The following is a 144,179-nucleotide window of genomic DNA, read 5'->3' as shown; positions in this document are numbered from 1 at the left end:
GGAGTTCAACCACAATTCTCAAAAGTTTCACACACTCTTGATCAAGACAGTGTGAAGCAAAACCAATTTATGGTGCCAACAAGAGCTTCATCAATGGAGGGCAACCATAATTCTCAACAGCTTCACACATTCTTGATCAAGACAGTGTGAAGTAAAACCAATTTATGGTGCCAATAAGAGCTTCATCAATGGAGGGTAACCATAATTCTCAAAAGCTTCACACACTCTTGATCAAGGCAGTGTGAATCAAAACCAATTTATGGTGCCAACAAGAGCTTCATCAATGAAAGGCTTCTCAAAAGCTTCACACACTATTGATCAAGACAGTGTGAAGCAAAACCAATTTATGATGCTAACAAGAGCTTCATCAATGGAGGGTAGCCACAATTCTCAAAAGCTGCACACACTCTTGATTAAGACAGTGTGAAGCAAAACCAATTTATGGTGCCAACAAGAACTTCATCAATAAAGGGCAACCACAATTCTCAAAAGCTTCACACAGACAGTGTGAAGCAAAACCAATTTATGGTGCCAACAAGAGCTTCATCAAAGGAGGGCAACCATAATTCTCAAAAGCTTCACACACTCTTGATCAAGACAGTGTGAAACAAAACCAATTTATGGTGCCAACAAGAGCTTCATCAATGGAGGGTAACCACAATTCTCAAAAGCTTTACACACTCTTAATCAAGACATTGTGAAGCAAAACCAATTTATGGTGCCAACAAAAGCCTCATCAAAGGAGTTCAACAACAATTCTCAAACGTTTCACACACTTTTGATCAAGACAGTGTGAAGCAAAACCAATTTATGGTGCCAACAAAAGCTTCATCAATGAAGGGCAATTACAACTCGTGAAAAGCTTCACACACTCTTGATCAAGACTGTTTGAAGCAAATTCAATTTATATGGTTCATCCAAACCTTCGACTACTACAAGGTGTGGCTTGCATCACAATCTCTTGCTCAACAGTGTGGAAGTAAAATTTGTATATGTTGTCTCTCCCACATTTTCAAATTTCTAATTTTCCCAAAAAAAAAAGAAAACAAAATTGGGAAATTCAACAAAGCTTCACCACAAAAGCTTCATCAATGAGGACAACTACGAATTCTCAAAAGCTTCACACTATCTTGATCAAGATAGTGTGAACCAAAATCAATTCATAGTACCCAACAAAACTTCACCACAAAAGCTTTACCAACAAAAGCTTCATCAATGGAGGACAACTACAAATTCTCAAAAGTTTCACACTATCTTGATCAAGATAGTGTGAAGCAAAATCAATTCATGGTACCCAACAAAAACTTTAACTCCAAAGCTTCACTTACAAAGTTTCAACTCCAAAGCTTCACCCACAAAAGCTTTACCTACAAAAGCTTCACCCATAAAAGCTTCACCAACAAAAACTTCACCTACAAAAGCTTCACCCACCACAAAAGCTTCACCAACAAAAGCTTCACCTACAAAGCTTCAACTCTAAAGCTTCACCTACAAAAGCTTCACCAACAAAAGCTTCACCAACAAAGCTTCACCCACCAAAGCTTCACCTACAAAGCTTCAACTCCAAAGCGTCACCTACAAAAGCTTCACCCACAAAGCTTCACTCACAATAGCTTCACCTACAAAAGTTTTACCCATAAAAGCTTCACCAACAAAAGCTTCACCCACAAAAGCTTCACTCACTAAAGATTGACCCACAAAAGCTTCACCCACCACAAAAGCCTCGCCTACAAAAGCTTCACCCATAAAAGCTTCACCGACAAAAGCTTCACCCACCTACAAAAGCTTCACCCATAAAAGCTTCACCAACAAAAGCTTCCCCCACCACAAAAACTTCACCCACAAAAGCTCCCCCCACCACAAAAGCTCCCCCCACCACAAAAGCTTCACCCATAAAAGCTTAACCAACAAAAGCTTCCTCCACTACAAAAGCTTCACCCACAAAAGCTTCACCAACAAAAGCTTCACCAACAAAAGCTTCCCCCACCACAAAAGCTTCACCCATAAAAGCTTCACCAACAAAAGCTTCACCAACAAAAGCTTCCCCCACCACAAAAGCTTCCCCTACCACAAAAGCTTCTCCTACAAAAGCTTCACCCACAAAAGCTTCCCCTACCACAAAAGCTTCACCCACAAAAACTTCACCCATAAAAGCTTCACCAACAAAAGCTTCACCAACAAAAGCTTCACCCACCACAAAAGCTTCACCTACAAAGCTTCAACACAAAAGCTTCACCTACAAAGCTTCAACACAAAACTTCACACTATCTTGATCAGGATAGTGTGAAACAAAATCAATTCATGGTACCCAACAAAGCTTCAACCTCAAAACTTCACACTATCTTAATATATATATATATATATATATATATATTCGAAAATTCAGAAATTCGAAAATTCAAAAATTCAAAAAAAAAAAAAATTGTCTAGGCCTCCTATTCTTTAGGCCTAACAACTTTCATAACAAATATATATGAAGGAAGAGTTTAGGGCTACCACTTAGAAAGGAAAATGGTGAAATTTTGTTACTTTGGAAACTTGGCTACTAGCAAGACACCTCATTCGTCAACTCCCTTAACCGGAGACTTGGGGGACTCTTACCATATGCTACTGCACCTTGATACTCGGAAGTTTCACGACTACTCAGTGACTTGGATTTTTTCAAGTCTTCAACCGAGAAGTTTTCCTCACTCGGGAAATTAAGGGAGCACTACCTTAACGTACATGCTTCACTCACAAAGCTTCAACATACAAGCTTCAACAAAAGGAAAAATTCAAAGAACTTAGTGAATAAGGCCTAGGTGTATTTAACACAATACGTTGAAATGAAGCAAACCTTGTATATTGATATCTCTGATAAGTTACAAATATGTACATATACATGAATCAAAATAAACAAACAAGAGGGAGCCTTCATAAAGGTTGCTCAGGAGAAGTCTCAGCGGTCGGCAGAGCCCCAGAAAGAGGAGGCACCGGAGGGTGATTATTCGGAGCCTCAGTATTGGGCAGAACCCCAGAAGGATGAGGCACCGAAGGTTGATCATTTGCAGCTTCATTATGTGGTACAGCCCCAGAAAACGAAGGTAATAAATGCATTTGGAACAAACCCACAAACCTCTAATGATCAAGTAAAATCTGACCATCAGATTCCTGCAGCTGGTCGAGCTTCCTCTTCATGTTTGTATCATAGTTATGTGCGAGCCTGTGCAACTGTTTATTCTCATGTTTGAGCCCTCTGATCTCCTGTTTGAGACTTATCACTTCAGCCGCCAATGATTCAACTTGGCGGGTTCGAGTAAATAGACGTTGGGCCATATTAGACACAAAACTTGCACACTGAACACTGAGAGCTAGAAAATCCTTAACAGCCAACTCATCAGACTGTTTGGAAAATAGTTTGTTATCTTTGGGAGTAAGAAGGTTCCTAGCCACCACCGCTGCGGTTATATCATTCTTCATCACAGAGTCCCCAATGGTAAGAAGACCTGTAGGGGATAAGAATGATGAGCGCCATATGTTGTCTTGAGAAGGCATGGCTGCCTCTTCACCAAAGTTCAAGTCAAAACGACGGTCGGATGGGCTAGACATTCTCAGAAATGATGAAGGAGAAATGAGGTGCAATAAATCTCTGAAGTAAGGGGAAAATTTCTACAAGCAATAACTCTCTGAATGTACTTCTTGCACACAATTGGTGCCCTTATAAAAGAAAGGGCAACATGGTCGTTGGTTCAAAAATCGAAGAGGTACCACTCTTCGGATTTCGAAGAGGCACCACTTTCCACACGCAATATCAGCTCCTCGTGTACCACGGATAACTTTGCCAAAGATCTCTGACAAAGTTTAGACACATAAATTTTGAAGGTTAGCTACCCTACTATTACCGACAAGGGTAAAGGAACAGCACCACTGCTTGATAACTAGAAAGTCCCAATGTGTGTCAACCTCTGTGCTCTGTGGCAAGGCAGACTGGCAAAAATGCCCAACCTTTACTCACATTTGAGAAAACACTCCCAACAAGATTGCTTGCTCAAAAATTGAAGAGGCACCGCTCTCCGAACCTCGAGAGCCAAACTCCCAACAGGATTACTTGCTCAAAAATCGAAGAGGCACCGCCCTCCGAATCTCGAAAGCTAGATTCCCAACAGGATTACTTTCTCAAAAATCGAAGAGACACTGCTCTCCGAATCTCAAGAGTCAGACTCCCAACATGATTGCTTTCTCAAAAATTGAAGAGGCACCATTCTCTGAATCTCGAGAGCCAGATCCCCGACAGGATTGCTTGTTCGAAAACCGAAGAGGCACCGCTCTCTGAACTTCGAGAGCCAGATTTCCTTGGATAAAGCTTGTTTGCAATCTTCACACGCAACATCAGCTTTCCAGATACCACAAAACACTTTTTCAAAGTGCTCTGACAAAGTTAAAACACGTGAAACTTGCAGCTCCAACTACATTACTATGACTAAGAAGGGTAAATGAATATCACTACTAATTGTTGTTAGGGAGACTCATATATATGTCGACTTTCATCCTCCACAACCAGGCAGACCTGCAAATAAAAAAAATGCTCAACTTTTCTTCACATTTGAGAGGGTAATCTCAACAGAGTTTCTCGAAATACTCAGCTTCTTTTCCCTCCGATAATACCTCTGCAAACAAGCCACACCAGAGCAAGAGTATCTCATATCATCAGGGTTAAAAGCAAGAGTATCCCATATCATGCTTTTTCCCTGTCTTTTCCTTTAGCCTTGTTCTTACCTGCAAGACGAGGAGAAAGAGAGCAATCAGTTAGCACTTGGAATCAAGTTTCCAGTCAGGAATTGACTGCTTGGAACCCTTTGCCTGATTACTTACCTGGCATTGTTCTCGAGTACTCATCTTCAACATCTTATGCTTCCAAAGAAGATACCACATCCGCCTAAGGAACAGATAAGGCAAGTAAGAAGAATACAAGAAAGCATGTGGAGACAAGCGTAACAGAACACGTGTCGATACATCCACTACTTTCTCAACAGCAAAAGTATCCCATATCATCAGGATCGAACGTACTCTGAATTTGATAGACTTGTTTTGACCCTCAAATTCTTGAGTCAGCCTTATACTCCGGAGGAAACCAGAAAACCCTCCAGCCCAGTTCAAGAATAAGCCTGTGGAAAGTTACTTCTTCAAAAGAAAAAGTATCTCATATCATATCTTCTCCATTTGCTTCTCCTTATCCTTGTTGCTGTTTACGACACAAGGAGAAGGAGAACAATCAATCGAAAGCCGAAGTCGAACCTCCGATCCAGGTTGCTTGCTTGGAAGTCTGATTGCTTACCTTATCTATTGCCTTCTTCGGCAAACCTCCTAACTCGGCGACTTGGGGGACTCCTACTATAGGGTTTATATCGCACTTGACCAAGCCTGAAACTATAAGTAAGCTTCAAGTGAAATTGATACATTACCTTGTGCATCTTCATCGGTTAAAGATACCACCCCTTGATGGAGGAAAAGTACTTCCAGAGAAGATGCCACATTTACATATGAGACAGATAAGGCAAGTGAAAATGATACCACACTTCGGTACTTAGAAGTTTCGTGATTACTCAATGGCTTGGATCTTGCAAGTCCCCAACCGAGGAGTTTCCTTCACTTGGGAACTTAGGGGAGCACTGTTTGTATCATGCTTGACCAATCCCGAAACTACTGAGCACCGGTCAACGTTATACCGTCAAGGACCTAGAAGAGTTTCCTTCCAACTAGAAGGCCAATCACAGCGTGACACGTGTCGACATCAGAAGCCAATCATAACGCGACACGTGTCAACATCAGAAGTCAATCACAACACGACAAGTGTCAATGTCAGAATGAAACTAGAAACTCTTTTCTATAAATAGAGATCATTCTCTCACAATATTTCCTAATGTCATTTGTACTAAATCATTTACCAGTACTCACTAAAGGAGAGCTTGAACCTATGTACTTGTGTAAGCCCTTCACAATTAATGAGAACTACTCTATTCCGTGGACGTAGCCAATCTGGGTGAACCACGTACATCTTGTGTTTGCTTCCCTGTCTCCATCCATTTACATACTTATCCACACTAGTGACCAGAGCAATCTAGCAAAGATCACAAACTTAACACTTTTTGTTGTACTAAAGTCCTCACTGATTTTGTGCATCAACAAGGTACATTAATTCAATATAATATTTTTCGGTACTAACACTTTGGTGCATACATTTCGGTATACACATTTAGATACATAAATAATTAATTTAATATAATACATTTCAGTACATACATTTCGGTACTAACATTTAAATATATTAGTTCAATTTAATACATATCGGTACTAACATTTAGGACAAAACAAATACAGATTCAAGAATATCATCCCCTTGTTTATATTTGAATAAACAATAAGTTTGAATTGTTTGATATAATGGAGGTACAGCAGGATGCCATTGATTGGTTGATGCAACTACTTGTGCGAACCCCTACTTGTGATGTAAAAGGATGCATTTTAATAAATCCCAGTGCCAATTCTGCTTTCTTCATGTGGGGTAACTGATGCTTGTTTAATTTCAAGCATTGGTTTCTTCATAATTTAGGAGTTTAGTTTGTCCTTGAATAGCTTTTGGAGCTCTCTATCTAGTTTATGCTCACGGGTGGGAAGCTCTTCTAGAAAGAGTTCAAGAACGTATATATATTTGGTTCCCACGCCTATTCATTAAACAACGGAAAAACCCGAATGCAACATATATTAGTTATGCTTATAAGACCATCTCAAATGTATGAGGTCTAAATTTTGGAGCCAAATATTTAAGCTTTTCAAAATTTGGAATCTGGACCTAAAGTAGCTTTTAGGCGTGTTTGGAAGTGCTTTTAAAATGACTGAAAACGATTTTGGAACTAATTTTTAGTAAAAATAGAAGTGAATCCTGGATAAGCACGTGAAGTGTCCTACAAGAAGTACATAACTTGTGTCTCTTCTAAAATTCACTTTAAGTGCTTTTAGAACCCAAAAACACTTTCACCAAAAGTGCTTTTGGAACTAATTATTTTAGTAAAAATGCAAGTAATTCTGAATCAGCACTTGAAGTGTCTTGGATAAGTACTTAAAGTGTCTTGCAAGAAACACATAATGTCTAGGCAAGTAAATTTTGAATTAGTAGCACTTGAAGTGTCTTGGATAAGCACTTAAAAGTGTCTTGCTAGAAGCACATAATGTCAAGAGTATCAATCCCACATCGAGGAAAGGAGGGACGTTGCGTATGCTTATAAGAAATTGATTTTATGGTAGAACTTCAACTTTGTTCACATAATTGGTGCTTCTTCCAAAATGTACTTCAAGTGCTTTTGTAGTCCAAAAACACTTTTACTAAAAACGTTTTCAATCATTTTAAAAGTATTTCAATCCACTAGTGTACAATTTAGGCCAAAAAAAATTTGTCAGGCAACAGTGTTAGCTTTATTTTTTTTTCGGTTAACTTCTTTTGAAGTAATTTTGATTTATTTTTAATTAAAATTTAAATTAAAAAATTCAAATTATGACAATCACAAAAATGACCCCTTTGAACGCACACCAACCACACTTCAATGACACAAATGTTTGATATAGAAAGAAAATATTTGAAAAAAGAAAAACAACAAATGTTTGATAAGGCATTAGTCCTTCAAGTTACCATATGGATAAGAAAATCATGTTACATTATCATGCTGTTTGAATCATGCATGTAAGTAACCTAGTTACTTAATAATGGAAATGAATAATAATGACAATTATGATAAGCCTTCGATATATTTTATCTCCGCCATTATCCCTCCTCATTTGAGATCGTCTTTCTTCGAGTCCATCTCTGTTCAACACTTCATGATAGAAAAGCATTACTTTATGTTTATCCATTGACACTTTGAAGTCATTCTACACTCTTTTTTTTTTAATGCAAATTTCTCTTTATATTTTGAACAATTAGAATGAATAATCTGTTTTTGATATTTGGTTGCAAAAATGATGAACGTTTATTATGTCGTTATTATATTATCGTTGCATCAATGTTATGTCTTCAATACATAAACAATACGTTGTCAATCATTCTTGCAACCAAATCTAATTGTTTAGAGTGCATAATAATATATTTTCAGTACTTAACAACGCCCTTGTATTATGTCACGGCACCAAACTTTCAGCCTACTATAAGTTGGAACGATCGAACTTTTTCCCAGTCATTCGGATTTTGAGTTTTTGGACTTGATGGTCTTTAGTTGGAGGATCAGTTCTCTGCATGTTTTTCCGGTCTTCCCCCAATCCTAGACGGCAGCCGAACGATAGGCCCAACATTAGAGAGAGGCGAGGAAAATAAAGAAAACAAATATGCCCAGACCTATTGCTGCATTATTAAGCAAAGCCCACATAGAAAGAAACGTTAGCCCATGAATCCTAAAAGCATCTCCAACAGTATTGTTAAATTTTTGATATTTTAGTGGGTGAAGAGTATCAAATAACTACTTTAACTAGTCTCTTTGATTTTTTTTATCTCGAACAACACTTTTTATTTTAACAAATTTTGAATATTTATATCAATCATTTCAAAAAGAAAACTCAATTTACTCATTTTCTAAAACCACCTTCTATCTTCCTTTTCTCCTTGGCTTACGGGTCCATCCTTCAATTTTATTAAGTTTTTTATATTTAACTTATGAGCAGTTGCTTTGTAAACTTAAAGGGTATTTGTTTGATAGAAACACTTGTATGTTGGAGATGAGATTTTTAGAATTGACTTTTTAAAATAAAATTTTAATAATTTTACAGCTTCTCTTAGATGCTATATAACAAGTTTAGAGTCTGTCATTTCGATGTAAAACAAAAATCAGGACAAAAGACAAGCTACGTGGTTCTAGAAAGCAAAGAAATAGGGAAAGGCCAGTTGCATACAAGAATGCTTAACTTTTGTTATGATTATTGGGGGAAATTATGTATAATTGTGTATTGAGTTGGACCAAGACCGAAGCCCTTTGTGTAGTGTAATATAACTTTTGGAATTAAGTCTGGACTTGCATGAGAGGTGAACTGATTTGAAAAGTGTAAGATTGAGAGCGGATTTCGAAATTTACCCTCCATTTAATGAAAGTTCAAATAATTCGTAAATAAAAAGTATAAATTGATACAATTATAAAAACTTATACTATAATATGAAAAAATTAAAATTTAACAACCAATTGATACAATTTTAAAATCTTAATTCTTATTTTTATTTCTCATACAAAATAAAATTAAAAACACAGCTAATGAAGTTGGATCATTAATTGATGCATGACTTGACTTGCTGTTTCTGGGCAGATGACTGGAAAAGATCAACCTCCCACTTCACAACCACACATATAAAACCTAACTTGAGGAAATATTTAATACCCTTTTCAGATTCTTTGACAAAAAAATAGAGATGATTCTGCGAAAAAATCTGAACCTGACAATGAATTTTTATTTTATTTTTAAATGATAGATTTTATTCAATCAAATTTAAATGACAGATTTTATTCAATCAAATCTAATTGATAAGTTCACATACTCAACAAGAATATTAAAAACAAAATCGAAACTAATACAATCCCAAATAAAAATTCCCGCTACAGATTGCATGAAAGTTGCAACAATGTGCGCTGCTCTGTTGGTTTCTCGATGAAAAAAACACATACTCCACAGATTCCATGTATCGTGCAAAATACCTTCCAGTTTGCGCATCAAAAACCATTCTTCTATTAATCATACGAACAACCTCCTGAGCATAATTACCTTTGTAAATCCATCTCTCCTGCAGCCCCATAGCGCATCCCTTACCGCCACCGCCTCAGCCATCTGAGCATTAGATGCTTCACCAAACTAAAAACCCAGAATGTCCTAATTAATTCCATAAATAAAATTTAAAATTTACATATAATCAACATCTCATTGGAGGAAGATCAGAACCCTTTTCATCAACATCCGGCTTCTTCTTAAAAACCCTACTCCCAAAAAGCAAGAACCCAACAGTATGCCCAGCCACCGCCACAAGAAACACCCCCGCATTAAACGACATGACGGCCAACATCACCAAATAAGCCAACCCAACCCTAATTGCATGCAAAAAAGTCTGTGCCAGTCCAGAAATGACGTCGCTTGCGCTGGGTCTGATCAGACGGCAGTGGCGCTGGGTCTGATCAGACGGCAGTGGGAGAGCCACTCGACGAGGACAGCTAGGGCAAAGACAAAGAATAAGGATACGTAATACATGCCGGTGTTTGTGCCTGGCCATTTGGAGAAGAGTACTTCCGCCTTTGTGCCCCAAAAGAAGGTCATGTGCATCATCATCGTATGGTGCATCGTCGTACCGTTCGTCATGGATGATGGTGGTGGTGGTGCCATACCACCCATGCCATGGCCATGATCCATCCCTTCCATCTCTATCTCTCTCTCTGGGATTTGCTTCTCTCTCTAAATTTTGCTTCTGTTGGGGTGTTAAGATGAGTGAGGGCGCTATCCTTTGCATTTACTTCGGGTATTTATACGTTGTTTGGGTATCTGATGAGTCTCTGATAGTACATCGGGGCTCGTAATATGTCGTACAAAGGTTAAAACTGAACTGGGAAATTAGCATTTTGGTAAGTTACAGTGCAACCATAGGAAATTATACAAGTGATTGAATGACAAAAAAAAATAAAAAATAAAAAAATAAAAAATTAAAAACCATTATTTAAAAAAATTGTACACACCACTTAGTACTACGGTCTCTTCACTCGTAAGTAATGGTCTTAAGTTCGACTATCGCCAAAAGCAAATTTAAGCTACATTATTATTAGTCCATTATGAGGCTAAGGGGTGGGTGAGTGTGCTAAGCCTCACCGCGGGCTAGCCATAATAATTTGGTTCGAATTCACTTTTGGCAAAAATTGAACCTAAATCTCCCATTACAAGTAAAGAGAAAGACCAATAAACTATAGTACTAAGTGATTTTAGGCAAGTTAGTTACACTCATGTCGACAGCTACCGTTTGAATTTTAGAAAGAAAAAAATACACAGTTGAAATTGCCATTTTTTCTTTATTGATGATATATTTTTCTTTAATCTGGGGTTCGGGAATTGTCAATTAATTTTGTTAATATGGCATGGACCATGGTGGTGCACAGCACTCTCAAACAAGAAAAAGAAATAACTACGAAAATGGAAAAGACATGTAGCGCACGGCACGGCACGGCATGTATTTGGGCAAAATAAGAGATATACTGCCTAAGTCGTTTTGACGTGGCCAGCGGTTGTCAAAGTCGTTTTGGCGTGGCCAGCGGTTGCCCAAGTCGTTTTGGAGCATCCAGCGGTGATGGATGACATGATGACAGTACAAAATAGACAGCCAAGAGATGAAATAGAAGAGTGCAGTAGTACAGAGATCGGACGAACAGTACACAGTCCGGTGTTTTACGGTTTTACCTTACCATAAGGCAAAAATTGACATAGTCAATTTGCTAGATGTTTAGCTAATTATTTCGGAATTAATTACACTAACGCTCCTGAAGTTTATCGAGTTTATACAAACCTCTTACGCATGGCCGGTCTAGAGATTTTTGAGGTCCAGGGTAACGCCAAAAAATGTGCCCTCACTTCATATAATTGTTTTTTTGTTTTTATATGTAAGACATCGATAAAATTATATTTAGAAAATCACTTCAAACTCAGTAATTTAGAAACATGGAAAAACTTAATTTATTTTGTATCGAGATAAGGAAACAAAAAACCTTCTAGCTTACAAGTAGATAAATTATGAGTTTTGTCTTCCATAAGTGTTTTTGTATAAATCGTGAGGTGTTTGTTCTTATTTACTAACCTCGTCAATATAAGATTAAAAAATAATGATATTTTCGAGTCTTTAAGGATATGTATAAGTAATGAATGGGCACTAAATGAAACCTTTTGATGACACGTTATATGATTTGCAAATTTGGTCTAAAAATTTAGTTTATGCATTACCCTTTGTTGAAGATTAGACTTGAATTGGAACGAATGTTTAAAAATAGCAACCCACATAGTTACTAGCTAGTAATTAAAAATAAATTAACAACCAAACAAAAATTTGTAATAATTGAAAAAAATAAACATGCACATAGCATTTCGAACTTAGGACCTCTAGTTAATTTTAAATTACAAAAAACCATTGCTTCTAATTAAATTTCTGATCATTTAGCCAAATTTTATAAATTTAAACTGTTATGAAAAGAAATTTGTAAAAATTGAAACTTCAATAAGCACACATGATGTTTTGAACCCAAGACCTCCTCATTAATTTCAAACAACAAAATCACTAGTTCTAGTTAAATTTCTTTGTCATTAAACCAAATGTTATAAATTTATACTCTTATGAAAACGTATATAAATATGCCACACTAATAATTTTGGTGCCCTTAATTTTTTTGGGACCTGGATGGTCGCCCTGCCTGCACTGGGCATGGGCCGGCCTTACTCTTACGTTTGAGACATTACACTAATATTCTCTCAGGTTTTAATTCATTTTCACACAACCCCCACTACTACAAAAAACACTTTGCGCAACGAAATAAGTTTGTTGCGCAAAGTATGATTTTGTCACTCAAAACCTTGCGACACGAAACTTTTGTCGTGCATGGTTCGTCGCACAAAGCTCGTGACAATAGGGTTTGTGCGACGAAAATTAATCCTCGTCGCGCGAAGGTACTTTATGTGATGAAATATTTCGTCGTGCGAAGATTATTGGTTTTGTATTTTTTTTATTAAATTAAATTAATTTAATATTTTACGCGACAAAATTAATTGTTTGCGTGACGAAATATTTTGTAGCGCAAGGCTTTTGACTTTTTGTTTTATTATTTCTCTTATTTTAATTTAATTATATTAATTGTTTGCACGACGAATTATTTGGTAGCGCAAGATTTTTCGAATTTTTCGAATTTTTACCTTTTTAATTTTATTTAATTGTATGACTTTAATTTTTAATTACTTTAATTTAAATTGATATATTCAAAATAAAATTACATATGAAAAATAGTGATCAAATTATCCAATATATATAACATATTTAAAATGTACACATAAATTAACAAAGTACAGTAATAAACTCCTAATACAAGTCTATTGTGGTGGTAGTGGTGGGGGATATGGTCCGATAGCGTCCTAATCCTCAACTTTCGCTGTCAAAGTCTCAATGATTCCTTACGAACAAAACAAACATGGTCCAATAACAAAAAAAAAACATAAAATAATACCAAAAAATCGGCATAATCTCCCCTAAAATTGGCATACCCCAAATCCTACCCCAAACTCCACCCCACACCAAACACAATTAATTAACTCCAAAAACACATATTAAGGAAAGAAAAAAAAAATTTGGGGAGAAAATACCTTTTAGCAAGATTGAGAGTGAGTGAGAATGAGAGAGATGAGTGAGTGTGAGAGAGTTAAGAGGAGATAGTGAGAGAGAGATGAGATAGTGAGTGAGAGTGAGAGATAGAGAAGAGAGAGAGAAGAGAGATTAAGTGAGAGGAGTGAGTGTGAGAGAGAGGGTTGGATTTGGGGAGAGGGAAAGAGAGGAGAGGTAAGAGAATAGAGAAAGACATTGAGAAAATTGTGGAGGAGTTATGTTGGTTTTAAAAACTGTAACACTTTGCGCGACGAAAAATTGGTCGCGCAAAGTCTTGAAAAAATTAAAAAAATAAATTTCCCGCGTCCCAATTTTGGAGCCGGCCCAAATTTTTAGGGTTTTGTGTTACGAAATGTTGGTCGCGCAAAGTTTTGCGCGACGAAAGTTTGTCTTGCAAAGTCTTAAAAAAAAAAAAATCCCTCACCCCATTTGTAGTGCCCGCCCAAATTGAAGGATTTTGCGCGATGAAATATAGGTTCACCACGCAAAATTTTTAAATTTTTTTATAAATAATAAAAAAAAGAAAATAATTTTATTTTACAATTTAAAATATAAATAAATTAAAATAAATAGGGTTTAGGAGACCAAATGTTGATTCGTCGTGCAAAGAAAATAATGTGATAACCTGTTCCTAATTTTACAATTTTATTAATTTTTAAAAGAGTGAATTGACGAAAATGACCTACTGGCAAGATTGTTGATTTTCATTGACCATCATTTAGTGACGCGTGCAAGTTACTATTTTATCGTACTCTTAAAGTTCTTAAAGGGACGATTGCGTAAGCGTAATCTGAATCGAAACCGGAGTTACGATAGGAGTTTTACGGAACTACAAATCCGAAAAGTACTTTTGTAAATATCACTATTTATTATTTTATATATTTCTTCTAATTATTATATTATTATTTTGTGAGAAATGAGGAAAAAAGGAAGAAGGAATCGGATAGGAGGAGAAATAGAGGAGGAAGAAGGGGGTAGAGCTACCCAATCGGGGGAGAAGAGAGGAGGACTGACCAATGAGAACTAGGAGAAAGGAGAGAAAGGAGAGGGAAGAAAAAGAGAGGAACTGGGGGAAATCAACCTAGCTAAACCGGGTCATTCCTTGACCCGCGGCCCGACCTTGCAGAAAACCATGATTTCCGACGCCTTTTCAGGCGATTCGTAGCCACCCACCACCAACAAGTCACTCAACATCATCACCTTTTTCATTTCCACCAAAAACTCGATAAATTTTAGCCTTGGTGTCGTGAAGATCGCGTCAATGGGTTTCATGGGTGCCCGACGACAATCGGTCGATTCTGCATGAACCATCGTCGACCACTACCATGGTTCAACTCTTCTTGAACCTAGGAATAAGTCCCAAGCCTTGGTTGGTGTGGCGGAGTACCGGAGGTGTCAAATTGAAGCTCACCCATTCTAGGGTTTTCGATAGGTGCGAGCCAATTTGGGGCCTTTCCCAGCCAAATTGGACTTGGCCACATGTATAAAACTTGCTCTACTAGTTAAGATCTTCATTCCTATAAAATTTGAGAATTTTTGGAAATAGTTGAATTTTCCGGCAAGTCAGGGTGGCCGGCCTCCATGTGCGACGGCGCGTGGGCAGAGACACCACTTGACTTCCCTAGGCTAAAATGGGTGCCCCAATTCCATATTAGACATCCAATTGACGAAATCCCGTTGTTTGGTTATATTTCCGTTAAGGGCCACCACTTGGTTATTTATATGATTCGACGATCCGACCATTGGATCATCACCAAACTTTAGTACATAATAGTACATAATATTTAAGGATATTAGGAACTAATGGATCAAGAATTTGACGTACGGATCTTCCCATATGTGTTTTCTAAGTTTGTAAATCTAAAGGTCGGCCGCCACTTAATTTTAGCGATTGGCAGAGATCCGATCTTTGGATTGTTCTGAAACTTTAGGATGTTGTTCTAGAAGCTTATTGAAACTCTTGGGAAGTTACGGATTGGAAATTCGAGGTGCTGATCTTTCGGATCAAGTTACGTAGGATTGTGGACCTTACCGTCGACATTTGACCGACGATTGACTTTTGGTTAATGGGTTACAAATCATTCTAGAACGTCTTAGGGGATGTGTTTTATGTAAGTTACTTTGTTCTATCAATAAGAATTCTGAGATGTGATTTGATATTTGTTCTAGGCGACGATCGTTCGTGATGCCTCGATATTTATGCTAGGGAGTTGTAGCACGGACTTCAGGTGAGTGGGTCTTTTCTTTTATATAGTATATACATATTTGTTAGTTTCCATTTATACATTGAAAGATAATTTACTATGTATGCTTAGTTTAGACTAATGCTTATAAGAATTAGCGAAATAACGGAAAATTTCGAAGTGATCATAAATCCTACGGGATGCACATGTATGCGTATGTTTATTGATGCCATGATTATACCTACGGCTATGAATGATATTATGTTGATTAGAACTATCGAACCATTATGGCATGACTATATTTATGTTTTATGCTCATCGTTTGCTGCACCGGTGTTAGTGCTCGCCCAGGGCTAGGGCCAGTCTTTCACTTGTATGTAGGCCTGGCAATTCCTGACACGACCCGATAACCCGACACGACACGACACGAAATTAACAAGTATTCGAGTCGACACGATAACAAAACGGGTCGTTATCAGGTAACCCGATAAGCACCTGTTAAGATAACGGGTTGGTTCGGGTATACACGTGGGTAACACGATACACGATAAGCAGAATATTAATTTAATAATTTTATAACCCTAAAAAAATACTATAATAATTATATATATTAATTTAACAATTTTATACCCCTAAAAACTATAATAATTATATATATATATATATATTAAATTAACTATAATAATTATAATAATTATATATACTATAATAATTATACCCCCAAAATATTAACTATAATAGTTATATATGTATATATATTAAATTTTATACCCCTAAAAACTATAATAATTATACATACAAAATAAATAGATTTAAATCTAGTTAATAAATAAATAAATATATATATACACACACACACCATTGAACTTCATGGGATACGAATTATACAAAACTAATTTCAACGATCTAACCGTCAAACTTGTTTGTATATGCTTCGAGATCGCATCAGCAAAAAATTACAAAAAAAAAACATTCACAGATAAAGTAACGAGACAAAACTTTTCAACGGTTATAAACGAAAAATCACGATTTAACGGTTATTTTAACTCCGATTTTGAAACTTTTTTTACAGCTACACTCCTTGACCCTAAATGAATACAATGAATGAATTCAATCTTCAATTTAAAATATTTACACTAGTGGATACCACAAAATCTTATGTTATACTTGATGAAAGTATGAATAAACTCTTAAGTGTTGGTGAATCAATTGTTTTGATGGGATACGCATTCTACAAAACTAGTTTCAACGATCCAACTGTCAAACATGTTTGTATATACTTCGAGATCACATACGCCCAAAATTGCAAAAAAAAAAACATTCAGAGATCAAGTAACAAGACAAAACTTTTCGACGGTTATAAACGAAAAATCACGATTTAATGGTTATTTTAACTCCGATTTTGATGATTTTTTACAGCTCCACTCCTTGACCATATATAAATACAATGAATGAATTCGATCTTCAATTTAAAATATTTACAGTAGTGGATATCAAAAATCTTATGTTATACTTGATGAAAGTATGAATAAACTCTTAAGTGTTAGTAAATCAATTGTTTTGATGGGATACGCATTCTACGAAACTAGTTTCAACGATCTAACCGTCAAACATGTTTGTATATACTTTGAGATTGCATATGCCAAAAATTGCAAAAAAACAAACATTCAGAGATCAAGTAACGAGACAAAATTTTTTGACGGTTATAAACGAAAAATCACGATTTAACGGTTATTTTAACTCCGATTTTGATGATTTTTTACAGCTACACTCCTTGACCCTATATGAATACAATGAATGAATTCGATCTTCAATTTAAAATATTTACACTAGTGGATACCACAAAATCTTATGTTATACTTAATGAAAGTAAGAATAAACTTTTAAGTGTTAGTGAATCTATTGTTTTGATGGGATACGCATTCTACGAAACTAGTTTCAACGATCTAACCGTCATACTTGTTTGTATATGCTTCAAGATCGCATACGCCAAAAATTGCAAAAAACAAACATTTAAAGATTAAGTTACAGGACAAAACTTTTCGACGGTTATAAACGAAAAATCACAATTTAACGGTTATTTTAACTCCGATTTTGATGATTTTTTACAACTACACTCCTTGACCCTATATGAATACAATGATTGAATTCGATCTTCAATTTAATATATTTACACTAGTGGATACCACAAAATCTTATGTTATACTTAATAAAAGTACGAATAAACACACTAGTGAGTCACTTTCATTAAACTTTGAGTTCCATTGGCAAGGTTTAAACTTTTGAGAAAGGCTTCACAACCTTGAAAACAAAAACGCTTTTATTTTGCATATCCTTGCACATTTAATATTTGTAATAGATTAGTAGTGTATTTTTATGAGGCTCTTATTTTCGAGTGTAGATGTAGTACTTAAGCGACAAATGTGTTTTAATGTTTTGAAGTAATATTTATGTGACAATGTGTGGTATGTGCAAATTTAAGAAAAAAAAAATATTTTTCTTAACGGGTCATAACGGGTCTTAATGGGTTGGGTCACTTTACCCGTTGGGTAAAGTGACCCGACCTGTTAAGGACCCGTTAAGATAACAGGTGTGACACGACACGACCCGTTAAGATAACAGGTGTTACACGAAAACGACACGAACACGACTGACACGACCCGTTTGCCAGGCCTACTTGTATGTTCACATCCACACCGCACGCTCGCCTTAGATCCAAGTAGGTGCTAGTCCTGTCATATAAGTTGCAATAGGCAACTCCGACTCGTATGTGACCGCGAATAGCGCCAATCTTCACATGATCGTAGCACTAGCTCGTATATCATTATTACACCTAGTCCTGTTCATGTCAGAATAACTCTGCATGAACTCGTGTGTCAGCATGTGTCGATGAGCACTTGGTTTGATATGTTTACTTATGTGAAAGTATACGATTATTGACGTCATGCACTTATATATGAACTATTGTGCCGTATTGATATCTTGATATTTTGCAGGCTACGGTGAGTATTTTCATACTATATGTAGTATGTATATCTTGGAAACTATACATGTTTTATGGCGAGGGGTTATAACATTTTCAAAGGTTTTTATTAAAACTTTATTTTTAGGTCCACTCACCCTTGTTTTTCTCCCCTCCAGGTTTTAGTAGCTGCTTTCTTATCGACGAGGATTCTTGGCAAATCTTGGTGTAGACGATTACCTTCGATGGTATAATTCTCACCCTATCTTACTATACTGTACTTATACTCTAACATCACGTGTGAAATAGGTTCATTCCCACTCACATCACTCTTATATTTAGGCACTTTTAGGTTTAAATTTATTCACATATTCCACCACACTACACTTTATGGCTTTGTCACCTTCCAAGTGTTGGCCAACACAGCTCGATTTGGAGTCCAAGTGGACATTCCGGGTCGGGGTGTGTCAAATAATATAGTTTAACAATATAAAATATAAAATAAAATAAAATAAATAAATAGGGTTTAGGCGACGAAATATTGATATTCGTTGCGCAAAGTTAAAAAAATAATAAAAACTTATGAAAATAACTATATTTTAAAATTTATAATATAAATTAATTAAAAAAAAAATTGGTTTAGGCGACAAAATATTTGGATTTCGTCGCACAAAGGTTTTAATAAAATAATTTTTTATTTTTGTAAAGACTTTGCGCAATGAAGTTTAAAATTTTGTTGCGCAAAGTAACTTTACGCAACAATGTTTGTTTCGCCGCGCAAAATTTCGTCGCGCAAGACTTTGCGTGACGAAGTTCAAAATTTCGTCGCTCAAAGTGACTTTGCTCGACGATGTGTGTTTCATCGCACAAAATTTCTTCTTGCAAGGAGTTTCCTTTACTGGTGCCCTTCAGTCAAAGTTCTACTAATAAATTAACAACTTTACCCTTAGGGTAATGCTAGGGAAACTAAATTTTTAAACTAAATTTTGTAAACTAGATGATATGGTTGTTGATGATTAGATTATTATTTAAGTGTTGATTAGCGTGCTTATTTCTTAGTGGCGACACATCATTTAGTTTAAAATTTTAGTCTCCCCAGCATCACCCTATAATTAATTACTTAAATAATAAAAATATCTTTACAATTTTATAGAAAAAAATATTAAAAAAATACCACCATTGCATTTTTTATTCTTTAACTTGATGATGCTAGTTTTGTGATTAGTAAGAAAAATTGGTTTTGAAGATGAACCCACATTTCTCGAGAACTCTTGCTACCAATCACACAAGAAATAACGGATGAAGAAAGTGTTGTGGTAAGTAACAACATCAAAGCATGTCATGATTTTCCACACTTTAAAATTATTTGATTTAGGTCTGACAGATGTCGATATTTGATTACAGAATGGGACAAGGATTCTCTCCCCTCTTCCTTCCATCCACTTCCATCTCCTCCTCTCACATTCTCTATTTTGTTTTTCTCCTTCTATAAAAAATTAATATAAGATATTGACGTGGCTTAACCGTGACCATTCAATGAATCCAATGATGCTGCCATGACCTTCTAGCATCATATTACATTCATTAGAAAATGACATTGCAAGTAGTTGGTGTCATCCACTTTTACACAAACAGAGGAAGAAATAGACGAAATCAAAGACATAATTGGGGATTGCAAAATTTGCAATTGTGCAGCAATAAGCATAATTCCTGATTGGAAACCTTTCATGAAAAAAGAATGACAATTTCAGAAAATTCAAGAAAAAAAAATTCAGTGGAGCAATTTATCAAACACCTTTGCATGCACAAAAGTAGTATACTGGGGGTGTAACATTTATTGTAGAAATGAACAGCCCAGACAGAGATTTAGAAGAGAAACCCAAAAGAGAGAAGCAGCGAAAGATCATAAAAGGATCGTTTACCGGCGTTAAACTTTTAGGGGAAGAAATTTTAGTCAAACAATAGGTCGAGCATGCATGCATACAGTAGCCTTGTGTTTCTTAATACCTTGATAGTGATTTTGATTAACCCAATCGTAAAAGAAGAAGAATTCAGGTAGCAGAATTTAGAGATTGACAACGGAACGGTAATCAGCCACGTCCAGTTCTGATGCCATATTAAGATAGTTGAAGAAGAAGATTAAAATTCAAACATGGCTGATTACCATTTTTGATCATTATTTCTTCCATGACGAAAACATGGCTAGACACACTAGTTTGAATTTTAATCTTCTTCTTCAGCTATCTTTGTGGATGCAAATTTCTTCATCCTTGTTCTTGGACAAAATTACACCTACAAAACAAACAACACCTTAGGTCAAGGCTAAGAGCCTCACGCGCCCACGATGGATGGGGGGCTTTGGCCGAAGAACCTCCGATGCCAAAGAGCATGGATAAAACTCACCATATGGAAATTGGAAGCCAGCTGCAGGACGTTATATGCAATCATACCAAGCTCTGAGGCGTCATAATGAGGAAGATTGAGTGTCGTAATGACCTTCAAGCAATCACTCTCCACCACCACCTGTTGGAAACCTTGCTGCTGAGCCAATTGCAAGCCAAACCTAATTGCATACATTTCTAGGATGGGAACCGAGACAATGCTTGGGTACTGGTGCACCTCGGGCGTCAAGTGACCTCCCCTCCAGTCCCGAATCACCACTTCCACTCCCCTGAGCTTGTCTCGATCTCTCATCACCCCATCAATGTTAAGCTTGACCCACCCTTGAGAAAGAGGAGTCCACCGTGGAGAAGAAAAACCCCCCGGCCTAAACGTTTTCATATTAGCCTCCTGAAAGACCAACAGCCAAGATGCCACCCGCTGCCACACGACCATGGGAGGAGTGCTGGCTCCTTTACATACCCGTGCATTCATTTCCTGCCAAATACCCTATAACACCATGCGTGCCAACTCAAAATCCCCTGCTCTCCGTTCAAGCACCTCCAATAACCACTCTTTTAATAGAAAAGAAGAACTCCTAAACCCTCTCAGGCCCAACGAAGAACTGAACCATACTGCTTTGGCAAAAGAATAAGTAAAAAAGACATGTTCTGCATCCTCATCCTCTCCCTGACATATCCCACACTACGGCTCCACCCTCACACATTTCTTCTTAAGATTCACTTTAGTAGGGAAAATGTTATAACATGCTCTCCATGTGAAGTTCTTCACTTTAGGTGGGATATAAGCCTTCCAAAGATGCTTCCACAGTTTCACATAACCACTAGCATTGGAAGAAGAGGAAGCACTATTATCCATAGATTGGAGCTATTGCCGAGCCACCCAATATCCACTATTGACTAAAAAACGTCCCCGTTCATCATAGTGCCAAACCAACCTATCCTTTGGAGCATGAAAGCTAAGCGGGAGAGAAAAGATGAAAGATACCTCTTCAAGGCTAAATAATTCTGACAACAAATCGGTACGCCACGCCCTTATAGAAGTATCAATTAACTCCTCAACTATTATACTAGCATACTCTAGAGAAGGCAATGATAAGACCTTAAAAGTGCTAGGTCTTGGCAGCCACCTATCTGACCAAACTTGAATCTGCCTCTCGTTTCCCACCACCTATCTCGAACCCTTAACAAACACTTCTCTAGCCCTAACAATGCTCTGCTAGCAATACGACGACGAAAGGGGTGCCTCTACTTCCCAAAAAGAAGAATTCGGGAAGTACCTTGCCTTAAAAATCTGTGCAATTAGTGACAAGGGATGGTGAATGACCCTCTACCCTTGCTTTGCCAACATCACCATATTGAACGCGTAGAGGTCATGGAAGCCCAACCCACCTTCACCTTTAGATTTACACATCTTTTCCCAAGAGCGCCAATGAATTTTCCTATCTTCTTTTCTGTTAATTTTTCTATTAAATGTTGACGTAGCATGAATGAGGCCTATTCATTTGCTAATTGAAATAAAAAATTAATTAATAATAATAAAATATTTGATATTTATTTAACAATTAAAATTGATTAAAAACAAATAATTTTGTAGGCCCCCTCATCCCAATCTCTCTCTCTCTCTCTCCCTCATTTACCATCGCTTACACCTTTTTCTTCTCTGTGTTCACAGAGAAGCCGAGCCCAGAACAACCACCCACCAGACCACCACCACAATCGTGTCTTTCTCTCTTCTTTGCTCCCTCAACGTTCAACTCCTCAGTTTTTCTAACCTCTTATCTTCTCTATACAACAACACAAATGGGAGTCACCACCACCTCGCGGTTTCTCGATAAAAATCCGGCAATTCCTCGTTAGATTGGACGAGACTAGGACCACGGATCACTTCCCCTTCATCCTGAGGTTTAGATTAGCGCATAGGAGGCTAGAATCTGCCTCGATTTTGCAAGCAACCACAAACCCAGTTTTGAGCTGACAAGTTCGGGCGGTTCTCAGGCCATTATCTGGCCACGATTTTGCCTAAAAATTATATATTTATATTCCTTATTCTGTGATCTTCATTTTGAGAAAAAATTTTCATGTGTTTTGGTAGAGATTTGAGGTTGAATGGAGCATAAATTTTCCAGCCTTCTTCCTAGTAGAATTCAGCATTTGTAGCACTGCAACCTGCAACCTAGACCAGGTCAACCCAATCACATGGACGGCGCGGCAATAGAGCAACGAACGGATGATGAATCAGTGCAGAAATCGCCGACTAGTGGGTGGCCGTTTTCTGGCTCAGTTTCTCTGTGAGCACAGAGAAAAAAGAGATGTGAGTGTTGCTAGAGAAGCGAGAGTTTGAGGGAGAAAGAGAGAGACTGGGATGGGGGCCCACAAAATTATTTGTTTTTAATTAATGTTAATTGTTAAATAAATAACAAATATTTTATTGTTAATTAATTAATTTTTTATTTCAATTAGCAAATGGGTGGATTATGCTCATGCAACGTTAGCATTTAATAGAAAAATTAACAAAAAAATTGACAGATATATGACATTATAATGTTTAAAACATGAGCTATGAGACTGTTATGTGACTCATAGTTGAGATAGTTTTGTATAATTTACCCTAGAAAATATGTTATCATCTTTGAAAAAAAATTCAAAATTTTCATAAAACCAAAATGGCACACACAATAAAAACCAATGTTTCAGCTGTAAGAAGCAATCAAATAATAGGATGGAATATTAATAATGAAAGTGCACAAATATTCCCCATAAAAAACATGTTTACAAGTGTTCAACATAAAAGACCAACAAACTAATGAGATTTTTGTCCAAAAAAAAAAAAAAAAACTAATGAGATTTTCCTGTCAATGTATCCATGCATTCCTACACATAGGCAACCAACCATAACTGATTATAGAGTATTAATTCTCATGTCCTAGCAACCCTGAAGTTGGTGTACACCAAAGAAAAAAAAACCAAATTTCAGTCGGTGGCATATATGTCCAAGATGTCACTTTTGTGAGGCCAAATTGAAAGAGAACAATTGATGAGACAACGAATTCTAAACTCTACATAATCAAAACATAAAAATCGAGCAAGGGGATTTCTCAGATCTCCTCTCCCCCATATCGCTAGACTTGCCTTTATACTCGCATATCAAAATTATCAAAATTAATGCGCATGATATATATGAAACGGCATTTTAGCAAAAATAATCTATGAGATTAGCATAACTCTTAACTTTGATGTCACAGCCCGTTCCAAATATATATTTATCGACGGCATGAATTGACGAAAATACCCTTGGACGTTAGTTGTGTAATGTGGTTTAAGTGTAGCTTTGGGTTAATATTCTTAAATCCTAATTGTTTGGAACCAATTAGGATTAAGTTATGGTACTTTTTGGTGGTTGACCAATCCTAGGCCACACACACACACTGTCTCTCTTCTCTCTCCCGTACCCTTTCATCTCTCTCGGACTCTCACTCTCTCTCTCTCCTTCAAACTCGTACGGACAAACATCCAAAGCCCTTGAAACTTCACGGATCGAAGCTTTAAAGGTAAGGTTCTTGCTCATTGTAACCTCCTGAGTACATTGATACCCTTGTTTGGATGTGAATGCTTCGAAAACCCGAGAAAACCCTAACCCCGATTTTGTACAATGTTCATGCACATGTAAAACCTTGTGTTTCAAGGAATTCTAAGGAATAGGAAGCTTAAGGAGGTCCTCACGAGTCTAGGGGTACTTCGTTGGAAGGATTTGGATGTCGGAGGACTGAGATCGATGTGTTTCTAGGTAAGCCAAGCTATCGACCTTTCTCAAGAAAAATCTAGTAGAATTTAATCCTTGAAACTTGTATAACGTGATTCTACATGTTATTAGCTTCATTTTGGTACCAATTTCATGAAAAATGGTTGAAAAATGAGTGAGAATAGTGGGTTTGAAGTTTTACTCAGTTTGGACGGAATATGCTGACGCCGTCAGTCAATTTTAACAGAATCTGTTAGGTTTAACGGAATATTCCCTAACGGTGTTTAGGGAATCCGTCAGGTTTGGCCGCGCGTGGGGGCGCGTTTTGCCGTGCCCTTGTTGGTGCGTGGCGGCGCGTGGGAGCTCGAAAAATTTATCTAAAACTTTGGGGATGATCATGAGGTTATGTAGATCACTGTGGTATATTCATATACCCAGTTTGAGCAATGTATGAGAAGTTATTAGCTAAGTTTGCCTATGTGCTTTAAAATAACGTTTTTATAGTTAATTCGCATATAGGTGAGACTTATCCCGAGGACGAGCGTATCCACGGGCGACTCGGGGGCTACGACCCTTCGACATACCAGTTAGTGGGCTTTTGTTTTCAGTATATATTTATATACTTGATATATTTCCCAGAGATACATTTTTAAGGAAAGTATGCTTTGAAATAATATGCCAAATACTTTTATATTCTGAATATGCATTTTATGGTTGTATATATATATAAATGTGGTGCTGTGGAGGCACATGTAAGTTCAGGTAAGTTACGTTTGGTTATGTGACTCATCGATGATGTGATATGTGAAATGATGTTGAGCTCATAAAACTGCACCTAGGGTGATTGAGATTTAGCTAGAGATATAAAGTACAGGCCTGTTTATTTACGTCACCTCCCACACTATATGCTCATATTGGATCCAACTTAAGTGCACAGTCTTGTCGTACAGACCTTATTCATGGTTCCGACTCGTAGGTGACTAGCGATTTATCGCCCGACTATTATGAGAGAATAGAGTTGAGCATAATTATATTTCACCCAATCTTGTCGTATAGACCCTTCTTAGTGGTTCCGACTTATGTGCAGTATATTGCCGTATAGGTCATTGTAGTGACTCCGGCTAGATTGACTTTTGAGTTATGAATTCAGCCGTACAGACCACCTCAGGGGTTCCGGCTAACATATTATATTTCTATGAAATCATTCTTACCTGGATTGTTTACTTTGTTATATTTTGGCATGGCATACATATGAATATGATTATGTGAAGCATGAATTGAATTGTTATGATTTCAGATATATATATATATATATGTATATGCTTATATCTTAATTCTGGGAAAATTTTACATGTTTTACAGCGAGGGGTTAGTATGTTGATAAATGAAATGGTTTTATAAAACATTAGTTTTTGCCCACTCATGTTTTCTGTTTTGCGCCCCTCCAGGTTTTAAGTAAGCTTGCTGTTGGTGGCTTGAGGATGTCGGCAGTTCTGACTTATCTAAATAATAGTAGGACATTCCTGGTACTGTATAACTAGTACTTGTCCTACTGGACTGCACCTAGACTTTATGCTTTGATTAGGAGTGTTCACTGTTGTAACTAACTTCTATCACTTTCTGTTTAGTAGTGCACTCTAGTAATTTGGTTTTTAATTATTCGTATATTTCTTATTTGTATTGCTTCCGCACTGTGCACATGGCTACGTCACTCTCACGTGACGGCCAACATGCCTTTATCTCGGTCGGGGTGTGTCATTTGATTGTTGAGATTAGCATAAATCTCAACGATCAAAGTTAAGAGTTATGTAAATATTTTGATAAAAAATTACTATTTTGCCCTCCTTATGTAAATATTATGTATCAAAAGTGAGGGGAAAATAGGAAAAATAGGGATATGATTGTCATTTTATCAAATGGTGTAAAGAACTATTTTGCCCTCCTCATGTCAACATTGTATATTCAAAAGTGAGGGCAAAATTGGAAAAAAAGGGGGCAAAAAGTTGACAAGCCCTCTTCTCTTAATAGAATAGAAGAAAATATATGTGCGTACAGTAATGGTCGACATGTTGAATGGTCCTCCTTTGATTGTGAGCGTGGATAACGACATAAAGAACCAATCTTTCATTGATGCCTACATGCAATTTCCTCAAGCTCAAAATGATTTTGCACAAATTCCATTTGACTGAGACGATTATAAATTTGGTGCATGAATTGTTCTTATATGAAATTCATTCACAATTTTATTTCGTTTAATTATGTTTGGTGCAAAATCTAGATTTTTTAGGTCATGATTTTCACAAGCAGAACGAAAATGAAAATGAAAACGATCACTTGTTAATATTTTTCATTATCAGCTCATTTATATGATCTTTATTACAAAAAAATCCGATTGGTCAATTATCTTGAACATAATTATAAAAGGGGAGGCGAGTTATGATAAGTACAAGAAATTATGCAAGAGATTAAAAGTTAATTACCCCCCCCTTTTTTTTTTTTTTTTTTCAGTAAATGACCTCCAACAACACGTTTTCTAACCATGCGTCTCAAGTTCAATACTTCTCAATACTTCTCCCTCTTCTAAACTTGAGTAACAATTTTGAATCCTAACCCTCATAATGATAGTGAATTTTTTATTTTATTTTAAATATGCTTGTATACGCCATCATGATATACCTTACAAAAAATATAATATAATATTTTTTTGAAACAAAATATAATAGGGAGTTTTAACGAAAAGGGCTTGGTACTATTCATTCTTAACCATAAGGACATTTTATGTATGAAAAGTCTATAATAGATCAAACTCTTCTCTTTATTTACTCTTATGCCATTACATGCGGACCACAACGATGTTGACATTTCTGTCTGGAAATACATTATGATGCTATTCATCTTATGCTAATTTACAGCTAGTTCTTCAGGCTTCCATCATGTTGTCGATGTTATGCAGCTCTTCTTCTAACAAATTATTCCAATACTATTCATCGCCTTCTACTAGCTCCGCATCTCTTTCTCTATCTTCTTTCACCTTGTAATATATTTCGGCTGTTTCTTCTTTGAAATTTTGGGGCTTCCAATAAGGCTGATGACTGATTCTTGTCTTGCTGTAAATATACATCTCTTCTTCTTCTTGTCACAGCCCGTCTCGAGATTTTCTTATTCAGGACGTGAAATGACGGAATTGCCCTTAACGAGCATTAAGGTACGTGGGTGTGTGACATTATTTGGTCTAATCTTAGATATGTTTTGGAAGAAAATAAATAAGATAAGTTGGCTTATTAATTTGGTTCTTGTTAATTTGGTTAGGGATTTGGAAAAATGGATGGTGTGGATTGAATGTGGGCATCTAAACCCTCACACTCTCCCTTTCTCTATCCCGTAGCCCTCTCTCTCTCCTCCATCTCGACGCATCCTCTCTCTCACACCCATATTGTACGGCCTCACCCAAAATCCCCCAAAACTCAGTGGATCGAGGTAACCAAGGTAAGAATCTTCATCCTTGAGATGTTTTGAGTTGATTGGTACTGGTTTTGGGACGTAGAATCTTCGATTTCACGTGAATCCGAAACCCCCATTTTTTGTCACTGTTCATGCACACGTGAAATGTTGTGTTTCAGGGAATTCTAAGCTTATAGTGAGCTTAGTGAGGTCCCAAGGAAGCTCGGAGTGCTTCGTTTGAAGGATTTGGACGTCGGGATCACGAGGGTTAAGTTTGGCCGGTTTTGCTTGAATTTTTCCGGTGAGATTTAGTTGTTTTTGAAGCTTAAAAGTAGTGTATCGTGATTCTACATGTTTGGGGCTTCATTTTGGTATAAAATACGAAGAAAATGGTTGAGAAACGAAGGAGAATGAGACGTTCAAAGTTTGGCCGGAAACCGACCGCCGGAAAGTTCAGTCCGGCGAGCCAGAGGTTGAAGATGGTGCGCGTGGGGGCGCGTGCGGCCTCAAAATTTTTTTCTAAAAATTACTCGACGTCCGTGACGTCGAGTAGGTTGATATGGTATATTCATATACCCAAATTGAGCATCGTATGAGAAGTTATTTCGAATTGTTGGTTATGTGTTTAAATTAACGTTTTTATAGTTGTTTCGCATATAGGTGACACTTATCCCGAGGACGAGCGCATCCAGGGACGTCACGGGGGTTACGACCCATCGACTTATCAGTGAGTGGGCAGTTTTGTTTTCGTATTACCTATTTAAATTGCCATGCATGCAATTGTTGAGATATTTGGTTTGATAATTGATGCATATATATGTGAATTGACGCGGTGGACGCACAGGTGAGTTTTTATATTATTCAGATGAGTTATTTTATGAGAATTGCATTGAAAGCTCATAACCTGCACCCTAGGTGTTAGTGCTTATATTATTATTCACCACACCGCACGCTTGTCTTGGATCCAAGTAGGTGGATGTCGTACAGACCATGTGAGGGTTCCGACATGCTAGTCGTATAGATCACTAGATGTGATTCCGACTAGTGGGTGACCTTAGTTATGCGCGCTGATGATTGATGAGAGAAGCACTAGAGCGTATTTATACACCTTTCATCGTACAGACTACTATACGTAGTTCCGAGTGATGTGCAGTGTAGTGCCGTACAGGTCACAGTTGGTGATTCCGGCAGGGCCGTATAGGTCACTGTGGTGACTCCGGCTGAGTGGGATGTTGAGCTTTAGAGTCAGCCGTACAGGACCATTGTAGGGTCTCCGGTTGATTTATTATTTCACCTGTTTGATATTGATGCATTTCTAACTATATTTGGCATGGCGTGGCATATTATTTCTGAGATGTTATGTTGATGGATATGAGCTGAGTCTTGATGATATATGTATATATATATGTTTATATACTATTTTTCTGGGAAAGTATACAGGTTTTACGGTGAGGGGTTAGAAATGTTTTAAATGAAATGTTTTGGAAAATCTTTGATTTTACTGACCCACTCATCTTTGTTTTGCGCCCCTCCAGGTTCTAGTTAGCGGTTGGTGGCTCTCGAGGTCTTTTTCGGCATTCTGACAGACGTTCTGCATGTAGGACTCACCTACGGGTGATGTATTTTATTTTGGTCCTACTTGACTGTACTTAAACCTATGCTCTGAATTTATGTGTTTACCTTATAACTCATCCTTTTATTCTAGTAGGTGGTTCTACTAGAGATTGGTTGAATTCCTTCATTTTCTGTTATATCTTGCTTCCGCGTCGCACTTTTGGTTACGTCACGCTCACGTGACGGCCAGCACGCCTTATCCTCTGGGTCGGGGTGTGTCAGTTTGGTATCAGAGCCTAGGTTGCAGTCCTGTATAATTGTTAATGCTTTAATGATCTTTTGATGTTTTCTGTCAGAATTATGCCGCCTCGTAGAGAGCGTAGGGAGTCCCGCCGTACTCCTGAACCTAATTTCCCGGATATCACTCAGTTAGGGGAAGCAATGGCCCAGGCTTTTCAGAATGCAATCCGTCCTCCTCCCCCACCTCAGAGGACACCCCTGGAGACCATGTACAATTTGAAACTGGATCGTTTTATGGGTAATAAAGGTCACGAGGGGGTAGAGAAATGGCTAGATCATATTGAAAAGACATTTCAGGTGATGCAAAGCAGGGGAACTTTCCGGCTGATAAGTGGGTTGAGACCACTACCTGGTTTTTGGGTCGAGAGCCGGCAGGTTGGTGGAGGAATCAGACGCAGTTTATGTCCCCAGCTATGGCCTCTGATTGGGAAGTATTTAAAGATAATTTCAAGAAAAGATTTGTCCCCCCAGAGTATATTGATCGCAAGAAACAGGAATTTACTCGATTGAAACAGAAGAATATGACAGCTCATGAGTATTACAGAAAGTTTACTGATTTGTCTCGTTATGACCCTGATACAGCTGGTACTCAGGGAGAGATGCTTCGACGTTTCAAGTTGGGATCTAAGAAAAAGTGGCGGACTTTTGCCAGTGCACTTCCCTGCGCCGATTATCATGAGTTTTTCGAGATTTTGGTTAGGATGGAGGACTTTGATAATCTTCCCAGTGAGAGTGAGGATGACGAGGACAAGAATGACGATCAGAAGAAGGATAATAAAGGTAAGGGTATCTCTATTCTGGGACCTCGCAAGACGTAGAATTTTAAAAAGAGTGGAGCCAGTTCGAGTTCTTCTAGTGGAAGATATATTATTACTGGCCCGAGGAGAGGTGGTGGTAGATTTTTTGGTGGGCCTAGATTTCAGAGGCAGAGGGATTCTGGTGGTTCTGGCGCTCCGTGGTGCCGCCATTGTAATTTTTGTCATCATGGTGAGTGTATGAGAGGTAGTGGTGCTTGTTTTACTTGTGGGCAAATGGGACATCGGGCTTCTCAGTGTCCCCAGGGTCAGCTGAGACCGCAACAGACCACTATGCCACCTCCAGCGCCGATTCAGCAGAGCTTTAGACCGGGCAGTTATGGCCAGTCGGGTCGTGGTGGTGCCTACCACTACCAGGGGGATGCTGCTCCGTATGCTTCCAGACCTTATCAGTATCCCCAGGAGCCTTATTCTCAGACAGGGTATTCTCAGGATTTTGGGGGTTATTCTTCTTATTCATCCATGCCAGTTGGTGGATCTCAGTCTCATCAGGGAGGTCAGCCCTGTCAGAGGGAAGTTGCTACTGGTGGTGCAGGATCATCTAGGCAGCCTAGTCAGTTAGGCCAGGGACGTGCTCCCCAGGGGCGAGGTAATCAAGGCAGTAGAGGTCGTGGTGGACGACAGCAAGCTCAGGGGCGTGTTAATCACATCTCACTGCAAGAGGCTCAGAACCATCCGGACTTGATCATGGGTACGTTAAATGTTCTTGGTCATTTTGCTAAGGTTTTGATTGATTGTGGTGCTACGCACTCTGTGATTTCTCATACGTTTGCTCAAATGACTCAACCTCACCCTTCACCTCTAGGATTTGATTTAGAGTTTGCCATGCCTAGAGGAGATAAATGTTATGTTGATAGTGTGTATCTTAGGTGTCCAGTGATGGTAGAGGGCATAGTTATGCCAACTGATCTTATCCCGTTAGATATTGTGGATTTTGATGTGATTCTAGGGGCTGATTGGTTGCATTATAATCGTGCCCATATTGATTGTTATGGTAAATCAGTTGCTTTTTATCGCCCTGGACTACCCGAGGTTACTTTTGTGGGCGAAAGAGGTGGGGTGAGGCATGGCGTTATTTCTGCCATAAGAGAAAGAAAATTATTATCAAAGGGTTGCCAAGGATATTTAGCACATGTGGTGTTAAATGATGTCGTTCCTAGCAGTATTGAGGAGGTTGGTGTGGTCAGACATTATCCTGATGTATTTCCTGATGATTTGTCGGGGCTGCCGCTAGACAGAGAGTTGGAATTCTTTATTGATTTGCTTCCAGGTACCGACCCTATATCTCTAACTCCTTATAGAATGGCTCCTGCTGAGTTGAGAGAATTGAAAATTCAGTTGCAAGAATTACTTGATAAGGGTTTCATTCAGCCTAGTTCGTCACCTTGGGGAGCTCCAGTATTATTTGTGAGGAAGAAAGATGGAACTCTGAGCTTATGCATTGACTATAGGCAATTGAACCAGGTAACGATTAAAAACCGTTATCCATTGCCTCGCATCGATGATTTGTTTGATCAGCTGAAAGGTGCGTGTGTATTTTCTAAGATTGATTTGAGATCCGGTTATTATCAGTTGAGGATTAAAGAGGAAGATGTACCTAAGACAGCTTTCCGAACCCGTTACGGACATTATGAATTTCTGGTTATGCCATTTGGGTTGACTAATGCACCTGCAGCTTTCATGAGGTTGATGAATGAGGTATTCCAGCAATATCTTGATAAATTTGTTATTGTTTTTATTGATGATATTCTGGTATACTCTAAATCTAAAGCAGATCATATCCGACATCTTAACTTGGTGTTAAAGAAATTGAGGGAGCATCAGTTGTACGCTAAGTTCAGTAAATGTCAATTTTGGTTTACTGAAGTGGCATTTTTGGGGCATGTTGTATCGGCTCAAGGAATCCAAGTTGATCCTCAAAAGATAGCGGCAGTGGAGAATTGGGAGCAACCTCGAACCGTCACTGAGGTACGAAGTTTTCTTGGTTTAGCAGGTTATTACCGACGGTTTGTTCAGGATTTTTCTATGATTGCTTTGCCGTTAACGAAGTTGACCAGGAAGGATGTTAAATTTGAGTGGGATGAAAATTGTGAACGGAGTTTCCAGCAATTGAAATATTGCCTCACTCATGCTCTAGTATTGGTACTTCCTGATGATAGCGGTAATTTTGAGATTTATAGTGATGCTTCCTTGAATGGTTTGAGATGTGTTTTGATGCAACATAATAGAGTGATTGCTTATGCTTCTCATCAGTTGAAAAATCATGAAAGGAACTATCCCACTCACAATCTTGAGTTAGCAGCCATTGTCTTTGCTTTGAAGATTTGGAGGCATTATTTATATGGTGAGAAGTGTAAGATCTTCACTGATCACAAGAGTCTTCAGTATCTGTTTACTCAGCATGATCTTAATCTTCGTCAGCGAAGGTGGATGGAATTGTTAAGTGATTATGACTGTACTATCGAGTATCATCCGGGTCGTGCTAATGTGGTAGCTGATGCACTGAGTAGGAAACCTCAAGGTAGACTCAATGCCTTATATGCTAGCCGTGTTCCTCTTCTTGCTGAACTGAGGGCAACTGGAGTAAAGTTGGAGTTGGAAGATCGAAGTGGAGCCTTTCTTGCTAGTTTTCAAGTCAGGCCAGTTTTGATTGATCATATACTCGAAGCTCAGATGGTGGATGAGGAAATTCAAGAAATGGTTCAGTTAAGAAGTGAAGGGAAAAAGAAAGACCTCAGGATTCGGGAATCAGATGGTATGCTTATGCAGGAAAATAGAATGTATGTTCCAAATAATGAGGAATTAAAGAAGGAAATATTGGATGAAGCGCATTGTTCAGCTTATGCGATGCACCCGGGAGGCACTAAGATGTATCATACCATTCGACCATTTTATTATTGGCCGGGTATGAAAAGGGAAATTGCTAAGTATGTGAGTATATGTATTATTTGCCAGCAAGTTAAAGCATAAAGAAAGAAGCCTTTTGGGCGAATGCAGCCACTTCCCGTTCCCCAGTGGAAATGGGAAAATATAACCATGGACTTCGTGTATAAACTTCCTCGTACACGAAACGGATTTGATGGTATTTGGGTGATTGTGGATCGACTTACCAAGTCAGCGCATTTCATTCCAGTGAGGGAGAAGTATCATCTGAATAAATTGGCTAGGTTGTTCATTACGAAGATTGTGAAGTATCATGGAGTTCCAGTGAATATTATTTCTGATCGAGACCCAAGATTTACTTCTAAATTTTGGGTAGCTTTTCAGGAAGCTCTTGGTACGCAATTGCTTTACAGCACTGCTTATCATCCTCAAACTGATGGGCAATCAGAGAGGACGATTCAGACGTTGGAGGATATGTTGAGATCTTCAGTGTTACAATTCGGTGATTCCTGGCATGATCGGCTGAACTTGATGGAATTTGCCTACAATAATAGTTTTCACTCGAGCATTGGTATGTCACCATTTGAGGCACTTTATGGTAGGGCGTGTCGTACGCCATTGTGTTGGTCTGAGGTTGGTAAAAGAGTGTTAGAAGGCCCTGAGATTGTGGATGAGACTACTCAAAATATTCAGGTGATTAAGTCTAACCTGAAAGCAGCCCAGGATCGACAGAAGAATTTAGCTGATCGACATGCCACTGATCGAGTGTATAATGTGGGCGATTGGGTATTTTTGAAATTGTCACCTTGGAGAGGTGTGGTACGATTTGGAAAAAGAGGGAAGCTAAGTCCGAGATACATTGGACCCTATGTGATCACTGAAAGAGTTGGTGAAGTTGCCTACCGGTTGGAGTTACCTCCGGAATTATCTAAGGTCCATAATGTGTTCCACGTCTCTATGCTTCGACATTATATTTTTGATCCTTCTCATGTGATCCCTCCTCCACCGCTAGAGATTAATCCGGATTTGACATATGTTGAGGAACCAGTTACAATCTTGGATTGGAAAGATAAGGTTTTAAGGAACAAGACGGTGAGTTTGGTGAAGGTGTTGTGGAGGAACCATTCCGTAGAAGAAGCTACCTGGGAGACAGAAGATCGTATGAGAGAGATGTACCCAAGATTATTCTATGGGTATTAAGTGGTTTAATTGGTTATGGGAATTTCGGGGACGAAATTCTATAAGGAGGGGAGATTGTCACAGCCCGTCCCGAGATTTTCTTATTCAGGACGTGAAATGACGGAATTGCCCTTAACGGGCATTAAGGTACGTGGGTGTGTGACATTATTTGGTCTAATCTTAGATATGTTTTGGAAGAAAATAAATAAGATAAGTTGGCTTATTAATTTGGTTCTTGTTAATTTGGTTAGGGATTTGGAAAAATGGATGGTGTGGATTGAATGTGGGCATCTAAACCCTCACACTCTCCCTTTCTCTATCCCGTAGCCCTCTCTCTCTCCTCCATCTCGACGCACCCTCTCTCTCACACCCATATTGTACGGCCTCACCCAAAATCCCCCAAAACTCAGTGGATCGAGGTAACCAAGGTAAGAATCTTCATCCTTGAGATGTTTTGAGTTGATTGGTACTGGTTTTAGGACGTAGAATCTTCGATTTCACGTGAATCCGAAACCCCCATTTTTGGTCACTATTCATGCACACGTGAAATGTTGTGTTTCAGGGAATTCTAAGCTTATAGTGAGCTTAGTGAGGTCCTAAGGAAGCTCGGAGTGCTTCGTTTGAAGGATTTGGACGTCGGGATCACGAGGGTTAAGTTTGGCCGGTTTTGCTTGAATTTTTCCGGTGAGATTTAGTTATTTTTGAAGCTTAAAAGTAGTGTATCGTGATTCTACATGTTTGGGGCTTCATTTTGGTATAAAATACGAAGAAAATGGTTGAGAAACGAAGGAGAACGAGACGTTCAAAGTTTGGCCGGAAACCGACCGCCGGAAAGTTCAGTCCGGCGAGCCAAAGGTTGAAGATGGTGCGCGTGGGGGCGCGTGTCCCCGTGCCTGTCCTGGCGCGTGGGGGCGCATGTGGCCTCAAAATTTTTTTCTAAAAATTACTCGACGTCCGTGACGTCGACTAGGTCGATGTGGTATATTCATATACCCAAATTGAGCATCGTATAAGAAGTTATTTCGAATTGTTGGTTATGTGTTTAAATTAATGTTTTTATAGTTGTTTCGCATATAGGTGACACTTATCCCGAGGACGAGCGCATCCAGGGACGTCACGGGGGTTACGACCCATCGACTTATCAGTGAGTGGGCAGTTTTGTTTTCGTATTACCTATTTAAATTGCCATGCATGCAATTGTTGAGATATTTGGTTTGATAATTGATGCATATATATGTGAATTGACGCGGTGGACGCACAGGTGAGTTTTTATATTATTCAGATGAGTTATTTTATGAGAATTGCATTGAAAGCTCATAACCTGCACCCTAGGTGTTAGTGCTTATATTATTATTCACCACATTGCACGCTCGTCTTGGATCCAAGTAGGTGGATGTCGTACAGACCATGTGAGGGTTCCGACATGCTAGTCGTATAGATCACTAGATGTGATTCCGACTAGTGGGTGACCTTAGTTATGCGCGCTGATGATTGATGAGAGAAGCACTAGAGCGTATTTATACACCTTTCATCGTACAGACTACTATACGTAGTTCCGAGTGATGTGCAATGTAGTACCATACAGGTCACAGTTGGTGACTCCGGCAGGGCCGTATAGGTCACTGTGGTGACTCCGGCTGAGTGGGATGTTGAGCTTTAGAGTCAGCCGTACAGGACCATTGTAGGGTCTCCGGTTGATTTATTATTTCACCTGATTGATATTGATGCATTTCTAACTATATTTGGCATGGCGTGGCATATTATTTCTGAGATGTTATGTTGATGGATATGAGCTGAGTCTTGATGATATGTGTATATATATATGTTTATATACTATTTTTCTGGGAAAGTATACAGGTTTTACGGTGAGGGGTTAGAAATGTTTTAAATGAAATGTTTTGGAAAATCTTTGATTTTACTGACCCACTCATCTTTGTTTTGCGCCCCTCCAGGTTCTAGTTAGCGTTTGGTGGCTCTCGAGGTCTTTTTCGGCATTCTGACAGACGTTCTGCATGTAGGACTCACCTGCGGGTGATGTATTTTATTTTGGTCCTACTTGACTGCACTTAAACCTATGCTCTGAATTTATGTGTTTACCTTATAACTCATCCTTTTATTCTAGTAGGTGGTTCTACTAGAGATTGGTTGAATTCCTTCATTTTCTGTTATATCTTGCTTCCGCGTCGCACTTTTGGTTACGTCGCACTTTTGGTTACGTTACGCTCACGTGACGGCCAGCACGCCTTGATCCTCTGGGTCGGGGTGTGTCATTCTGCTACTAGTACCATATCATACCTAAAATCTTCAAACTCATCTAAAGGAAACATTTGGATCCCTCAAATGCTTTCTGAAAATGTCAATCTCCTTTTTCTTCTTTTGGATGTATCCACATGAACATTGTGTAAAACTGACCCAATCTTGTACATATGTGTGAAGGGTAGAATTGGCATTTTTGAAAAAATCTGTCCTGATGATTAAAAGTAAAGTTTTGAGGGTGTTTTGGTTAGTTTTGAGGGTGTAGAATTGGCAGATTATTATTCGTTCATTATGACGAGATGGCATATCAAGGATGTAAATTAAGAGTGGTGGCTGATACCCATTATACCCATTGTAAATTAAGAGATGGCAGATTATTAAATAAATGCGAAATAATTTCTGCACATTTTACCCATTATATTAAATAAATTAAGAGAGGTGACCGATACCCCGTTAGACCATCTTCAATGGTTGGGCTAAAAGCCAAATTTTTTAGCCCAGAAACAAATTTTCTACTCTAACCTTTTTGGTCTAAAATTTAGCCCGGGATTATTAAATAATGAACTTAGGCTATTTTTTTTCTTAAATTAATTTTTTTTAAAATAAATATGTAGACTATCGTAAATTAATTTTATGAACATTTTAATATAAAAATATTTAAATTTCGATAAATATTGAAAAATCACTAAATTTTCCACAAATTAATAAACCACATAAACTTAATACAACCAATAATTCATAAACCACATAATTAATAAACTTCATAAACTTAATACAAACGACAATTAATAAACTTAATGAATAAAGCACATATTTCATACACTACATAAACTTAATAATCATATCCACCATCTTCACTTGGTGATGGACTTAGTACAGGACTTGGGATATAGGGTTCAGAGGATTCATCATCTTGAAACATACTCCTTGAGGCAGACTTTCGCAAAATTTCCTTTTGCTTACCATGTAAGAACTTCTTCCTCTTTGGATTGTATTTGCTGAGGTCCTCCATCATCAAATTAATTTCAAACCTATCTTGCTTCCTATCCGAGATTTCCTTCATTTGCAAATGCATTTGGGCCATTTCTTCTTGGCGAGCGCTATGAGTTTCGTTCAATTTTGCAATTCTGGTAGCAAAGTGTCCACTCATCGGATCTTGGAACTTCCCTTTTCTCTTTGCTTCCTTTTGCTTATCTCTTCCCGAGGGCCTTGCAAAAGAAGGAGATGGGGTCATTTCATCGACACCTTCATCTCTGGCATTTGTCTGTGCGGCTTCACGTTGAAATAATCTTCCCCATTGTTGGTCCGCATCGGTTCTCCACCTCGGACAATCCTTGAGGACGTCTTAAACATGTTGCAACTTAAAAACTTGATTTTTTGGTGTTACTCTTGTCTTGTAAATTTCCATTGCTTTGTCACCCTATGCAAAAAATACATAAAAATAATTAGTTGCAAAATAATATTATGTACATGACAAATAAAATATCAAGAAAAAAAATCACAATTTCTATGGCGCTCCTTCCATTAGCCATGCCAACCACGACTCTCTCCAAACTTCTCTTCCATAAAGTGCATGCTTTGTTGATAGTCTTCCACCGATCATAAACACCACCACCGTCCCACCCGCTGCCATTGCAGTTTTCTTGAAACTTTGCAATGATTTTATCTCACAAAACCTTCTTATTTTGATTTGTGCCAACTGCACCATCTTCGCTAACATAAACTCATGCCAAGCATAAAGCAATATCTTCCTCACAGGTCCAATTACGACCTCTAATATGCTCTCTTGCCATGTTGAACAATTTGGAAATGGAAAGAAATGGTAGAAAGATAAATTGGAAGAATTGTAGGACAAAATTGAGTTTTGTGTGGATGTTTGAACAAATACATAGGTATTTATAGAGTTTTTGGGTAAATTTTGAGCTAAATAATTTTTTTTAATTATTTTAGCTGTTGGATTTAAATTTGGGCTGTTAGATCTTTTTTTACCGTTATATTTGATTATATTCGATCTCAGCCATTGGATTCAATGTATTTTAAAATAACATATTTTTTTAAAATGAAATTTGAATCTGGACCGTTGGTCCAACGGCCAACGGTCCTTACATGATGGCCGTCTGATGAGGAAAAGAGCCATTGGGCTCAAGGAAGTGGCCGACATGGCCCTGATAGTGGGCCCCCACGCTGTCGGGACGTGATTACAAGCAGCCCGCTGGCCCAATTTGTTGCGAGTCCATGCTTTGGGGGGAAATTTTGGGGGGAAATTTGGCAAATAGCCCATTGTTGGAGTTGGTCTTATTGACATTATCATTCCAAACCCCATAAAAAAATTAAAAAAATTAAAATGCTATTTCTCCACCCACCATCATTCAGAAAATAATCTCTAATGTATATTCAAATTCTTTTTATATTCATAAAAATAAATATCAATATGTTTTTAGAAAAAAATCACCCCCTTCCTTAATTGCAGCACCACACCTCCATTATCCTAGCCGCACCAACATCCCTCAAAGTGCAGCACCACGTAAACAGAAGCTTCGTCTCTCTATCTCTATGTTCTCTATTTCCTTCATTTTTCTTTGTGCAGAATTCCGTCATCTTTATTCTGCAATTGTGTGACTGCTAAAGAATAAATATGAGGATGATCGAGTTCGGCTTTTGTAATGTTTTTATCCGTATACTTGCTTTCTTCTATCCCTTTGTTAGTAATTATTTTCAAACGAGGTTGATAAAAAAAATAAAAATAAAAACGGATCACCAGTTAAGATGAACTTGAAAAAAATTGACTTAGCTGTATAACAAAGCCCCTAACCAAAGTCGCATAAGGGTTAAGCAGCGCCAAGAGAGCTACCAGGATTGACAGTTACTTGAAGAATAAGAAACTAGAGCTAATTAAGCTACCAAGGACTCGGTGTGAAACAGAAGGGCCGAGTGTATAAATCAATACTAGTATGATCCTTGGAGAAGTCAAAGTGTTCAATGTTCTTATTCGCCAAAGAAAACACTCCAGCATCATACCACAGGGATCGTTATAAACAAAATAGGTGTAGTTTTTCTCCAATGTCTTGTTGCGGAGACCTCTATACTTGAGGCCATTGCTGGCAGAGATGAATTTGTTGCCGGCTCTGCTCATAAAGATTATCCGGTCACCAAGGTCAACAACCTCTGCCCTCTGAGGAAGACCGTCCATTGTCTCCTCCAACTTAAACACTTGAAACCCTTGAGTCTTAGTTGGATGGAATCAGTACCAAAGGTCGCATACCAAGGAATTATTGGATCTTCCTCATGTTAAAATCCCACATCGGTGGGTGAAAAAGAAAATCATGAGTTTAAATATGATTACCCCACTTTAATTAATATTGAGGTTTTTTATGGTAAAACTCCACACGTGACGGATTAGGCATGTGGTAAAGTTGATGACTTTTTAAAACATTCTAGATCTATTTAATTAGAATTTGAGAAAGTTGAGAAATTGGAGAGATTTTGTAGTGTATTTTAAGCATCCACAAATCTCACATTTCCCCATGAGATTTCGAGGGAATTGAATCAAAATTTTATATGAAATCTCCACAAATCAATTAAACTTCATAAAAATACTAAAATCTCTCAAATTCTCAATTGAATACACCCCTTATTATTCCATTAGTCCCGAGGAACAATGGAGGAACTATCCCTTCGGAATGAAGCACAACCAACATTTCAGTAGTATAACTAGGAGGGCCACCATGCATTGTGGGCATCTTGGATTTGAAACCGTTGAACACTCCAATGCATCATTAGTTGCAGCGTATAATTTCCGGTCAATTATATTTCTATCTCGAAAATTTTGGTCAATCACTTACATGTGGTTTCTTTAACCGATTATCTGCTTTTATATATGTATGTATGTTGGAATGAGTATGAGATAGGGGAGTTTTGGGGACTGGCTATAGGTATTCAGTTTGGTAGAAAAGTCTTATTAACAAGGGGAATGCTGATCCTTGACGATAAAGGATTTTGTATAGCATTTAAATCAGTTCTTATGAGACAAGGAAACAAGTATTTGTTTCATATTAGGATTTTAATAGGGAATCCTATCTGATTATGGAAAGAACTATATGAATATATATGGTGGCCTCTCTTCTCACAGGGACACACTCATATCTGGACTTAAGCCTATTTGTAAGTCGAGTACTTAGTCATCTGCGAGAGAAGAGAAGGTCCACTGGAAAGCTTGGTGCAATGGCTTCAAGTTCTGGAACTGGTACAGGTATGCTTTTCTTCTTGGTTCTTCTATGTTGCATGTTCTGGTTAGTTATCTTTAAGTTGTAATTCATGTTTTGGTCTTGATTGGTTGTTTAATAAGTTCATATCTAACATGTGGTATCAGAGCCACAAGATACATAAACATGAGTTCAATTTGTAAGAGATAAAACGTACATGTTTTCATTAAAAAAAAAAAAAAAAAAAAAAAAACCAAACGAACTTTTGCTCTCATGGAGAATCGAAGTCTGGTTCTGTAGACTGCAAAAGATGCAGTGGTGGAAAACGACTAAATAATGACCCTATAAGTTTAAAGGAAAGTTTGACCGTCGGAAACCCCAAACCATTGTCGAATAAGGGTTTTTCCCAGTTTTGAATTAGTTTCAATTCCTTCTGAGGATAACGATCTGGGTTTTTCAAATAAGCTTTAAGAAATTTCTTTTTTCAAATTCTAAATTGCTTCCGCTGTTCCTTATGAGAATTTGAAATCAGAAATTAAAGGTATGTTGTTAATTGTTTTTGGTTTCTTCATATACCTGCGTAAGTTTTAGTAAATATGAATGTGTTTTGCTACTGAAGGAAGAAACACATTAGAGATATCAGTTTTATTTGCAAAGTTTGGATTTTGATTCAACTTTAATAACCTTTGAAACTATTACGTGTATGAGACACCATCAATTTATTTGGTGTCAAGGATACATGATTTGTGCAGTGCATTGATTGAGTTCTTGTTATATCATTTATTCTATGTATGCTTATCAACAAATTGTTGTTAAGTCTATATATATGAGTTTGTGATTATAGTCATGATGTGCGAATGGCTGTTGGAATGAAATCTGAAACTAATAAGTTTATATTGGTGATTTCATGACTGGTACAGCATCTGCAATATCATTAAGGACTATGAACTTGGCTAATATCCCCATTCTCACTGGAGGCAGCAACTACAAGAAGTGGAGAAGAGAGATTGGACTCTTACTGACACTTAATGAATTTGACATAGCTCTTGACATTCCCAAGCCAGTTTTGACTGATCAAAGCACTCGGGCAGAGAAAGCTGATGCAGAAAGATGGGTTAGAGCTAACAAAGTTGCACTTTCTATACTTGAAAGTGCCATGACAGATACGGTTCGAGGTGGAATCAAGAAGCATGACTTGGCTATTGACTATTTGAATGCGATTGAAAGGAAGTTCAAAGAATCTCAAAAGGCAGAAATCAGTCAGTACATGGCAATGCTTACCACATATAAAATTGAAGGCGCAGGTTCCATCCGAGACCATATTATGAAAATGACCGATGCCGCCGAGAAGTTGAATTCTCTAGATGTCAACATTGGAGAGAAACAACTAGTATTCATGATTCTTCAAGCCCTTCCAAGCAAGTTTAGTCAATTAAAAGTGTCTTATAACACTCAGGACAAGAATTGGGATGTTGATGAGTTAATAGCACAATGTGTTCAAGAAGAGAACAGACAAAAGCAAGAAAGAGGAAAGGATGCTGAAATGGTGAATTTCGTGCAATCAGACAGGGGGAAAAAGGCATTCAATTCACAATCTGGACATTCTGGTAAGAATTCTCATACAAAGACAACCTCTTTTAAGTCTAATGGATCTGCTAAAGTAAAGGACTCTTTTAAGGGATCTAACAATCTTAAAGTCAAAACCAAAAACATTGCTAAACTTAGGTGTTTTTTCTGCAAAACTAAAGGACACTTAAGGAAAGATTGTCAAGTTTTTCAGGACTATCTTAAGAGTAAGGGTGTAGAACAAGTTAATGTCTGTGTTGAGTCAAATTTGATTGAAATTCCTGTGAATTCTTGGTGGTTCGACACTGGTTGCTCGGTCCACATTACAAATTCTTTAGAGGGTTTTCTGACATCAAAACAAACTGGTTTTAAAAACTATAACGTTTTTGTGGGTGAAGGAACTAAGGTTGCAGTAGAGGCCATTGGAATTGTTTGCTTAAAATTATCATCTGGTTTTGTACTAAGATTGAATGATGTGCTTTTTGTGCCAAAGATGAGGAGAAATTTGATCTCTGCATCTAAAATAGTCAAAGATGGTTTTGGGTTTTTAGGAGATGATGATTGCTTAAAAATTTTTCAAAAGAACCATCTAGATAGTGTTTTAGGAACTGCATACTTGAGTGACAACTTATGGTGTTTGAATTGTACTGTGGAATCTATTAACCAACATGTTTTAAACACAAGCACCAAGAGAATGCACTGCAGCGATGATTCTTTCATCCTTTGGCACAAAAGATTAGGACACATATCCAAAGAAAGGGTTTTGAAGCTGTCCAAGGCCAACTTAATTCCTGAATTAAATTTTACTACTGCAACTGAGTGTGTTGACTGTGTCAAGGGCAAAATGACTAACTTTAGGAAATTGGATGCTAAGAGATGTCATGATTTGCTAGAAATTATACACACTGACATATGTGGTCCTTTTCCAACTAAAACCATCTGTGGAAACTCTTATTTTGTTAACTTTATTGATGACTTCTCAAGATTTTGTTATACGTATTTACTTAGTGAGAAGTCATCGGTTCTTGATTGTTTCAAAATTTATAAAACTGAGGTAGAGAAACAATTAGGAAAGACTATTAAGATTGTTAGATCAGATAGAGGAGGAGAGTACTTTGGCAGGTACAGTGAGGCTGGACAATGCAAGGGCCCCTTTGCTCTCTATCTTGAGCAACAAGGCATTGTGGCTCAATACACCACACCTGGAACGCCACAACAAAATGGAGTCTCAGAGAGGAGAAATAGAACCTTGATTGGAATGGTAAGAAGTATGATGACAAGGTCCAAGTTACCAGGATTTCTATGGGGAGAAGCATTGAAGACAGCAACGTATATACTAAATAGAGTCCCGTGCAAAGCAGTTTCATCCACACCTTTCGAAGTTTGGAATGGGAGAAAGCCTAGTTTTGATCACTTCCATATTTGGGGATGTAAAGCTGAGGCTCGAATTTACAATCCACATGAGAAGAAACTGGACTCAAGGACTGAATCGTGCTACTTCATTGGCTACTCAGAGAAATCAAAAGGCTTCAAATTCTATTGTCCCCAAGCTCGTACTAGAATTCAAGAAACCAACAATGCCAGGTTCTTTGAAGATCAAGATGTTGCAGATTTATCACAGGGTAGGTTCATTTTTGAAGAACCTGATTATGAAGAGACACCTTCAAGTAATGATGCTTACAAGGAAATTTTAATCACTCCTTCATCTGTAATTGAGTTGGAAGAAGATCAATTGGCAGCTCCACCTACTGTGGACAGAATGGAAGTTGATTTTGGGACTCAAATTCAGATGCAAGGGGATCATACTTCAAACTCTGAAGTACCAATGGATTCGAACACTGAAGTTCCTCATGAACCGATATTGCCATTAAGACAATCATCACGAATCAGGAAACCCACGATGTCGAAAAAATATGTTTATTTGCAGGAGAGTGAGTTTGATTTTGGCGATGTGGATGATCCTCTTACTTATTCTCAGGCAATGAATAGTCCGCAGCAGTCATTATGGCATATTGCAATGAAGGAGGAATTAGAGTCTATGTCAAAGAACAAAGTATGGACGTTGGTGGATTACAATCCTCAATTCAAGGCCATCGGATGCAAATGGGTTTATAAGACCAAGAGAGATGCTCAGGGACATATTGAAAGGTACAAGGCTAGGTTGGTTGCCAAGGGATTCACTCAAAGAGAGGGAGTGGACTACAATTACACTTTTTCTCCCGTTTCTTCCAAGGATTCTATGAGGGTTATCATGGCACTTGTTGCTCATTTCAACCTGGAACTACATCAAATGGATGTAAAAACTGCTTTTCTAAATGGTGAGCTGGAAGAAGACATCTACATGAAACAGCCTCCTGGATTTGTTGAAAGGGGGAAAGAAGATATGGTCTGTAAACTTACTAAGTCGATCTACGGTCTTAAACAAGCATCAAGACAGTGGTTCTTAAAATTTGATCAAGTAGTTACAAGACAAGGATTCGTGGAAAACAAATTAGATGATTGTATTTATGTTAAGTTTTCAGGATCAAGCTTTATATTTCTAGTGTTGTATGTCGATGACATCCTACTTGCGAGTTCGGATATGAAGCTGCTCAAAGACACAAAGACTATGCTTAGCAAGAATTTTGAGATGAAGGACCTTGGGGAAGCACACTATGTGCTTGGTATTGAAATTGTTCGTGATAGATCAAAATCCGTACTTGGTTTATCACAAAGAGGATACATAGAAAGGGTACTAATGAGATTCAACATGGCAAGCTGTAATAATGGTGAAGTACCAGTAAACAAAGGAGACAAATTCTCTAAGGCTCAGTGTCCCAAGACAAAATTGGAGCTGGATAAAATGGCAAATAAGCCTTATGCTTCATTGGTGGGAAGTTTGATGTATACAACTATTTGCACAAGACCTGACATTGCTTTTATAGTGGGAGTGTTAGGTAGGTTTCAAGCAAATCCAGGAGAGTTACATTGGGTAGCAGCGAAGAAGGTTTTAAGGTACCTGCAAAGAACCAAGAGTTACATGTTGGTTTATGGCAGAGATGAGCTTTTGGAATTAGTTGGCTACACTGATTCTGATTTGGCCGGTGATGTAGATGACAGAAAATCCACTGGAAGTTATATATTCATGCTTGGTGGTGGAGCAGTCTCATGGAAAAGTGCAAAGCAGACTGTCATAGCTACGTCTACAATGGAGGCAGAATTTGTAGCTTGTTTTGAAGGAATGAAACAGGCTGTATGGTTAAAAAATTTTGTGACAGATTTGAAGGTTGTTAATTCTGTGCAGAGACCTATTAAAATGTACTGTGATAACAATTCAGCAGTATTCTTTGCCAAGAATAATAGAAGAACTTCTGCTTCAAGACTGATGGATGTAAAGTTTCTTAAAGTTCGAGAAAAGGTTAGGGAAGAAGCAATTCAGGTGGAGCATTTAAGCACTGATGCTATGATTGCAGATCCTTTGACCAAAGCACTACCAATTGGAGTGTTTAAAGCTCATGTTTCTCGGATGGGGATTCTGGAATCATTTGATTAGTGGGAGTGATCTGTCATAACAAAAACAACTGTTGATAGCTGCTGTGAAGTTCAGAGAGCTGGTGCGGCTATATAGACAGGTTTTATGCTAGTATCAGATTAGCTAGTTTTTTGTTTTCGGTTTATTTTTGAATAGAGATCAGGTTTATGATCTGTTATTTTGAGAAATAAAGTTTGAGATAATTCATTTGATGCTTTTTATAACAGTTAGTCTGTTTAAGCAATTGTTATTGAATTATTGATTCATACATTGTTTAGGGCAATTGATTATCTTTGAATCATGCTGTCAATGCTATGAAATAGTGGGAGCAAATTGTTATATATTTTGCTGCTGATGATCAGGTTCACAATGATGGAAAATGCAAATTAAATATATGTAATTCTGAAGAACGGTTTTGCATTATGGTTGCAATTCAGGTTACAGAGTTCTATGTTTTAAAATGTATATGAATGGTTTGTGAATTGAGTGCTCTTGGTATAAGACTTAGTGATCACTTCTATCAGAAATTGAATAAGTTGAGTGCCTAAAACTGTTCTCATACTCAAGTGGGAGAATGTTGGAATGAGTATGAGATAGGGGAGTTTTGGGGACTGGCTATAGGTATTCAGTTTGGTAGAAAAGTCTTATTAACAAGGGGAATGCTGATCCTTGACGATAAAGGATTTTGTATAGCATTTAAATCAGTTCTTATGAGACAAGGAAACAAGTATTTGTTTCATATTAGGATTTTAATAGGGAATCCTATCTGATTATGGAAAGAACTATATGAATATATATGGTGGCCTCTCTTCTCACAGGGACACACTCATATCTGGACTTAAGCCTATTTGTAAGTCGAGTACTTAGTCATCTGCGAGAGAAGAGAAGGTCCACTGGAAAGCTTGGTGCAATGGCTTCAAGTTCTGGAACTGGTACAGGTATGCTTTTCTTCTTGGTTCTTCTATGTTGCATGTTCTGGTTAGTTATCTTTAAGTTGTAATTCATGTTTTGGTCTTGATTGGTTGTTTAATAAGTTCATATCTAACAATGTATTCATGACAAACTTAATTTGCAGATTTGTGGTTGATTTAGGTACCGACCTAGCCTTCTCCTCAATGGCAGATCTGGAGCTTCTAGGTATTAATTTTAACCTGTCTTTTTTTTGGTTCGTTTGCTTATAATTTGACTCTACATGTAGAAATAGTTTTGAATTATACGGGTGTTCTTTTTTGGCCGCGGGTGTATTTATTGTGGTTTCTGATCAGTAAATATGTATTTTGGTATTATGTATGTACAACATTTTTTTATTTGTTCCTTGGTTTTATTTTAAAACATCATGAAGGTTTCGAAGTTGGATATGTATAATTTGCAGGGCAACTGTGATATTGGTAACATTCCAGTTTAATACTTAAGTGAAACTTATCTTTACTGAATTGTTTTTTACCTCTTCCAGGAAGAGGAATGAACATCCTTCTACGATTATTGTCCTTTGGGTCTATATGGATTTGCTTCCTTGTCTTACTAAGGTACATTGGACATTTAGTTGTACCAATAGAAAAATGTTCTCTTTTTGTCAGAGCAAATGAAACTCTTATTGTTACCATATATATATATGAAAACGCTAATGAATTGTCAATGTTGATTGAATGTTTCGGTCGTTAAACATCATTGGAAATATGTGCATCGACGGAGTTAGAATTTTTCGTTAGAAGGGACCTCTTATAAAGGTTCTTAAAAAAGACAAATGATATTTACAAATCTACTATACATCATAATATAGTCAAAAGTCCAAAGTATCATATACATTTACATATTCAAAATTTTTTTTGTGTCCACAACGAGTTTTCATATTTTAAAATCCTTGCATTATAACCTTGTCACTGATATTATTAAACTCAGTGAATTCAATAAAAATTTTACAAACTCTAACTCTCATATAAGTTGTAGAATATAGAGGAAAACAAAAGAGAATTAAATAAATTTGAGACTTATTTGTTGAATAGATTTCAAATTTGGGCAAAATGTATGGAATTTCAAAAAGAAAAGGGGAATAGCTCCACAATCTAGTTGCACTATGAAAGAGGATTGTTTCTTAATTTTTATAACTAAAACTGAACGATTACTCTTCAAAGAAGATTGTTTCTGAATTAAATTCAATTATGAGATGGGCTGATGTGGTTATATTTGGAACTTGGAAAGCAAGACTTCAAGCAAAAGAACGATGCATAATTTTTTAATATATATATAGGCCTAAGGGAAGAGATTCCCATTTTAAAAAAAAAATAGGAACACCCTCTTAACCATTAGATTTGACTTTAATGAAATTTTGATGTTGAGATTAAATCACAGGCCATAGAATATCAACCACATGATTTCATTAAAGCCAAATCTAATGGTTAAGAGGATATTCTCATTCTTTTTGAAAAATGAATATCCCTTCCCTTAAAGACTCTCTCTCTCTCTCTCTCTCTCTCTCTCTCTCTCTCTCTCTCTCTCTCTCTCTCTCTCTCTCTCTCTCTCTCTCTCTCTCTCTCTCTCTCTCTCTCTCTCTCGGGTCCCAGCAACCCTAGTCTCATGGTGCCTCCGCCAATAAATATTTATCATTTATTTTTCTTTTCTTTTTTCAAAAAACATCAACGTGGGAATTTTCTTGATAACAAAAAAAAAATAATAATAATTACAACTAATTTGGGGAACATAAATTCCTAATGTAGAAAGTTTGGAGTGTAGAATAAGATTTTTGGAGTGCTAATAATAATTCCTTAAACCTAACCTCTTATAATACAAGAAAAAATGATATAAAAAAATACATAAAGAGAAGGGAGACATAAATCTTATCTCTCTAAAAGAAAAAAAAAAACTAAAATACAAAAAAAAGAAGGAGACATTAAACCTAACCCATCTAAATCCGAACTTAAAGATCAAAACAGATCGAGCAACATTACAAGATGATTGCACCAGGAAAAGGTCAAAATCAATTATTGTCGGCAATATATGTGTAGGAATGCATGGATACTTTGATAGGAAAATGTCAATAGTTTGTTGGTTCTTCATCTTTAACTCTTGTAAACATGTTTTTTTATGAGGAATCTTTGCGTAGTTTCATTATCACATAACATTCTATTTCTTATTATTGCATATCCAAGATTTCACTTTTGTGAGGCCAAATTGAAAGACAACAATTGATGGGACAATGAATTCTAAACTCTACATAACCTAAACATAAAAATCGAGCAAGGGGATTGATCGGTTCTCCCTTCCCCATATCGCTAGACTTGACTTCATACTCTGATATCAAATTATCAAACTTAATGTGCATAAAATACACGAATATCACAAGAACATTGAATTATGAAGGTGCATGTGAGCAGAGTAACGGTGGAGATGTTACATATGGTCCCCGTCTGATTGTGAGCAGTGCATAACGACAGAAAGACCCAATCTTTCATGCAATTTCTTCAACTCAAGATGATTTTGCACGAATTCCATTTGGAAGTAGGATTCTCTCCCCTCTTTTTTTTCCTCTCCTTTCCTCCCCTCCTATTTTTTTTTATCAAAGAAAATGGCCTCCAACATTTGCAATAGGCAGGAAATGTGTGGAATTTTAGGGAAGGAAGGTGTGTGCGATTCATTGGGGCTTGAATTTATGAAAGGAGATTGATTTCTACGGTCCCTTTTTCACAACAACAACAACAACAACAAAGCCTTTTCCCACTAAGTGGGGTCGGCTATATGAATCCTAGAACGCCATTGCGCTCGGTTTTGTGTCATGTCCTCCGTTAGATCCAAGTACTCTAAGTCTTTTCTTAGAGTCTCTTCCAAAGTTTTCCTAGGTCTTCCTCTACCCCTTCGGCCCTGAACCTCTGTCCCGTAGTCACATCTTCGAACCGGAGCGTCAGTCGGCCTTCTTTGCACATGTCCAAATCACCAGAGCCGATTTTCTCTCATCTTTCCTACAATTTCGGCTACTCCTACTTTACCTCGGATATCCTCATTCCCAATCTTATCCTTTCTCGTGTGCCCACACATCCCACGAAGCATCCTCATCTCCGCTACACCCATTTTGTGTACGTGTTGATGCTTCACCACCCAACATTCTCTGCCATACACCATCGCTGGCCTTATTGTCGTCCTATAAAATTTTCCCTTGAGCTTCAGTGGCCTACGACGATCACACAACACGCCGGATGCACTCTTTCCATCCAGCTCGTATTCTATGGTTGAGATCTCCATCTAATTCTCTGTTCTCTTGCAAGATAGATCCTAGGTAACGAAAACGGTCGCTTTTTGTGATCTTCGCTAGATTGCTCCGGTCATTAGTGTGGATAAGTATATAAATGGATAGAGATAGGAAAGCAAACACAAGATGTACGTGGTTCACCCAGATTGGCTACGTCCACGGAATAGAAGAGTTCTCATTAATTGTGAAGGGTTTACACAAGTACATAGGTTCAAGCTCTCCTTTAGTGAGTACGAGTGAATGATTTAGTACAAATGACATTAGGAAATATTGTGGGAGAATGATCTCGTAATCACGAAACTTCTAAGTATCGGAGTGTGGTGTCGTCTTGACTTGCCTTATCTGTCTCATAGGTAGATGTGGCATCTTCTCTGGAAGTACTCTTCCTCCATCCAGGGGTGGTATCTTTAACTGGTGGAGATGCACAAGGTAATGTATCAATTTCACTTGAAGCTTACTTGTAGTTTCAGGCTTGGTCAAGCGCGATACAAACCATGTAGTAGGAGTCCCCCAAGTCGCCGAGCTAGGGGGTCTGCTGAAAGAGGTGACAGATAAGGTAAGCAATCAGAGCTCCGACTGATTGTTCACCTTCTCCCCATCTTGCAGCAGCATGAAGGATAAAGAGAAGAAAAATGAGAAGAGATGATATGAGATACTTTTGCTTTTGAAGAAGTAACTTTCCACAGGCTTATTCTTGAACTGAGCTGGAGGGTTTTCTGGTTTCCTCCAGAGTATAAGGCCGACTGAAGAATTTGAGGGTCAAAACAAGTCCATCAAATCTAGAGTACGTTCCACCCTGCTGATATGGGATACTTTTGCTTTTGACAGAGTAATGGATGTATCGGCACGTGTGCTGTTACGCTTGTCTCCACATGCTTCCTTGTATCCTTCGCACTTGCCCTATCTGTTCCTCAAGCAGATGCGGAATCTTCCCTGGAAACATAAGATGTTGAAGATGAGTACTCGAGAGCAATGCCAGGTAAGTAATCAGGTAAGGGGTTCCAGGTAGTCAGTTCCTGGCTGGAAGCTTGATTCCAAGTGCTGACTGATTGCTCTCTTTCTCCTTGTCTTGCAGGTAAAAACAAGGCCAAAAGAAAAAACAGGGAAAAAGCATGATATGGGATACTCTTGCTTTTAACCCTGATGATATGAGATATTCTTGCTCTAGTATAGCTTGTTTGCAGAGGTATTATCGGGGGGAAAGAAAGCTGAATATTTCGAAAGGCTTTGTTGGGAGTGCCCTCTCAGATATGATGAAGGGTTGAGCATTTTTGCAGGTCTGCCTGTCCGTTGGGGATGGAGGTCGACATATATAGGAGTCTCCCTAACAACAAGTAGTAATGCTATTCCTTTACCCTGCTTGGTCATAGCACGGTAGTGGGAGCTGCCAGTTTCACATGTTTTAACTCTGTCAGAGCACTTTGAAAAAGTGGTCTGTGGTATCTGGCTCTCGAGATTCGGAGAACAATGCCTCTTCGATTTTTGAGAAAGCAATCATGCTGGGGGTCTGACTCTCGAGATTCGGAGAGCAGTGTCTCTTCGATTTTTGAGGAAGTAATCATGTTGGGAGTCTGGCTCTCGAGATTCGGAGGGCGGTGCCTCTTCGATTTTGGAGCAAGCAATCTTGTTGGGAGTGTTGTCTCGAATGTGAGTAAAGGTTGGACATGTTTGCTAGTCTACCTTGCCACGAAGCACAAAGGTTGACACACAGGGACTTTCCAATTATCCAGCAATGGTACTGTTCCTTTACCCTCTCTTCGATTTTGAGAAAGTAGTCATGTTGGGAGTCTGGCTCTCGAGATTCGGAGGACGGTGCCTCTTCGATTTTGGAGCAAGCAATCTTGTTGGGACTGTTTTCTCGAATGTGAGTAAAGGTTGGGCATGTTTGCTAGTCTACCTTGCCACGAAGCACAGAGGTTGACACACAGGGACTTTCCAATTATCCAGCAGTGGTACTGTTCCTTTACCCTTGTGGGTAATAATATGGTAGCTAGACCTTCAAAATTTATGTGTCTAAACTTTGTTAGTGCTGTTTCTTTGCTATTCTTTTACCTTTTTTGGTCAGAGCGATGTAGTGGGAGCTGCAAGCTTCACGTGCTCAACTTTGGCAGAGAACTTTGGCAAAGTGATCTGTGGTACCCATGAGTTATTGTTGCGTGTGGGAAGTGGGTGATTGAACAGTAAGATTCATGTGCTTTCTACTTCACCAGAAGTCTTCGACAGAATGCCCATAATTTCTGCAAAGCTGAGTGTGCGTGTGACAGGTGCTGACAAGGCTAGAAAAGTAGGTGCCTCTTCGATTTCTGAGATCGGCCCTCGTGGTCTCTGAGCAGCCCAGCTTTTGAGAAAGCGAGCGTCTCTTCGATTGATTCGGAGAACGGTGCCTCACCGATTTTTGAGAAAGCAATCATGCTGGGGGTCTGGCTCTCGAGATTCGGGGAGCAGTGTCTCTTCGATTTTTGAGAAAGTAATCATGTTGGGAGAGTGGCTCTCGAGATTCGGAGGGCGGTGCCTCTTCGATTTTGGAGCAAGCAATCTTGTTGGGAGTGTTTTCTCGAATGTGAGTAAAGGTTGGGCATGTTTGCTAGTCTACCTTGCCACGAAGCACAGAGGTTGACACACAGAGACTTTCCAATTATCCAGCAATGGTACTGTTCCTTTACCCTCTCTTCGATTTTTAAGAAAGTAGTCATGTTGGGAGTCTGGCTCTTTAGATTCGGAGGACGGTGCCTCTTCGATTTTGGAGCAAGCAATCTTATTGGGAGTGTTTTCTCGAATGTGAGTAAAGGTTGGGCATGTTTGCTAGTCTACCTTGCCACGAAGCACAGAGGTTGACATACATGGACTTTCCAATTATCCAGCAGTGGTACTGTTCCTTTACCCTTGTGGGTAATAATATGGTAGCTAGACCTTCAAAATTTATGGGTCTAAACTTTGTTAGTGCTGTTTCTTTGCTATTCTTTTACCCTTCTTGGTCAGAGCGATGTAGTGGGAGCTGCAAGCTTCACGTGCTCAACTTTGGCAGAGAACTTTGGCAAAGTTATCTGTGGTACCCATGAGCTATTGTTGCGTGTGGGAAGTGGGTGATTGAACAGTAAGATTCATGTGTTTTCTACTTCCCCAGAAGTCTTTGACAGAATGCCCATAATTTCCGCAAAGCTGAGTGTGCGTGTGACAGGTGCTGACAAGGCTGGAAAAGTAGGTGCCTCTTCGATTTCTGAGATCGGCCCTCGTGGTCTCTAGGGAGCCCAGCTTTTGAGAAAGCGAGCGCCTCTTCGATTTCTGAGATCGGCCTTCGTGGTCTTTGAGCAGCCCAACTTTTGAGAAAGCAAACGGCTCTTCGATTTCTGAGATCAACCCTCGTGATCTCTAAGCAGCCCAACTTTTGAGAAAGCAAACGCCTCTTCGATTTCTGAGCAGGCGCCTCTTTGATTTCTGAAGCTCCGTCGAGTGCAGATTTTTATAGGGGCTGGCATTAAGTTCCAAAGCACACTTGAATCTCCACCAGTAGAAGCTTCATTCTTGCACTTCTAAGATCTTGATTTGTCCGACCTCTTCTCTCTTCAACACCTTTGAAAATGTCTGGCCCCTCCGACCGTCGTTTTGACTTGAACCTTGTTGAAGAGGCAGCCCCGCCTTCTTCAGACAACATATGGCGCCCATCCTTCGTCTCCCCAACTGGTCCTCTTACCGTTGGGGATTCCGTGATGAAGAATGATATGACCGCTGCGGTGGTGGCCAGGAACCTTCTCACTCCCAAAGATAACAGACTACTTTCCAAACGGTCTGATGAGTTAGCTGTTAAGGATTCGCTGGCTCTCAGTGTTCAGTGTGCAGGTTCTGTGTCTAATATGGCCCAACGCCTATTTGCTCGAACCCGCCAAGTTGAATCATTGGCGGCTAAAGTGATGAGTCTCAAACAGGAGATTAGAGGGCTCAAGCATGAGAATAAACAATTGCACCGGCTCGCACATGACTATGCTACAAACATGAAGAGGAAGCTTGACCAGATGAAGGAAACTGATGGTCAGGTTTTACTTGATCATCAGAGATTTGTGGGTTTGTTCCAAAGGCATTTATTGCCTTCGTCTTCTGGGGCTGTACCGCGTAATGAAGCTCCAAATGATCAACCTCTGATGCCTCCTCCTTCTAGGGTTCTGTCCAGTACTGAGGCTCCAAATGATCCCCCTCCGGTGCCTTCTCTTTCTGGGGCTCTACCGACTGCTGAGACTTCTCCTAAGCAACCTTTGTGAAGGCTCCCTCTTGTGTGTTTATTTTGACTCATGTATATGTACATATTTGTAGCTTATCGGGGATATCAATAAATAAGCTTTCCTTCATTTCAACGTATTGTGTTAAATACACCAAAGCCTTCTTCGCTAAGTTCTTTGAATTTTCTTTTGTTGAAGCTTGTATGTTGAAGCTTTCTGAGTGGAGCATGTAGGTTGGGGTAGTGTTCCCTTAATTTCCCGAGTGAGGAAAACTTCTTGGTTGGAGACTTGGAAAATCCAAGTCACTGAGTGGGATCGGCTATATGAATCTTAGAACGCCATTGTGCTCGATCCTGTGTCATGTCCTTCGTTAGATCCAAGTACTCTAAGTCTTTTCTTAGAGTCTCTTCCAAAGTTTTCCTAGGTCTTCCTCTACCCCTTCGGCCCTGAACCTCTGTCCTATAGTCGCATCTTCTAATCGGAGCGTCAGTAGGCCTTCTTTGCACATGTCCAAACCACCGTAACCGATTTTCTCTCATCTTTCCTTCAATTTCGGCTACTCCTACTTTACCCCGGATATCCTCATTCCTAATCTTATCCTTTCTCGTGTGCCCACACATCCAACGAAGCATCCTCATCTCCGCTACACCCATTTTGTGTACGTGTTGATGTTTCACCGCCCAACATTCTGTGCCATACAGCATCGCCGGCCTTATTGCCGTCCTATAAAATTTTCCCTTGAGCTTCAGTGGCATACGGCGGTCACACAACACGCCGGATGCACTCTTCCACTTCATCCATCCAGCTTGTATTCTATGGTTGAGATCTCCATCTAATTCTCCGTTCTTTTGCAAGATAGATCCTAGTTAACGAAAACGGTCGCTCTTTGGTATTTCTTGATCTCCGATCCTCACCCCTAACTCGTTTTGGCCTCCATTTGCACTGAACTTGCACTCCATATATTCTGTCTTTGATCGGCTTAGGCGAAGACCTTTAGATTCCAACACTTCTCTCCAAAGGTTAAGCTTTGCATTTACCCCTTCCTGAGTTTCATCTATCAACACTATATCGTCTGCGAAAAGCATACACCAAGGAATATCATCTTGAATATGTCCTGTTAACTCATCCATTACCAACGCAAAAAGGTAAGGACTTAAGGATGAGCCTTGATGTAATCCTACAGTTATGGGAAAGCTTTCGGTTTGTCCTTCATGAGTTCTTACGGCAGTCTTTGCTCCTTCATACATATCCTTTATAGCTTGGATATATGCTACTCGTACTCTTTTCTTCTCTAAAATCCTCCAAAGAATGTCTCTTGGGACCCTATCATACGCTTTTTCCAAATCTATAAAGACCATGTGTAAATCCTTTTTCCCATCTCTATATCTTTCCATCAATCTTCGTAAGAGATAGATTGCCTCCATGGTTGAGCGCCCTGGCATGAACCCGAATTGGTTGTCCGAAACCCGTGTCTCTTGCCTCAATCTATGCTCAATGACTCTCTCCCAGAGCTTCATTGTATGACTCATTAGCTTAATACCCCTATAGTTCATGCAATTTTGTACGTCGCCCTTATTCTTGTAGATAGGCACCAAAGTGCTCGTTCGCCACTCATTTGGCATCTTCTTCGTTTTCAAAATCCTATTGAAAAGGTCAGTGAGCCATGTTATACCTGTCTCTCCCAAAACTTTCCACACTTCGATTGGTATATCGTCTGGGCCTATTGCTTTTCTATGCTTCATCTTCTTAAAAGCTACAACCACTTCTTCCTTCCGGATTCGACGATAAAAGGAGTAGTTTCTACACTCTTCTGAGTTACTCAACTCCCCTAAAGAAGCACTCCTTTCATGTCCTTCATTGAAAAGATTATGAAAATAACCTCTCCATCTGTCTTTAACCGCGTTCTCTGTAGCAAGAACTTTTCCATCCTCATCCTTGATGCACCTCACTTGGTTTAGGTCCCTTGTCTTCTTTTCCCTTGCTCTAGCTAGTTTATAGATATCCAACTCTCCTTCTTTGGTATCTAGTCGTTTATACATATCGTCGTAAGCCGCTAACTTAGCTTCTCTGACAGCTTTCTTCGCCTCTTGCTTCGCTTTTCTATACCTTTCACCATTTTCATCGGTCCTCTCCTTGTATAAGGCTTTACAACATTCCTTCTTAGCCTTCACCTTTGTTTGTACCTCCTCATTCCACCACCAAGATTCCTTTTGGTGTGGGGCAAAGCCCTTGGACTCTCCTAATACCTCTTTTGCTACTTTTCGGATACAACTAGCCATGGAATCCCACATTTGGCTAGCTTCCCCCTCTCTATCCCACACACATTGGATGATTACCTTCTCTTTGAAAATGGCTTGTTTTTCTTCTTTTAGATTCCACCATCTAGTTCTTGGGCACTTCCAAGTCTTGTTCTTTTGTCTTACTCTTTTGATATGTACATCCATCACCAACAAGCGATGTTGATTAGCCACGCTCTCTCCTGGTATAACTTTGCAATCCTTACAAGTTATACGATCCCCTTTCCTCATTAGAAGAAAATCTATTTGTGTTTTTGACGACCCACTCTTGTAGGTGATCACATGTTCTTCTCTCTTCTTAAAGAAGGTGTTGGCTAAGAAGAGATCATATGCCATTGCAAAATCCAAGATAGCTTCCCCATCCTCGTTTCTCTCCCCAAAACCATGGCCACCATGAAAACCTCCATAGTTGCCTGTCTCCCTGCCCACGTGTCCATTTAAATCTCCTCCTATAAATAACTTCTCCGTCTGAGCAATTCCTTGCACCAAGTCTCCAAGATCTTCCCAAAATTTCTCCTTCGAACTCGTATCCAACCCTACTTGAGGTGCGTACGCACTAATCACATTGATAAGTTCTTGTCCTATTACAATCTTGATTGCCATGATTCTATCTCCTACCCTCTTGACATCTACAACATCTTGTACCAAGGTCTTGTCCACGATGATGCCAACACCGTTTCTCGTTCTATTTGTGCCCGAATACCAAAGTTTAAACCCTGAGTTTTCTAGATCCTTTGCCTTACTACCAACCCACTTAGTTTCTTGTAGGCACATAATATTTATCCTTCTCCTCACCATAACTTCCACTACTTCCATAGATTTTCCCGTTAAGGTTCCTATATTCCACGTTCCTAAACGCATTTTGCTCTCTTGAACTCTACCCTTCTGTCCTAGCTTCTTCACCCTCCCCCGTCTAATAGGATCAAAGTACTTCTTTTGTGTGTCTCGGGTAAAGTTGATAGGAGCATATGCTCCCAAACAACTTTGAGTGGAGTCGTTCGAAAAGAAGTTTCTATGGCCCCCTTGCTCATTTAACACTGCATCCGGGTGCCGATGGAGATACAGCGACCCTTGCTCACTTATCACTGTGCTCGGGCCACACAGCGCGCCACTTACGGGTGACGCCCTAGCTTTAGCGCGATTTTGTTCTGGATTCATTTTCATAAGGATTCGACGTGATCATGGAGTGCCGGCTGTCGACTACCTGACGCCCTCCCCCTCCTCCTTTATCCGGGCTTGGGACCGGCCATGTAAGACATAGGCGGAGTTTACGGTCCCTTTTTCACAAAAAAAGAAAAAGAAAAAGAAAAAAGAGTTCAAAAATCACCTTTTTGTTACAAAATTGAGCTCGAAAAGTAGGCTCATGCAAAATATGTGATTTAACTAATGGTTATAATTAAGCTCAGAAATTACTTCTCTTCACGATTTTGAGTTATATATGGATAAAAAAATTGGATGTATATGTAGGTGGCTTATTGAAATAATATTTTAATCTTTGGTGGTGTTTAGCATTTTTTTAGTTAAGATGGTAAATACAAAATAATGAGACATTCCAGGTGTCATTGTGTAAGTAGGCACCATTTCTCCATTTCAAAAAGGCTAAATAGGCAAAATGGTTTCTGAGATATGCATAACATCACTTTGGTCCTTGAGATTGAAAATTAATAGAAATGGTCCATATGATTGTTCAACATCCATCATTTTGGTCCTTCCTTAAAAACTCTTTGGGCAATTTTCAAAGCTTTGTAACTCAATCGTTTTTTTACCAAATTCAACCCATAATATATCAAAATGAAGATAGGAAAGTGCAGAACAAGATTATACATATTTGGAAGCTCAATGGTTACAAGAGATAGCCGGAAAATAGCCTCAAAGTTGACTGGTCAGTGGAAAAACTGGAAAACGCGCTGGAAACTGGGTAAATTTTAACGTTCATAACTTCTTCAATACTCAACAAAATCAAGTGATTCAAAAACAAAAATCATACTTCTCGACGAGACGAAGAGAATGATACATTTCTAGAAGGCTAACTCGCTGTGGTTTGGCCGGAAAATGACTTGAAAAGTTACTTTCGATGAGGTTCTTCCTTGCACAACGGAAAAACCTTCGGACTCACACCCTTTCAATATGTTGCTATTAACTCAATATACGTAAAACTTGTATTTTTTCTTATATTCCTATCTACGATACTTGGGACTAATATATATATATATATATATATTATGTAAAGAAAGAGATGTTGGAATTGCAAAACCTTAAGAAAGACAAATGAGTTATTTGGGGTGCAAAACTGTAGGAAATCAAAACGGATAGGACATAAAAACCACAACGGGACAAAATCAAAACGTAATTCAATTCAAACCAAAAGAAACAAAATGGTTTGATTGCATGTTTCATATTTAGGGGAGATAACTCGTTAAGCCAAAATCAATTGACTTTTAATATTGGTAATAAAACAAAACGTTATGTATATAATAATGGTAATCAAACAAAACATAAATATATTTAAATATTTAAATAAAAACATAACTGCTCCAACAAATTAAGTATGAAATGTGCATGTTAAAAAATTGTTATATTATTAGTGAGAAACTTGACTACTTACATATTTGAACGTAGTCTAATATTTTAGTAGATAGTGTGTTAAAATTGTTATATTATTAGTGAGAAACTTGACTACTTACATATTTGAACGTAGTCTAATATTTTAGTAGATAGTGTGTTAGATTTGTAATCATGTGGCCTAAGATCCAAAACTTTCTCCGCTAAATAATAATAAATTTGAAAAAAAAATCACCTATATATGCTCGTATACACCATCATGATATTCTATACCAATAATTTAATATAATTTAAGGAAGTTAAGGGTCGTGGCATCTTATAATTCAATTGTGATGCCGGGATGGCACATTGGGGATGTAAGCAAGTCCTCACATTATTCACCAACAACAAAAACACGTTTATGGCCTGCGAAATAATTTCTCTGCATTTCTTATGAAATAAATTAAAGAAGCATTTGTTGTGCCTTGGCCCGTTCGTTAGTTCGGAAACGAGATTCAGATTACAACCTCACCATAATCACACTCAGTTGAACAGAATAAAATACAAAAAATATAGAGTGAGAGTGAGAAACTCTTGGGGAGAGTGAGTCTCTTAGTAAAATTCTGTGAGGGTACAAGGGGTTGGGATTTGGGTTATGTTGATTTAACTCAAGTGTATCTTGTACTAGTTATTCTCATAGTGAAGAGTAATATCTCTTGGAGGACGTAGGCAGGTTTTTGCCGAACCTCGTAAATCTTTCAGTGTCTTTATTTCTTGTATTTTATTCTGTTCAACTGAGTGTGATTATGGTGAGGTTGTAATCTGAATCTCGTTCGTAAATATGTATGCTTTCTATGCATGAAAAAAGGTCTACTTTATGTTTTCCATTTGCATTCTTCACGTGAAGGTGGCGTGTGGAATGATAAAGGAAAAGCAAGGTTTGCTTTTTACTTTGGAAGCATGTTTTGTGGAAGCATGTTTTGTGGACTTTGGAAACATGACCCCATAAACTTTGTTTTTTGGTGGTTGACATAATTGATGGTGCATGTCTATAAGTGAAGGCATTTTTCATACACAAAATGGAGTGAGCTTGCCGATTGTGAAGAAAGTGGGTGTGCATCCGGAAAACACAAAGGAGAGAAAAATATAGAGTGAGAGTGAGAAACTCTTGGGGAGAGTGAGTCTCTTAGTAAAATTCTGTGAGGGTACAAGGGGTTGGGTTCATTGACGGTTCAGATTTTTTATTCACCATGATGACTACAAACATGTCATTTTCAGTTGAGAAGTTTAATGGGAAAGGTAGTTTTACTCTCTGGCAGATGAGAGTAAAGGATGTCTTGACTCAACAAGGCTTGGCTAGAGCTTTGAAGGGAAAAGATGGGAAGCCTCAAGAAATGACAGATGACCAGTGGGAGGAGCTGGAGGCGCGTTGTGTTAGCACGATTCGACACTGTATAGCTGATAACATTATCAATAATGTTATGGATGAAGATTCTGCGCCTGCACTTTGGGAGAAGTTGGAAAAACTCTATATTGCTAAGAGTTTGACCAACAAGTTACATCTGAAGCGGAAGCTGTACAAGCTAAAGATGGATGAAGGCGGGAATCTCATAGACCACATGAATGTGTTCAACAGATACTTAGATCAATTGAGGAAAGTTGATGTCAAGGTTGAGGAAGAAGATAAAACCCTCTTACTTCTTACCTCACTCCCAGATTCGTATGAGAATCTTGTGACAACCTTACTGCATGGAAAAGATACAGTAAGTTTGGAGCAGGTGCAGGCTTCTTTGGTGTCTTATGATACTCAAAAGAAGAAGACCATTGTTGATGATGGGTACGAGACTGCATTAGCTGTTCAAGGTGGGAATGGTGGAAGAAAAATGAAAGGAGGCTTTGAGAGAGACAGTAGGTCCAAATCAAGTTCCGGAGGTAAGGGTCTACAATGCTACGCCTGTAAAGAATTCGGGCATAAAAAGATAAATTGTCATTTGAGAAAAAGAAAGGATGATCTTGGTCAGAGTAGTAGCAATTTTGTGGCAGAAGACTTCGAGTATGCCCTCTAGGTACTCGAAGCAACACTTCTCTTGGTGATGTTTAGTCTCGAGTGTTGCAAGGGATTTGCAGCAGGTGGAGCTATGGGATTCACAGGTGATGAGATGGTCCTGAAGGAAGAGAAGTGTGAGGAATATTTGTCTAGCTCGACGGGTGTTGCTGGAAATGGGTGCCCTGACAAGTTTCCAGGTTGACAATGAAGAGGAGGAAAACCTGCTGGAGGAGACGAGGATATGTCGAGATCCTGTCTGAAGCTAAATGGTGATTTTTAGCTTGCAGCAGCTGCACATGCATTGGCAGTGACTGAATCGGAACAGGACCAACGAGGTTGATTCAGGGTGTGTATGCTGATACGTAAGGCCAATGAGCTTTGGTGATGGGTGCAAGGATTTTTGCATGGTGTATTCGCCAAGGTGGAGATTGTTGTGATTGGCTCATAGTTTGAGTTGGCAACAATTTTGATAGTTTAGCTTTATGTGCTACAGGGAAATGGCTGTAGCAAAGTGTTGTCTTTGTGTTTGTTTGCACGTAAATATGTATGCTTTCTATGCATGAAAAAAGGTCTACTTTATGTTTTCCATTTGCATTCTTCACGTGAAGGTGGCGTGTGGAATGATAAAGTAAAAAGCAATGAAGGTGGCGTGTGGAATGATAAAGGAAAAGCAAGGTTTGCTTTTTACTTTATCATTCCACACGCCACCTTCACGTGAAGAATGCAAATGGAAAACATAAAGTAGACCTTTTTTCATGCATAGAAAGCATACATATTTACGTGCAAACAAACACAAAGACAACACTTTGCTACAGCCATTTCCCTGTAGCACATAAAGCTAAACTATCAAAATTGTTGCCAACTCAAACTATGAGCCAATCACAACAGCATTAAGAGCCATTTCCAGGGTTAATTTATGTACTCTCCTCTATAAAAGCTCCAAGGGTTTCAATGAAGCAATCAAAGAAATAGAATTGCAATTACTGTAACGTTTAGTGTGTGTGTGTGTGTGTGTGTCTCTAAGAGAGAAGAGAAAGAGGGAAGGAGGGAGATGGAAAAGGAAACACAGAGTAACAGGTTGGTCTTATTCCCATGTCCATTACAAGGTCACATAAGTCCAATGCTTCAGCTGGGTTCCTTCCTTCACTCAAAGGGCTTTTCCATCACTTTTATTCACACCCAATTCAACTCCCCTAACCCTTCAAACCACCCGGATTTTACCTTCTTTCCAATACAAGATGGCTTGACTGCTAAAGAGATCTCATCTGGGAATTTAGTAGCCATTCTGCTGGCTATAAATGCCAACTGCAAAGCGAGTTTCCGACAACGCTTGACTCAAGTTATGGAACAGGAACCCGAGAACAAAATCACCTGCGTTATCTATGATGACTTTATGTACTTCACCGAAGCTGTGGCTAAGGATCTAAACATCCCAAATATCATGTTACGAACTACCAGCGTTACAAATTTTCTAGCTCGTACTGCTGTCCTACAACTTCGTTCAAAAGGTCACATCCCATTCCCAGGTATATATGTGCCATATATTTACTAATCAGAATACAGTTACTATGTCTATCATTCTGCAAAAGCTATTCTATCCCAGATATTCGTTTTTCTTACTTATAACTAAGAACACAACACCATTGGCTTTGCAGTCTCTCAGTCATTGAGTCCGGTGCCCGGGTTTCATCCCCTCAGGTTGAAAGATCTACCCACCTCCAACTTTGACACATTCGAAAAGTACTCAGAACTAGTCGTTAATGTATGCGATGTTAGGACTGCATCAGCAATCGTTTGGAACACCACTGATTGTCTTGAACAATCATCACTAGCACAGATCCAGCAACAATGCCCAGTTCCAAAGTTTTCCATAGGTCCTTTACACAAGATTGAAGCAGCAGCTTCTAGTAGCTTACTAGAAGTGGACACCAGCTGCATTGCGTGGCTCGACAAGCAATCTAACAACTCGGTTATCTAGGTAAGCTTGGGAAGTGTAGCATCCATCAGTGAGAAAGAGCTCACAGAAATGGCTTGGGGATTGGCTAACAGCAAGCAGCCTTTCTTATGGGTGATAAGACCTGGCTCAGTAAGTGGTTCAGATGGGATTGAGCTATTGCCTCAAGGTTTCGTAGAAGCTATTGGAGAACGCGGTTACATTGTAAAATGGGCACCCCAGAGGGAAGTTTTGTCCCATCTTGCAGTAGGAGGGTTTTGGAGCCACTGCGGTTGGAACTCAACGCTAGAGAGTTTGTCAGAAGGGATTCCAATGATATGCCTGCCGTCTTTTGGCGATCAGAAGGTGCATTCAAGGTATGTTAGCCAAGTATGGAAAGTAGGGCTACATTTAGACAATGAGTTAGAGAGAGGAGAGATTGAGAGAGCTGTCAGGAAACTGATGGTAGATGCTGATGGGGAGGTGATGAGGGTTAGGGCCAAGGATTTGAAGGAGAAAATAGAAGTTTCTTTAAGGAATGGTGGTTCTTCCTACAAATTCTTGAATAAGCTTGTAGAACTTATCATGTCACTTTAAATATATGTATTTTACCACAACCTTAAAAAAAGTTTCCTGCAGATGGATGCAAGAAAGAATTTCTTTGTAGTCCACCTCAAATTTGAATAAAGTGTCCTATTGTTATGCATTAGTTGGTAACACAAATCCAGAACTTAAGGAATGGAGCATGTTGATATGATTCCAAATCCAAACCAACTTTTGTTTGTCGCCAGATGTATACACCATTGTGTCTGTATATATTCCTCGTCACTTTATTATATAGAGTCATTGACACAATTGTATACATCCAGTGACGAGCAGAACATCTCCCCACCAAATCATAGATAAAAAATGTTGCTCTTCTCTGCTCTTGTTTCATTGATTCATTCCACCAAATTAATAGGCGTGGTTGATTCAGTTAGAGACAGGGTACTAAAAGGCTCCAACTAGATTTTGGCTTTAATTTAGTTAGGTTTGCTGTATGCACAACCCAAACAATTTGTACCCAAACATCACATATGGCTGTGAGGAGGACAACAATGTGAGTTGCCTTAGTTCAGTAACCCAACAACAGAAGGTATTGTGTAACCGAATATACAAAACAATAGACAATTATCCATCCATCTTTTGGAGAAAAATTTCATTGCGAGCATCCCTACCACATGACCATCTTCCAGCACACATAATTGTGCTCTCCGCATTGGTCTTACGTACCCACCAACCATAGCATGGCAGCTCTACCATCTGCCCGCACACACAACACACTCTTTTCCCATTTGGCCTCACCCACCAATCGTAATGTGGCTACTCTACGGAAGGTTTTTTTATTTTTTTAATTTTTTTTTAAAAGGGAATCAAAGATTGCCCTAACATTATTTTCTCTCGCATTGAACTGGCTATACTTTTATCTATGTTTGTTTATTTACATTGAGTGCTACTAAGTCCACCCCAATGTCTTATCTCTCCATCCACTTAAAATAATAATTTTATTGATAATTTTATCCTTGTATAAAATGACTTTCAAAGATCTAAAGACCAACAAATCATATATTGCCACATAATAATAGTTATACTGAGGAGGGCTGCTGGGTGATGGGCACTGGAGCGGTTTTCGGAACGTGGTAGTGCTGTGATGGTTGGCGACCGAGGAGGGCAGCTGGGTGTTGGGGGTGGTGAAATTTGGAGTTGTTTGGTTATTTGTTTAAGGATAATTATTTTTTAAATTATAACTATGTTTTACAGAAAGAGTTATTTAGGAAATAATGGTGAGTGGGAATAAGAGCATTTTTTTTCTTCATTTTTTATGGTGGGTGTAAATATAAGGTGAGTGGGGAGATAAGACATAGGAGTGGATATAACACCACTCCTTACATTTTACGATTACTTCATAAAGCCAATTGTCTACCAACGAATTTCCTTCCCAATATGTTTTTCCCAAATCATACCCCTAAGGTGTTCTATATTATTTTAATATAAGGACACTTCTTCAACGTAAGACGGTTGTCCAATTTCTAGGAAATTTAGTTGATATCCTTAATTTCCAACTTAATTAGCATCCTAATCATCCATACAAAGGACTGAGAACTGACTTTTCTATGCAACCTACTTTATAAGCTACAAGGAATGAGGATCCAACTTAGTTGAAGTATTCCCTTATAGCTACACAAATCTTTAGAGCAATGGAAAAACAACGTATGAGCCAGAGATTGGTACTGGTTCCATGTACGTTTCAAGGGCACATAACTCCAATGCTTCAACTGGTCTCCAAGGCTTCGACATCAGTCTCTCTTACCGTGTTCAACTTTCTCAACCCATCGGACTACCCTGATTTCGACTTCTTAAGGATGTCCGATGGTTTATGTGAGCAAAATGCCTCGTCCTACAACTTTATAGCTGCGATATCAGGCTTTAACGCCACTACAAAGCCCCACTGCAGGAGTCATTGGCTCGGATTCAGAAGAGTTGGCTAATCATATAGGGTTGCCTAGCATCATATTGATTACTAGCAGTGCCGCAAACACGCTGACTTACCAAGCAATTCCTAGGCTCCTAAAACATGGTTACATTCCAATTCAAGGTAACAATCAGACATCTCAACTTTTCGACTTCTGTCTTGACATAAACTATGAGATGTAAATACATAATATCGATCAACTAACTGATTACCATTTTAACCCTTTTACGGGAAATGGATGACTCTGGTTTTCGTAATTTTTGCCAATGTCTAAACTAACCTTAAGATCTCCGATGCTTGACCTATCGGAGTACAGATTCTACGATGCTTACCAGGACTTCAACCCCTCAGATTTAAAGATCTACCCATTAGCAACTTCAAATGTTTGGACGACTTGCTGCAACTAGTAGCGAAAGCCCACGATTCAAGGTCATCTTCAGGCTTCAGCTATCATTTGGAACAGCATGGACTGCCTCTAACAATCATCACTGGCAAGGCTCCAGCAAGAGTATCAAATTCCATTGTTTCCTATCGGTCCTCTGCACGAAACTGTTCCATCCCTGTCTATAAGCTTGTTGAAAGATGGCCAGAGCTGTATGTCATGGTTCGATAAACAAGCACAAAACTCTCTGTTAGCTATGTAAGCCTAGGAAGCATAGCTTTCATGGACAGTCAAGATTTATATAATGGCATGGGGTCTGGCCAACAGTGAAATGGGCACCCTGAAATCAAGTCCCGGCACACAAGGAAGTTGGACGGTTTTAGAGCCATTGCGGTTGGATTTCAACCGTTGAGAGTATCTCTGAAGCAGTCCCAATGATATGCCAACCATATGTAAGGATCAACATATTTTGTTTTGACACAAAGAGATATTACACTAGTCATATTTACGAGGATGAGAATTTGAACTTGGCTGCAAAGGAATAAACACACTAGTATAATCAACTAGTCTTACCTACATTTGTAAATTTCATCGTTCATACTATAAACAGAGTAACATCCAATTCCATACTAAATCAGCAAAATCAGTTATAGCTTCATCATTCATGATATTTTGTATGATACAAAGTAGATGAACACAACCCCGGACACATCGGGATTTGAAAATAAGGTGGGCTTGATCTAAAGTTAAGAACATATTGTAATCATACAAAAGAACTAAATTTACAAGATTCTGAACAAACTCGATAGTACAAGTGAATTTTATTAAGAAACAAAAAGTAGAAAACACAGAACACGCACCTATGTCATAAATTTAATCACCCAAAGACACAAACTTTTCACACTCCGACACAAAACGAGGTTACCCCGGAAGTGGAATTCCGATAGAATAAAGTCCAACCTCCTCCTTCGGAATGGTATCGAAGCAATTGGACTAGTACTTAAGGGAAACCAGAAGAGTCCTATAACCAAAACATTTCTAATTGATTCTTGAACAATGGCGTCGCTTGTCTAACGAAGGTACCCCCTTACATTTGAAACTATACAAGTTTGAATTCCAGGAATTGAAGAAATGCCAAAAGTAGTAACTTGGCATGGCCATTCATGGTGGAACAATAGACAGAGAAGCAGAGACCAGATGAAACAGCACATTCTATTATTCAACAAAACAAAGTGCGCTTCAACCAACAAAAGTAAATTGAGCTGGGTCGCCTATTTTCGTGTCAGTAGAGAATTGACAGTAAAGAGAAGTTACAAGTCGAAAAAGGATCTAATTCAGTTCTACTGCAACACCCTATAGTTATCTAATACAAAACGATATATCATGCAAAATATACTAACTGAATAATGCAGCCTAAGGCCATCCACTAGCTAGATTCGAGAAAGTGGCCAGCCATTCAAGTACATTGCTTCTCGACACTAACCTGTAATTCCAATGTTCTTGTTATATATAATTGAAAAACCTTCATGAATAACCCCTTTGGAGTTGGGTGGCTGGTACTGCAGCACTTGAAAGCTGCCACCCCAACCATTCCCTTTCCGTACAGTTATGGTGGAGACGTTAAATATGGTCCCCCTCTGATTGTGATGAGCAGTGGATAAACGACAGAAAGAACCCTATCTTTCAGTGATGCCCAACATGCAATTTCTTCAGCTCAAAATGATTTTTCACGAATTCCATTTGACCGAGATGATTGACCATTTGGTGCATGAAATGTTCTTACAGTCCTACTTTCCCAGAGTCTTTATTTTGTGGACCCGTGATGACTGAATACATAATTGTCATAAGATTGTATTAGTTTAGAACCATAAATTTAAAATATTTGACAGTTTAATAATTCAAAACGAACTTAAAATTCATGAACCATTAGAAAAATAATTTACATTATGTTTGGATGAAGAAATTTAAAATTACTAAGGAATTTTAAAATGACGGTAATTGAAATGACGAGATTTTATTTTCTAGAATTTGTGAATTTTCTTGTTTGATTAACCTAAAAGAATATGGAATTGAATATGTAATTTATTATTTTTAAACTTTCAATCATAGAAATTGGGAAATGACACCTATTTACATGGAATTTAAACTTGGGAATTGGAGGTCCCAAATTCCAAGTTTTTTTCCACGCGGAAATTCTAAATTTCTATGTTTATGAATCCAAACAAAGGAATTGGTGCATGTCAATTTATAAATTCTGACTTTTATACAAATTCTAAGTTTATTTTCCTCATCCAAACATAGTGTAACTTTTTACTTTATTAATTAAGTTGTCAAAAATTTTAAACTTTTGGATCTAAACGAATACAATCTTGTGGCTTAATGCATTTGGTCCTCACAAGTCCTTAAAACCAAACCTTAGGAGAGCATGACTCTAGTCCTTACATTAAAATTATTCACAATTTTATTACGTTTGATTATGATTTGTGCAACATCCAAATTTTTTAGATCAATTTTGCCAATTCACAATGAAAGTGAAAAATGAAAATAATCACTTGTCAATTTTTTGTTTTGCTTTATTAAGTTGTCAAAAGTTTTTATGTCTTTGAATCTAAACTAATACAATCTTGTGGCTAATATGCATCTAGTCTTTATTCACAAGAGTCATGCTCTTCTAAGGTTTTGATTTTGAGGACCCATGAGAACCAAATGCATACTAGCCATAAGATTGTATTAGTTTTGATCCTAAGGCTTAAAATTTTTGACAACTTAATTGACACGCCCCGATCCCGATATTCTCAAATACCAGGATAGACACGTGTTGGCTGACACCCGAGGGTGATGAAACCACTTTTACATGCGTGCAAATTAAAGTATGTGATTAAAAAGAAATATACTAATGCAGAACTGTATTTAGAGCATACAACTAATCAAGAATAATGCAAAAGAATCATTATGAAATAAATGGGATTACCAAGAAAGTGGGTTCTACACCTAAAGGGCTCGAAGATACCTATGCGGAAATGGTTTGACGTTGGGATCGAATGCCTCAATTCTAACTCCTGAGAGGGCACAAAACAGAAATGTGAGTGGACCAAAGTTTATAATAATACTAATAATAAGAAACCATTTTCTTTATGAACATACTAACCTCCTGTTTTGAAAACATACATAAATAATACTACATAGTAGTTTTTTGAAAACTCTACAAGCCATGAAAACATTCGTAAAACATGTACGTGTAAAACAATGCTCAATAATGCTGCTATCGCCGTCCGAAGGCAAATCCATAAATCTCATCAATACTGTACTCTTTAGGGATATCATAGTCGCCCGAAGGTAATATTTGTCTAGCACCTGAAGGTGAAACTAAACGACATTGGGTTACATTAGTGAAGAAACATGGTAGGCCCCATCACCTGAAGGTGAAACTGTACGACTCTGGGTTACGCCAGAGAAGAAACATATAACATCACACACCGACACTAGCCGTGGCTAGTGAAGCTGTCTGACACTGGTTTTGCCAGTGAAGTTGGGGGTATGGCATAAATATCTCACTCTTCATTCGCCCGAAGGCAGTACCTGTCCATCACCCGAAGATGAAGTTGTACGACAATGAGTTTTGCTAGTGAAGAAACATGGTAGGTACCATCACCGGAAGGTGAAGCTGTATGACTCTGGGTTACGCCAGAGAAGAAATATATACATAGATATCCTCAACTATGTCCTATGGCCATAGACGTCTACATTGTAATGACCCGTCCCAGAATTTAAGGAACGAAAGGGCAATGTTGTAATTTCATTTTGGTTGTGGGATATTTGTTTGAAATATTATTTTATGGCCTTAGTTGGTGTGCCCAAGAGGGCCCACCCTTTGATTTTGTCCCTCGACCTAATCATTTTTCTTTCCTCTCCTTTCTCTTTTCTTTCCCCGTGTACACACTCTTGGACCCCTTTCTCATCTCCCCCTTTCACAAGTCTCTCTCTTCATTCACCTCTTTTTTTTAGCCACAGACACCCCAGAAAGACCACAACGACGGCGACACCACAAACCACTACCACCCTAGGATCCTCCTAGGCAAGACCTCGAACCCAGGACAGGTCTGTAGTGCACCACAATGGCGGAGACCACTGTTTATTCCCTTTCTCGTTGAACTCCGGTGAGTTTCTTTCATCCTCGATGTAGATAATCCCTTGAAACCTTTTGGATAGTATTTATATGTGAGTTTGGGACGTTTTTGAGTTGTTTTGGTGGCCATTGGACGCAGAAAACTACTTGGGGAGACTTTCCCAGATTCCGACAAATACCCGTGGCTTCCAGGCCACTTTCCAGCCAACACCGGCCACCACAAGTCTTGAAATAGGTACAATTGTCTTCCTTGTTCCTTGGGCTTCAATTTGGTATGTTGCATGATAGGTGTTAGTCACATGTTGGGGTTGAGCAAACTCCGGCTTTCTCCCTCATTAAAACTGGCCGACTCGGCTTGGAAATGGGCTAGGCCCGACTCGGAAACACTAACCTGGCCTAATTGTTGGGTCAAGCTACCCGAGCCAATCTTGAGTCCAGCCCACTAGGCCAAGCCTAAAACCCAAGTTAAGTCTTAGGCCCAAACCCAGAACAAACCCATTGAACCCAGGCCAACCTTGCGGTCCAAAACCCTCGACCCAAACCTAATTGGAACTGACCCAAACCCAGAAACCCAAGTCATTTGGTCTAATCCATTGGGCTGGGTTATAAGCTTAAAACAGCTAAGCCCAGCCCATTCCCTAAGCTCAAAAACCCAAAAAGAACCAGGCATTTGGGCCATGCAAGCTTGGGCCTTCAGCCCAAGGAACCCAAGCCCAAAAGCCCTTTAAGCCCAAAACCCACTAAACCCAGCCCAGTAAACAAGCCCAACCTAGGACCTGGATCCGGCTTAAACCTGGTTGAATCCCAGACTCCAGGCCGCACATGGGTCTGCGCGTAGGCGCACTTAAGGGTAGGCCTATGCCGACGTGTGGAGCACATGTGCCTCAGCCAAAGACACTGTGCTCCGCTGTCCAGGGCGGCGGCAGCGGCTGTGACAACGACTTTTCCAATGACCCATCTAGGCAGTGCGTGAGGGCACATGCGCAGTAGTGTGGAGGTACCCAAGGTCCCTCTTTATGTTTTTCGACGTCCTAAATCCGTTTATGACGTCTGTTTCCCGAAATTCAATTGTTATGATAGAGATGTATTAATTGGTACCTTTATGTACTCAGGTGCAATTGTTTATGGCATTTTCGTCCTCTCTTGTTTTCTTCGCCAACGGTGTAAGGTGAGTGGACCTCTTCTAAAATGCATATTTTTTTTATTAGAAATGCATACATGAAAAACATGATTTAATGGCTAGATTTTATGAAATGTTATTGAGTAAACTAGAAATACAATTTATGAGATATCATGCTTTACTGAAAATACTTTGGAATACCATACTTTATCGATTTTTACATTCTTTGTAGTATATATGATGGATGACTATATACTATTAAGATGTTTTGAGATATGATGTTTGAGCTACTGAGCTCCGTTGAGATATATGTACTTATGTTTAGAAATATTATGTTCAATGATTTTTGTGCTTATCTAGTGATCACTCTTCTGCCTATGAGCGATGTTATTTATATATTGGCTTCGACCGGGCGTGTGTTGGGCCTACAGGCGAATGATATTTATATTGGCTTTGGACAGGCGTGTGTAGGTCCTACAGGCGAAAGATATTTATATGGTTTCTGTCGGAAGAGTTCTATATACCTTCGAGTGAATGAAGTGTTCCGGATGAAGTGTTCTAAATGAAGTGTTCTGAAGGAAGTGTTCTAAATGATGTCACACCCCGATTCCAACGTTCATCAAAGATCGACATGTAACGTCTCCAAATACCCGTATCTTTAACTTACCCTGCCTCCGGGGTATGGCAAAGCATAACTCGAGAATCAAATCACATAGTAATTTTTTTGTATACTTTATGGCTGCATCTAACCTCGTTAGATTGCCTACGTACCCTAAACAAGGATCAAGTCATTCTTAGTTCGTCATTCGCTACAACTCGACATATATCACAGTTCGTTCAAGCCGAAAGGCATAGCATTCCTCAATCAAACATTTAGACTTGACAAACATGAATTATTTGATTCAAGCTACATAACAAACCCATATGACAATCAAGGTTTCTATTTCATCCATCATATAAATCATTATGTTTCAACATAAAATCGCAATTCATAGCATGTAATATATCAAAGAATTAACAAAACATAGTAGAGTCCTCTAGTCATATTGATCACTGATCTAATCATATTAATAATAATCATATTCAACATCTTCCACAATCACCTCAAGTAACCCATTCCATGAATCAAGGAGACACGATATTAACATTTAATTACGTTAATTAATCAAATAGATCACATAACCGTGCATAAAATTTAATAAAGGAATTCTACATAATTCCCTACCTGGATTCCAAGTAATAACCTGATAATTCTAATTTATATTCACAAGGTCTGTTGTGGGTAATTCACATTCACTCAAATCCAGGGTTCTAGTCTAACTTATGGAAATGAGCAAGAGTAGAGATTTCGGACCACTCAACAAAATCCAACCAAAATAGGATCACCTATCGAAATGTACCAAGTACAACTAATCATCATCATCCCTAGTATGCATATGGCCCCCCACCATAAGCATAATCTAAACGTGCTGGCAGTGATCACCCATCGCTGATATACCAAGCATGATCACTCCTAACAATCCCCTATCGCGGATATACAAAGCATGATTGTACCCTATATCTCTAGGTAGTGATCACCTATCGGATATACCAAGCATGATCATTCCTATAATGCGTATGGTCCATTATTACGGATAAACCAAGCAGAACCATAGGCATAGTCTAACGTGTGGTCCCCTATCGTGGATATACCAAGCAGGACCACGTCCTAACTCTAGGTAGTGATCACCTATCATGGGTAAACCAAGCATGATCACCTCTAGAATGTGTATGGTCCCCTATTGCGGATAAACCAAGCAGGACCATAAGCATAGTCTAACCATGCAGGCGATGATCACCCATCGCGGATATACTAAGCATGATCACCCCTAGAATGCGTATGGTCCCCCATTGTAGATAAACCAAGCAGGACCATAAGCATAGTCTAACCGTGCAGGCGGTGATCACCCATCACGGATATACCAAGTATGATCACCCCTAGAATACGTATGGTCCCCTATCGCGGATATACCAAGCAGGACCATCCAAGTACCACTGCTACCTGGTGTAATCAATTCAACTCACAATCTACCCCTACCTCAATCCCTATGATTTACAACGTAGGAACCTGAACTATCAACTTCTCATGACCACTAACTACTATGTCACTTAAGCCTATATGTTCTACATAACACTTCTAATAGGATTTTAGGCTCACAATGTCATAACAGTTAACATACATATCTTTCGTATTGTCAAGAAGATAAATAAGGGTAAATTACAGTTTACCACCTCATGTTTGAGGTCTATTACAACCTCATACAATATCTTCAAAAAATTTCACCTTCATACCTTATCTACTATTTTATTTCAATATAATACATCCGTTACATTTTCCATCAATTAGTCAGTTAAGAGCTAATGTGGCAGTAGTAGACCCCATTACATGTCAGCCCACTCCCTCCAAAACTTGCACACGTGGATATCCATCTGCCACGTCATGCCAACTCAGCAAAAAAAAAAATTGAAAAAATGATCTGGGCAATCACTCTCTTCCTTCTCTCCTTCTACCTTACCTCCTGCCACCACTCCTTGGCCTAGAAGGCCCAGCCCAAACCTGCCGCCGCAGTCCAGTTGGTTCCCCGAGGTCTGATTTCTCCCCGAGTTCTCCGAACCACATCCACCACTTTGACGATTTTCGAGTAGAGCGGGTCGCCATGGAAGTTCAATTGAAACCCAGCTCTCTGTCGCTGCTGGTGAGCACAAGGCCGAATCAGGGCGGTCAAGGCTCGTTTCACCCACTCGCCTTCGACTCCACTGATTTGAACCAATGATTTCATCATAGTGAATTAGTGAATTTACGCATATTCAACTTGTTCGATGGGAAAAATCCGATGTTTTAACTCTCTCCCTGGTTTTTATGGAGGCTGCAGCGAAACGATCCCAGATGCGATGTCGGCGAGCACATACAGGTCTTTTTCAGCATCAAAATTGGTCGGGTTATCTTTAAAATGAAGATGGATCAGTTCGAATGATGGTTGGGAGAGATCGAGTGATGGTCGATGGAGAACCGGACAGACTGAGATGGAGAGGAGAAGGCCGGACAGACGCTGATTAGTGGTGGTGGTGGTGGTGGTTGTGGATCTGCTGATTATAGTAGTGGTGGTCCTGATGGTATTGGAAGAAGGCGGAGGCTGAAGACGAAAAGCTGGAGATTGTCGAAGAGAGAGGTGGGGGGTTGCGGGGAAGGGGAAGGGGAAGGGATGAGGTTCTGGGCATTTTTTTAAATGCATAAAAATTTAATTTTTAGCCATGTGGCACAAATGATGTAGCCACATGGCATAAATGTGGCAGTCACGTCAGCTCTTAATGGAACAATGGATGGAAAATGTAACGGATGTATTATATTGAAATAAAATAGTACTTGAGGTATGAAAGTGAAATATTTTGAAGATGTTGTATGAGGTTGAAATAGATCTCAAACCTAAGGTGGTAAAATGTAATTTACCCGATAAATAAACACATATATAACACAATATGACATCCCATGCAAGTAAACCGATGTATATACTATATGGAATAACTCACTCGCCAATATAGGCCCACTAAGCCATACATAGCCTCTAGTAATACTAATTTTAATATTTAAGATCAATTCGTAACATATAGTCAAATCTCTGTCAACGGTGGAATCCACAACCCTATACAAGTCAATCTGAAACATTCGCCCATGGATGTCAAATCTGTAACTTCCTAAGGGTCTCATTTATCTTCTAGAACAATATTCTAAAATTTCGGAACGATCCAACGGTTGGATCTCCGCTCATCGCAAATTCAAGTGGCGGTCAACGTTTGATTTTTACAAACGTACGAATCCAATTCAGGAAGATCCATACATTGGATTCCCAATCCATAAGTTCATATTGTCCTTAAATATTACGTACTATTATGTATTAAAGTTTGGTGACAATCCAACGGTCGGATCGTCGATTCATAGAATGACCAAGTGGCGATCTCTATCAAAATTCTAGTCATACGACGAAATTTCGTCAATCAGAAATCACATATGGAATCAAGGTATCCAAATTAGTCTAGAAAGGGTAGGTGGGGTCTCGGCCCATGCGCCGCCACATGCGGCGGCCGACCACCTTGACTCGTCGGAAAAATCAACTATTTCCAAAAATACCAAATTTTACAGCCAAGTAGAACTCAATGAGGGGAGCAAATTTCATACCTGGGCCAAAGTCCAATTCGTCTGGGAAACAACTGAAATCGCCCACGAACCGCCGGAACCCTAGAATTGGGTATGCTTCGATTTGATCTCCATGCTCGCTCCGACGCCTCCACCACTGCTTGGGCTTTGTTCCTAAGGTTGAGGGGAGCCTATTGGTGGTGGTAATTGATGGAGTTGGCTTCGGGAATGGCAAATCACCGCCATGCACCTCAAGAGCCCGTCGGGGAGTTCATCACGAATTAAGGCCCAATTAACTAGGATTTTTGATGAAATTGGAGGGGTAAAGGATGCTAGGGTAATTCTAGGTGATGTGTGGCTTCAATTTGTTGGAGAAAATGTCGTAAAAGGCATCGGCAAACATCATTCTCACCGATCAGGCTACGGGTCATGGTGGCCCGATTTTGCTGGGTTTTTAGTTGGATCCCCTCTATTTCCTCCCCTCTCCTTTCTCTCATTCATTCCTCTCTTGATTGGTCCATCCCTTTTTCTCTGATTGGATAGCCAATGCCCTCCCTCTTCCCTCTGCACCTCCCTTTTCTTTTTCTTTCTCCCCACTGCCATTAGGCAGCTTTTTTTTTTTCTTTTTTTTTTCTTCCCAGCCACTCACATGGCTTCCTTGCCTTTAGTCTAATTAGTCATCCCTCCCACAAGGTTAGAATTCACTTAAAATAAAACACGAATCTGAACACCCATAACTCTTCCGTTATAATCTCGATTCGCAAACGGCTTTCACCTATGCGTTCATGGTTTTGAAATCTATTCGAAAACATTAATTGTGCTCGAAAGGTCAACAAATTTTAAAGATTAATTGCAAAAATTCAAACCCGATAACTATTCGATTTAATTCCCAAACTTTACGGAATTAAAATTAACTAATAAAGATAAAGTAAACGTGAAATACGAATTTAAATTACGAGATACGTAATGAATAGTGAAATTCTGGGGACGGGATATCACAAATTAAGTGTTCTAAATGAAGTGTTCTAAATGATGTGTTCTATATACCTTAGGGCGAATGAAGAGTTCTATATTCAGGTGATACTGATACCACTACTTAGCACACTATGATATTTGTTTTACGAAGGTTTTATGGGTCGAAAAACCTATTACATATTATACTATTGAGTCTTCATAAACTTTGGAGGTTAGTACGTTAATGAATAACTGTTTTAGTATTATCTATAACAACTTGGTCCACTCATGTTTTGTTTTAAGCCTCCTCAGGACTTAGAATTGAGGCGTACAATCCCGACATCAAGGCACTCCCGCATCGGCATCTTCGAGTCCTCTCGGTATAGGACCCATCCTTTTGTTCATTCAATTTTATATTATTCATTTTTAGTGTCTCGGATTAGTTGTATGCTCTGAACACATTCCACAAATGCATATTCATTATAATTAAATTTGCAAGTTTTAGTTATGTCGGTTAATTGTTTCTAGTTCTCATGCATCATAATATGGCTTCGCCACCTTTAGGTGTCTTCTAGCACTTGCCTACCCTGATGTTTGGAGAATATCAGGGTTAGGCGTGTCAATTTGGTATCAGAGCGTGGTTTGTTCAGAGCATACTTAAGATCTTCTTTTACGGTAGTAGTGTGTTGATCATGACATCATTTGGATTTCATAACTTCCGGATTTGTTGTCATTTAGCATGGCTGTGCAACCTTCATTCTAAGTGAATAGTCACATCCTATTGGAGAATAAGAAATTTCGTGTCGGGATTGTGCCTCATCGATGACATGTCAAATTGTTGGATGACTTTCGACATCGGACCGATACTCTGCAACATGCATTCCCTAGGAATTGCGGGCAGAGTCGGTTTTTACATTGAAGTGACGTGAATTAGAAATCTCAGTTGAAGATCAGAGATCGCAATGCCACTCTGCAATATGCGTTCCTTAGGAATGGCGGGCAGAGTCGTATCTACACAAGAGTGTAGTGAAACGGAAAAATCTAAGTGGTTTGAAATTGGGAAGATCTGAATCAGTGATGTCACTCTGCGACATGCGTTCCCTAAGAGTGGCAGGTGGAATCATATTTATATGGAAATTGTTCGAGACATTCGAAGTGCGTGTTGGAGTTTGGCGAGTAAGCTTTAGACGTTGCAAAGTCTAGTAAGTGTTAGTTAGTGGGATTGAATCAATGTCCTCTGACTTGTTCCCACTAAGGAAATTCATGTGGATCTTTAGAACAATTCTCAGCGACTATTATATCGATAACCTTCTTGCTTACTCCAACCATGAGGTCAAGTTCATTAAACATCGATAGTCAGCTGTACGTCAAATTCTTCAAGCGTTGTTTGTATTTTAGTGTAGATACTTTTCTTGGGAGATTCTTTGGTCGTAGACGTTATTCTTATCAATTTCTGAAAAGGGGTTACGACCGTTGGAAATTAAAAATCCTCACATGGTGTTGAGAAATACGAAATGTCTTTGGCCATGTCAAATCCTATTAGCAGTTTTTAACTATTCTTTGAGCTTTTTAAGCTAAGCAACCAGTCAATCTTGTTGCAATGCTGACGATGAACGAATTTTTTGACAACTAAGTATCGAGTCACGCGTGTTGACGATTGGAATTGCATGATGTGAACCATTTTATCCTTGACCTAGAACTGATAATGACCTTCCTTGCTATAAAATCTGGTGATGTTTTCTCTACAGCGAGAAATGGTACATCCTTTTTTACCAAAGAAGTTGTAGTGTGTTTGTACACATAAATAGTTGAGTCAGAGACAAATGAAGTGGATGGAACTCATCGATGAGTTGATTGCAACTTTGAGTACCATCATGGTCAGGCAACTGCCGTAAATGATGCTCTTAATCAGAAATTCCCAAGATTGTCCTTCTTGGGTTGTTGGGGACCCATTAAGGATGCGAATGGGAATAGATGAATGTCACCATAGATTTTTGGTACAAACCATCTTGTACACGTGGAGACTATGATGATGTTTTGGATTTGTTGATCAACTCACTCGTCGTACTACCTACCAGTTTGCGAGAACTATACTTCAATCGTTTGGAAAAATTCTTCACTCTAGATTTCTTTATACTGACGTCTCAATTTACATCGGTTGCAATCGTAATCCCAGATTCACCTCTAAATCCTAGAAAGCATTGTAGTTAACTTTGAGTTCGTGTTTACCCTATGACACTTCATATCATTTCACTTCGTATCTTTTCTATAGTAGAGAGACTATTCAGGAGAACCATTTAGATTCGAAAGTTTTATCCGAAACCACCAGTCATTCAATCACCCATTAACATCTTATCGAGTGAATCATTACCACTGGTGTGTGAATATCCTTGAGTTATCGTTGTAACAAGTAGTTGTGAAATTTTGGAATAGGGAAAAAAAATTTGAGTTCCCGTCAATCAGATTACTTTAGACTACCACCGAGTCGAGTCCATACTCAACCATCTCGACTTACCACCACATAATCGAGTTAGGTACTTACACGTATCCTTCCATCAAAGCTACGCATTCACTCTAATTATCTTCTTTCCTAGCTTTGTTGGACTTGTTTTGACTCTTAAATTTGTGGGTGTTCACTTAGCCTTCTCGGCATAGCTATTCGCTAAATCCAAGAGAAATTTCTCAATGAATCAACTTGCTTAGACGTTGTGAATTACATTGTTCTGGATCTCGGTGTATCGTCACTTTTGTACCTCATCGTGATTCTCGTTCCACTTATGAGTTTTGTGAAGTTTGCGTAAAGACCTTGAGTACTAAATTATTATCCTATATCACATTTTTATTTGCAGACTGTTGGACAATCTTGAACGAAATATCTAGATCTTGAAAGACATGTTGCGTTCATTTGGTTTATGGTTTCGGAATGATTAGATTTTTTACCGATCTCTTGGAGTAGTTGCGACAATAGTTTTATTTTTAGTTTGTGGATGGTACTATTTGATACTTGGTATGTTAGATTCTATTAGCAGCACTGGTTAGACAATAGAGTTTTGCGAATTGGTTTCAGATGTTTGATTTTATGATTTGAGAAACTATGTGTTTGTGTTGTTGTTGACTTGGGATTGGACAAATTGGTATGTTTACACCCTTAGGAAATTACTACTTGCTTATTGACGCTACAAAGTGTTATCGATATCTCGGGCAGCCGACTGTAATATCAATGACATATTCGTTGGGTTCGTTAAGCAAGTCAACAAGTAGACCAGACTACGATAGTTGTTACTGTTTAGTAATTGTTGGGGCTTGATCCAAAGACACATCTGTTCTTGGAGTACGTGACGTTATGAATGCTTGGGTAAGACCCACTTCCATTTTCGGTTTTGATTCCAGTACGAGTTTTCAACCACTATGTTAATACATATATATATTTTGACGTTATCGTATTATACGTACATGTTTTTTGTAACATCCCACATCGCCCAGGGGAGTGGATCTTGTAAGCCTTATATGTATATTCTCATCTCTACCTAACACGAGGCCTTTTGGGAGCTCACTGGCTTTGGAGTTCATCGGAACTCCAAAGTTAAGCGAGTAGCGCACGAGAGCAATCCCATTATGGGTGATCCATTGGGAAGTTCTCGTGTGAGTTCCCAGAAACAAAACCGTGAGGGCGTGGTCAGGGCCCAAAGCAGACAATATCGTGCTACGGTGGTGGAACGGGCTCGAGATGTGGTGGACCCCGGGTCGAGATATGACAATTTGGTATCAGAGCCAATCCCTGGCCGAAAGTGTACTGATGAGGACGTCAGACCCCTAAGGGGGGTGGATTGTAAGATCCCACATCGCCCAGGGGAGTGATCCTTATATGTATATTCTCATCCCTACCTAGCATGAGGCCTTTTGGGAGCTCACTGGCTTCGGGTGCCATCGGAACTCCGAAGTTAAGCAAGTTCGGGCGAAAGCATTCCCAAGATGGGTGACCCACTCGGAAGTTTTCGTGTGAGTTTCTAGAAACAAAACCGTAAGGGCGTAGTCAAGGCCCAAAGCGGACAATATCATGCTACAGTGGAGTCGAGCCCGGGATATGGTGATGACCCAGGCTGGGATGTGACAATTTGGTATGAGAGCCAATCCCTGGCTGGAAGTGTGCCGATGAGGATGTCGAGCCCCTAAGGGGAGTGGATTGTAACATCCCACATCGCCCAAGGGAGTGGATCCTGTAAGCCTTATATGTATATTCTCATCTCTACCTAGCACGAGGCTTTTTAGGAGCACACTGGCTTTGGAGTTAATCGGAACTCCAAAGTTAAGCGAGTAGTGCGCGAGAGCAATCCCATGATGGGTGACCCATTAGGAAGTTCTCGTGTGAGTTCCCAAAAACAAAACCATGAGGGTGTAGTCGGGGCCTAAAGCGAACAATATTATGCTACGGTGGTGAAGTGGGCCCGGGATATGGTAGACCCCGGGGCGGGATATGACATTTTTTACCATATGTTATTATATAGTTTCGACTTTATATCTTTATAAGGTATGTTTCTACTTTTACACTGATGGGGGAAGAAGGTAAGAGCTTTGAGGCATGAAAGAGGATTTGAAAACCCGTTCGCAACAGTGTGGCATATTATCTTTGATGCAACCACTTTGACTTGATTTCTTCCTTATGCATATATTCTCCTTCCTATTTTTGAGTATTTATGTATAGTACATTATTTCAAATTTCGTAATGGGGGTAGATTGTAACGACCCATCCCGAAATTTATGGAATGAAAGGGCAATGTTGTAATTTCATTTTGGTTGTGGGATATTTGTTTGAAATATTATTTTATGGCCTTAATTGGTGTGCCCAAGGGGGCCCACCCTTTGATTTTGTCCACCGGCCCAATCATTTTCTTTCCTCTCATTTCTCTTTTCTTTCCCTATGTACACACTCTCGAACCTCTCTCATCTCCCTCTCTCACAAGTCTCTCTCTTCACTAACCTCCCCTTTCCGAGCCACAGAGACCCCAGAACGATCACAACGATGGTGTCACCATAAACCACTACCACCCTAGAATCCTTCTAGGCAAAACCTCAAACCCAAGACAAGTCCGTAGTGCACCACAGTGGCGAAGACCACTGTTCATTCCCTTTCTCGTTAAACTCCGGCGAGTTTCTTTCATCCTCGACATAGGTAAGCTCCTAAAACCTCTTGGTTAGTATTTATATGTGAGTTTGGGATGTTTTTGAGTTGTTTTGGTAGCCATTGGACGCAGAAAACTACTCGGGGAGACTTTCCTAGATTCTGAAAAATACTTGTGGCTTCCAGGTCATTTTTTAATCAACTTCAGCACCACAAGTCTTGAAATAGGTACAATTGTCTTCTTTGTTCCTTGGGCTTCAATTTGGTATTTCCATGATAGGTGTTAATCACATTTTAGGGTTGAACGGAGCCTGGAAAACACTAGCTTTCTCCCTCCTCGAAACCGGTCGACTTGGCCTGGAAACGGACCTGGCCCGACACGGAAACACTAACCCGGCCCAATCATTGGGCCAAGCTACCCCGCCAAATCTTGAGTTCAGCCCACTCGGCCAAGCCCAAAATCCAAGTTAAGTCTTAGGCCCAAACCCAGAACAAACGCATTGAACCTAGGCCAACCTTGCGGCCCAAACCTAATTGGAACTGACCTAAACCCATAAACCCAGGTCCCTTGGTCCAATCCCTTGAGTCAGGTTACAAGCCCAAAACAGCTAAGCCCGACCCATTTCCTTAAGCCCAAAACCCCAAAAGAAACCAGGCCTTTAGGTTATGCAAGCTTGGGCATTCGGCCCAAGGAACCCAAGCCCAGAAACTGTTTAGGCCCAAAACCCACTGAACCCAGCCCAGTAACCAAGCCCAACCCAGGAACCAGATCCGGCCCAAACCTAGTCGGATCATGGACTCCAGGTCGCGCGTGGGTCCGCACGTGGGCCTGCGTGTGGCACGCGTGATGGCGGGCTTGTACTGGCGCGTGAAGCACACGCACCTCCGTTTAAGTCACTGTGCTCCGCTGTCCATGGCGGCGCTAGCGATGGCGACGACAACTTTTCCCGCGATCCATCTCGGCGTTTGGCGATGTGTACAACGGCTCGTGGCTGTCAGAGCCGTCACCTTGTGACGGCACGTGGGGGTACCCGAGGTCCTCCTTATGTTTTTCGATGTCTTGAATCCGTTTCTCAAAATTCAATCGTTATGATAGAGATGTATTAATTGGTACCTTTATGTGCTTAGGTGCAATTGTTTATGGCATTTCCGTCCTCTCTTGTTTGCACAACTCTTCACCAATGGTGTAAAGTGAGTGAACCATTTCTAAAATGCATATTTTGTTATTAGAAATGCATACATGAAAAGCATGATTTAATGGCTACGTTTTATGAAACATTATTGAGTAAACTAGATTTACAATTTATGAGATATCATGCTTTACTGAGAATATTTTGGAATACCATACTTTATCGGTTTTTACGTTCTTTGTAGTATATATGATGGATGACTATATACTATGAAGATGTTTTGAGATATGATGTTTGGGCTACTGAACTCCGTTGAGATATATGTACTTATGTTTGGAAATATTATGTCTAATGATTTTTGTGCTTATCTTGTGTTCACTATTCTGCCTACGGGTGATGATACTTATATATTGGCTTCGGCCAAGCGTGTGTAGAGCCTACAGGCAAATGATATTTATATTGGCTTTGGCCGGACGTGTGTAGGGCCTACGGGCGAATGATATTTATATTGGCTTCGGTCGGGTGTGTGTAGCTCCTACGGGTGGAAGATATTTATATGGTTTCGGTCGGAAGAGTTCTATATGCCTTCGGGTGAATGAAGTGTTCTAAATGGAGTGTTCTAAAGGAAGTATTCTGAAGGAAGTATTCTAAATGAAGTGTTCTATATGCCTTCAGATGAATGAAGAGTTTTATATGCCTTTGGGCAATACTGGTACCACTACTTACCACGCTATATATGATATATGTTTTACGAAGGTTTTATGGCATGCTAGGGTTTTTGGAAAACCTATTACATATTATACTATTGAGTTTTCATAAACTTTGGGGGTTAGTACGTTAATGAATAACTGTTTTAGTACTATCTATACCAACTTGGTCCACTCATGTTTTGATTTGCGCCCCCTCAGGACTTAGAATCGAGGCGTACAATCCCGACATCAAGGCACTCCCGCATCAGCATCTTCGAGTCCTCTCGGTGTAGAACCCGTCCTTTTGTTCATTCAATTTTATATTATTCATTTTTATTGTCTCGGATTAGTTGTATGCTTTGAACACTTTCCATAAATGCATATTCATTATAATTAAATTTACAAGTTTTAGTTATGTCGGTTAATTATTTCTAGTTCTCATGCATCATAATATGGCTTGGTCACCTTCAGGTGTCGCCTTGCACATGCCTACCCTGGTGTTTGGAGAATATCAGGGTCGGGCGTGTCATACATACCCATGTTGAGTGGATGTGTTGTATGATAACCCACTAGATAAGCACCAAAAACATACCTCAAAACTCATATCAAATTCGGAGCTCTAAAACACAAAGCCTCATCTCATGAAAACATGATAATTGACATTCGTAAATCCATAGAATTCCATGTATGAAAATCCCATAATTCATCTCATATTCGGAAACCGTAACATGAATCATAAATAATGCATAAAACGTAAAATCATGAAATCATACTTTTTCTAAATGCAAGCCTTATATTTTATAAAACCATACAAGTTAAGAAGGGGTCCACTTGCTGATTTTCCATTGCCTACGAGCTGCTCACACTAGCAAGGATGGAGCCACTGCCCACCGATGCACCTAAGCACAATTAGAGACCATTTAGTAAACTCTACTAAAACGATGGAATTTGGAAAAAGGAAAGCGGATTTGGATTCAGCACGTCGAGAAACTTGAGGAGGGACCTCGGTTCCCCCTAACGCACCACCGCACGAGCTGTCACGAAAAGGCTGTCCGGAAAGCCACGCACCGGCGCACGCTGCGATTTCCAGTAACGGAAACCCAATTTTCTGACCAACTCCAAAAATTACCAAATTTTACAGAAATGTAGAGCTCATCGAGGGGAAGAACTTTCATACCTAAGCCAAAGTCCAATTCGGCCGGGAAATACTTGAAAACCACCTTGATCAGCCGAAAAACCATAAAAAATGTGAGCTTTGATTCATCTATTCCGTCAATCCGCTGCCCCCAAAATGGTTTGGGGTTTGTTCCTGGCCTCAAGAAAAGTCTTTTAGTGGTAGTCATCGACGGTGAAGGTTGTTGGAGTGGAGGATCGCTGCCTTGGTGTCCTCGAAGCCGTCCGCTTCGATCGTCATGAATTAGGGCCAAATTGGCGGGTTTTTTTTTATAGAAATTAGAGAGGAAATGTCAGAAACGCTTTTCCAGGTGGTAGCTCGAAGAAACTCGTCGAAAAATTGACGGAAAATCGTCATAAAACTCACGAGAGTTCAGTTAAATCGGGTTGGGTCGTTAGGTCAAGTATAATCTGGTGCTTTTCTTCCCTCTTCCTTCCTTCCTTTATTTATTTTCTCCTTGGTTCCCTATTTTTCCCCTCTTTCCCAATTGGGCATCTTATTCTCTCATTTCTCTCATTTTCTCTTTTCTTCTTTCTATCACAGCCACACACGTGGCTCCATCACATTGCTTCAGCAAATCTGGAGCCTTCTAAATACTAGTCAAATGACCATTTTGCCCTTGTATTTGTTTGTTTATAACTTCTTCGTTATAACTCCAAATTACATTCATTTTTGTGTTCACGAATTCGTAACGACGAGTACTATAAGGATACGCTAAGGAAATGAATCTTACGTGACCTGACAATGCAGTCAACAAAAGTCAATGTTTTTACCTCGAAGGGCATTTTCATAATTTCGTGTTTTAAAATTATAAAACCGTAATATTTGAGGACAGGTCGTTACATTAATAAAGCAAAACCAACTTAAAAATTCATGAACCATTATATTAAATTTATTCACAATTTTATTATATTTTTTTCGTCAATTTTGCCAATTCATAAGCGAAATAAAAGTCAAAAATGAAAACGATCACTTTTCAATTTTTCATTATTAGCTCATTTGTATGATCTTTATTACGAAAAATTGATTGATCAATCATCTTCAACAGAATTATAAAAGGTGAGGCGTGTTAAGACCTCCAACTTTTGGTCCAACTTTTGGATTTGGCAACGAAGGTGTGGAATTTTGGGGATGGAAGGTGTGTACTATTCTGTGGGGCTTGAATTTATGACCTCCAACTTTTGGATTTCTACCCTTTCCTTTTGAAAAAATAAAAATAAAAAGAGTGAAAATCATTTTCCCTTACAAAATTGAGCTCGAAAAGTGGGCTCATGCAAGGTATGATCCAACTAATTAATGGATAAAATTGAGCTTAGAAATCACTTCCCTTTATAATATTGATTTATGGAAAAAAAAAAAAAGGATGTGTATGTAGGTGATTTATTGTAGTAATATTTTAATTGTTGGTGGTGTTTAGAATTTTTTAGTTAAGATGGTAAATACAAGTGTCATTGTGTAAGGAGGCAACATTTCTCCATTTCAACAACCACATGTTTCCTGAAATTACGAAAAACCATATTTATACATTTTTCTGGTACTATTCACTATACTTATAACATGGACTTTTCATTAAAATTGATATTTTTTGGATTTTTCTTTAGTTTTCCTATTAATTAAACCGTTCAACAATTAATTAAGGCCTTGCCCCAATGAAAAATTGGTTTTAGAGGGAAAGAGACGAATAAAGTGGTGCATAAATTAGCACGAATGAGTCTGACTTATGATAATCCTACTTTTTGATTTGAAGAACCTCCTGATGTAATTATGGATCATCTCTTTGAGGATAGTAATTCCTTATTTGTTTGGTGTGGGACACTTTTTTTTTTCTTCGATCGAGTTGAAATCCCCGGCAAAATTTTTATTAAGGTCCAATGTATGCATTATATCCTCATTAATTGTACGTACTCCAATCGTTAATGAATATAGTACCTTTTCTCAAAAATAAAAATAAAAGAAAAAAAAACTTTAGGTATTGAAAGAATACTAATTCAACACGTACCTTTTCTCAAAAAAAGACAAAAAAAACAAACTTTAGTTATTGAAGGAATACTAATTCAACAATGACAAGTAACTTATCCTATTCTCTAAAGCGATGAAGACACACGGCTTCTTGGATTCCCCTTGTCTAACAATATAACAGTAGGAATACTAATTCAACAAGGACAGGTAAACTTAACCTAATCTCAATAATTCCACCAACCAAATGCTATGAATCCTCCAAAAGAGAAGTTCAATGGAAAATACAATTTTACTAACTAAATGATACTTTTACCACATTTTCATACCATATTCTTATCATCTTTCTTACAAAGATAGGATTCTACATATGTTGATCACCCTATCTCTATAGCGAGGTGGTATAAATGTTGCATTAAAAATATGGTGACATGTGCATGGTTAAAAACTGCTATATTGTTAGCGAGAAACTCGCCTACCTAAGCATTTGCATGTGATTTGATATCTTAGTGGATAGTGTTAAATTTCTAACTACATGAACCCCCCTCTCCTAAAGTATAGCAACAATTTCAAATCCTTCTAATTTGGAAATAAAAAATAAAAATCGCCTATATATGCTCTTATATGTCATCGTGATATTCCGTGCTAATAATATAATGTAATGTGACGAAACTAAAATTTGTGGCATTGTATTATTAATTTGTGATATCGGGATGGCAAATCGGAGATACATACATATTTTACATTCAGTCATTGTAATGAATAAATCAAAGAATAATCAAGAGCTTGAATTTAGGGACTTAAGCAGAAGGAAAAAAAAACGAAAAGGATGTTTTTAATAACTCTCCTCGATAAAAGCTGTATGGGTTTCAATGAAGCAGTCCAAGATTTAGAAATCCAATCACTCTAACCTTTTGGCGTGTGTATGCGTCTCTCTAAGAGAGAAGAGAAAGAGGGAAGAATGGAGATGGAAAAGAAAACACAGAGTACCAGGTTGGTCTTATTCCCATGTCCATACCAAGGTCACATAAATCCAATGCTTCAGCTGGGTTCCTTCCTTCACTCAAAGGGCTTTTCCATCACTGTTATTCACACCCAGTTCAACTCCCCCAACCCTTCAAACCACCCGGATTTCACCTTCTTTCCAATACAAGATGGCTTGACAGCTGAAGAGATCTCATCTGGGAATGCAATAGCCATTCTGCTGGCTATAAATGCCAACTGCAAAGCGAGTTTCCGACAACGCTTGACTCAAGTTATGGAACAGGAACCCGAGAACAAAATCACCTGCGTTATCTATGATGACTTTATGTACTTCACTGAAGCTGTAGCTAAGGATCTAAACATCCCAAACATCATGTTACGAACTACCAGCGTTACCAATTTTCAAGCTCGTACTGCTCTACTACAGCTTCATTCAAAAGGTCACATCCCATTCCCAGGTATGTGTCATATATATTTCTTAATCAGAGTACAGACTCTATGTTCGTTTTTCTTGCATATAACTAAGAAAACAAAACTGTTGGATTGCAGACTCTCAGTCACTGAGGCCGCTGCCCGATTTTGATCCCCTCAGGTTGAAGGATCTGCCCACCAACAACTTTGACTCATTAGAAAAGTACTCGGAACTAGTCGTTAATGCACACAATGTTAAGACAGCATCAGCAATCGTTTGGAACACCACTGATTGTCTTGAGCAATCATCACTAGCACAGATCCAGCAACAATGCCCAGTTCCAATCTTCTCCATAGGTCCTCTTCACAAGATTGAAGCTGCAGCTTCTAGTAGCTTACTAGAAGAGGACACAAGCTGCATTGGGTGGCTCGATAAGCAATCTAACAATGCGGTTATCTATGTAAGCTTGGGAAGTGTAGCATCCATCAGTGAGAAAGAGCTTGCCGAAATGGCTTGGGGATTGGCTAACAGCAAGCAGCCTTTCTTATGGGTAATCAGACCTGGCTCAGTGAATGGTTCAGATTGGATTGAGCTATTGCCTCAAGGTTTCATAGAAGCGATTGGAGAACGTGGTCGCATTGTAAAATGGGTACCCCAGAGGGAAGTTTTGTCCCATCGCGCAATCATAGGGTTTTGGAGCCACTGCGGTTGGAACTCAACGCTAGAAAGTTTGTCCGAAGGGATTCCAATGATATGCCTGCCGTCTTTTGGCGATCAGAAGGTGCATTCAAGGTACGTTGGCCAAGTATGGAAAGTAGGGCTACATTTAGACAATGAGGTAGAGAGAGGAGAGATTGAGGGCTGGTTTGGTATTGCTGTGCTTTGAAAAAAAGCTGCTGTGAGAATAAGCGGCTGTGCTGTGAGAATAAGCGGCTGTGAAATAAAGCCAGTAGAGTGTTTGGTAAACTTTTTTGTGAAAGTGCTTTTGGAAAAAAAGTAGGATGATAGTGTGTCTTTTCATTAAAGGAGCACTGTAGCTCCGTGTGCTTTGAAAAAACTGGCTTTTTTTCAAAGCAGCAAATAGCAGCTTCAGCTTTTCCTTTGATTTTCAGCTTATTCTCACAGCAGCTTCCAAAATAAGCCCTTTTTTTCAGTTTACCAAACACAAAAATGACCCTCAGCTTTTTTTCACAGTGGCTTTTTTTAAAATCACCTCAATCCCAAACGGGGCCTGAGAGAGCTGTCCGGAAACTGATGGTAGATGTTGATGGGGAAGTGATGCGGGTTAGGGCCAAGGATTTGAAAGAGAAAATAGAAGTTTCTTTGAGGAAAGGTGGTTCTTCCTACAAATTCTTGAATAAGCTTGTAGAACTTATCATGTCACTTTAATTATGTATTTTTTACGACAACCTTGAATAAAGTTTCCTGCAGATGGATGCAAGAAAGAATTTCTTTGTAGTCCGTCCTCATCTTTGAATAAAATGTCTTATATATTGTGATGCATTAGTTTTTTTTATTTTTTTTATTTTTTGGAAAGATTGTGATGCATTAGTTGGTAACACAAATCTCGAACTTGAAGGAATGGAGCAAACTAAGGGCTGGTTTGGTATTGCTGTGCTTTGAAAAAAAGCTGCTGTGAGAATAAGCGGCTGTGAAATAAAGCAGCAGAGTGTTTGGTAAACTTTTTTGTAAAAGTGCTTTTGGAAAAAAAAGCAATCTAATAGTGGGTCTTTTCATTAAAGGAGCACTGTAGCTCCGTGTGCTTTGAAAAAAAGCCAGTTTTCCAAAGCTGCAAATAGCAGCTTCAGTTTTTTCCTTTGATTTCAGCTTATTCTCACAGCAGCTTCCAAAATAAGCCTTTTTTTTTCAGTTTACCAAACACCTAAAACTCTTACAGCTTTTTTTCATGGGTGCTTTTTTTTTAAGCACCTCACTCCCAAACTAGGTCTAAGATGCGTGGTTGGTTCAGTTAGAGTTAGGGTACTAAAATGGTCCAACTAGATTTGCGCTTTAATTTTGTTAAGTATGCTTTTATGCAGAACCCAAACAATTTGTACCCAAACATCACATATGGCCGTGAGGAGAACAACAACGTGAGTTTCCTCACTTCAGTACCCTACAACAGAAGGTATCACGTAACTGAATAAACAAAACAATAGACAATTATCCATTCATCGTAAGGAGAAAAACTTCATTATGGACATCCAGACCATGCGACTATCCCGCACACACAAAGTACTCTCTCCGCATTTGTCCCACACGTACCCACCAACAATAGCGTGGCAGCTCTACCATATGCCCGTACACACAAAACACTCTCCGCATTTGGTCTCACCCACCAATCATAGTGTGGCAACTCTACGGAAGATTCTCTCTTTGTAGGGGGTCAAAGATTGCCGTAACATTATTTTCTCTTGCATTGAATTGGCTATATTCAACCTTCGACTTTTTTTCTATGTTTGTTTACTTACATTTTACTATTAGTATTACTTCATAAAACCAATTGTCTACCTACGAAATTACAATTTCCAATAGGTCTTTTCCAAATCATACCCCTAAAGTCTTATGTTATTTTAATATAAGGACTAACTCTTGTAAGAAGGAAAATCATAATCAACTAAAAACATTTATCTGAATTAGAACCTCTGTTGAGCAATATTCTGAGTGTCTGCATCTCTCCTTATTTCGTGACAACTCCATAGCAAAAACAAATGATCTTCTACTCTCTTTCACTCACCTTTTCACAGCTCTATTCAATAAGCCTAGAAGGGGTTATTTCTGTGTATCGAGTGTGAGAGCAAAGACCGTTGTTATATAGTAAAAGAGGTGGAATTCGAGTAGGGAACTTCCCATCATGTAATTCTACTCGAACGAGACTTTATCACCTAAACTTCAGTATTCATATTTGATTAAGTTTACTATTCGTATCAGGATTGCTTTACCTATAAAATCCTAATAATACACTTTCTTTATTAGCGTACAAGTATTATTGAAATCAGTCTATGAAATCCTTAATCTACATGAGACGTTACATACAAGTGTGGAACTCTAATATAGTCTTACATTTTCCCACTAGAGTCAACACTTGTATACAACATACTCAAAACCGAATATTAAAAAAAAGTTGCTCTTAATGGCCATGAGATCAAAACATTAAAATCCATGATAAACAAACTTCTGTCATGAGCTAATATCCATGAAGAATTAGAGGGAATCACATTTTACAAATTAAACACTATCCCCAAGATTGTCATGAAATTAACAAACACATGAAAATCCAACAAGATATGAATGAATCAATGCATAGTATTTGTCTTATAAGTGCAATCTATATAACACTAAGCATTTGGCCCCCTTAATGACTGAAACCACAGTCAAACTGTTATACTTCTAAAGAAGCCTTTATAGTTGCATATCTGCTACAACACTCAAAAAAGTTGTTGCAATTATAAACTAACATAACTAAAAGCTGAGAAATTGGGAAATTTTTCGTAGCAACTTAACATAGTGTTGGGGTCCAAAAATGTCACACATCAATCCAACCAAGTCTCAAAGACCAATTGTCATGCAAAGCCTACATTCAAGCCCAAATACATGCCAAGGCACGGGATCAACGAGGAATATATTTAAAAACATGTCATGCCATGGTGATTAAGACGCGATGCTCATGCCTATTCATCTCGCCATGCTTCCTTAATCATTATTCATGTTGAGCCCTAGTCACATATTTGAGGCTTGTCAAGTGGATTGTGGTGTGGATGGATACGGAAGGTTATCGGGCCTACGTGGAATCGGGGTCATGGAAGACTTTGGGCTGCTTAAGGGCCCAAAGATCCAAGCCCGTACCCTTTGGATTTCACGCAGGCAACATTGAGAGAAGACTAGCCTAGTTTATCCTTTTCCCTAGCAAACCAATCCCCTTAGTTAGAACTAAACTAGATTCCTACATTAAATGCATGTTAAGCCCACTAAGTCAGGCATTTAATGCTGAATTTCCCTTCCCAGCCTGCACAAACAACCAACTCGCGAAAGCTGTGAGGCGCGCTATCAGAATTAGCACATGTGGAAGGCCGCCCTGGGAAAGGCGCGTCTCGGGAATAAGCAAACTGCAGGTCTCAATAGTGCAACTATCTTACACCAAAAGGGGAATAATAGGAGGCCTAGGGGAAAAGGAAGGGGAAGACCAAGTCACAAGGGTAGATTCCTTTGTAATCTAGATAAGAGCCCTTCACTTACATAAGGAGGGAAAATCTATTAAAGATAGGGAATAGACAAGAGAAAGAACAGACATGAGAAAAGATAGAATATAGAGAGATAGGAGAGAATGCAAAGGAGAGAACCACCTAGGAAATAAGTCCAGAAAGTTCCATTTAGTCTAGAAGCATACTTCAAGCATCACCATTCATGCAACCATGGTCTAAAATATCCATAATATCCCGATATTTCCATCAAAATTTCCGTGTTTTTGGACTACCAATATTTTTTTGGACTACCGATATTTCCGATATCATTGATATTTTAGACCTTGCTAAGTCACTCATGTATCTTACCATGCAATGTATAAAGTGTAAAATATTGTACTAATTCATTATATATAAATGATTATGGTGTGTTTAAACTTCTTTAATTAATTATTACATATTTTCTACACTCACAATGTTTGCCAGCTTGCTATATAATCAACTTAAATCAGTTATATCTATCATGCAATGCATTTCCTTCCAATTTTTTGTGATAAACTAATAGATAATTGACTAAATAAACATTCTGCAAAGTTTCAATAAAACTTTCCAAGTTTTTCTTATAATTTCCGTGGTTTTTATTCAATTTTTATCGATATCGATAATATCCCGATATTTCCATCGAAATTTCCGTGTTTTTGAACTACCGATATTTCTGATATCATCGATATTTTATACCTTGCATGCAACCTTGGTAATTCCCACAGCCTTCTGTCAAACATCACAGCCATTAAAAGCCTTGTTATCACCCTAGGAAAGCCTAAATCATGCATCCCAAAATGCCATGCAACCCTGTAAATCATTTCTCTTTCGTGTAAACTGATAATCTTCTAGTTTCCGCACGACACTTCACTTAAACAAGTCATTATCTTGATCAATCATGCTATCTTTGAGCCGTTGATACTGTGGTATTTCTTAAGACAAGCCAACTCTTTCGAGATATCCGGGACTTGTTACGAATCCATACCAAGAGAGACAAGAAGACGTTCTTAATTAAAGCCCAAGTCCACTCGACCTAAAAGTCCCCAAAACACAGCAACAATCTTTAATAGTTATGATAGGCTGTAAAATCCTTATTACATTAAAAACTAAAAAACGAATCAAAAGCCCAATGGCTCCCACTGGTTCATGGATTCAAAATCAATTTAAAACTCAATTATGACACGTGCTTCTTGAAAACTCATATAGCCCTAAATTTATGCAAACAAGCAAGGACTTCACATAAGCTTAATTAGAAATACTCTGGCTGGTTAGCTATAATCACAATCTATTTTATTTTCTTTTCCTCTTTATGCGCATGTACTTTAAGCAAACCAAATTTATTCCTTAAGATTTTGAAAAGATAGTAAGACATAATGTCCGATTGAATTGAAATTAATGCTCCCACTAATTTACTAGATCAATAATGAATAGAAGAACTTGCAACATGTTTCTTGAAGGATTCCTTTTTAAGAGCAATATGAATATGTATCAACTTAATCTGAATGATCTCAATTCATGCATTTTTATCCATTCCAAAAGGTACTAATGCACATTCATATATAAACTTTATATGCATGAACTTAATTTGAATGAAACACTGAGGTTTGATAAAATCATTGTAGTCATTTAAACCAAAATAATATGCACCAATAGACTTTAACTACTGTTATCCTTATTGTCATGGCATAATTTTTTCCGTACCACCCAAGTATGAAACCGAATCTTATCACAAGAGATTCGGCAATACACAAACATTACTTTGTCCAAAACTTAAAATTTGAGAAAAGAAAACGAAATGAATTAGTAAGAGAGCTTCTTCAATATCTATGTTACAATTGAATCACTAGATGAAGATAAGCATGTCAGTTACCTTAAGCTCATTCACAATGTTTATACAAGGAAACAAAGTATTTTAGAATATCAAACTTTCTTTGCACTTAATAGTCCTTAATATTAGTCAACTTCCAAATGTATGTACTTCAGACGAGTTAAACAAAGTTAACTCAAAGTTTGTAAACTATTTACTTTGAACAATCGCTTTTAAGATGAAAACTCACTATAAAACTTTATGTACGACTTCAATGTTACAAAAACATTATATAAGTATGAGCTTGGTTTTACCAGATGAGGCAATTAGTGAGTGTGAAGTCCACATTCTTTTTTAATTCTCCCACTTGGGCGAACACTCAGTGGTCACTATTTTTTATTTTTTTTTGTTACTTCAAAAGAACTAATACAAAAACTGTCAAATAAAGTTTTATTCAAAATACTTTTGTTTACTCTTTCAAGTTCAATTAACCTCAAACAGGTATTTCACAAACTACAGACTTGTCTTTACAAAATATAGAACCACTATGTCTATTTAATAACCAAAATACACCCTAATTGAGACAGCTAAAATTGCCAACATATAAACTTCTTAGTTAATTAACACACACGGTCAATAAGATGATGAACATGATTTTAGGTTATTAATTTGGTTATCTTTAGACTTTTGCCAAACTTTAGGCAGTACGCATAAAAAGAAAACTATGTGCATCTATGTTGAAAGATTAACATAATTTTCTTGATCTCTGAAAATTTAGAATGTCTGACTTTTTAGTTTTCTCAAGTGTTGATTCGAATTACAAGTATATCAATACAGACCAACGATACTCAAACTAACAACTCTTTTTTTAATTTTTCCATGCAAGTACCTATACTCAAACTTCTTTATTAATAATCTATAGTCATACGTGAAAAGGTATAAATCCACCATAGATTCCAACTATATGTATACCTCAGCCAATTTCGATTATCCTTATGCTCAAAACTTTATGTATCAAAACTTATACTTAATATGTAATTATAAGAAAAAATGAGATATATAGAACTTTACATGAGGTAAGATCAATCATGGTGTGATTCAAAATACTAGTTAGCTAGTAAAAAGCATACAAGATGTAGCATATTAGCTAAAGGATTGAAAACCGTCGTCCTTCCTTACAAATAAATCTTTAAATTAAAAGCAAGGCAACTACAAGATTTCACACCACATCAAATCATGATGTATAACTTTAGTGATATAACTCATGGCAAACATAAGTGTGACATACCATGTTTATGCTATATAACAATCCATATAGTCATACCAAAGTGCAAAACCTTTATTATTCCAAAGAATTTATCATGCCTAAAAATACTTCTACATGTTAGTCAATGCATGATATAGATATTGTCTTGGTTAAGAATTCATACTGTGCATTCTCTTCTTAAATCGGTCGGAGCTGGAGAACAAAATACTCATAAAAATTGTTAACATCTTTTAACCCCATAACTATATAGTTTACAGTTTCGAAACCCTTGGATGAAGAAATACTGATAACAATTTCTTTTGTTCATAATACTACCATAGCTATGTCTGAATTTCATGTAGCCTTGTTTTCATATTTTTGTGATAGGAGAAACAAAACCTAATTTAAACATATGTATATGATATATTATGCCACTATAATTCGAACCATGAAAAAACAAAAAATTAAATCAATCAAACCTCATTTGGAAGGGTTTCTTTCTCCACATTATGAATTCTAGTGCAATTCTGATCATTATTTCTTTGATCATGTTCATAAGTTAACAAGAAGGGCTTTAGCCAATACATGAATATGCAATATATGAGCTGTTGATTGTGATCAGAGAGATGATGTAACGACCCGTCCCTAAAAATTATGATTTTTATAATTTTAAAATGTGAAATTATGAAAATGCCCTTTGATGCAAAGACGTTGACTTTTGTTGACCACCTTGTCATGTCATGTAAGATCCATTTTCTTGGCATATTTGGATAGTACTCGTCGCTACGGATGTGTGGACGTAAATGGAACGTGATTTGGAGTTATAACGAAGAAGTTATGGGCGAGTAAAAATAGGAAAAAATAGTCATTTAAACATTTCTGGAAGGCTCCAGTTTTTTGGAGCAAAATCTGGAAAGCCACGTGTGTGGCCCAGAGTAAAGGAAAGTAGAGATGGTCGGTGGAGATGGAAAGTAAAGGAGAGAAAATGGAGGGAAACCGGCCAATGAGGAAGAAAGGGAAAAGGGAAGTAACCAATGGGGGAGAGAAGAAAGGAGGGGAAAGGAGAGAGAGGGGATGCACCGGATCACCCTGGACCTGGTTACCCCCCAGCCAACCCATGCGACCCAGTTGACCCAAAGCTATATCCGGCAGTTTTCAGTCATTTTTTTGGCGATTTTCACCGATTCACCACCTGAAAACTAGACATCGGCCTTCCCTCTTCAATTTCCACCCATGATTGACGAGTTTTTGGCTCTAGTTTTGTGAAGAACATGCACGATGATGCCAAGGGTCTCATGGTTGTGATCCACCATTCCTAAAGCAAACTTTGTCGACCATCACCATGGGTCAACTTCTCTTGAACCCAGGAACAAGTCTCAAGCCTTGGTTGGTGCGGCGGAGCACCAGAGAAGTTGAATCGAAGGCCACCCAACTTAGGGTTTCCGGCAGGTTCGAGATGAATTGGGGATTTTCCTGGCCAAATCGGCCTTAGTCACAAGTATGAAAATTGCTCTACTCGTTCAGATCTTCATTCTTATAAAATTTGGGAATTTTTGGAGTTGTTGGATTTTCCGGCGAGTTGGGACGGCCAGCTGCTCCACGTGCGGTGGGGCATGGGAGAAAAACTTGAGGTTCCTCCTTAGGTTTCTCGACGTGCTGAATCCGCCATCAATTTTCCCAAATTATAACATTTTAGTATAGTTTTACTATATGGTCCCTAATTGTGTTTAGGCGGTTTAGCGGGAAACGACATCAGCCTTGCTAGTTCGAGCGGTTCTCGGGCAATAAAATATTAGCCTAGCATGCATTCATATTTAATGATTTAAATATGTTTTATAATATGCTTTATAGAATTCTATATTTAATGGTTTATGAAATATTTATAATTTATCAAAATTACGTTTTACGAACGGATATGAATTAGTTTTTGGATTTGTGAATGTGATTTATCTTTCATGGATTTATGAGACAAGGTTTGAGCTTTTGAGCTACAATGATTGACATGAGATTTTGAGATATGTTTTTGGTACTTACCTAGTGGGTTATCATACGGCACATCCACACATCACGGGTATAGATGTCTATGGCCATAGGACACATGATGGAGGAGTGAGATATGATATATTATATGCCCCCAGCTTCACCACTGAAAGCAGTGTCGAACAGCACTAGCCACGGCTAGTGTCGGTGTGGATGTATGCTATTTTATACAGCTTCACCTTCGGGTGATGGACATGTTATGCAGCTTCACCTTCGGGTGATGGACAAGTTATTCAACTTGACCTACGGGTGATGGATATGCACTACCTTCAGGCGACTATGATACCCCTAATTGAGTACTTCACGGATATGATTTACAAAGGTTTTACAAATGTTTTACATGGCATGCTAGGGTTTTCCATAAAACCTATATGTAGTATTATATATATGTTTTCAAAATAGGGGGTTATTACTATGTTCATAAAAAAAACAATTTTTCTATTATTATTATTATTATTATTATTATTATTATTATAAAATTGGTCCACTCACCTTTTCTGTTTTTGCGCCCCCTCAGGAGTTAGGATCGAGGCACATGATCCCGTCGTCAGGACACTTCGGCTTAGTTATCCTCGAGTCTTCTCAATGTAGGTACCATTTCCTGGTTCGTATCTTTTGTTAGTCATTCTTCCATGTTATTCTTGAGTAGTTGTATGCTTTGAACACGTTTCTGCTTTGGCTTAATCTTGCTAATTACATATCTTTTATTGGTATGCATGGATAAAATGGCTTCGTCATCCTCGGTTGTCGGTCAGCACGTGCCTACCCTGATATGTGGGGATATCGGAGTTGGGGCGTGTCAAATGAAGCTAATAACACAAACTGATAGGCATCTTATTAATTTTTGTAGCTTCCTAATGCCTTTTCCGTCTCTCTGCAATTCAATGTGATTAGTGTGGAAAAATATCAAGACCAAATTTACTACATTCTTTATTGGAAAATCTTAATAGAATGAGAACAAAAACAATAGTATTTTCCCAAGTAAGACTTGGGTGAGGACTAAAAGTAATACACAACCAATGATGGCTGTTCATGTTTTGTGGCTTTGTGATCATAGTTTTCTGAAGACTTCATAAATAACCACTGAACTCCACACTGCAACTTGATTCATGAAGGTACCTCCAAATATCCATGGGATTAAACAATTCTATATGTTAAATCAGTGGACATTTTACCAAATGAAGGAATCACAAAGAACAAATAAACTTAATTAGATAAACTCACGTTGCCAATTTTGTCACTTTCATTGGGTTTGAAAATACCATGTGAATCGAAACTTATTTTCATGCATGCTTTAAAAAACCATATTATAAGTGACTCAGTTTCATATTTCTTTAGTTACAGTTAAAATATTAATGGTGTACTCTATAGCATGTGTATGGCAAGAAACAAATAAATCAAACCATAGTAGATAACATATATTATTCCAGTTTGATGTTACTGATGATCGACAATGATATATACATACAAAAAAACCTGTAATTCAGTTTGTGGTCTTTAGAGTTCCGTAGAAGTAACCTAGAAATTCTTGAGAAGCATGACAAAATTGTAAGCATCAATATCGCCAATCAGCAGTTGTACATATGCTGTTTCTTTATGTATTTTCTTCTCTAGGGCGTAAGATGCTTGTTGTCATATTCATTATGTATTTAGATACATGACTCAATTGGCTTACCTTATTTACTAAAGCCAAAACAAAGATTAAACAGAATACATACCACTCACAAAAATACCAACCTTTTGGTCCATTCTTTAGTTTTCAATATTGTTCGTGAATCAAGATAACTCTCAATTATGCTTCTTCCTCCTTTAACAATCACTACAAGACATACTAAGAAACTCAATGTTCCCAGGCTATAAAGAAAACAAATTGTTCTCTTACTGAAATCAAACTCTCATCTTTTTATTTTCTTGGCTTTTACAGTGAAAACATCCAACTAAAGTTGGGAATTAAAACGTTGAGAAAAACAGCAAGATCTTAACAATGTATATTAATTTCTTGTTGGTTGTTCTATTCCACCTAGATACGAACACAATTTTTAAATAATACCAAAAAATGTCGATTTCTTGTTGGTTGTATCCATTATATGCAACTTCTTACGGGACTTTGGAAAAAGAAAAAAAAATATATATATATATATAGTGATTTTACAGAGATTAACTTCATGAAACCAAAAGCTGGAGCAACATTGAACCGATATTATTAAACTGTAGGTCACGACAAATCTGCATGTCACCCTAACATCAATTTGCACTTCTTAATGGGAATTATTATTAGCATTCTCAAAATTTCATTTGGCACTCCAAATTTTCTATAATTAGAAATAAAAATACACTTATGAGTTGTGTAGAATAAGATTTTTGGAGTGCTAATAACAGTTCTCTTCTTAATATTGATTTCAACATGTCAACTCTTCGTACGTTATATGTTTGAAAGCCTAAAATCTATTTCTTGATTGAAATCTAAAACATGTCGTGGACTCTGGTTATAAATTATACCGAATAAGTCTTTAGTCGTATTATGAATGGCTCTGATACCACATGTAAAAAGGAAAATCATAATCAATTAAAAACACTGATCCGGATTAGAACCTCCGTTGAGCAATCTTCCGAGTGTCTGCATCTCTCCTTGTATTGTGACAACTGCATAGCAAAAATAAATAATCTTCTACTCTCTTTCGCTCACCTTATCACTACTATATTCAATGGGGCTAGAAGGGTTATTTCTGTGTATCGAGTGTGACAGCAGAGACCGTTGTTATATAGTAAAAGAGGTGGAATTCGAGTAGGGAACTTCCCATCATGTAATTCTACTTGAACGAGACTTTATCACCTAAACTTTAGTATTCATATCTGATTAAGTTTACTATTCGTAGCAGGATTGCTTTACCTATAAAATCCTAATAATACACTATATTTATTAGCGTACAAGTATTATTGAAATCAATCTTTGCAATCCTTAATCTATATGAGATGTTACATACAAGTGTGCAACTCTAAAATAGTCTTACAACTCTATCTAAGATCTAATTTTCCAACTTAATTGTCCATACAAAGGACTTTAATCCTGACTTTTGGATGCATGCTACTTTATAAGATACAAGGAATGAAGATCCAACTTATTTGAAGTACTCCCTTATAGCTACACAAATCTCAATAGCAATGGAAAAAACAATGTACGAGCCGCAGATCGGAGCTGGTTCCATGCCCGTTCCAAGGGCACATAACTCCGCTGCTTCAACTGGGCGTTATCCCTCTCTCCAAAGGCTTCGACATCAAAGTCGCTCATACCACGTTCAACTTTCCCAATCCATAGGACTACCCTGATTTCGACTTCTTAAAAGATGTCCGATGGTTTATGTGAGCAAAATGCCTCGTCCTACAACTTTATAGCTGCAATATCAGGCTTTAACGTCACTACAAAGCCCCACTGCAAGACTCATTGGCTCGGATGATGGAGAAAGAGGACCGAAATAGTAAGATTTCATTCATCAATCATCTAGGATGAGTTCATGCATTTCTCAAAAGAGTTGGCTAATCATCTAGGGTTGCCTAGCATCATATTGATTACTAGCAGTGCAGAAAACATGCTGACTTGCCAAGCAATTCCTAGGCTCCTAAAACATGGTTACATTCCAATTCAAGGTAACAATCAGACATCTCATCTTTTCGACTTCCGTCTTGACAGAAACTATGAGATATAAATACATAATATCGATCAACAAACTGATTACGATTTTAACCCTTTTGCGGGAAATAAGACTTGATGACTCTTTGGTTTTCGTAATTTTTGCCAATATCTAAACTAACCTTAAGATCTCCGATGCTTAAACTATCAGAGTACAGATTCTATGATGCTGGAACTGGTGCCAGGACTTCAACCACCCAGATTTAAAGATCTACCCATTAGCAACTTCAAGGATTTGGACGACTTGCTGCAACTAATAGCGAAGGCCCACAATTCAAGGTCATCTTGTGCTGTCATTTGGAACAGCATGGACTACCTCGAACAACCATCGATGGCACAGCACGAGCAAGAGTACCAAATTCTTGTTTCTGACATGCCCCAACCCCGATATCCTCAAATATTAGGGTAAGCACGTGTTGACCGACATCTGAGGATGACGAAGCCATTAAAAACATGCATACCAATAAAATATGTAATTTGAAAGGGATACACTAATGCATAATCTTGTTCAGAGCATACAACTAATCGAGAATAATGTGAAAGAATTATTATGGAAAGGTACAAACCGAGGAATGGGACCTACACAGAGGAGGCTCGAAGATGCCTAAGTGGAAGTGCCCTGACGCCGGAATCGTGTGCCTCAAATCTATATCCTGAGGGGGCGTAAAAACGGAAAAGGTGAGTGGACCAAGTTTATAATAATACTAATAATACGAAAACCGATTTATTTCTAAACATATTAACCTCTTGTTTTGAAAACATATATAATACTACATAATAAGTTTTCTGAAAACTCTAGCATGCAATGGAAACATTCGTAAAGCATGTACATGTAAAACAATGCTTGATAATGATGCTATCGTCCCCCCGAAGGTAAATCCATAGATCTCAACCATACTGTACTCTCTAGGGGTATCATAGTCGCCCGAAGCCAATACATGTCCATCACCTGAAGGTGAAGTTGTACCACACTAGGTTACTCCAGTGAAGAAACTATGGTCCATCACCCGAAGGTGAAGCTGTACGACTCCGGGTTACGCCAGAGAAGAGAATATATATAACATCACACACCGACACTAGCCGTGTCTAGTGAAGCTATTCGACAATAGTTTCATCAGTGAAGTTAGGGGTATGTCATCAATATCATTAACTCTTCATTCGGCCGAAGGCAATACATGTCCATCACCCAAAGATGAAGTTGTACGACACTGGGTTACGCTACTGAAGAAACATGGTAGGCCCCATCATCCAAAGGTGAAGCTGTACGACTCTGGGTTACACAGGAGAAGAAATATATACATAGATATCATCAATTGTGCCCTATGGCCATAGACATCTACATACCCGTGTTGTGTGGATGTGTTGTATGATAACCCACTAGATAAGCACCAAAAACATATCTCAAAAACTCATATCCAAATCCAAAACTCAAAACCTCAAAGTCTCATTTCATCAATCCAAGATAGTACATACTCATAAATCCGTAAAATAAATCATATTCGTAAATCCCTAGAATTTCATAAACGAGAATCTAATAATTCATAGCCTTTAGTAAAACATAATTTCGATAAATCATAAATATTTCATAAAAGCAATTTGAATAAATCATAATTAATGCATAAAGCGTAAAATCATGAAATCATGTTTTTCGTGAATACAAGCCTAATATTTTATAAAAACATGCAAGTTAAGAAGGGGTCCACTCATAAGTTTTCCATTGCCCGAGAGCAGCTTGAACTAGCGAGAATGGTGTCGCTTCCTATTAACGCACATCTAAACACAATTAGGAACCATTTAGTAAAACTATACATAAACGATAGAATTTGGGAAAACGGACAGCGAATTCGGATTCGACACATTGAAAAACCTAAGGAGGGATCTCGGGTTTCCCCCCACGCGCCGTCGTGCAAACCTCCATGAAGCGGCGGCCCAGAAGGCCACGCGCCACCGTCGCCGCCGACTGGCAGCCACGACTTGCCGAAAAATTCAACAACTCCAAAAATTCCCAAATTTTGCAGGAATGAAGATCTTAATGAGAGGAACAACTTTCATACATGGGTCAAAGTTCAATTCAGTCGGGAAATACCTCAAGTCACCCTTGATCCGTCGAAAATCCTTGAAATAGGTGTTCTCGATTTGACGCTTCTCAGGTGGTGAGTGGCTTCAACTAGCCGAAAATCCGCCGTGAAAGGCGTCGGAAACCATGGAGGCCTTCGGGTCCAGATTCCCTCATTCCCGATTGGGCAACACCCCTCTCATTTCTCTCCTCTTCTTTCCATCACAACCACACACATGGCACTAAATTGATGCTCCAACAAAATCTGGAGCCTTCCAGATTTATGGTTAAATGACCATTTTGCCCTCAACTTCGTTCGTTAATAACTCTTTCATTGTAACTCCAAATTACATTCCGTTTGCGCCCACGAGTTTTTAGCAACGAGTACTATGAGGATACGCCAAGGGAATGGATCTTATGTGACATGACAAGACGGTCAACAAAAGTCAACGTATTTGCCTCGAAGGGCATTTTCGTAATTTCACATTTTAAAATTATAAAATTCGTAATATTTGGGGATGGGTCGTTACAGTTTCCTATCAGTCCTCTACAAGAAACTGTTCCATCCATGTTTATAATCTTGTTGAAAGATGGCCAGAGCTGTATGTCATGGCTCGATAAACAAGCACAAAACTCTCTATCGGCTATGTAAGCCTAGGAAGCATAGCTTTCATGGATAATGAAGATTTATATAATGGCATGGGGTCTGGCCAACAATGAGAAGCCTTTCTTGTGAGTGGTTCGGACAGACTCCGTATTATTGCCCGAAGGTTTCCAATAAAAGGTTCGGACGGACTCCGTATCATTGCCCGAAGGTTTCCAATAAAGGGTTGGTCAAAGGGGGCACATAGTGAAATGAGCACCCCGAAAGCAAGTCCCGACACACAGGAGTTGGACAGTTTTGGAGCCATTGTGGTTGGAATTGAACCGTTGAGAGTATCTTTCAAGCAGTCCCATTGATATGCCAACCATATGTAAGGATCAACAAATTTTGTTTTGACTGAGAGATATTACACTAGTCTAATTTACAAGGATGAGAATAACTTGGCTGCAAAGGAACAAACACACTAGCATAATCAACTAGTCTAACCCACATTTGTAAATTTCATCGTTCATACTATAAACAGAGTAGCATCCAATTTCATACTAAATTAGCAAAATCAGTTATCGTAAGCTTCATCATTCATGATATTTTGTATGCTATAAAGTAGACGAACACAGCCCGCGATGGACCGGGATTTGAAAATAAGGTGGGCTTGATCTAAAGTTAAAAACATATTATAATCATACAAAAGAACTAAATTTACTAGATTCTAAACAAACTCGATGGTATGAGTGAATTTTTTTAACAAACGAAAAATAAATAGTAGAAAATACAGACACATCTATGTCATACATTTAATCACACAATAAGACACAACTTTTCATACTCCGACATAAAACAAGGTTTGCCCGGAAGTGGAACTCCGATAGAATAAAGTCCAACCTCCTCCTTCGGAATGGTATCAAAGCAATTAGACTAGTGCTTAAGGGAAACCAGAAGAGACCTATAACCACAACATTTCTGATTGATTCTTGAACAATGTCGTCGCTTGTCTAACGAAGGTACCCCCTTACATTTGAAACTACACAAGTTTGAATTCCAAATTTTGAAGCTATACAAGTTTGGATTCCAGAAATTGACAATAATGAGAAGTTAGAAGTTGAAAAAGGATCTAATTCAGTTCAACTGTAACACCCTATAACTTTCCGATACAAACCGATATATCATTGCCAAATACTAACTGCAAAATGCAGCCTATGGTCATCCACTAGCTAGATTCGAGAAAGTGGCCAGCCATTCAAGTACATTATTTCTCGACGCTAACATGCAATTCCAATGTTCTTATTATAACTAAAAACCTTCATTAAAGGAGTTGGGTGGCTGCACTGGCTGGTATTGCAGCACTTGAAAGCTGCCACCCCAACCATTCCCTTTGGGCTTCATTCTCATATATACTATTACCAATTTCACAAGAACATTAACTTATAAACACCTACATTTGCGTAAAGTTATGGTGGAGACGTTGAATATGGATACCGACAGAAAGAAACCCGATCTTTCAGCGATGCCCTACATGCAATTTCTTCAGCTCAAGATGATTTTGCACGAATTCCATTTGACCAAGATGATTGACCATTTGGAGCATGAATTGTTCTTATAGTCCTGCTCTTGTAGGGTTCTCAAAATGAGGATCTGACGACTCAATGCATATTAGCCACTAGATTATTTAGATCCAAAGGCTTAAAATATTTGACAACTTAATAATCAAAACCAACTTAAAATTCATGAACTATTAGAAAACTCATTTTCTTGTTTTGCTTTATTAACTTGTCAAAAAATTTAAACTTTTGGATCTAAACTAATACAATTTGTAGCTAATATGCATTTGGTCCTCACAAGTCCTCAAAATCAAACCTTAGAAGAGCAGGACTCTTGTTCTTGTATTTAGGCCTGGCAAATGGGTCATGTTTGTCGTGTTTGTGTCGTTTTCGTGTAACACTTGTTATCTTAACAAGTCGTGTCATGTCACACTCGTTATCTTAACAGACCCGACCCGTTATGATCCGTTAAGAAAAATATTTTTTTTTTCTCAAATTTGCACATACCACACATTGCCACATAAATATTACTTCAAAACATTAAAACACATTTGTCGTTTAAGTAGTACATCTACACTCGAAAATAAGAGCATAATAAACAAACATCCATACACTACTAGTTTATTACAAAATATTAAATGTGCAAGGATATGCAAAATGAAAGAGTTTTTGTTTTCAAGGTTATGAAGCCTTTCTCAAAAGTTTAAACCTTGCCAATGGAACTCAAAGCTTGCATGTTATTCCTTTTACAAAATCTTCAATTTTCATCGATCATCATGACATAAGATTTTGTGGTATCCACTAGTGTAAATATTTTAAATTGAAGATCAAATTCATTCATTGTATTCATATAGGGTCAAAGAGTATAGCTGTAAAAAATCATTCAAATCAGAGTTAAAATAACCGTTAAATCCAAGGTTCTAAAAAACGCTAGGCGCTAGTCGAGCGGCAGGCTAGCGCCTAGCGCCTAGGCGGATTTAGGTAAATTTCTTATATATCTTGTAAATAAGTGCATATTGACACTTACACAAAATTATACTTGTATGAAATCTAAGGATAAGATAATATAAAAAAATGATAAAATGCAAAAAGATGATTCTAAAAAACGTTAGGCACTAGTCAGGTGACGAGCTGAGGCCTAACGCCTAGACAGATTTAGATTTATTATATATTATATGACTATATAATTACTTATTTTATGTATATAATATGATAGTCTAAGAAAAAAATCATTATCTAAATAATTCATATAACATTTATAATATATATATATAGATATATATATTTATTTATATCTCAAACTTTTCAAAAGATAACAAGCCCATGCATTGTGTCAGTGGGTGGTTTCAAAATTAGAAACCGGGTTCCACTCCACCTCTCTAACATTCCCCAATAACAAAACCATGCAGTGTGCCAATGCTTGGTTTCAAAATTAAAAACCGGGTTCCACCACCTCTCTTACATTCCCCAAGGTGGAGCTCAAATCAAAACCATATTTTGACCCATCGAAAAGTGAAAGTATCATTCCCATTAAACCTTTTCACTTCTTCTTCTTCATTAGCCCTTTCAGATGCTAAAAACTAAATCTGCAAGACTGCAACTCATGCTGCTGAGGCTCTCTCTCTCTATTCGTACTATATCTTCCTTCATCTGCTCATAGACGGCGAGCCTTCATCTGCTCATAGACGACAAGCTTCAGAAGCTCGCTGAGGCTCTGCTTCTACGTACGACGCAGATTTGCTGCGAGAGTTGCAGTGAGTTTGGGATTTGCAGCCGCCTTGACTGCCGCCTAACACAGCCTAGAATGCCTAATGAGCGCCTAGGCGACCGCCTAAATCCTCCCCACCTTAAGTGAACGTTTTGGCCGAAATATAGTCGGGGCTCCGCCGCCCAACGCCTAGGCGCCGCCTAGGCCGATTTTTAGAACACTGGTTAAATCGTGATTTTTCGTTAATAACCGTGGAAAAGTTTTGTCCCGTTACTTGATCTCTGAATGTTTGTTTTTTGCGATTTTTGGCATATGCGATCTTGAAGCATATACAAACAAGTTTGACAATTGGATCATTGAAATTAGTTTCATAGAATGTGTATCCCATCAAAATGATAGATTCACTAACACTTAAGAGTTTATTCATACTTTCATTAAGTATAACATAAGATTTTGTGGTATCCACTAGTATAATATTTTAAATTGAAGATCGAATTCATTCATTGTATTCATATAGGGTCAAGGAGTGTAGCTGTAAAAAAATCATCCAAAATCGGAGTTAAAATAACCGTTAAATTGTGATTTTTCATTGATAACCGTTGAAAAGTTTTGTCCTGTTACTTGATCTCTGAATGTTTGTTTTTTGTAATTTTTTGCGTATGCAATCTTGAAGTATATACCAACATGTTTGACGGTTTAATCGTTGAAACTAGTTTCGTAGAATGCATATCCCATCAAAACAATAGATTCACTAACACTTAAGAGTTTATTCATACTTTCATTAAGTATAACATAAGACTTTGTGGTATCCACTACTGTAAATATTTTAAATTGTAGATCGAGTTCATTCATTGTATTCTTATAGGGTCAAGGAGTGTGTGTAACTGTAAAAAATCATCAAAATCGGAGTTAAAATAACCGTTAAATCCTAATTTTTCTTTGATAACCGTCAAAAAGTTTTGTCATGTTACTTGATCTCTGAATGTTTGTTTTTTTGCGAGTTTTGGCGTATGCAATCTCGAAGCATATACAAACAAGTTTGATGGTTGGATCGTTGAAATTAGTTTTGTAAAATGCGTATCCCATCAAAACGATAGATTCACTAACACTTAATAGTTATTCATACTTTCATTAAGTATAACATAAGATTTTTGGGTATCCACTAGTGTACATATTTTAAATTGAATATCGAGTTCATTCATTGTATCCATATAGGGTCAAGAAGTGTAGTTGTAAAAAATCATCAAAATCAGTGTTAAAATAACCGTTAAATCGTGATTTTTCGTTGATAACTGTCAAAAAGTTTTGTCTCATTACTTGATCTTTGAATGTTTGTTTTTTGCAATTTTTGGCGTACGTGATCTTGAAGTATATACAAACATGTTTGAAGGTTGAATCGTTCAAACTAGTTTCGTAGAATGCATATCCCATCAAAACAATAGATTCACTAACACTTAAGAGTTTATTCATACTTTCATTAAGTATAACATAAGATTTTGTGATATCCACTAATGTAAATATTTTAAATTGAAGATCGAGTTCATTCATTGTATTCATATAGGGTCAAGGAGTGTAGCTATAAAAAATCATCAAAATCAAGTTAAAATAACCGTTAAATCATGATTTTTCGTTGATAACCGTCGAAAAGTTTTGTCCAGTTACTTGATCTTTGAATGTTTGTTTTTTGCAATTTTTGGCGTATGCGATCTTGAAGCATATACAAACAAGTTTGACGGTTGGATCGTTGAAATTAGTTTCGTAGAATGCATATCCCATCAAAACGATATATTTACTAACATTTAACGAGTGTATTCATACTTTCATTCAATATAACATAAGATTTTGTGGTATCCACTAGTGTAAATATTTTAAATTGAAGATCGAATTCATTCATTGTATTCATATAAGGCCAAGGAGTGTAGCTGTAAAAAAATCATCATAATCGGAGTTAAAATAACCATTAAATCATGATTTTTTGTTTATATCCGTCGAAAAGTTTTGTCCCGTTACTTGATCTTTAAATGTTTGTTTTTTGCAATTTTTGGCGTATGCGATCTCAAAGTTACAAACATGTTTAACGGTTGGATAGTTGAAACTAATTTCGTAGAATGCATATCCCATAAAACAATATATTCACTAACATTTAAGAGTTTATGCATACTTTCATTAAGTATAACATAAGATTTTGTGGTATCTACTAGTGTAAATATTTTAAATTGAAGATCGAGTTCATTCATTGTATTCAGGGTCAAGGAGTGTAGCTGTAAAAAATCATCAAAATCGAAGTTAAAATAACAGTTAAATTGTGATTTTTCGTTGATAACCGTCGAAAAGTTTTGTCCCATTACTTGATCTCTGAATGTTTGTTTTTTTCAATTTTTGCTAATGCAATCTCAAAGCATATACAAACAAGTTTGATGGTTGAATCGTTGAAATTAATTTCGTAAAATTTGTATCCCATCAAGTTCAATGGTGTGTGTGTGTGTGTATATATATATTAAGTAGATTTAAATTTATTTATTTTGTACGTATAACACTTAAGAAATTGAATGGTATATATATTTAAGCCGATCCAATGGTCACCAATTTTTAACATTTAATTTAATATATATAATTATTATAGGTTTTTTTTAGGGTTATAAAATTATAAAATTAATATTTTGATTATCGTGTATCGTGTTACCCACATATATACCCGAACCAACCCGTTATCTTAACAGGTGCTTATCGAGTTACCCAATAACATTCCGATTAGTTATCGTGTCGACCTGAACACCTGTTAATTTCGTGTCGTTTCGTGTCGGGTTATCAAATCGTGTTAGAAATTGTCAGGCCTACTTGTATTAAATTTATTCACAATTTTATTACGTTTGATTATGATTCGTGCAAAACTCAGATTTTTTTAGGTCAGTGTTGCCAATTCACAATGAAAGTGAAATATAAAAACGATGACTTCGTCAAATTTTTTCATTATCAGCTCATTTATATGATCTTTATTACGAAAAATCTGATTGGTCAATCATCTTGAACAAAGGATTGGCAGGAAATGTGTGGAATTTTAGGGAAGGAAGGTGTGTACCATTCATTGGGGCTTGAATTTATGAAAGGAGATTGATTTCTAATTTTCTACGCTTCCCTTTTGACAAATAGTAATGTTAGGGAGACAAAATAATGAAAATTTTCAGGTGTCACTGTGTAAGGAGGCAGCATTTCTTCAATTCAAAAGCCACATTTTTCCTGGAAAAAAAAATTAAGGTTAAAACAACTGTTCAACAATTAATTAAGTTAAAGGTATTAAACTTTAGGTATTGGAGGAATACTAATTCAACAAGGACAATCAACTTATCGTGATCCCTAAGAGATGAAGACATAGCTTGTTGTTTTTCCCTTGTCTAACAATATAACAATGACAATAAAATTATTTTAGACCAAAGATATTTTATCTGCAATTGTCATCAATCCCTTCTGGAAGAGATGAGAGAATCAGCCGTTACCGCTTACCGCTTTAATCCAGGAAGATGTAGCCAAAGCTACTGGTAGCTGAATAGCTATCGCCTATAGATGCTCGTATATGCCCTTGTGATATTTTGTGCCAATAATATAATGTAATGTGAAGAAGTTAAAATTTATGACATCGTGTTATTAGCTTGTGATACTGGGATGGCAAATCGGGATGTGTGTGTGTGTGTATTTTATATTCAGTCATTGTCCTGAATAAATCAAAGAGTAATCAAGAGCTTGAATTTAGAGGCTTATGCAGAAGGTAAAAAAGGATGTTTTTAATAACTCACCTTTATAAAAACTCCAAGGGTTTCAATGATGCAGTCAAAAATTTAGAAATCCAATCACTGTAACCTTTTGGGGGTGTGTGTCTATGTCTCTCTAAGAGAAAAAAGAAAGAAGGAAGGATGGAGATGGAAAAGAAAACACAGAGTAACAGGTTGGTCTTATTCCCATGTCCATACCAAGGTCACATAAATCCAATGCTTCAGCTGGGTTCCTTCCTTCACTCAAAGGGCTTTTCTATCACTGTTATTCACACCCAGTTCAACTCCCCCAACCCTTCAAACCACCCGGATTTCACCTTCTTTCCAATACAAGATGGCTTGACTGCTGAAGAGATCTCATCTGGGAATGCAGTGGCCATTTCGCTGGCCATAAATGCCAACTGCACAGCGTGTTTCCGACAGCGCTTGACTCAATTTATGGAACAGGATCCCGAGAACAAAATCACATGCCTTATCCATGATGACCTTATGTACTTCACTAAAGCTGTAGCTAAGGATCTAAACATCCCAAACATCATGCTACGAACTACCAGCGTTACCAATTTTCTAGCTCGTACTGCTCTCCTACGGCTTCATTCAAAAGGTTACATCCCATTCCCAGGTATGTGCCATATATATTTCTTAATCAGAATGCAAAATCTATGTCTATCATTCTGCAAAGCTATTCTAATTCCCAGATGTTCGTTTTTCTTACTTATAACTAAGAACACAACACTGTTGGATTGCAGACTCTCAGTCACTGAATCCGCTGCCAGATGTTGATCACCTCAGGTTGAAGGATCTGCCCACCAACAACTTCGACACATTAGAAAAGTACTCAGAACTAGCCGGTAATGCACACGATGTGAGGACAGCATCGGCAATCGTTTGGAACACCACTGATTGTCTTGAACAATCATCACTAGCACAGATCCAGCAACAATGCCCAGTTCCAATCTTCTCCATAGGTCCTCTTCACAGGATTGAAGCAGCAGCTTCTAGTAGCTTACTAGAAGAGGACACCAGCTGCATTGGGTGGCTCGACAAGCAATCTAACAATGCGGTTATCTATGTAAGCTTGGGAAGTGTAGCATCTATCAATGAGAAAGAGCTTGCCGAAATGGCTTGGGGATTGGCTAACAGCAAGCAGCCTTTCTTATGGGTGATCAGACCTGGCTCAGTAAGTGGTTCAAATTGGATGGAGCAATTGCCTCAAGGTTTCATAGAAGAGATTGGAGAACGCGGTTACATTGTAAAATGGGCACCCCAGAGGAAAGTTTTGTCCCATCGCGCAATCGGAGGGTTTTGGAGTCACTGTGGTTGGAACTCAACCCTAGAGAGTTTGTCTGAAGGGATTCCAATGATATGCACACCGTCTTTTGGCGATCAGAAGGTGCATTCCAGGTATGTTAGCCTAGTATGGAAAGTAGGGCTACATTTGGACAATGAGTTAGAGAGAGGAGAGATTGAGAGAGTTGTCAGGAAACTGATGGTGGATGCTGATGGGGAGGTGATGAGGGTTAGAGCCAAGGATTTGAAGGAGAAAATAGAAGTTTCTTTGAGGAATGGTGGTTCTTCCTACAGTTTCTTGAATAAGCTTGTAGAACTTATCATGTCACTTTAATTGCAACAACAACGTATTTCTAACCATAACCTTGAATAAAGTTTCCAGCAGATGGATGCAAGAAAGATTTTCTTTGTTGTCCATCTTCAACTTTGAATAAAATGTCCTATATATTGTAATGCATAAGTGTTTTGTTTGGCTCATACATTTGTGAGTAATTATGAGTCATGTGTTGACAACAATTGAAGACATGGTGACTACCACAAGCAAAGTTATACTTTATAGACTAGGTATAGACTTTGGTGCATGCTAGGTAGGCTAGGTGATGATTATGTCATGTGAACTTAAGACTTTTTGGTCTTGGTTGTTGGCATAGTTGCTAGTGTATGCCTATAACTAGATGCAATATTTGTGCATTTAGTAATGTTTAGAAAGTGGGAAGGTAAGCATCATAGAAGCATCCAAGGGGAGAGCATCCGGATGTCCCATGGGAAAGGTTAAACATGGGTTGAGAGAAAATCAAGAGAGCTAGAGTGAAAAGTATTCTAGTGAAAGAACTCTTGGGGTAGAGTGAGGCTCTTGGAAAAATTCTATGAGTGGGTATGCAAGAGATTCGGGATTGAGTTATGTTGATTTAATTCATGTGTACTTGTACTGTTATTCATAGTGAAGAGCAATATCTCTCCGGGGACGTAGGCATGTTTTTGCCGAACCTCATAAATTTCTTAATGTCTTTATTTCTTGTATTTTATTATGTTCAACTGAGTGTGATTTGGTGAGGTTGTAATCTGAATCTCGTTTCTGCACTAACGAACGGGTCAAGGCACAACAATTGGTATCAGAGCATTGTTGGAGGCTTTGGTTCGTTGGAGGTCTAGATTTATTCACCATGGAATTTTCAGTTGAGCAGTTTAATGGGAGTGGCTGTTTTACTCTTAGTAGATGAGAGTAATGAAGCCTGAAGAAATGAAAGACATGTTCAGGGATGCTTGGATCAACTGCGAAAGTTGATGTTGAGGAAGAAGACAAAGGCCTCTTTCTTCTTACCTCACTTTCATATTTGTACGAGAACCTTGTGAAATTTTACTGCATGGAAAGATACAGTAAGTTTGGAGCAGGTGCAAGCTTCTTTGGTGTGGAATGATACACAAAAGAAGATGAACATGGATGATGGTGGGCACAAGACTGCTTTAGCTGTTCAAGGTTGGAATTGTGGAAGCAAATTGGAAAGAGGATATGAGAGAGACAGCAGGTTCAGATCCGGTTTTTGAGGCAAGGGTCCACAGTGCTACGGTGCAAGGCCGGGTTGTAGCAAGTTTATGGCATAAGGCTTCGAGTATGCCCTCTAGGTACTCGAAGCAACACTTCTCCTAGTGATGTTTAGTCTCAAGTGTTGCAGGGGTTTTGCAGCAGGTGGAGCTATGGGATTCACAGGTGATGAGATGGTCCTGAGGAATGAGGAAATGTGGGAATTTTGTCTGGCTTGTTGGGTTGTTGCTGGAAACGGGCGCGCTGACGAGTTTCCAGGTTGCAGACAATGAAGAAGAGGAAAACCTGTTGGAGGAGACGAAGGTGTATCGAGATCCTATCTGAAGCTAAATAGTGAATTTTAGCTTGCAGCAGCTGCACATGCATTAGCAGTGACTAAATCAAAACAGGACCAACGAGGTTGATTCAGGGTGTGTATGCTGGTACGTAAGGCCAATAGGCTTTGGTGATGGGTGCAAGGATTTTTGCATGGTGTATTCGCCAAGCTGGAGATTGTTGTGTTTGGCTCATACATTTGTGAGTAATTATGAGTCATGTGTTGACAACAATTGAAGACATGGTGACTACCACAAGCAAAGTTATACTTTATAGACTAGGTATAGACTTTGGTGCATGCTAAGTAGGCTAGGTGATGATTATGTCATGTGAACTTAAGACTTTTTGGTCTTGGTTGTTGGCATAGTTGCTAGTGTATGCCTATAACTAGATGCAATATTTGTGCATTTAGTAATGTTTAGAAAGTGGGAAGGTAAGCATCATAGAAGCATCCAATGGGAGAGCATACGGCTCTCCCATGGGAAAGGTTGAACATGGGTTGAGAGAAAATCAAGAGAGCTAGAGTGAAAAGTATTCTAGTGAAAGAACTCTTGGGGTAGAGTGAGGCTCTTGGGAAAATTCTATGAGTGGGTGTGCAAGGGATTCGGGATTGAGTTATGTTGATTTAACTCATGTGTACTTGTACTGTTATTCATAGTGAAGAGCAATATCTCTCGGGGGACGTAGGCATGTTTTTGCCGAACCTCATAAATTTCTCGATGTCTTTATTTCTTGTATTTTATTATGTTCAACTGAGTGTGATTTGGTGAGGTTGTAATCTGAATCTCGTTTCCAATGATATGCACGCCGTCTTTTGGCGATCAGAAGGTGCATTCCAGGTATGTTAGCCTAGTATGGAAAGTAGGGCTACATTTGGACAATGAGTTAGAGAGAGGAGAGATTGAGAGAGCTGTCAGGAAACTGATGGTAGATGCTGATGGGGAGGTGATGAGGGTTAGAGCCAAGGACTTGAAGGAGAAAATAGAAGTTTCTTTGAGGAATGGTGGTTCTTCCTACAATTTCTTTAATAAGCTTGTAGAACTTATCATGTCACTTTAATTGCAACAACAACGTATTTCTAACCATAACCTTGAATAAAGTTTCCAGCAGATGGATGCAAGAAAGATTTTCTTTGTTGTCCATCCTCAACTTTGAATAAAATGTCCTATATATTGTAATGCATAAGTTGGTAACACAAATCTAGAACTTGAAGGAATAGAGCAAACTAAGAGGCGTGGTTGGTTCAGTTAGAGTTAGGGTACTAAAATGGTCCAACTAGATTTTCACTTTAATTTTGTTAGGTATGCTTTATGCGGAACCCTAACAATTTGTACCCATACATCACATATGGCCGTGAGGAGAACAACAATGTGAGTTGCCTCAGTTCAGTACCCTACAACAGATGGTATTAGGTGATGAAATTGAGGTTCCACCATAAAACCAATTGGCAATATGGGGAGTAGCCCAAGACCATATAAGCACATAGCAAACCTTATCCCTCACCGATGTGGGACAACTCTCAACACGCCCCCACACGTGTGGCGGATTTTTAAGCTTACATGTGGACAACAACTGGGTGACGTGGAACGCGTGTTGTCCCTCACCGATGTGGGACAGCTCTCAACGCGCCCCCGCACATGTGGCAGATTTTCAAGCCTACACGTGGACAACAACTAGGTGATGTGGAGCCCGTGTGGCCGTTTAACTTCACACGAGGACAACCCGCTCTGATACCATAATGAAATTGAGGTTTCACCATAAAACCAATTGGTAATACGAGGAGTAACCCAAGATCATATAAGCACATAGCAAACCTTGTCCCTCATCGATGTGGGACAACTCTCAACATTACGCAACCGAATAAACAAAACAATAGACATACATCCGTTCATCATTAGGAGAAAAACTTCATTGTGGACATCCATACCCTATGACCATCCCCCGTACACAAAGCACTCTCTGCATTTGTCCCGCATACCCACCCACAATTCAAGGTCGTCTTCAGCTGTCATTTGGAACAGCGTGGAATGCCTCGAACAATCATCGCTGGTACGGCTCCAGCAATAGTACCAAATTCCATTGTTTCCTATCGGTACTCTGCACGAAATTGTTCCATCCCTATATATAAGCTTGTTGAAAGCGGACCAGAGCTATGTCATGGCTCGATAAACAAGCACACTACTCTATCATCCATGTAAGCCCAAGAAGCATAGCTTTCATGGACAATAAAGATTTATATATTGGCAATGGGGTTTGGGTAACAGTAAGCAGCCTTTCATGTGGGTGCTTTGGACGGACTCCATATCATTGCCCGAAGGTTTCCAAAAAAAAGGTTGGTGAAAGGGTCACAGTGAAATTGGCACCCCAAAAGCAAATCCTCGCGCACAGGGTTGTGGGAGGGTTTTGGAGCCATTACAGCTGGAATTCAACCGCTGAGACTATCTCTGAATGAGTCCCAGTGATATGTAAGGATCAACAAAATTTTCTTTTGAATACAGCGATGAGAATTTGAACAAGAAATTGAACTTGGCTACAAAAGAACGAATACACTACCATAATCAACTAGTCTAACTCACATTTGTAAATTTCATCATTTATATCTTAAGAACAAAATTTTCTTAAGAACATACTATAAACATACAAAAGAAGTAAACTTATATGATTCTGAAATTTTATTAACAAACAAAAAAATACATAGTAGATGACACTAACATCAAGTTCCACACTACATATGACATTAATATCAGCTAAAACCATCACAAACACACACCTATGTCATACATTTCAATCACACATAGACAAACTTTTCACATTCCGACACAAAACGAGGTTACCCATTATCTTAATTTACCCAGAAAGTGCACCGGATCACTTCAATCATCGCCGGAAATTTCAATAGCCTTGACATCATGACACATCCCAACTCTGATATTCCCAAATATCAGGGTAGACACGTGTTGGCCGACACCCGAGGGTGACAAAGCCATTTTAACACATGCATACCAATAAAATATGTAATTAGAAAGAGTTACACTAGTGCAGAATCGTGTTCAGAGTATACAACTAATCAAGAATAAAGTGAAAGAATTATGATAGAAAGGTACGAACCGAAGAACATGTCCTACACTGAGAAGCCTCGAAGCTTTCTACGCATAAGTGTCCTGACGCTGGGATTGTGTGCCACGACTCTAACTCGTGAGGGGGCGCAAAAACAGAAAATGTGAGTGGACCAAAGTTTATAATAGGGCCATAATAGGGAAAATTAGGTTCACATCCTTCTTTTTATTACTTCATTGATTAAAATCCTATTCATTTTCAATTTTTGATCAAGGTCCTTTGGTATTAATAACATCATTAATTATTTGAATAATAAAATATTTTTATTTTTAAATATATTCACTTAATGTTAAAATGCTACAATTAGTATATTTATATTTATGGCTAAATTTTTTATCATATATTTTTATTTTTAGTTTGTACCCATTTTTAATTTGCAAATATTTTTTAATTTGTACCAATTTTCTTTTCATTTTTAATTTGTACCCATATATTAGTTTCTTTTTGTGCCCAATTTTTTAAATTTTTATTTGTGTTTGTACTCATGTGTATATCGTCACGTGACATTGTATATTTAATCAATGATAGAAAAATTACATATGATATATTTATGTTTTATGCCTAAACTTTGTATCATATATTTATATTTTTAGTTTTTAATCTTTTATCTGTACCCTAATTTATTTATAATGTACCCATTCTTCTTTATTAATGTACCACTTTGTTATATGTGAAATGTACCTTTTTTTTTGTAAAATGTACCAATTTTTTTAACACTATGGATACATTTTTTTGCCATTTATTATTTCTTATTTTTACATAGTTTTTATCCAATTATTAAATCAAAATGTTTGAATTTTTTTATTGTAACTGTTTCTAATAGTATTATAATGAGGGATTTTAAATTTATAGGATTATAAATCTCATAAAATATCAAACAATTAATGTCAAAACTATAAAAATATAAATAGTAATAGTAATATAATGAGGTATACAAAGTTTAGGGACTTTGATCAAACTTTGAATACTATTAAGATTTTAATCAAATAATGTTAAGGATTAGGGACCGCATCCAAAGTATCCCATATATAATAATACTAATAATACGAAAACCGTTTTATTTCTGAAAATAATAACTCCCTGTTTTGAAAACACATATATAATACTACATATAAGTTTTATAAAAACCCTAGCATGCCATGTAAAACATTCATAAAACAGTACATGTAAATCCATGCTCAATAATGCTGAAAACGTCGCCCAAAGGCAAATCCATAAATCTCATCGATGATATACTCAACTAGGGGTATCATAGTGGCCCGAAGGCATAACCATCACCAAAGGTGAAGCTGTACGACACTAGGTTACGCCAGTGAAGAAACCACGATCCATCATCTGAAGGTGAAGCTGTACTACTACGAGTTACGCTAGAGAATAGGCTATAACATATATATATGTATATGCATTGGGTCCATCACCCGAAGGTGAAGCTGTACATCTTTGGGTTACGCCAGAGAAGAAACATGAGGACCATCACTCAGAGGTGAAGCTGTACATCTCTGGGTTACGCCAAAGAAGAGGCATATACATATAACATCACACACTGATACTAGCCCCGGGCTAGTGATGCTAAGGGTATAACCATAATCTCTCACTACTCCTCCACTATGTCCTATGGCCATAGACGTTTACATACCCGATTGTGTGGATGTGTTGTATGATAACCCACTAGATAAGTACCCAAAACATACCTCAAAAAACGCATATCAAATCCGAGGCTCACAAGCTCAAAATCTCATCTCATAATCCCTGGTAAACCATACTCGTGAATCCAAAACCAAATCATACTCGAGAGCCATAGAAATTCATATATGCAAATCCAATCATTCATAACTATTCGTAAAAATGTACTTTCAATAAATCATAAATATTTCGTAAACCATCATTATAGAAATCCATAAAATATAAAACATACTTAAATCAAGAAATATGCAATGCATGCTAGGTTAATATTTTACAAAAACACACAAGTTATGAAGGGGTCTACTCACAGATATTTTATCGCCCGAGAGCCACTTGAACTAGCGAGAATGAAGTAACTTCCAACCATTGCACCTAAACGCACATAGAGACCATTTAGTAAAATTATACTAAAACGTCAGAATTTGAGAAAAGGGATAGTGGATTTGGATTCAACACATTGAAATACCTAATGAGGGACCTCGAGTTCCCCTCACGCACCGCCGCACTAGCCGCCATGGGGATGGTGGCCGAAAGACCACGCGCCACTGCATGTGGCGGTTTTCGACAAACGAAAACCCAATTTTCCGACTAACATTAAAAATTCTCAAATTTTACACACAAGTAGATCTCAATGAGAGGAACAACTTTCACACATAGGCCAAAATCCAATTTGGCCAGGAAGTGGCCTGAAAACGCCACCAACCGCCAAAATCCTTAGAAATGGGTGTTCTCGATTCGACCTCAAAACGACCTCCAATGACACGCCTCGATCCCGATGTCAGGGGGGACAACGGGATGGCCACTTGTTGGCCAACACCCAAGGGTGACTCAAGCCATTTAATAAATGCATATGCTGAGAGCATGTGAAACATGCATATAAATTTCGTGTGAATTACACAATTTAATATTCATATACAAACCTTATCAAAATAATATAATAATATTCAGCCGTTAATAAAATGATAGTGATAATGTATGACATGTTTAGAGCATACATCTAATTCAGAATACAAGCCGAAGGTGTGACAGAAAGTGTTATTACAAGTGATGTCAAAAGCAGAGAGGATGCCACGATATCACTGGTAAGGGAGCCTCGTAGCTTGAATCGTATGCCTCATTCCTAGGTCCTAAGGGGACACAAAACAAACATGAGTGGACCAAGTTGATATATAAGTAGTACTAACATAGTTATTCAACAACGTACTAATCCCTAAAGTTTATGAAAACTCATATAGCATAATAAGTAATAGGTTTTCTGAAAACCCTAGCATGCCATAAAACCTTCATAAAATAGATATCATATAATGTGTACTAGTGGTATCATATATCAATATCTTACGGCCAAAGCCACCAACCTATGCCTGGCCGAAGCCATATATAAGTATCTCACAGTCGAAGACACCAACCTACTCTTGGTTAAAGCCATATACAAGTATCTCCCAGCCAAGGCCACCAACCTACGCCCGGTCGAAGCCATATATAAGTATCATCGCCCATAGGCAGAACATTGGCCACTAGATAAGCACAAAAATCATTGAACATAATATTTCCAAACATAATACATATATCTCATCAGAGCTCAGTAGCTCAAACATCATATCTTAAAACATATATATAGCATATAGTCATCAGTCATATATACTACAAAGAATGGAAAATCGATAAAGCACGAATGTCATAAAGCGTAAATCCAATTTACTCATAAACGTTTTGTTTATACCATATTTAGGGCCTCGTATTTAGATCTCGTACAAATACTCAGGGGACTTAAATGTAATTATGGGATAAAGGAAGGGGCAGATACGTAATAAGTGAGGAGTCCTTATTCTATAAAATGACCCCTCACCCTCACAATTAAGGAGGGCCTCACTCTCACTCTCGGAGGCTCATTCTCACCCTCAGATGCCATTTCTGAAGCTTCTCTCAACGCTCTCATTCTTAGAGCTCTCTCTCTCCCTCACTTCTCAGAGAAATATAATACAATCAGTGTGGACGTAGCCCAAACCTTGGGGTGAACCACGATAACTCTTGTGTCATTTACATTACTTGCAGATTCACGGTCGGATTTACGTTGTTCCAAGACCATCCGGTTTTGTGCATCAACATTTGGCGCCGTCTGTGGGAATCGACACAAAAAACTATGTCGGTTCTCTTTCATTTTTTAACTTCCATCGTGAATCTGCAGAATCTGCAAATCTGCAGAATCTGCAAATCTTCAAAATCTGCAAAATCCATTTCAAATCTCCAAACACCACTCAACTCAAGAAAACCTCAACTCATCGTTGTTTATTTCACAATGAGATGTTGATGCACAAAACCGGATGGTCTTGGAACAACGTAAATCCGACCGTGAATCTGCAAGTAATGTAAATGACACAAGAGTTATCGTGGTTCACCCCAAGGTTTGGGCTACGTCCACACTGATTGTATTATATTTCTCTGAGAAGTGAGGGAGAGAGAGAGCTCTAAGAATGAGAGCGTTGAGAGAAGCTTCAGAAATGGACATCATTACGGTAATAAACACAAACCCAACAACCTCCTCAATGAGCCTCTCTGCTACTTCAATCTATGTCGTCCATCACAACATCATTACGGTAATAAACACAAACCCAACAACCTCCTCAATTAGGCATCGACTTCTTCTTCCCCAGAAAGAGACCAAAAATGGCGGTGCTCATTGCTCTGTCTGTCGCCGGAGCTAGTGCTGGATTCTGGCTCTCCAACGACCTCCAAAAGCTGGGTTATCTCCAACCTAGCCTCTTCTTCTCCATAATTTCATGGATCTCGGGATCCAAAACCTATAATCCCCCATCGAAATTACGACCAGAAAAAGTCCAATTATTTACGGATAAGGAAATGCAACTTCGTCTTCCAAAAACCTTCATTTTAGCCTCGAGCTCCGAGCTTCCATTTTTCAAATAGCCGTTGCGGTCGGCAACTGCTGCTTCCCTGAGCTCACCTCCACCATTAAAGTCTGCTCTTCCGTCTGCGTCCAACCCTTCTTCGCCACATGGCTCTGTTCCGGCAGCTGCCCAGTTTCTTCACTCTCTCATCTCGACACTCTGTCCAGTTTGAGATCGTTGATTATATCGACACCACCGCAACTGTCCAGTTTGATTATATCGATACAGACAGCGAACACAACACGGACATGAGGATGTTTCTCTCTCCGCCTCCATGACTACTCTGCACACCCGCAGTTGCTTCGACCACCGTAGAACAATCAGAAATCAGCGGGTTTCCATTCGAGCCCATCACTCCAGGAGGCCGGGACCGGAGGTCAGTGGTATGCGGAGCCGGAGGAGCCTCCGCGGCGACATCATTTGCTGAGCTGTTAACGAAGCAGCAGGAATCTAGCGCTGAGCCTGGGGTTGGGGTTGGGTCTGCCGATGAGGAGAGGCCTTCTACTGATTTGGTTGGTGGTTCAAAGGAAGAAAATAGAGGTGGTCAGAAGCACAAGCAACCAAAGAGCAGGCAGGAACTCCGAGTACTTCGCTGAGAACCCCGTCTAAGAGCAAGAAGAAAAAGAGAAATGGAAAGATCAATATCTTTTCGGGTTTTAGCTGCAATGGATCTTGTTCAGATAAGAAATCATTATCAATGGGAACCTGAAATTTGCCCAGTACTTGAGTTTGCCCGTGGAGTTTAAACCTGAAGTGCCCAGTAACAGAACACGTGAATCTGAACATGCTTTGACCACGATAGCAAATGGTCATTGAGGTGGGGTCTGAAGACAAAGAAATGGAGTGGGAGGCCACGTTCTTTACGTTATTTACATTTTTTACAGCTGGAGTACACCATCTTGTGTTCAAACAGCAGAAACCAGGCTGAAAGAGAAAGGCAGTGGCGGACAAAGCAAAAGGAAAAGAGAAAGAAAAGGGAAAGTAAAAGCAAAAGCAAGTGAGTGTGTCTGGAGGTGGAGAGATCAAAGAAAGGAACAGAAAAGAAAAAGATCATGTTGTTGGGAGAATATTTCGGAAAGCAGAAAAGAGGAAAGCAAAAGGGATGCACATGGAGACACTGCAAAAAACAAGGAATAAATACCCCATCAGAATGATGTAATTTATTTTCCTTATCTTTCGGAAACATATGTATAAACCCCATCAGAGGGTACAAAAAAAAAAAAACAAAAAAAAACAAAAACAAAAACAAAAAAAAAAGGGGCAAAGCCCAAAATAAATGGGCTGGAATGTTGCGTGGAGGGCAAAGGCCCATAAGCCCAAAATAGCACCAACCCGGTGACTAAAATTACATCCAGTACTACAAAAATTATTCGACACCCTGCCGCTACTACCACCAACCAGGTGATCAAAAGTACACCTAGTACTCCAAATTATACATGAGCACTACTCATGTCATTCATACATAAACATTCATGAGCATCACTCATGACAATCATGCATAAACATTCATGACCATCATTCATGTCAACATTCATGAGCATAACTCATGTTAACATTCATGAGCATCACTCATGACAACATCCATGAGCATCACTCATGTCAATCAACATAAACATTCATGAGCATCACTCATGTCAATCAGCTTCAAAAGCTTCATTTACAAAAGCTCCAGCTTCGAAAGCTTCATTTACAGAGCTCTAGCTTCAAAAGCTTCACTTGCAAAGCTTCACCTACAAAGCTTCAGTGCAGGGTATACAAATACCGCCTCCGAACAACCGCCACTTCGGCCCATACATGGATTCACTTTAAAGTCTCCAGCCAACCGACTCTATTGACCGAAGACTTGGGGGACTACATTATGTACCATATATTGGGCCTCAACTGGGCCTCATAAAAAATACTTGGGGGACTTAACCCATTACTTATGTATTGAGGAGCGAGCCCTTATTTTATAAAAGGAACTCCCTCACTTTCATTAGAGAGCACTCATTATTCATGTAATGAGGAGCGAGCCCTTATTCTATAAAAGGGACTCCCTCACCTTCAAACGCCACAAGCCGAGCCAACCAAGGCAACACAAGCTACAAGCAGAGCTGCCTCGCAACATGTGCTACTTCTAGTTGAGCATCATTTCAGATTGGGCACCGCCTCATATCAAGCATTAGTTCTAGACGACATCTAGTTACTTCGGCCCACACATGGACTGAATTTCAAGTCTCCAGCCAAAAGACTCTCTTGACTGAAGACTTGGGGGACTACTGTTTATACCATATTTAGGGCCTCGTATTTAGATCTCGTACAAATACTCAGGGGACTTAAATGTAATTATGGGATAAAGGAAGGGGCAGATACGTAATAAGTGAGGAGTCCTTATTCTATAAAAGGACCCCTCACCCTCACAATTAGGGAGGGCCTCACTCTCACTCTCGGAGGCTCATTCTCACCTTCAGATGCCATTTCTGAAGCTTCTCTCAACGCTCTCATTCTTAGAGCTCTCTCTCTCCCTCATTTCTCAGAGAAATATAATACAATCAGTGTGGACGTAGCCCAAACCTTGGGGTGAACCACGATAACTCTTGTGTCATTTACATTACTTGCAGATTCACGGTCGGATTTACGTTGTTCCAAGACCATCCGGTTTTGTGCATCAACACGTTTCATAAAACGTAATCAATAAATCATGTTTTTCATGTATGCATTTCTAATAGTAAAATATGCATTTTAGAAGGGGTCTACTCATAGATACTCCATCGTTGAAGAGCCGTACGAAATAGGAGGGACGAAAACACTGCTAATAATCGTACCTAAGCACATAAATGGTCCAATTAATAAAACTCCACCATAACGATTGAATTTCGGAAAATGGACATCATAAACAGATTCAGGACATTGAAAAACATAAGGGGGGACCTGGGGTACCTCTAGGTGCCACACGCCGATTTGGGTGGCCGAAAAGTTGGCTAAAAAAGTCGATAGCGGCGGAGCATAGTACCTCTTGTGGAGGCACGTGTGCTCTATGCGTTGACCAAGGCAAATGCCCACGCGCGGTCTGGGCTCTAAGTTGGGCCAATTTCTAGGCTTGGGCTTGACTCTAGGCTTAGGCTTTGGGTTTTGGGCTGCGCTTTGGGTTTTAGGCTAGGCTTTGCGTTTTGGGTTGGGCTAGACAATTGGGCTGATTTCAACTTGGGCTTGGATCGTGTTTTAAGGTTATCAGCTTAGTCGACCCGGTTTCAAGCCATGGATCGGTCGGTTTCTGGACAGGTTTTCCAAGGCTTATAACTCATCCAATGCTCAACTAAATCAAGTGAAACAAAAACGAAAGTTATAGTTCACAATGAGATGAAGAGATTGATACCTTGCACACCGTTAACTCGCTGTGGTTTGGCTAAAAATCACCTCAAAAATGGCGGTGCTTTGTCAAAAAACTGGGGAAGTTTTCCCTGTAAGGTTCCTACATCAAAACATCACTTAAACTTCTCAAAACTACTTTCAAACATACACCAAAACATGATCTACCACTTTTGGATGAAGGTCGAGGCTTACCTTCGCCGGAGAACGTGGAAACTCATCGGAAAACTCGATAAACAATACAAGCACTGTGCATCAAGTTTTGGAAGGTTTAGAGAGTCTTCCTTCGAATCTGAGTTCACTGGGGTGTTGATGGGGATGTTGATGTTGATATTGTTGTTGTGTTGTTTGTTTGTGAAAGAAACCCTCGGTGAAGGTGGTTTAAGAGAAACTAGAGAGGGAGAAAGATGAGAAAGTTGTGGGAAAGAGAGAGTATGGTTTCCAGACAAAGAAGAAGAAAAGGGGCTCATGGTGAGGGAAAAGGAAGAAGACATGTGGGCCCTAATGGCTCACATAACAAGGTCACTAAGGACAAAACACAAAATTATCCAAAAAATGTCCGATGTTCAAAACGTAAAATCTTCGTTATAAATCCAAATTCAAAACCTACACGTTCGTGGCGATGAGTACGACAAAAATAACTTAATTAAATTAAACCTACACGTTTTGACAAGACAGTCAACAAAAGTCAACAAATATGCCTCAAAGGCATTTTAGTAATTTCGTAAGTCCAAAAATACAAAATATGATAAAATTAGAGACGAGGTTTCACATCCGACGCCCTTAAACATGTTTAGGCTTTGTTCCTGAGCTCAAGAGGATGCTAAAGGTGGTGGTGATCGAAGGAAATCATTTCAGGATTGATGGATCGACAGCAAGACACCATTGCACCCACTGGTGTGGGTTTCACAAAATCAAGGCCAATTTGTATCAATTTTGGGGTGGAATTGGTAAAGGGAAGGGCGTGGAGTGGTTCCCAGGTGGTTGTTTGACGTGGTTTGCCAGAAAAATCGATGGAAATCCGTCGAAAATTTTGAAAGCAACCAGGTCGGGTCACGCGGGTCAAGAAGAACCCGACCGGTTCCTCTCCTTCTCTCCTCCCTTATTTCCTTCCTTTCTTTCCTCTCCTATTGGTTCACTCCTCACCTCCTCTTTCTGATTGGTCCACACCCCTCATTTTCTCTCATTTCTTTCCATCTCACCCACACATATGGCATCAACTAACTTCTCCAGCAAAATCTAGAGTCTTCCATATTTATGGTCAAATGACCATTTTGCCCTTGACTTCGTTTGTTAATAACTCCTTTGTTATAACTATAAATTACGTTTCGTTCGCACCCATGTGTTCGTTACGATGAGTACTACGAAGATACGCCAAGAAAACAGATCTTACGTGACACGACAAGATGGTCAACAAAAGTCAACGTATTTAGGGACAAGTTGTTACATATCGTGCCTGCCAGCGACGGCTGCCAACTTAGGAACAGTCACAGTGAGCACTCCATTGCTCATGAACACCTTGAGCTCCTCAATCTTAGCGTCGTCTGACAGCTTCATCCTTGTCGTGAAGTTATCGATGTCGATGCTGATCTAGAGCATTAATTTGTCCTCAAGCGAAACAAGCATTTCCTCATTGGCAAACGCCAATAGCGCTGCGGTCAAGACGTGGGCGTTTTGGGTTTCTCTCCAGTTGAGCTGAGAGTTTACGGAAGAAAACGGATTGAATTCTCGGAAGACATTGGAGATTGGGGAATGGAATAGAAATGCTCGGAATGGGAAATCCTTGAATGGGTCCCACAGGTCGGGGCTGATGAGAGGTTGTTGAAGTCATCGCTACCTGATTGGGACAATCAACATCTTTGTCTGGAAAAAAAAGTAAGAAAGGAAAGTGAGGAACTTTGAGGTGGGTTGTGGAAGTATGAGCTGAGAGTGCTTGTTGGCAGTTTTGTGTACTGACAAAGTAGATTTAAGGGAATGAGCTCGTAGTTTCTAGAAATTAGGTGGGCCCTGGAGGCTATTAGGTTGGATAGAATGATCCCTGAAGATTTGATCAAACAAACCAAGAAGTTGGGCCAAAAAACCGGACTGAACCGGAGGAAATTGGGAAATTGGGAAAGAAAATCGGACTAAATCAGAGGGAGTAGACTATCCAGAAGAAGTTAGGAATTAGGGTTAGAAAACTAGACTGAAATGATGAACTAGACCATCCGGCTCAGTTTCGCGTGGTTTGCTATTTTTGAATCGTGGGTTGAAAAATTGAATTAGAACATACATTATAGTTCGGTGCATCTTTCAGTGTAAAATTAAGGTTTTTAAGCCAAAGTGGTCCTTGAAATTTGCATAACACATCACTTTGGTCCTTGAGATTGAAAATCAATAGAAATGGTCCCTAAGATTGTCCACCATCCATTTTTTGGGTCATTCCGTTAAAAACTCTGTTAAGTGTCTCAGAGCTCTTGGCCGAAAGTTTGAGCAATTTTCAAAGCTTTGTAACTCAATCGTTTCTTAACCAAATTCGACCCATAATATATCAAAATGAAGATAGCAAAGTGTAGAACAACAAGATTATACCTATTTGTAAGCCCAATGGTTGACGGATATGGCCGAAAAATACCCTAAAAGGTGACTGGTTCGTGGGAAAACTGGAAAACTCGCCGGAAACTGGGTAAACTTTAAACGTTCATAACTTCTTCAATACTCAATGAAATAGAGTGATTCAAAAAAGAAAATCATACTTCTCAACGAGACGAAGAGAATGGTAACTTTCTTGATGGCTAAATCACTGTGCTTTGGCAGAAAAACGTCACAAATATGCTGCCAAAATATGACTTGTAAAATGCTGCCGGTTTGTTCAACTACTCCTATATTTGAGAATGCGGAGAACCATATGAATTGTATCTTGTTCAAGCTAACCGGGAACAAGCTTTACTACTCTGCAGCCAATCTGCCCATTAGATTCGGTACGGCATCAACCAGTATGAGTAAATACCCTTAGCTAGTACTCAAGGGAAACCAGAAGAGTCCTATAACCATAAGTAAGACCCCCGGAAGTGGAACTCCGATAGAATAAAGCCCAACATCCTCCTTCGTAATGGTTATCGAAGCATTTGGACTAGTACTTGACGGAAAGTCCTATAACCACAACATTTCTAATTGATTCTTAAACAACATCGTGGCTTGTCTAACGTAAGTAGCCCCTTACATTTGAATCTATACAAGTTTGAAGTTCAGAAATCGAAGCAAATGCCAAAAATAGTAACTAGATAGAGAAGCAGAGACGCACATTCTGTTATTCAACAAAACAAAGTGTGCTTCAACCAATAAAAGTAAATTGAGTTGGGTCGCCTATTTTCGTATCAGTGGAGAATTGACAATAATGACAAGTTACAAGTCGAAAAAAGGATCTAAATCAGTTCAATTGTAACACCTGATGAGTTCATATTATACCATATATTTTATCTTATTCTTAGTATGTTTTGGTAATTATTTTGGTAAAATTTTGATACTTTGATTTATATTTTCAATATAGAACACCCGACTTCCTCTGGAGCATAACATGATCAAACAGAAGAATTTTGGAGTGATTCAAGTTGGAAGACGTTCGTGTGTCTTTTGGCGTGTTCTTATCAAAATTTGGGATTTTTCTACCAAGCGGTTATTTTCTGGCAATGGAATAAATGAGTAGTGTGCAGTGCTTGAAAATGATGTTTCAGGGCTTAAATTGAGTTTTTGGAGCCCGAGATGACCTCTGATGGGTTCGTGGCCTTTTGGAGAAGTGTTCAGAATATTTCAAACATCAAATCCAGCTATATTGGGCTAGTTTTGGAGCAGCTTAAGGGTTCAGAACATGGCTGTCCAGATTTTAAGCGAATTTTACCATTTAATTTAGGATTATGTTTCCTATTTTATTTTAGTTATCTTAGTTTCGTAGTTGGAATAAAGGACTTGGTTTTTAGGGTTTGTGCGATGGATAGCAACATATATTGCTTTGCCGTCCACAGTATTTCTCTACGTTTTCCTTTATGCAATTTTGGAGATAGAGAGTAATTGCTAGGGTTCTTGGAGATTTTCTACTTTAAGGGGTTTTCAATCCTTTTCTTAATAATATTTTCTATGATTTTAATTATGAATATGCGTAACTAATTCCTTTTGCTAGAGCGAAGCCTTGAGCCTTAGCATGAATATGTAATTTTTATTTAATTGCTTATGATTGATTGCATGCACACTTTGAATTATTAATCACCGTGATTAAAACTATCTAATTGTCTTAATGCCTTATCACCATTAGGATCTTTAGAAAAGTAATTTGATGCAATTTTGGTCAGAAGGTTCCCTGAAATTGGCGCTGGCTTCTTGTGGTTGATAATTGTAATTTCACTTAAGATGAACACCACGTCTTAAGGGTTGCATGGTTTTTCAAAGGGTTTTCATAAAGTATAATGAGTGTCTCATATTCAAATTTGATCCGAACGTCCAGACGAATTGCATATTAAATTTACATTCTATGTTTGAGGTTTCAAATAGAATATAAATTAGGAAAACCTAACCTTCAAGGTGGCATGGGTAGATCATAAGTAATTGGTAAAAATGCATAGAATTGCTAGGTGATGGTGGAACCCTAGTGTTTTTATAAATTGATATTTTAAAAACTATTTCTTTTTCTTTCAGCTTTAATATTGCAGATTGTCTTATTTTTATTAGCTAAATTCGTTTTAATTTTGGTAGGTCATAAAATCAATCATCTAAATTTCTATCTTACAATAATCAATTGGAATTTGGTTTGATTTAAATTATTTAATAATCGCTGTGAAGAACGACCTTGCGAGATCCGTTTATACTACAATAACCTTGTCATTCTTGCAAGTAATATTGGAGTTTTAACCCATTTGCGTGTGTGGTAAAATTCCTATCAACACCCTATAATTTTCCGTTACAATATGATATATCATGGCAAATTTTAACTGTGAAATGCAGTCTATGGTCATCCACTAGCTAGATTCGAGAAAGTGGTCAGCCATTCAAATACATTACTTTCTCGACACTAACCTGTAATTCCAATGTTCTGAAGTCATTGCTTCTTGAGCAAGCAGTCATGCTTCAACCTGTTCAAATTCAAGGGAAGCAGAGCCATAGGTCTATACTGACAATATTTCAGACAAAATAAGAAAAAAAAAACAGTTGAAGCTCATAACAAGACAAAAACATCAGCGTTGATTGATAAAATATCTATTCATTACAATGAGATTTGCCATGGACGAGTTTTCATATTTTGAAATCGTTGCATAACGATCTCATTTTCGATACTATCAAGAATGTCTTTCTCAATATATGCAATCCAACTATCATCCGTCCTTTGATCTTCCATTTGATCGAGTAACCGGTTCGTCACGATCCTCGCAGCACAAAACGCCCTCTCTACAGTAGGAGTTGCAACTGGTAAGATAAGTGCCAATGTCAACAGCAAGTAAACTAATGAGTAAACACTGTCTTTTTTTGTCTCAACCATTTTCTGTGCAAGATCCGCAATCCCATTCAATCCTGAAAACTCAATGCTGGAGCGCAAGGCCATAATGTACATCTTAAGCTGATCTTCAAGTATCATCAAGTCAAGTGCAGAAAAGTTATTTGGGTAATACTGAGCAAGCCGAATCAACTTTTTCTTGTCATAAGCAGAGAATGAATCGCTTGGATTCAAATTATTTTAGACCAAAGATATTTTATCTGCAATTGTCATCAATATGACAATGACAACAAAATTATTTTAGACCAAAGATATTTTATCTGCAATTGTCATCAATCCCTTCTGCAAGAGATGAGATTATCAGCCGTTACCGCTTACCGCTTTAATCCAGGAAGATGTAGCCAAAGCAACTGGTAGCTTAATAGCTGCCGCCTATATGTGCTCGTATACGTCAGTGTGCTATTCTGTGCCAATAATATAATGTAATATGAAGAAGCTAAAATTTGTGGCATTGTGTTATTAGTTTGTGATACTGAGATGCAAATTGGGATGTATATATATATTTTACATTCAATCATTGTACTGAATAAATAAAAGAATAATCAAGAGCTTGAATTTACAGGCTTATGCAGAAGGTAAAAAAGGATTTTTTTAATAACTCTCCTCTATAAAAACTCCCAAGGGTTTTAATGAAGCAGTCAAAAATTTAGAAATCCAATCACTGTAACCTTTTGGGGGTGTGTGTGTGTCTCTCTCTAAGAGAGAAGAGAAAGAGGGAAGGATGGAGATGGAAAAGAAAACACAGAGTACCAGGTTGGTCTTAGTCCCATGTCCATACCAAGGTCACATAAATCCAATGCTTCAGCTGGGTTCCTTCCTTCACTCAAAGGGCTTTTCCATCACTGTTATTCACACCCAGTTCAACTCCCCCAACCCTTCAAACCACCCGGATTTCACCTTCTTTCCAATACAAGATGGCTTGACTGCTGAAGAGATCTCATCTGAGAATGCAGTGGCCATTTTGCTGGCCATAAATGCCAACTGCACAGCGAGTTTCCGACAGCGCTTGACTCAAGTTATGGAACAGGAACCCGAGAACAAAATCACCTCCGTTATCCATGATGACCTTATGTACTTCACTGAAGCTGTAGCTAAGGATCTAAACATCCCAAACATCATGCTACGAACTACCAGCGTTACCAATTTTCTAGCTCGTACTGCTCTCCTACGGCTTCATTCAAAAGGTCACATCCCATTCCCAGGTATGTGCCATATATATTTCTTAATCAGAATGTAAAATCTATGTCTATCATTCTGCAAAGCTATTCTAATTCCCAGATGTTCGTTTTTCTTACTTATAACTAAGAACACAACACTGTTGGATTGCAGACTCTCAGTCACTGAGTCCGTTGCCCGATGTTGATCACCTCAGGTTGAAGGATCTGCCCACCAACAACTTCGACACAGTAGAAAAGTACTCAGAACTAGCCGGTAATGCACACGATGTGAGGACAGCATCAGCAATCGTTTGGAACACCACTGATTGTCTTGAACAATCATCACTAGCACAGATCAAGCAACAATGCCCAGTTCCAATCTTCTCCATAGGTCCTCTTCACAAGATTGAAGCAGCAGCTTCTAGTAGCTTACTAGAAGAGGACACCAGCTGCATTGGGTGGCTCGACAAGCAATCTAACAACGCGGTTATCTATGTAAGCTTGGGAAGTGTAGCATCCATCAGTGAGAAAGAGCTCGCCGAAATGGCTTGGGGATTGGCTAACAGCAAGCAGCCTTTCTTATGGGTGATCAGACCTGGCTCAGTAGGTGGTTCAAATTGGATGGAGCTATTGCCTAAAGGTTTCACAGAAGCGATTGGAGAACGCGGTTACATTGTAAAATGGGCACCCCAGAGGAAAGTTTTGTCCCATCGCGCAATCGGAGGGTTTTGGAGTCACTGCGGTTGGAACTCAACCCTAGAGAGTTTGTCGGAAGGGATTCCAATGATATGCCTGCCGTCTTTTGGCGATCAGAAGGTGCATTCCAGGTATGTTAGCCTAGTATGGAAAGTAGGGCTACATTTGGACAATGAGTTAGAGAGAGGAGAGATTGAGAGAGCTGTCAGGAAACTGATGGTAGATGCTGATGGGGACGTGATGAGGGGTAGGGCCAAGGATTTGAAGGAGAAAATAGAAGTTTCTTTGAGGAAAGGCGGTTCTTCCTACGAATTCTTGAATAAGCTTGTAGAACTTATCATGTCACTTTAATTATGTGTTTTTTACCACAACCTTGAATAAAGTTTCCTGCAGATGGATGCAAGAAAGAATTCCTTTGTAGTCCGTCCTCACCTTTGAATAAAATGTCCTATATATTGCAATGCATTAGTTGGTAACACAAATCTCTGAAGGAGTCCCAGTGATATGCCAACCATATGTAAGGATCAACAATATTTTCTTTTGGAAGTGCGATATTATAAACTGCTCTAATTTACGGCGATGAGAATTTGAACAAGAATTTGAACTTGGCTGCAAAAGAACGAATTCACTACCATAATCAACGAGTCTAACTCACATTTGCAAATTTCATCATTAATTTCTTAAGAACATACTGTAAACATACAAGAGAAGTAAACTTATATGATTCTGAACAAACAAGACAGTAGGAGTGAGTTTTATTAACAAACAAAAAGAATACATAGTAGATGACACTAACATCAAGTTCCACACTCCATATTACATTAATTTCAGCTAAAAGCATCACAAACACACACCTATGTGGTACATTTCAATGACACAAAGACACAAACTTTTCATATTCCGACACAAAACGAGGTTACCCATTATCTTAATTTACCCAGAAAGTGCACCCGATCACTTCAATCATCGCCGGAAATTTCAATAACCCTGACATCACGACTGCCGGCGGCGGCCGCCAACTTAGGAACAGTCACAGTGAGCACTCCATTGCTCATGAACGCCTTGAGCTCCTCGATCCTGGCGTCGTCCGGCAGCTTCATCCTCGTCGTGAAGCTGCCGCTGTCGGTGCTGATCTGGAGCACTCGCTCGTCCTCAAGCGAAACGAGCACTTCCTCGTTGGCGAACGCCGGCAGCGCCGCGGTCAGGACGTGGGCGTTTCGGGTCTCTCTCCAGTCGAGCCGGGAGTTCACGGAAGAAAACGGATTGAAATCCCGGAAGACGTTGGAGATTGGGGAATGGAATGGAAATGCCCGGAATGGGAAATCCGTGAATGGGTCCCACAGGTCGAGGGCCGATGAGAGGTTGTCGAAGTCGTCGGTGCCTCGCCGCTCGTTGATTGGGACGATCGACATCTTTGTCTGGAAAAAAAGTAGGAGAGGAAAGTGAGGAACTTTGAGGATGGTTGTGGAAGTAGGAGCCGAGAGAGCTTGTTAGTGGTTTTCTGTACTGACAAAGTTGCGGGAGGGGAAGGAGCTCGCAGGTTCTAGAAATTAGGTGGGCCGTGGAGGCCATTGGGCTGGAACAAAATGATCCATTAAGATTTGATCAAACAAACCAAGAAGTTGGGCCAGAAAACCGGACTGAACCGGAGGAAGTTGGGAAGTTGAGAAAGAAAATCGGACTGAATCGGAAGGAGCAGTAATGATACCAACAATTTGATCACTACTATCCAGAGGGAGTTGAGAAATGGGGTCAGAAAACCGGACTTAAATGGCGAACTAGACCGTCCGGTTCAGTTCGGCGTGATTTGCTATTTTTGAGTCGTGGGTTGAAAAACCGAATTAGAACATACATTCTAGTTCGGTGCATCTTTCAGTGTAAAATTAGAGAACCAAAGGGTCGGGTCCAGTCCAGTCTTGAACCTTGGATTGGTTACCCACCCTGTAATTTTTCTTTTTTCAATAGGAATCCAAATCAAAAACAAAATGTGAATTAAGACTAAAGACGCACTTGATACTACAATATAGTCATATTTCGCCGTCACAAATGCGCTGCCAAAATATGACTTGTAAAATGCTGCTGGTTTGTTCTACTGCTATATTTGAGAATGCAGAGAACCATATGAATTGTATCTTGTTCAGGCTAACCGGTAACAAGCTTTACTACTCTGCAGCCAATCTGCCCATTAGATTCTGTACGGCATCAACCGATATGAGCAAATATCCTTTAGCTAGTACTCAAGGGAAACCAGAAGAGTCCTATAACCATAAGTAAGACCCCCGGAAGTGGAACTCCGATAGAATAAAGCCCAGCATCCTCCTTCGGAATGGTTATCGAAGCATTTGGACTAGTACTTGAGGGAAACCAGAAGATTCCTATAACCACAACATTTCTAATTGATTCTTGAACAACGTCGTGGCTTGTCTAACGTAAGTACCCCCTTACATTTGAATCTATACGAGTTTGAAGTTCACAAATCGAAGCAAATGCCAAAAGTAGTAACTAGACAGAGAAGCAGAGACGCACATTGTGTTATTCAACAAAACAAAGTGTGCTTCAACCAATAAAAGTAAATTGAGCTGGGTTGCCTATTTTCGTATCAGTGGAGAATTGACAATAATGACAAGTTACAAGTCGAAAAAGGATCTAATTCAGTTCAATTGTAACACCCTATAATTTTCCGATACAATATGATATATCATGGCAAATTCTAACTGCGAAATGCAGTCTATGGTCATCCACTAGCTAGATTCGAGAAAGTGGTCAGCCATTCAAATACATTACTTCTCGACACTAATCTGTAATTCCAATGTTCTGCAGTCATTGCTGCTTGAGCAAGCAGTCATCCTTGAACCTGTTCAAATTCAAGGGATGCAGAGCCATAGGTCTGTACCGACAATATTTCAGACAAAATAAGAAAAAAACAAAAACGGTTGAAGCTCATAACATGACAAAAACATCAGCGTTGATTAATAAAAATATCTATTCATTACAATGAGATTTGCCATGGACGAGTTTTTATATTTTGAAATTGTTGCATAATGATCTCATTTTCGATGCTATCAAGAATGTCTTTCTCAATATATGCAATCCAACTATCATCCGTCCTTTGATCTTCCATTTGATTGAGTAACCGGTTCTTCACAATCCTTGTAGCACAAAACGCCCTCTCTACAGTAGGAGTTGCAACTGGTAAGATAAGTGCCAATGTCAACAGCAAGTAAACTAATGGGTAAACACTGTCTTTTTTTGTCTCAACCATTTTCTGTGCAAGATCCGCAATCCCATTCAATCCTGAAAACTCAATGCTGGAGCGCAAGTCCATAATGTACATCTTAAGCTGATCTTCAAGTATCATCAAGTCAGGTGCAGAAAAGTCATTTGGGTAATACTGAGCAAGCCGAATCAAATTTTTCTTGTCAAAAGCAGAGAATGAATCGCTTGGATTCAAACATGCCACACAAAGAAGCAACTCAGTATTCAACTCAGCAAAACGAATATTTAGCTCTTGAAGTTGCATGTCAATAACATTACAAAATACGTCAACGCGATAATGATGCATGTTTGTTACCACAGGAGGTTTTTTTATCCCTATAGTTTGAAACATGTCATTCATGTTAGGAACTTTAATCTGATGTTTGTCACAGAAAGAAAAAACCTGATTGAGTAAAGAATCCCAACCACTCTCCTTCATCATTTTCAGCTCTTCTTTACATCTTCTGACTAAGTTAATGGCGTTCACGATATCCTGGTCTTTTTTTTGTAATGCCTGTGACAAAGCATCGGTGATTCCCAAAACATTTATCATCATATGTAAACTAAAAATACAATCGAAGGACCAGAGGGAACCCAATAGAACCTCTGCTTTACATTTCTGCTCAGTCTTTGATCCAAAATCTGCTATGACCTCAAGTACATCTATCACAGATGAGAACATGGTAAGCACGCTTGTTAAATTCTTAAACTTTGAGCTGCCTTCATTCAGACCTTGTCCACTTAGAAGATCACTGGTATTGAGTGCTTCAGATACCAAAGCACCATGTTTCTTCTGAAGAGTATCACGACATTCAACAAATGCCCCAACAATATTCACCAGATTAGCAACCGAGGTAAAGAGACCAAAGATTTCAAAATGATCCTTTGCCACACCAATAAGTGTTGAATGAAGATCGTGAGCAAAGCAATGAACATAATAGGCATACTCGTTCTCCTTCATTATAAGTGTCTTAAGACTATTCAACTCACCTAGCATATTACTTGTCCCACCATAACCTTGCCCCCGTAGCTTTGACATGCTTAATCCATGAGTAGAAAAGAAATCATCAATAGCCACCTTACGTGAGACAGCAGTATTATCAGTGGCTTGTACAATGCCTAAAAAACGCTCAATCACATGACCTTTATCCACAAAGCGTATAACAATAGCCAATTGATTCATTGGAGACTTTTCATGAAGCTCATCGATAAGAATGGAAAAATACGAATCACCAATATCTTTAGCTATTGCGTTGATGATTTCCATTGAAAAAGCAGTTATAATGTCCTTCTGAGTATCAGGTGAAGTCAACTTCAGACTTAAGGGGGGATTTCTCAATGTGATAGCTTTTAACTCCTCGTGACGACCACATTGGAAGTTCCAGAGTCCAAGAAAAACACCTTCGTTGTTTGAACCTTCATATTCATCATCATCTCCGCAATATATAAGCCCTTGATGCAAAAGAAACCTCATACAAACAATTGATAAACCCAAAAGAGTTTTATATTCCCTTCGTGCTTGGTTCTGCTTCAATAAACCATCGTAGGTTCTCCAAGCTTGGTTGTGGGCGCTATTACATCCTCCAACGTGACCCTGCAACCTTTCTTTCTTCTTCCAATTCGAAAACCCTTTACTAATAAAGCAATCACCGCCCGCTTGCTCTCCCGTATTTGGCTTAAACAGATAACAACACAGACAATAAGCAGCGTCTTTTGCTATACTATATTCCAACCAAGTCGGAAACTCATCAAACCAAGCAGGAATAAACCTTCTCGGTCCACCACCAATATTCTTGTGGGGGAAGTCGTGATCTCGAGGCTGGAAAGGACCCTTTTGTATATAAACTCTTCGAACTTGCTCTCGAACATTGGGATGGTAATCCCAAATTCGAGTCCGCAGTCCGGGATCAACAGGGAGATCTTCCAAGTTGATTTCAACGCAAGCATGTTTCGAGCTTTTATCGTTCTCCTTCGGAGGCAATGACGACTCCACCGACTCATCAGACGATTTTCTTTTGAAATACCTTTCCATGGCGGTTCTGTTTCAAAATTTGGGTCTATTAGCAAACATATCATATAAACCAGAAATTCTTTGAAATCCCAATAACTCTTCCAGAAATTATCATCAAAACAAACAGAAATACCACAAAAATTAAATCTTTCTAAATTACTGCAAAGTACACACAGTCCATTGAATTAAATTTACTGAGAAGAAAAGGTAAAAAGATTGGGGCTTTTTACCTCTGCTGAGACTGAGTGAAGAAAACTTGATGCTTCAGAGATCACTGGGCGTGCGGATGAGCGAGAAAGGGCGACATTTGAGAGTGAGAAGGAGAGAGGGAAAGTGAGAGAGCTGAAAGGGCTTTGAGTCGTCAGACGTCTGTGAGCGAGAAGGGGAGGGAAATAACTCAATAAGGGCAAAGAAAAGATTACTGGCGGGCCTTAGGGCATTTTTGTATTTTCAGTCCATCTGATATATCAGATAATTGGGTCCGTCCGGTAAGGTTTTAGAAATAGATTGTTAGATCAACTCCAGCCCTCCCAAATAGGCTGGCCCAAAGTCTCCGAAAACAACCTAGCCCCCCAAAAATCCCCCACCCCGCAAAATAAGCTGGCCCAAAGTCAACCTCAGCTTCTAGGCCGGCCTAGAATGGACTGAGGGAGGAACCGGCTCATCTGAAGTCATGCCGAGCCACAGGTCAAGTTTTTTTTTTTTGCAGTTGGCGCGTGGGATACACGGGCGCGTGGGCGCGCATTTCTGCATTAAAAAAAATGTCAGAATCTTGACGTGGGCCACGTGTCCACTTTTAGGCTATTGGATTTCAACCTTTTTTAAATCAAATGATTCAAATTACTTAACTTAATAAAAAATTGTTTAAAAATACAAAAAAAAAAATTAAACGAATTTTTTTATATAAATACCTAACCATCTTCCACAAAAATTGTACTTTCAGAAAATGACAAGTGGCATGACAAGATTGTTTAAAAATTCTATCCAAAATTAAAAATAAAATTATTTTTTATTATATTGTTCATTGCAGTCAATTACTATTCATTTGGGTGGATTAAATGAACTTTGGGCCAGCTCATTTTTTAGGGGTGGAATTGCTCTAAAAAAAATATTCTGTGAAACAAAAAGGACAAGTACGGTTTTGCATTTTTATGATTGGAGAATGCATCAAGAAGTTTAATTCGAAAATAATTTTTTAGAACGAAAACGCTGAAAACACGTCTAGTTTTGATATTTAAAATGTCAAAAGAAAATTATAAATTCATGTTTGATAGTAATGGTGGTGGTGGTGGTGGTAGTGGGATGTATGTGGTAGCAACGGCGCCTGCTATGGTAGTAGATGATGATTGTGTTAACAATGGTTGTGAAAATTGTGGTTGAAAGCAGTGGCATTCAGGATTCCAACCCTTGGCGTTCCAATGTTAAGGGTCTAAGCATTTCATAAAAAATAAACAACAACAACAACAACAAAGCCTTTTCCCACTAAGTGGGGTCGGCTATATGAATCCTAGAACGCCATTGCGCTCGGTTTTGTGTCATGTCCTCCGTTAGATCCAAGTACTCAAGTCTTTTCTTAGGGTCTTTTCCAAAGTTTTCCTAGGTCTTCCTCTACCCCTTCGGCCCTGAACCTATGTCCCGTAGTCACATTTTCGAACCGGAGCGTCAGTAGGCCTTCTTTGCACATGTCCAAACCACCGGAACCGATTTTCTCTCATATTTCCTTCAATTTTGGCTATTCCTACTTTACCTCGGATATCCTCATTCCCAATCTTATCCTTTCTCGTGTGCTCATACATCCCACGAAGCATCCTCATCTCCGCTACACCCATTTTGTGTACGTGTTGATGCTTCACCGCCCAACATTCTGTGCCATACAACATCGCTGGCCTTATTGCCGTCCTATAAAATTTTCCCTTGAGCTTCAGTGGCCTACGACGGTCACACAACACGCCGAATGCACTCTTACACTTTATCCATCCAGCTTGTATTCTATGGTTGAGATCTCCATCTAATTCTCCGTTCTCTTGCAAGATAGATCCTAGGTAGCGAAAACGGTCACTTTTTGTGATCTTCGCTAGATTGCTCCGGTCATTAGTGTGGATAAGTATATAAATGGATAAAAATAGGAAAGCAAACACAAGATGTACGTGGTTCACCCAGATTAGCTACGTCCACGGAATAGAGGAGTTCTCATTAATTGTGAAGGGTTTACATAAGTACATAGGTTCAAGCTCTCCTTTAGTGAGTACAAGTGAATGATTTAGTACAAATGACATTAGGAAATATTGTGGGATAATGATCTCGCAACCACGAAACTTCTAAGTACCGGAGTGTGGTATCGTCTTGACTTGCCTTATCTGTCTCATAGGTAGATGTGGCATCTTCTCTGGAAGTACTCTTCCTCCATCCAGGGGTGGTATCTGTAACTGGTGGAGATGCACAAGGTAATGTATCAATTTCACTTGAAGCTTACTTGTAGTTTCAGGCTTGGTCAAGCGCGATACAAACCATGTAGTAGGAGTCCCCCAAGTCGCCGGGCTAGGGGATCTGCTGAAAGAGGTGACAGACAAGGTAAGCAATCAGAGCTCCGGCTGATTGTTCACATTCTCCCTATCTTGCAGGCAGCATGAAGGATAAAGAGAAGAAAAATGAGAAGAGATGATATGGGATACTTTTGCTTTTGAAGAAGTAACTTTCCACAGGCTTATTCTTGAACCGGGCTGGAGGGTTTTCTGGTTTCCTCCAGAGTATAAGGCCAACTGAAGAATTTGAGGGTCAAAACAAGTCCATCAAATCTAGAGTACGTTCGACCCTGCTGATATGGGATACTTTTGCTTTTGACAGAGTAGTGGATGTATCGGCACGTGTGCTGTTACGCTTGTCTCCACATGCTTCCTTGTATCCTTCTCACTTGCCCTATATGTTCCTCAGGCAGATGCGGTATCTTCCCTGGAAGCATAAGATGTTGAAGATGAGTACTCGAGAGTAATGCCAGGTAAGTAATCAGGTAAGGGGTTCCAGGCAGTCAGTTCCTGGCTGGAAGCTTGATTCCAAGTGCTGACTGATTGCTTTCTTTCTCCTTGTCTTGCAGGTAAGAACAAGGCCAAAGGAAAAGACAGGGAAAAAGCATGATATGGGATACTCTTGCTTTTAACCCTGATGATATGAGATATTCTTGCTCTAGTATAGCTTGTTTACAGAGGTATTATCGGGGGGAAAGAAAGCTGAATATTTCGAAAGGTTTCGTTGGGAGTGCCCTATCAGATAAGAGAAAGGGTTGAGCATTTTTGCAGGTCTGCCTGTCCGTTAGGGATGGAGGTCGACATATATAGGAGTCTCCCTAACATCAAGTAATAATGTTATTCCTTTACCCTGCTTGGTCATAGCACGGTAGTGGGATCTGCCAGCTTCACATGTTTTAACTCTGTCAGAGCACTTTGAAAAAGTGGTATGTGGTATCTGGAAAGCTGATGTTGCGTGTGAAGATTACAGACAAGCTTTATCCAAGGAGATCCAGCTCTTGAAGTTGGGAAAGTGGTGCCTCTTCGGTTTTCGAACAAGCAATCCTGTCGGGGATCTGGCTCTCGAGATTCGGAGAACGATGCCTCTTCGATTTTTAAGAAAGCAATCATGCTGGGGGTCTGGCTCTCGAGATTTGGAGAGCGGTGTCTCTTCGATTTTTGAGAAAGTAATCATGTTGGGAGTCTGGCTCTCGAGATTCGGAGAGCGGTGCCTCTTCGATTTTGGAGCAAGCAATCTTGTTGGGAGTGTTTTCTCTAATGTGAGTAAAGGTTGGGCATGTTTGCTAGTCTACCTTGCCACGAAGCACAGAGGTTGACACACAGGGACTTTCCAATTATCCAGCAGTGGTACTGTTCCTTTACCCTCTCTTCGATTTTTGAGAAAGTAATCATGTTGGGAGTCTGGCTCTCGAGATTCGGAGGGCGGTGCCTCTTCGATTTTGGAGCAAGCAATCTTGTTGGGAGTGTTTTCTCGAATGTGAGTAAAGGTTGGGCATGTTTGCTAGTCTACCTTGCCACGAAGCACAAAGGTTGACACACAGGGACTTTCCAATTATCCAGCAGTGGTACTGTTCCTTTACCCTCTCTTTGATTTTTGAGAAAGTAATCATGTTGGGAGTCTGGCTCTCGAGATTCGGAGGGCGGTGTCTCTTCGATTTTGGAGCAAGCAATCCTGTTGGGAGTGTTTTCTCGAATGTAAGTAAAGGTTGGGCATGTTTGCTAGTCTACCTTGCCACGAAGCACAGAGGTTGACACACCGGGACTTTCCAATTATCCAGCAGTGGTACTGTTCCTTTACCCTTGTGGGTAATAATATGGTAGCTAGACCTTCAAAATTTATGTGTCTAAACTTTGTTAGTGTTGTTTCTTTGCAATTTTTTTACCCTTCTTGGTCAGAGCGATGTAGCGGGAGCTGCAAGCTTCACGTGTCTCAACTTTGTCAGAGAACTTTGGCAAAGTTATCTGTGGTACCCATGAGTTACTGTTGCGTGTGGGAAGTGGGTGATTGAACAGTACGATTCATGTGCTTTCTACTTCGCCAGAAATCTTCGACAGAATGCCTATAATTTCTGCAAAGCTGAGTGTGCGTGTGACAGGTGCTGACAAGGCTGAAAAAGTAGGTTCCTCTTCGATTTCTGAGATCGGCCCTCGTGGTCTATAAGCAGCCCAGCTTTTGAGAAAGCAAGCCTCTTCGATTTCTGAGATCGGCCTTCGTGGTCTTTGAGCAGCCCAGCTTTTGAGAAAGCAAACGCCTCTTCGATTTCTGAGATCGACCCTCGTGGTTTCTGAGCAGCCTAGCTTTTGAGAAAGCAAACGCCTCTTCGATTTCTGAGCAGGCGCCTCTTCGATTTCTGAAGCTTCGTCGAGTGCAGATTTTTATAGGGGCTGACATTAAGTTCCAAAGCACACTTGAATATCCACCAGTAGAAGCTCCATTCTTGCACTTCTAAGATCTTGATTTGTCCGACCTCTTCTCTCTTCAACACCTTTGAAAATGTCTGGCCCCTCCGACCGTCGTTTTAACTTGAACCTTGTTGAAGAGGCAGCCCCGCCTTCTCCAGACAACATATGGCGCCCATCATTCGTCTCCCCTACTGGTCCTCTTACCGTTGGGGATTCCGTGATGAAGAATGATATGACCGCTACGGTAGTAGCCAGGAACCTTCTCACTCCCAAAGATAACAGACTATTTTCCAAACGGTCTGATGAGTTGGCTGTTAAGGATTCTCTGGCTCTCAGTGTTCAGTGTGCAGGTTCTGTGTCTAATATGGCCCAACGCCTATTTTGCTCGAACCCGCCAAGTTGAATCATTGGCGGCTGAAGTGATGAGTCTCAAACAGGATATTAGATGGCTCAAGCATGAGAATAAACAGTTGCACCGGCTCGCACATGACTATGCTACAAACATGAAGAGGAAGCTTGACCAGATGAAGGAATCTGATGGTCAGGTTTTACTTGATCATCAGAGATTTCTGGGGCTGTACCGCGTAATGAAGCTCCAAATGATCAACCTCTGATGCCTCCTCCTTCTAGGGTTTTGTCCAGTACTGAGGCTCCGAATGATCCCCCTCCGGTGCCTTCTCTTTCTGGGGCTCTACCGACTGCTGAGACTTCTCCTAAGCAACCTTTGTGAAGGCTCCCTCTTGTTTGTTTATTTTGACTCAAGTATATGTACATATTTGTAACTTATCGGGGATATCAATAAATAAACTTTCCTTCATTTCAACGTATTGTGTTAAATACACCAAAGCCTTATTCGCTAAGTTCTTTGAATTTTCTTTTGTTAAAGCTTGTATGTTGAAGCTTTGTGAGTGGAGCATGTAGGTTGAGGTAGTGTTCCCTTAATTTCCCGAGTGAGGAAAACTTCTCAGTTGGAGACTTGGAAAATCCAAGTCACTGAGTGGGATCGGCTATATGAATCTTAGAACGCCATTGTGTTCTGTCCTGTGTCATGTCCTCCGTTAGATCCAAGTACTCCAAGTCTTTTCTTAGGGTCTCTTCCAAAGTTTTCCTAGGTCTTCCTCTACCCCTTCGGCCCTGAACCTCTGTCCCATAGTCGCATCTTCTAATCGGAGCGTCAGTAGGCCTTCTTTGCACATGTCCAAACCATCGTAACCGATTTTCTCTCATCTTTCCTTCAATTTCGGCTACTCCTACTTTACCCCGGATATCCTCATTCCTAATCTTATCCTTTCTCGTGTGCTCACACATCCAACGAAGCATCCTCATCTCCGCTACACCCATTTTGTGT

General features: G+C 38.8%; 6 protein-coding genes, 2 long non-coding RNA genes and 3 pseudogenes across 12 annotated transcripts; 6 read left to right on the top strand and 5 right to left on the bottom strand.

Annotated features, from left to right (window-relative positions):
• Nucleotides 1–9,497: 9,497 nt before the first annotated feature.
• LOC126616442 (copper transporter 6-like) lies at nt 9,498–10,512 on the bottom strand (annotated as a pseudogene).
• Nucleotides 10,513–41,005: 30,493 nt separating this feature from the next.
• On the top strand, nt 41,006–42,594 carry LOC126615507 (uncharacterized; the record flags this gene model as incomplete). The annotated part of the gene is made up of 2 exons (XM_050283326.1): nt 41,006–41,362; nt 42,236–42,594. Coding segments are annotated over exons 1-2 (501 nt in total), but the record flags the coding sequence as incomplete, so codon positions are not given.
• Nucleotides 42,595–42,632: 38 nt separating this feature from the next.
• Nucleotides 42,633–47,410, top strand: LOC126614743 (uncharacterized). The gene is made up of 2 exons (XM_050282398.1): nt 42,633–42,922; nt 47,211–47,410. Exons 1-2 carry the CDS (start codon nt 42,640–42,642, stop codon nt 47,390–47,392), a joined length of 465 nt encoding a protein of 154 aa, XP_050138355.1. The 5' UTR covers nt 42,633–42,639; the 3' UTR covers nt 47,393–47,410.
• A 15,086-nt stretch (nt 47,411–62,496) lies between these two features.
• LOC126615411 (UDP-glycosyltransferase 76E2-like) lies at nt 62,497–64,367 on the top strand (annotated as a pseudogene).
• Nucleotides 64,368–65,811: 1,444 nt separating this feature from the next.
• LOC126615422 (uncharacterized) lies at nt 65,812–67,189 on the top strand. The gene is made up of 2 exons (XR_007620807.1): nt 65,812–66,296; nt 66,490–67,189. It is a non-coding gene; the product is annotated as an uncharacterized LOC126615422 (long non-coding RNA).
• Nucleotides 67,190–67,750: 561 nt separating this feature from the next.
• On the bottom strand, nt 67,751–76,367 carry LOC126615421 (uncharacterized). Its single transcript, XR_007620806.1, has 3 exons — nt 76,015–76,367; nt 69,566–69,614; nt 67,751–68,381 (listed from the first exon to the last, which is right to left on the bottom strand). It is a non-coding gene; the product is annotated as an uncharacterized LOC126615421 (long non-coding RNA).
• On the bottom strand, nt 74,101–75,061 carry LOC126615413 (uncharacterized; annotated as a pseudogene).
• An 11,383-nt stretch (nt 76,368–87,750) lies between the features above and the next one.
• On the top strand, nt 87,751–133,105 carry LOC126615409 (UDP-glycosyltransferase 76E2-like). Of its 4 annotated transcripts, none has more exons than XM_050283232.1 (3): nt 87,751–88,436; nt 88,528–88,746; nt 132,336–133,105. In XM_050283232.1, exons 1-3 carry the CDS (start codon nt 87,920–87,922, stop codon nt 132,989–132,991), a joined length of 1,392 nt encoding a protein of 463 aa, XP_050139189.1. In that variant the 5' UTR covers nt 87,751–87,919; the 3' UTR covers nt 132,992–133,105. The 4 variants fall into 4 exon arrangements, with proteins under 4 accessions (XP_050139189.1, XP_050139187.1, XP_050139188.1 ...); XM_050283230.1 differs by lacking the exon at nt 132,336–133,105 and adding an exon at nt 115,101–115,344 and having other exon boundaries at nt 87,753–88,436; nt 88,528–89,228; XM_050283231.1 differs by having other exon boundaries at nt 87,754–88,436; nt 88,528–89,228; nt 132,818–133,105.
• On the top strand, nt 111,118–112,793 carry LOC126615410 (UDP-glucose iridoid glucosyltransferase-like). The gene is made up of 2 exons (XM_050283235.1): nt 111,118–111,689; nt 111,817–112,793. The coding sequence occupies exons 1-2, from the start codon at nt 111,209–111,211 to the stop codon at nt 112,689–112,691; spliced, it is 1,356 nt and encodes a 451-aa protein (XP_050139192.1). The 5' UTR covers nt 111,118–111,208; the 3' UTR covers nt 112,692–112,793.
• Nucleotides 130,460–138,277, bottom strand: LOC126615405 (uncharacterized). Of its 2 annotated transcripts, XM_050283225.1 has the most exons (3): nt 138,137–138,277; nt 136,007–137,934; nt 130,460–130,876 (listed from the first exon to the last, which is right to left on the bottom strand). In XM_050283225.1, exons 2-3 carry the CDS (start codon nt 137,925–137,927, stop codon nt 130,500–130,502), a joined length of 2,298 nt encoding a protein of 765 aa, XP_050139182.1. In that variant the 5' UTR covers nt 137,928–137,934; nt 138,137–138,277; the 3' UTR covers nt 130,460–130,499. The 2 variants fall into 2 exon arrangements, with proteins under 2 accessions (XP_050139182.1, XP_050139181.1); XM_050283224.1 differs by lacking the exon at nt 130,460–130,876 and having other exon boundaries at nt 135,589–137,934.
• On the bottom strand, nt 133,297–134,164 carry LOC126615419 (17.6 kDa class I heat shock protein-like). The gene has a single exon (XM_050283250.1). The coding sequence runs from the start codon at nt 134,050–134,052 to the stop codon at nt 133,600–133,602; it is 453 nt and encodes a 150-aa protein (XP_050139207.1). The 5' UTR covers nt 134,053–134,164; the 3' UTR covers nt 133,297–133,599.
• Nucleotides 138,278–144,179: the final 5,902 nt, after the last annotated feature.

Source organism: Malus sylvestris, chromosome 3, assembly GCF_916048215.2.
Source record: "Malus sylvestris chromosome 3, drMalSylv7.2, whole genome shotgun sequence".
NCBI classification, from domain to species: domain Eukaryota; kingdom Viridiplantae; phylum Streptophyta; class Magnoliopsida; order Rosales; family Rosaceae; genus Malus; species Malus sylvestris.
This window is presented reverse-complemented; position numbering and strand designations above follow the sequence as displayed.

Coding starts and splice junctions, on each gene's coding strand:
- LOC126614743 (XM_050282398.1), top strand. CDS start 42,640: ATGAAAATGACCGATGCCGCCGAGAAGTTGAATTCTCTAGATGTCAAC. Junction 42,923..47,210: donor TTCACAATCTGGACATTCTG/GTAAGAATTCTC, acceptor CTCTTCTCACAG/GGACACACTCATATCTGGAC.
- LOC126615409 (XM_050283232.1), top strand. CDS start 87,920: ATGCGTCTCTCTAAGAGAGAAGAGAAAGAGGGAAGAATGGAGATGGAA. Junction 88,437..88,527: donor AGGTCACATCCCATTCCCAG/GTATGTGTCATA, acceptor GTTGGATTGCAG/ACTCTCAGTCACTGAGGCCG. Junction 88,747..132,335: donor AGTTCCAATCTTCTCCATAG/GTCCTCTTCACA, acceptor TCTTCTCCATAG/GTCCTCTTCACAAGATTGAA.
- LOC126615410 (XM_050283235.1), top strand. CDS start 111,209: ATGGAGATGGAAAAGAAAACACAGAGTAACAGGTTGGTCTTATTCCCA. Junction 111,690..111,816: donor AGGTTACATCCCATTCCCAG/GTATGTGCCATA, acceptor GTTGGATTGCAG/ACTCTCAGTCACTGAATCCG.
- LOC126615419 (XM_050283250.1), bottom strand. CDS start 134,052: ATGTCGATCGTCCCAATCAACGAGCGGCGAGGCACCGACGACTTCGAC.
- LOC126615405 (XM_050283225.1), bottom strand. CDS start 137,927: ATGGAAAGGTATTTCAAAAGAAAATCGTCTGATGAGTCGGTGGAGTCG. Junction 130,877..136,006: donor CCCAAATGACTTTTCTGCAC/CTGACTTGATGA, acceptor ACTTTTCTGCAC/TTGACTTGATGATACTTGAA.